This window comes from Odocoileus virginianus, chromosome 12 (assembly GCF_023699985.2).
Source record: "Odocoileus virginianus isolate 20LAN1187 ecotype Illinois chromosome 12, Ovbor_1.2, whole genome shotgun sequence".
Taxonomy (NCBI): Eukaryota; Metazoa; Chordata; class Mammalia; order Artiodactyla; family Cervidae; genus Odocoileus; species Odocoileus virginianus.
In genome coordinates this window covers 33278700-33422878 of record NC_069685.1, presented here as the reverse complement: position 1 = coordinate 33422878, position 144179 = coordinate 33278700, and the positions used below count along the sequence as shown (strand labels likewise).

The 144179-nt window shown below is 38.8% G+C and overlaps 1 protein-coding gene across 6 annotated transcripts; it reads right to left on the bottom strand.

The window, feature by feature from the left end:
* Positions 1 to 45038: 45038 nt before the first annotated feature.
* Positions 45039 to 116627, bottom strand: TRPC3 (transient receptor potential cation channel subfamily C member 3). Of its 6 annotated transcripts, none has more exons than XM_020913179.2 (12): positions 116024 to 116626; positions 94216 to 94987; positions 87903 to 88091; positions 78515 to 78679; positions 75618 to 75834; positions 73632 to 73865; positions 71028 to 71292; positions 66843 to 67038; positions 65379 to 65588; positions 62102 to 62185; positions 48498 to 48573; positions 45039 to 45899 (listed from the first exon to the last, which is right to left on the bottom strand). In XM_020913179.2, exons 1-12 carry the CDS (start codon positions 116239 to 116241, stop codon positions 45757 to 45759), a joined length of 2769 nt encoding a protein of 922 aa, XP_020768838.2. In that variant the 5' UTR covers positions 116242 to 116626; the 3' UTR covers positions 45039 to 45756. The 6 variants fall into 6 exon arrangements, with proteins under 6 accessions (XP_020768838.2, XP_070331003.1, XP_070331006.1 ...); XM_070474902.1 differs by having other exon boundaries at positions 78602 to 78679; XM_070474905.1 differs by lacking the exon at positions 116024 to 116626 and adding an exon at positions 115737 to 115891.
* Between the last annotated feature and the right edge of the window lie 27552 nt (positions 116628 to 144179).

Sequence of the window (144179 nt, the reverse complement as noted above, 5' to 3'; positions counted from 1 at the left end):
CATCACTGACTCATCTACTTCTTATAAATTTAAATATTAGATTATCTACAAGTGATCTACAATTATTTATATCCCACCTCTGAAGCAACTTAATGGGCAATAGTAAAATCGCTGGACAGCTCTGTGTTTCTTTTAGTCTGTTATATTTAAATACCAGCATTTCTCGTGTTCTCTTTCAGTTTCTTTTTTATTATTTCAATTTTAATCCAAGTGTTTTCCATCAGTCTTCCTTTCTTGTTCTTTAGCTGTTGTGTTCAGCTCTTTGACGAACACATGGACTGGAGCTCACCAGACTCCACTGTCCATGGGATTTCCCACGCAAGAATACTAAAGTGGGATGACATTTCCTTCTCCAGGTCATCTTCCCACCCAGAGACTGAACTGGCAGCAGATTCTTTACCACTGAGCCACCAGGGATAATAGATACACTCTGGACATAGCATATCACCTTATTCAGCATGTTTATTCATTGCTAATTACAACCTGTTCTTCAGTGGTATATTCCATTCTTTTGCCATATTCTGTCAGTATTTTTGCCTTAGGATATATTTAAACCCACCAGATGGTCAATACCAAAATCAGATTGATTATGTTATTTACATCCAAAGATACAGAAGATCTATACAGTCAGTGGGGGAAAAAAGACCTGGAGCTGACTGTGGTTCAGATTATGAACTCCTTATTACAAAATTTGTGTGATTATACAGAAGACGTGACAAATAGATTCAAGGGATTAGATCTGGTAGAGATCTAATGCCTGATGGAGGTTTGCAACATTTGTACAGGAGGCAGTCACCAAAATCAACCCAAAGAAAAAGAAATGCAAGAAGGCAAACTGGTTGTCTGAGGGGGTTTTACAAATAGTTGAGGAAAGAAGAGAAGTGAAAGGCAAGAGACAAGGGGAAAGATATACCCAGCTGCATGCAGAGTTTCAGAAAAGAGCAAAGAGAGATAAGAAGGCCTTCTGAAATGAACAATGCTAAGAAATAGAGGGAAAAATTGAATGGAAAAGATAAGAGATCAAGAAAATTTGATATATCAAGGGAAAATTTCATGCAATAATGGGCATGATAAAAGATAGAAACAGTAAGGACCTAACAGACACAGAATAGATTAGAAGAGGTGGCAAGTATGCACAGAAGAACTATACAAGAAAGGTCTTAATACCCAAATAACCACAATCATGTGATCCACTCACCTAGAGCAGGACATCCTAGAGTGTGAAATCAAATGGGACTTAGGAAGCATTACTATGAACAAAGCTAGTGAGGTGACAGAATTCTAGCAGAGGTAACTAAAATCCAAAAAATGATGCTGTTTAAAGTCCTGCACTCAATATGTCAGCAAATTTGGAAAACTTAGCTGTGGCCACAGGAGTGGAAAAGGTCAGTTTTCATCCCAATTCCAAGCAATGGCAATGCCAAAGAATGTTTATACTACCATACAATTGCACTCATTTCACATGGTAGCAAGGTCTTGCTCAAAATCCTTCAAGCAATATTTCAACAGTACATGAACTGAGACCTTCCAGATGTACAAGCTGGGTTTTGAAGAGGCAGAGGAACCAGAGATCAAGTTGTCTACATTTACTGGATCACGGAGAAAGCAAGGGAATTCCAGAAAAATGTTTATTTCTGATTCATTCGCTACACTAATGTCTTTGATTGTGTGATTCACAACAAACCATGGAAAATTCTTAAAGAGATGGGAATGCTAGATACCTCATCTTTCTCCTGAGAAAATTGTATGTGGGTCAGGAAGCAACAGTTAGAACCAGTTCAAGTTCAATCTTGAATGTTCATTGCAAGGACTGATGCTGAAGCTAAAGCTCCAATACTTTGGCCACTTGATGCAAAGAGCCAATTCAGTGGAAAAAGCCTCTATGCTGGAGAAAGATTGAAGGCAGAAGAAGAGGACAGCAGAGGATGAGATGATTAAATAGCATCGCTGCTGACTCAATGAACATGAATTTGAGCAAACTCCAGGAGATAGTGGAGGACAGAGGAACACGGCATGCTGCAGTCCATGGGGTTGCAAAGAATCAGACACAGCTTAAATACTGAACAACAACAACAAAGACTTAAATGATGAATAGAAAGTCATGATATTAACTTTTAGATTATTTCACTGAGGATTTGCTATCCCTGTTCAGATGTGATCTGGAATTTTCTTTGTCACTGTTAAACTGTAGCAGACGATCTTTGTCCCCTCCACCAATATATATTTTTAAAGTTCTCCTCTATCTGACTAGAGTGATACTAATTCTGAAGTAACAACCACGCTTTGGGGTCATCACAATACTTGAAGAGCTTTAAAGGCAGTGCTATGAGCCTTCTAAAAAAATCCATTTTTCCTTTTTCCTTATTACAAGAAACTTGATATTTATAGAGCAGAAAAATAACCAGTTAAAATGTTTGGTTTTTCAAGGTCCTAGAAAGCTAGCTACTTAACATTTTAGGACAATCATTTATGCTGTTATTTGACTGAAAATCTTCTATCCTAAACTAACACTCTTCTGTTGTTAGGGAACAACAACCTCCCTCATTGTTTCCTCACTGATCGTGATTGCCTATGTAGTGTGTGACCATGACGGGCAGTCCTGTGCTGGGTAGGGTTTCACTGAGACCTTAAGAGAGGCCAGTTGGCTGACTTCCGTCTGTACATTCTGATTTTTCTCATTTGCCCTCTTCCTGGCCACCTGCCTGGAGGACAGATGGATTGACCAGAAGAGGAGCAGCCAGATTACAACTGTGAGGGGAAACAATCATATGCTAAAAATGGCAGAGAAGGATGAATATGTCATTTCTGAACTAATTTCTTTCATAGTTACTATTTCACTAGGAGAATAAACCCTCATGTAGGTAAATGAATTAACTTGTATATTTGTTACAGTGCAGCCAAAAGCATTGACCAACTTGCTCACTATTCTCCATATAACCTGGCAGATGATAAACAAAGGTTTAAGTCTATCAAATTAGCAATATATCTTAAGGTCCAGGGGTTAAGTATCTGCCTGTCAATACAGGGGACACCAGTTCAATTCCCAGTCCAGGAAGCAACTAAGCCTATGAGCTGAAACTACTGAGCCTGCCCTCTAGAGCCCATGAGCTGCAACTACTGAACCCACAGGCTGTGACTACTGAAGCCTGGGTGCCTAGAGCCTGTGCTTCGCAACGAGAGAAGCCACTGCAATGAGAAGCATGAGCACCACCACTAGAGTGGAGATCCTATCACTGCAACTAGGGAAAGCCCATGCAGCCCTGAAGACCCAGCACAGCCAAAAATAGACAAATACTTATTTTTAAAGTATTAAAAATAATCATATATCCTAATATTGCTTGGATTAAAAATAATATCCTGGGCTCTTCAGCCCTCCATCTTCCCACTCCTTTTTCATTTATCACCGCTTGCCACAAGGAAAGTTTAATCACAGCAGGTAGTTTCAGTATAAAACAAAGTTCTAGATTCTGTAAGAAACACAAACTATATTTAATACATATTAAAGGATTCAAATGCTTCCCTGAGATCAGGCTTCCCTGATAGCTCAGTTGGTAATGAATCTACCTCCAATGCCGGAGACCCTGGCTCAATTCCTGGGTTGGGAAGATCCCCTGGAGAAGGGCTAGGCTGCCCACTCCAGTATTCTTGGGCTTCCCTGGTGGCTCAGCTGGGAAAGAATCCGCCTGCAATGTGGGAGACCTGGGTTCGATCCCTGGGTTGGGAAGATCCCCTGGAGAAGGGAAAGGCTACCCACTCCAGTATCCTGGCCTGGAGAATTCCATGGACTGTATGGTCCGTGGGATCACAAAGAGTCAGACACGACTGACAGACTTTCACTTTCACTTTCATGGAATTTAAAGATACCAACTTTAGACAAAACGTTTAGGTAGAAAACACCATTGATGACCATTTTATGCACAGAAATGAAAACTGGACTATGATAGTGCATATTTTGCTTGGTTGGTGCATATTCTTAGGCAAGCTGTTTAAAGTTACTATCCTTCTGTATCCTCATCTGTAAAATGGTAATAATATTTATATTACCATAACTTCATCATTAAAGCTCACTAAATACTTTATGTCAATTTTTTAATATGCTTTCAGACATAGGTATTACTAAACACAGAATATTTGCTAGAGAGCCCAGCTTTGTCCTGGGAGCGGAGGATTAATTTAATTTTTGTACAATTAATCTCCTTTGCAGGCTGATGAGTCTCCAAGGTGGGAGTTTTTTTTCTATAGATGATATTAAAATCTATCTTTATTGAGTGTGCCACTATGAAAAGGAGGTAAGCAAAATATGGGATATATTTTACCTAACTCTAGAGCTATGCAGAGAAGGGAAATCACGAAGGAGAAAGATAGAGGCTATAGAGAGAAGATCACTTGCTTGAAACTGTAGTATGCTGCATACTTCCTAAGTTGATTAATGTTTTGCATCCATGCTTGACAGCTTCTAGAGTCTGTAAAGGCCCAGAAAATGCACTTCTCTTAAGCTCTTACAGGTAGGGTTCTTGATGTGTATGTACTTAGTTGCTCAGCGTGTCTGACTCTTTGTGACCCCATGGACTGTAGTCGACCAGGCTCCTTTACCATGGGGATTCTCCAGGCAAAAATAATACTGGAGTGGGTTGCCATGCCCTCCTCTAGGAGATCTTCCCCAGGGACTGAACCAGGTCTCCCATATTGCAAGCAGATTCTTTTCTAAGAGAACCCCAAGAATATTGGAGTGGATAGCCTATCCCTTCTCCAGGAGCTTCCCGACCCAGGGATTGAACTGGGATCTCCTGCGTTGCAGGCGGATTCTTTACCCGCTGAGCTACCAGGGAAGCCCTTGATGTGTATTAAGAACTGCTCTTTGCATGCACTTACTTGAGATATAAAATGTAGAAATAAAAACAGAATTCTTTTTTCATTTATTTTTGGGTACTTTTTTTTTGCAATACTGTATGGATATGGGGATTTTTACAATATCACTGAAGTCTAATCTCTGGCTCCACAGTATTTAGAGGCTGTTGTGTTGACAGTTGCAGTGATTCTATCTTTCATCTTGATAAACACAAAGTCAGTGAATTTTTAAGCTCCGAAGTTTCTGTGGTGTTTTCTGACACCTTCTTACTTGTACCTCAGGTAGAAGGTCCTCTGCTGGTCCATTTTTAAAAAATATTTTTATTTTATTTGGATAATTGCTTTACAATGTTGTGTTGGTCTCTGCAGTAGAACAATGTGAATCAGGTATATATATATATATACATACACATATCTCACCCTTTCACCCCTCATCTCCCCCCTCTATGTTGTCACAGAGCACTGGGCTAGGCTCCCTGTATTATATAGCAGCTTCCCACTAGCTATCTATTTTACACATGGTAGTATATGTGTGTATATATATATATACACATGTTAATGCTACTTTCTCAATTCTTACCACCCTCTCCTTCCCATGCTATGCCCTCAAGTCCATTCTCTATGTATATGTCTCTATTCCTGCCCTGCACATAATTTCATCAGTGTTATTTTTTTAGATTCCATACATATGCATTAATATGTGATATTTGTTTTTCTCTTTCTGGCTTATTTCACTCTGTATAACAGGCTCTAGGTTCATCCACATCAGTTCAACTGATTCAAATCCTTTTTATAGCTGAGTAATATTCCATTGTACATACATAGGAATATAAATTGATATAGTCACTATGGAGAACAGTATGGAGATTCCTTTAAAAAAAAAAAAAACTAGGAATAAAACTATCATTTGACCAGAAATCCCATTATTGCTCATATACTCTGAGAAAACCATAACTCAAAAAGATACATGTACCCCAATGTTCATTGCAGGACTATTTACTATAACCAGGACATGAGAGAAACCCATATGTTCACTGACAGATGAATGGATAAAGAAGTTGTGGTGCTGGTCAGTTTTAAAGGCTCTGGAAGTCCTTCTAGGGAGAACCAGGGTTGGAGACTAGAATGCTCCCTGACAATTTGCAATGAATTTGTGAGCATCAACTTTTAAGAGTTAATTTTTTTTTTTCCATTTAAAGTATCTGGAAGAGTCTGATTCTCTCTATTGAAACCCAAAGAAGATGACCTGAAACCAAGAAATGAGTTTTAAATTCAATTTTTTTCTAAAGTATTAAGGATTTTCTTTCTTCTTCTCTTTTCCACATTTTGTCTGTTTAGTACCACCATCTGACCACTATTCACTGACATTACAGTTTTGTTTTAAAGCATTGCTAAAGCTGATTTTAAAGCCTCTTGCAACAACACAAGAGAAGACTCTACACACAGACATCACCAACTGGTTGACATGGATATCAGATTGATTATATTCTTTGCAGCCAAAGATAGAGAAGCTCTATACAGTCAGCAAAAACAAGACCAGGAGCTGACTGTGGCTCGGATCATGAACTCCTTATTGCCAAATTCAGACTGAAATTGAAGAAAGTAGGGAAAACCACTAGACCATTCAGGTATGATCTAAATCAAATCCCTTATGACTATACAGTGGAAATGAAAAACAGACTTAAGGGACTAGATCTGATAGAGTGCCTGATGAACTATGAATGGAGATCCGTGACATTGTACAGGAGACAGGAATCAAGACCATCCCCATGGAAAAGAAATGCAAAAAATGATTGTCTGAGGAAGCCTTACAAATAGCTGTAAAAAGAAGAGAACTGAAAAGCAAAGGAGAAAAGGAAAGATATACCCATTTGAATGCAGAGTTCCAAAGAAGAGCAAGGAGAGAGAAGAAAGCCTTCCTCAGTGATCAGTGCAAAGAAATAGAGGAAAACAATAGAATAGGAAAGACTAGAGATCTCTTCAAGAAAATTAGAGATACCAAGGGAATATTTCATGCAAAGATGGGCTCAATAAAGGACAGAAATGGTATGAACCTAATAGAAGCAGAAGATATTAAGAAAAGGTGGCAAGAATACACAGAAGAACTGTACCAAAAAAATCTTCACAATCCAGATGATCACAGTGGTGTGATCACTCACCTAGAGCCCAAATATCCTGGAATGTAAAGTCAAGTGGGCCTTAGGGTGTATCACTATGAACGAATCTAGTGGAGGTGATGGAATTCCAGTTGAGCTATCTCAAATCCTAAAAGATGATGCTGTGAAAGTATTGCACTCAATCTGCCAGCAAATTTGGAAAACTCAGCAGTGGCCACAGGACTGGAAAAGGTTGTTTTTCATTCCAATCTCAAAGAAAGGCAATGCCAAAAAATGCTCAAACTACTGCACAACTGCACTCATCTCACACGCTAATAAAGTAATGCTCAAAATTCTCTAAGCCAGGCTTCAACAATACATGAATCATGAACTTCCAGATGTTCAAGCTGGTTTTAGAAAAGGCAGAGGAACCAGAGATAAAATTGCCGACATCCACTGGATCATCAAAAAAGCAAGAGAGTTCCAGAAAAACATCTATTTCTGCTTTATTGACTATGCCAAAGCCTTTAACTGTGTGGATCACAACAAACTGTGAAAAATTCTTCAAGAGATGGGAGTACCAGACCACCTGACCTGCCTCTTGAGAAATCTGTATGCAGGTCAGGAAGCAACAGTTAGAACTGGAAATGGAAAAACAGACTGGTTCCAAATAGGACAAGGAGTACATAAAGGCTGTTTATTGTCACCCTGTTTATTTAACTTATACGCAGAGTACATCAAGAGAAATGCTGGGCTTGATGAAGCACAAGTTGGAATCAAGATTGCCAGGAGAAATATCAATAACCTCAGATATGCAGATAACACCACCCTTATGGCAGAAAGTGAAGAAGAACTAAAGAGCTTCTTGATGAAAGTGAAAGATGAAAGTGAAAAAGTTAGCTTAAAATCTCAACTATTTAGAAAACAAAGATCATGACATCTGGTCCCATCACTTCATGGTAAATAGATGGGGAAACAGTGGCAGACTTTAATTTTTGGAGGGGGCTTCAAAATCACTGCAGATGGTGACTGCAGCCATGAAATTAGAAGGTGCTTACTTCTTAGAAGGAAAGTTATGACCAACTTAGACAGCATATTAAAAAGTACAGACATTACTTTGCCAATAAAGGTCTGTCTAGTCAAAGCTATGGTTTTTCCAGTAGTCATGTATGGATGTGAGAGTTGGAATATAAAGAAAGCTGAGCACCAAAGAATTCATGCTTTTGAACTGTGGTGTTGAAGACTTTTGAGAGTCCTTTGGACTGCAAGGAGATCCAACCAGTCCATCCAACACTCAGGAGATCAGTCCTGAGTGTTCATTGGAAGGACAGATGTTGAAGTTGAAACTCCAATACTTTGGGCACCTTATGCGAACTGACTCATTTGAAAAGGCCTTGGATGCTGGGAAATATTGAAGGCAGGAGAAGGGTACGACAAAGGATGAGATGGTTGGATGGCATCACCAACTCAATGGACAGGAATTTGGGTAGACTACAGGAGTTGGTGATGGACAGAGAGGCCTGGCATGCTGCAGTCCATGGGGTCACAAAGAGTCGGACACAACTGAGTGACTGAACTGAACTGAAAGCTGTTTTTATATAGAGGGATCCCCAACCTCTGTATTTAATGCCTGATTATCTGAGGTGGAACTGATGTAATAATGATGGAAATAAAGTGCATAATAAGTGCTTAAGTCACCCCAAAACCATCCCCCACCCATGGTCAATAGATAAATTGTCTTCCATGATATTAGTCCCTAGTGCCAAAAAGGTTTTGGACTGTTGTTTATTAAATGGACACTTCAAAAATTTTATAGCTCTGCTCCTCCACTACTTAGCCTGACATGCTCACTTTATCTAGAACAACTGCTTTTTCTCTAATAAACAAGCAATTTTGATTCTAAAGAGATGTTTCTTTAGCGAATGAAAGCTGCCGTGGATTAACTAAAGGTAAATCAGAAATCCAGAAGGGCCTTTTCCTCTATGCATTTTCTCTGTGGTGAGAAGACATTAACCTCTAAAACGCATCTCTCTGTTCCTACTGGTATTCTTACCACCCTGGTATAATCTTCTCCCAAATTTTGCTAGGATTGGTCTATGTGATCAGGAGACTAATAGAAGTGTTCAACAGTCAGGTTATAAGCACTGTAGGGAGTTCTCTTATGGATTCCTTGTTTGCTAATGCTCTTATTCCCTCTCTTTCTTTCCTCACTCACTCTGGGGAGGCAAGCATCCCTGTTGTGTAAGCAACCCATGGAGAGGTCCTCTGAATGAGTTTGGAGAAGACTGGTGCCTTCAGGAGTGTATCGTCCCACGGACTAATTAAGTGTAACACATGAGAGACACTGAGTCAGAACCACCCCCTAAGTTATGTTGGCGTTCTTGAGCCTCAGAGAGTGTGTGAAATAATACACAATCTCCCTAACTGTTCAGGTGCTTTGTTACACAATAGATATCAAATACAACATATAGATATGAAAATAGATACATGTTTATGTATACACATGTGTGTGTATATATATATGCATATATATTTACATTTAATTTTGACAAATGTTGCTGATTAAATTTTTAAAAGAGTATTTAAAATTAACATTGATTTCAGCACAACAGTGGAATAATGATCAAATGCCTTAAAGTGACTTAAAATATAAACACTTACTGCCATCTATTGGTGATTTTAATAACTTCCATGTTAATTTAGTGATGCTTACTTTTTTTTCATATGCGCTATATTTGAAACGGGGCTTTCCAGGTGGTTCAGTGGTAAAGAATCTGCCTGCCGATACAGAAGATGCGAGTTTAATCCTGGGCAAGCAAGATCCCTTGAAGGAGGAAATGGCAAGCCACTCCAGTATTCTTGTCTGAAAAATCCCATGGACAGAAGAGCCTGGAGGGCTATAGTACGTGGGGTCACAAAGAGTCAGACACAACTGAGCATGCATATAGATGAAATACACAAATATATTCAAACTCTTGAATATCAGCTGTTCTATACGGCAGAACATTTTGTTATTCATATTATCTAGTTAGATAAAAACTTATCTTAAGGAAAATATAAATAAGTGTTAGTTGCTCAGTCATGTCCAACTTTTGTGACTGTGTAGCCCGTCAGTCTCTTCTGTCCATGGGATTCTCTAGGCAAGAACACCGGAGTGAGTAGTCATTCCCTTCTCCAGGGAATCTTTCTGACCCAGGGGTTGAACCAGATCTCCTGCATTGCAGACGGACTCTTTACCCTCTGAGCCACCAGGAAGCCGCTGGTGCACATTCATTATAATGCCAAAACTTCTTTAAAAGTCTTTTTTGCTACACATATTTATATTTTAAGTTTGAAGCCTCCTTAAAGTGTTTAATTTTATGACTTAATAACTTATTTTATGTCAATAATAAATGCAAATTTATTTTCAACATGGTTTTAGTGTAAAGTTTGATAAGCTGACAATGGCTATGAGTAATGAAGAGCTGGTTCATTAACTAAATTGCATTATTCTAAGCAAATTTAATTAATGAATTTTTTCTGTTGAATAAATTGAAATATAATTTATGACTTGTGGTATTTATAAATTACTAATAAGAACACTTACGCAGGAAAATATAAAGTTCACATTAACCATTGAAAAAATATTAGGTAACTCTCAAAACTGAAGATAAGGGAACAGAAAAGCATCAGAACTCCCATTACATTCCATGCCTCAGCTGTCATAAGTAATAGAAATCAATGATCAATTTTCACTCAAAATTTTATGCAGAACTCTTATCTTTTAGAATAACTGCTCTGATGACAACTATTAAATGTTTATATTTCATATCATCAAGTTTCTCTCAGCTGCTGTTTTTCTCCACACAATTTATCTTCTATATTTTTTATTCTGTACATTGTTTATCTCATTTTGAATAGTTGCTAAGTGTTTAATAATCATGATAATGAATTCTCAGAAAGAACAAAGCAAGATACAAAGAAGATGATAGATAGATAGCTATTCCTCTTGCTTTATTGGGATTCCCTGTGGTTCAGCTGGTAAAGAATCCGCCTGCAGTGTGGAAGACCTGGGTTCAGTCACTGGGTTGGGAAGATCCCCTGGAGAAGGGAAAGGCTACCCACTCCAGCATTCTGGCCTGGATCACAAAAAGTCAGACACGACTGAGTGACTTTCACTTCACTTTCATTTTTCCCTTTCCTCATGCTATGATTAGAATAAAAATTCTAAAAACAATACTAAGTCCAACTCAAGAAGATTGAATTTTTTTCTTTTGTTAGGCTGACTTCTACCTATAAATTTTTCTGTCCCAGTAGGCTAGTCACTGTAGATAATTGGTTAGTGTGCTATTTCCAGGCTGAGTAGAACAGTTATGTTACTGAAAGCATTTTTTTATAGACTGTACATTGACATTTGCATAATTTAAGGAAAAAATGAATCTTCATTAGTACTTTTTATCTATATATTTCCTATTCAATATTTTGATCACTTACTCCCTTCTGTGTAGAAGACAGGAAAAATATCTCTTTCATAAGAAAGAATTGATGTCTTTATGTGCTGCACATACAGTGCAATGCAGCACATTTATTTTCCTAAAGTTCCTTTTTAGTGCATAAGATGAGGTAGAGTTAGTGAGGAGAAGGAAATGGCAACCCACTCCAGTACTCTTGCCTGGAGAATCCCGTGGAGAGAGGAACCTGGTGGGCTGCTGTCCACGGGGTCACACAGAGTCAGACACGACTGAAGCGACTTAGCATGCATGCATGCATTAGAGAGGGAAATGGCAACCCACTCCAGTATTCTCGCCTGGAGAATCCCAGGGATGGAGGAGCCTGGTGGGCTGCGGTCTATGGAGTCACACAGAGTCAGACAGGACTGAAGTGACTTAGCAGCAACATCAACAGAGTTAGTGAAGGATAAGAAAATGTTGATTGAGAAGAAATTTATGAGGATCCAATTGACATTGTTTTGCTTTTTGCTTATACTTTTTGCCAGCTAATGGCAATTGTGGCTGAATGGGTCAGAAAGAAATTAGCAAAAACTAGAAAATAATTTCATAATGTACAATTAATGAGCAATTTTCTTTGATGGCTCTTTTGGAAGTGTGGGATAATACAGAAATTTATCCACAAAGGACACTTGATTCTCCTGTTTATAGTTAATTTTGACTTTGCTAACAAATATTTTCTTGCAACCATACTGACCTTATAAATTTGTGTTTGAAAAGCAGGAAGAAATATTTTAACAATGATTTATTTTGTACTTATCAGTTGCCAAAGAGCACAAATATAGCCATTTTTGACGTGGTTTTCTAAACTGTCTCATGTTCAAATAAAATGTGAAAATAATTAACTATAATACATATTTTATTACAAATTACACAAAAGAGTACAAAATTATATAAAGAGAAATCAATAGAAATATATATACAGTCTACATATTGTATCAGTCTTCATACTTAGTGACTCAAATTGATCAGCCACCTTGATACCAGTAATACATCTAATCTTTTAGTTTATTCTAACTATTGTTACTATGTATTACCAACTTTTATGTATTTAGAATAAAAAATAATAAAAAAATTGATGTTGACTATGGAAATCACAATTCTAATTTAATTTGTATTATTTAATTACTAATAGGTCAACTTGTGCCACAAACAAGTATCTACACAGTGAATGCCTTAGTTCATTGAACACATCAACCACTAATTGCCTAGAACATGATGAGCCTGCTTAATATATTCTAGCAGAAATGGAATCTGATATTCTAGGGAAACAGACTAACTATGAAGATGGAGTTACAAGAATCTTTGGCAGCATGAAAAACTTCTTGTGATCATGAAAGCAAAAGCAAAAAAAGATAAACAAGATGAAGGCAAAAAGAAGACAAGTATAAAATTAACACATTTAGAAAGTGGAAATGAAAGAGAGATGTTTCAAAAATATATTGTTATATATCTCAATCTGTGAATCCTATAGGATGCAGACTTGCTAGATGAGTGAAAGGACTAGAGAATGTCACTGGAACCTGTTTATGGTCTGAGTTCTTTGGAAGTGAACTGGTTTCTTGGCACTTACTTGTTCATTCAGTTCTTCATAGGATGAAGACTTGCTAGATGAGTGAAAGGACTAGAGAATGTCACTGGAACCTGTTTATGGTCTGAGTTCTTTGGAAGTGAATTGGTTTCTTGGCACTTACTTGTTCATTCAGTTCTCCATTAATTAATTCAATGAGTATATATTTAGTACTCTCCATATTCTAGACACAGTTCTAAAGTACACTGTACTGAGTATTCCACAGTGAACAAAATATTTATCTGCCTTCTTGAGTTTGAGGTTTGGTTAGGTGTTGCTTCTTGCTGCAAGAGTTTCATTGTCAGGTGTGATTTAATACTTACCTTACAAAGGTAATGAAGGGATATTCACCCATGGAGGTAGGCTTAGGTGCAGTATCCTTACAACAATCCACTCCTGACTGATACTTGAAGACTGGTCTCTAAACTCAGTTAGTTAAATTAGTTACAATACTAATTTTTCCTTTGAGATTCTTGATAGCATAACATCTTAGTGTTCTGCTTGTCAATTTAGATTGGGGTCTCTTTTAGTAACAAGTCACCTTCAGGCAGACTGTTCCCTAAATTAATAAGACTGACATTTTCCCTTTATGAATGTCTCTGTGTTACTGTAGCTTGCCCTTCATTTTTCACCTGGTAACGACTTTGATCTCAGAACAGATGGTACCTAGGAGACGATCAGAAGAATGACAATCTTCAATATTCTCATAGTTGCCCTCATGGCCCTTGTTACATGAAAACCCCACCCTCACAGTGAAAGAATTTTCACCTTGAGGAAATGAGGAGAGAGATCCAGTAGAAAGTCTTGGAAAGACCTGGGTGTATAGCTTCCCCAGTTATAGGATTATTCTCCTCTGTTTCTGATTCCCTTAACCTAATGACATGATAGAAATTAGAAAGTCTAAAGATAAAACTTCCAGAATCCTCTGGGTAAATGGGCTCTTGCCTCTATCTCATAGCCCTAAATTTAGTAATACAGACAATATTGAACTTTACCACAAAACAGGTGAGTTATGAAATATACCTAACCTGCTTTTCAACACTCTCCAACTCCACCATTCTGTGTTCTGGGACATGGCATGCTACAAAGAACCAACCACTTTCCCCCATATGATGCGGGTAAGCTGCACTGTCTACTCTTTCTCAGGACTTATAAGACTCATGTGACACCCTTCCTTGCCTATGACAAGTCCAAACACAGACCTTCTCCCTTCTGCCTGAACATGCAGACGAGGTCAGACACAGATTGCCAAACTCCCTGTATTTTGATGAACAATTAACTGATATTAGAACTTTTACCCCTGAAACAAAAGAGACACAGAGATGAACAGTTCCTATAAAGCTAACTGACCAGGACTTCCTCTTTTTGCAAAGCAATTCCAATTGTAAACCACATCACGTGTAATATCTCTACTCTTCCCATAAAGAGTAAGCTGAAACCACCTGCTGATACACCGTCAATCTCAGATCTGGGGCGCTCTCTCTATTGCAATAGCCAGAATGAGATCAAAGTCTTTATCTGTTTGATTTTCATCTTTGCCATGTATTTAGACAAAGCTCTATTGTCCTGTGTAAGCTGTGAATGTTAAAGATAATTTTTAGTGTACATCAATAATCATGTACAACTCCACTAATAAGATATGACAAATCTCTACAAGTGCATCTAGGCAGTGCTGTATGCTTATGGCTAGACCCAATGGATGTAGAAGGACAAATATACTTCCATTATTTAAACATTATCACCCACACCCGTGCTCCTTTTAGAATATTACTAATCTCTCTATTGGTTATCTTAATGGTGCTGTTTTTCTTCTACATCCCTTATATAACCCTTTCTTATTAAGAAAGAAATCTTGTTTATGCCTGAATTTCACTTCAAACACAGCTACCACAGGGATTTATCCACCCCCATCCATAGGCAGTATTTAGTGGAAAAACTGACAATAGAGAACTCTCTCCTCATTTTTGCAAATTGTGTGAGAAATTGGTTTATTTGGTCTTTAGGAACCTAAGACTAAGTAGAGAAATGATTCAAGCAACAAGGATACAAAATTTTTTTTTCCCTAATAGCATTGAGGCTGTTGACCTGGAACCTGAATTTCTCTGTTGTATTTTCATTGAGGCAAAAAGAAGTGAGAAATACACTCTAACATGTTTACACTCAGCTGTCATCAAGTTTCCACGGAGCACCGTCTGTGCTCTGTGTTAAAGTGTTCTAGGTTCTGAGAGACTGCAGGGAAGGTTTTGGGTGCTCCATCCCCACAAAGGACTAACAGTTTCCCGCCCCCACACAGCGCCTACACAATTAAGCTTACATAATTGTTAAGGAGCTGCTTTCTATAACCACTCTTTCTAAAGAGATGGTTTTGAAAGTAAAATGATAAAATATCAGTGTATTCTAGATACAAATAGTGCCTTCCCAGCAAATGTTAGTTCTATAGATGCTGCACGCACACACACACACATTTTACTTTTAAAATCAAAAGAATAGCTTTGCTGTCATTAGCTTTATTTTATCTATGCTTTTAAACATTCCAGGTAGCATATATTTTCCTCCACTTTAATGTTCTCCCAAAAAGGTCATTTAGTATTAATAAATTATATCCATAGGGCAAAGGGAGAGATATTTCCTTTGAATTATTAGCCCATGTTTATCCAAGTCACATTCAGATGCAGTCCTTTCTACAAGTCATTGACATTTCAGGATAAATGAGATAACACATTTCAATGAATACGAGGAAAGTCAATTCACCAGAGGCTAGAGTGAGGGATTATGGGGAAATTCATTTTCCTTGCCTGTTGCCCTTCATTAACAAAAATGAGAAACTGAGATCATTAAAGAGCTGGTTGAGAATTAAAGAGGAAAATAGCACTTACCAATAAAGCAACTCTCAAGGAATAATAATAGGATAAATAATGGAATACTCTATAGGCCTATTTTTTCTAATTCCCATTAAAGCACAAATCTTAGCACTGAGAATTCTAGCAAGACATTTGGAAGGACAACTACTGATTGATACTTTAGCTAACATGTCTTTTGAATTCAGGCATATTTGCATTATATTTTAAAGAACATGCTGAGAAAATATGGTAAAACATATATTGTTTCTAGGGAAGTAAACTCAAGAGAAAGGGCTTTTCAGAATACAATACTACCACTCACTTTTATCTTATAATCCTGTAATATCAACATACAGGGAGAGAGGACTAGTGAATAAAATATGTTTTGTGCCTTCAAGTCACAAGAGAATAACCTGCCTTTTGTCATTTGGTTGAGATCTTGCCCAGTAAATTGCAAATCCTCATCCTTTGTTATATTCTTGCAAAGTCTACAAACAGGAAAAAACAACTGAAAGATTCAGTATTGTTCTAAACCATAAAGCCTAGTGAATTCCTCCTAGTAGCACAGGTCACGCTAATAAGATTTGAGTGACAGGTTTTAGAAAACTCTATAAATTAAGTTAATAGACATGTTTTAGCATACTTTTAATGCATGATAATTAATGACAACACTTTATAAGATTAACATTAATCAGTCAATAATAGTCATATTCTGCATATCTTGTGTTTTCTGACATTCATGTTTCAGTATGACAATAAATGATGTTATTACTCAAATTCCTCAGCATTAATAAATGTACCGAGACATTTTTGAAGTAAAAGTAATGCTTACAAAAGGAACAAATAAGAAGGAGCACACTGCAGATTTAATTAGGAATTTGGTAAGTAACTCAAAGAATACCTGTAAATGTATTGTTGAGTAGTTTAACAAAAAACTTTAATTAGAATGAATGAGGAAAGTATGTTAGTCGGGGCTTCCCAGGTGGCTCAGAAAGTAAAGAATCTGCCTGCAATATGGGAGACCCAGGTTCGATCCCCGGTTTGGGAAGATCCCCTGCAGAAAGGAATGGCAACCTACTTCAGTATTCTTGACTGGGAAATCCCATGAATAAAGAAAGAATAAACATTAGTTGAAGTCAGACTAAATAGAGTTGTTTTGAATAAGACCTAATTAATGAAAAAAAGTTATAAAAATGCTATTTTTATATCATATACAGAAAGAAGAACCTGAAGTACATCCATCTAAAATTTTTCTATCACTGACCAGGAAACAGAAAGATAAATAGGTAGTTAAGGAGCCAGTAGCTGAGTACTTGAAAATGCCCTAGGAAGAGTTCAGTGCTACAGATGAACCTATTTCCAGGGCAGAAATAGTAGAGATGCAGACATCTAGAATGGACACGTGGACACAGTTGAAGGGAAATGGAGGGTGGAACAAATTAGGAGACTAAGGTTGATGTATATACACATATACACTACCGTGTGTAAAGTTGATAGCTAGTGGGAAGCTGCTTATAGCACAGGGAGCCCAGTGGTGCTCTGTGATGACATAGAGTGGCAGGGTAGGAGGGTGAGGGGGGCCCGAGAGGGAGGGGATACCCATATGTGTAAGGATGATTCACTTCATTGTACAATAGAAACTAACACAAATTATAAAGCAAGTATGTCCTAATCACATATATATGTAATTTTATTACATTTTCTCTTTAATTACATCTTTTTGATCACTCCTATCCTCTGAAGTCAAATTCCATAAATACTTAGGGTTCCCAAGTAATATAATGATAGAATGAGTTGTCCCTAATTTGATTTCTTCAAAAGGCATTTCCTGAACATCTAACCTATTATAGGAGAAGGAAATGGCAAACCACTCCAATATTCTTGCCTGGAGAATCCCAGGGACAGAGGAGCCTGGTGGGCTGCCATCTATGGGGTTGCACAGAATCAGACACGACTGAAGTGACTTAACAGCAGCAACAGCAACCTATTATAAACCAGGCGGTGATTAAAAAAAAATTGATAAAAATCAGAAATAATCTTTGTAATTTCAGGGTTTCTAAAAATTAAAATATAAATAATTATAATTGGCATATATATGTATACATATGAACACATATGTGTTTGCTATACACATGTGTGTTTACAACATGTGTATATGTATTCTCATTAAATAACTGATGATGTACCAAGAAGTGTCCAGAGAAGTATATTCACCTGGAGATTTTTCTGCCTCTCAGAGCAGCAGATTAACCAGCATATTTACCTTTTAAAATTCTTTTAAGTTTTTTGAAAGGTCAATTATGAGAACACATACATGTAATTTTAAAAACCAGAACTGAATTTTTGAATAACAAATATAGATAATGAAAATGGAGAAGTTCCTTTCAGTTTAAGGATGTCGCTCAAGTATTGGTTGTTACATTCAGCCCTTAACCAGCTGGATTTTATCGATTGATTCCTGGGACAGAAAGTGTAGCTTCTCAGGCGGGCTGTGTACAAGTTAAGGAAGTATCTCCACTCTTCTTAAATAAGGAGAAGATAAACAATGCTATTGAGCTCAATTAATCATTACAAACATAAACATGATAGAAATCATGTGAAGTAGTTTCCAAGGTACATTTCAAAAGTATAAATGCCAATTTAAAAGTGTTTTCTATATGAGAGAGAAGAATGAGGAAAACACAAAGCCAAGTAGATTTTAAAATTTTTTAATTTAAAAAATTTTTATTTTATATTGGAGTATAGAAGTTGGCTTAAAGCTCAACATTCTGAAAACTAAGATCATGGCATCCAGTCCCATCACTTCATGGCAAATAGATGGAGAAATAGTGGAAACCGTGGCTGACTTTATTTTTCTGGGCTCCAAAATCACTGCAGATGGTGATTGAAGCCATGAAATTAAAAGACACTTACCCCTTGGAAGGAAAGTTGTAACCAACCTAGACAGCATATTGAAAAGCAGAGACATTACTTTGACAAAAAAGGTCCGTCTAGTCAAGGCTATGGTTTTTCCAGTGGTCATGTATGGATGTGAGAGTTGGAAGAAAACCAAGCACCAAAGAATTGATGCTTTTGAACCGTGGTGTTGGAGAAGACTCTTGAGAGTCCCTTGGACTGCAAGGAGATCCAACCAGTCCATCCTAAAGGAGATCAGTCCTGGGTGTTCATTGGAAGGACTGATGCTGAAGCTGAAACTCCAATACTTTAGCCACGTGATACAAAGAGCTGACTCATTGGAAAAGACCCTGATGGTGGGGAAGATTGAGGGCAGGAAGAGAAGGGGACGACAGAGGATGAGATGGTTGGATGGCATCACTGACTCAATGGACATGGGTTTGGGTGTATTCCAGGAGTTGGTGATGGACAGAGAGGCCTGGCGTGCTGCAGTTCATGGGGTCGCAAAGAGTCAGACATGACTAAGTGATTGAACTGAACTGATAGTTGATTTACAATGTTGTGTTAGTTTCAGATGTACAGCAAAGTGATTCAGCCATACAAATAGACATATTAATTCCTTTTCAGATTATTTTCCCATGCAGGTTAATTCAGGATGTTAAATAGAGCTTTATGTACTACACAGTAGTTCCTTGTTGATGTTCTATTTTATATATAATTGTGTGTATATCCTAATGCCGGCCTAATTTATCTCTTTCTTCTTAAGTTTCTCTTCTAAGTCTGTGGGTCTGATTCTGTTTAATAAATAAGTTCATTTATATATGATTTATATATATTTCTCAGATCTCACATGTAAGAGTATCATATATGTCTTTGTCTGACTTATATCATTTAGTATGATAATATCTAGATCCATCCATGTAGCTGCAAATGACTTGCTTTGTTATTTTTATGGCTGAGTAATATTCATTTTGTACACATATACCACATCTTTTTTATCCATTCCTCTGTTGATGAACGTTTAGGTTGCCTCCATGTCTTGGCTATTGTAGATAGTGCTTCTGTGAACATTGGGGTGCATGTATCTTTCTGAATTAAGATTTTCTCTGGGTATATAACCAGGAGTGGGATTGATGGATAACATCAATTTTTAATTTTTCAAGGAACTTCCCTACTGTTCTTCATTGTGGCTGTACCAATTTACATTGCCACCTACAGTATAGGAGGGTTCACTTTTATCCATATCGACACTAGGATTTATTGTTGGTAGCCATTTTGATGACAGCTATTCTGCCAGTGTGAATTGATACCTCATTGCAATTTTGATTTGCATTCTCTTATAATTAACAATAGTGAACATCTATTCATGTGCCTTTAGGTCATTTGTATGTTTTCATTAGATAAATATCTATTTACATCTGCCCATTTTTTGATTAAGCTTTTTTTTTTTTCGCTTTTTTAAAAAATTTTTTATATTTTAGAGATAAATCCCTTATCTGGTGTATCATTTGCAAATATTCTGTACCATTCTGTGGGGTGTGCTTTCATTTTATGGTTTTCTTTGCTGTACAAGTTTTTAATTAAGTTCCATTTCTTTATTCTTGTTTTCATTTTAATTACTCTAAGTTGTTGTCATAGTTCAGTCACTAAGTCATATATGACATTTTACAACTCCATAGACTGCAGCATACCAGGTCCTCCATCCTTCACTATCTCCCAGAGTTTGCTCAAATTCATGTCTTTTGAGTCAGTGATATTATCTAACCATCTTATCCCCTGCTGCCCCTTCTCCTTTTATCTTCAATCTTTCCCAGTATCAGGGTCTTTTCCAATAAGTTGAAACTTTGCCTCTGGTTGCCAAAATACTGGAGCTTCAACGTCAGTCCTTCCAATGCATATTCAGGGTTGATTTCCTTCAGGACTGACTGGATTGGTCTCCTTGCAGTTCAAGGGACTATCAAGACTGTTCTTCAGCACCATAATTCAAAAACATCAGTTCTTCAACACTTCTGTGTATGCTTGCCACTTCTTAATCTATTCTGCATCTGTTAGATCCTTACTGTTCCTGTCCTTTATTGTGACCATTCTTGCATGAAATGTTCCCTTAATAGCTCCAATTTTCTTGACACTTCAAGAAAGTGTCAAGAAAAAATTATCCTGCTTTTCCCATTCTATTGTTATCCTGTATTTCTTTGCATTGTTCATTTAAGAAAGCCTTCCTAGCTCTCCTTGCTATTCTCTAGAACTCTCCATACAGTTGAGTATATCTTTTACTTTCTCCCTTGATATTTGCTTGTCTTCTTTCCTCAGCTGTTTGTAAAGCCTCCTCAGACAACCACTTTGCCTTCTTGAATGTCTTTTTCTTTGAGATGGTTTTGGTCACTTCCTCCTCTACAGTGTTATGAACCTCCATCCATAGTTTTCCAGGAACTCTGTATACAAGATCTAATCCCTTGAATCTATTTATCACTTCCACTGTATAACTGTAAGGGATTTGATTTAGGTCATACCTGAATGGCCTAGTGATGTTCCCTACTTTCTTCAATATAAGCCTGAATTTTGTAACAAGGAGCTCAAGATCTGAACCACAGGTGTTACTCTTGCTGACTATATAGAGCGACTCCATTTTCACCTGCAAAGAATATATTCAATCTGATTTTAGTATTGACCCTCTGGTGATGTCCATGTGTAGAGTCATCACTTTTGTTTTTGGAAAATGGTGTTTGCTATGGCCAACATATTCTCTTGACAAAACTCTGTTAGCCTTTGCCCTGCTTCATTTTGTACTCCAAGGCCAAACTTACCTGTTACTCCAGGTATCTCTTGACTTCCTACTTTTGCATTCTAATCCCCTATGTTGAAATAGACATCTTTTTTGGTGTTAGTTCTAGAAGGCCTTGTAGGTCTTCATAGAACCAATTGACTTCAGCTTCTTCAGTATTTTTAGTTGGGGTATAGACTTGGATTACTGTGATGTTGAATGCTTTGCCTTGGAAACCAGCCAAAATTGTTCTGTCATTTTTTAGGTTGCACCCAGGTGCTGCATTTCAGACTCTTTTGTTCACTATGAGCACTACCCCACTTCTTCTAAGGGATTCTTCCCCCACAGTAGTAAATATAATGATCATCTGAATGAAATTAAAAGACACTCACTCCTTGGAAGGAGAGTTATGACCAACCTAAACAGCATATTAAAAAGCAGAGACATTACTTTGCCAACAAAGGTCCTTCTAGTCAAAGCTATGGTTTTTCCAGTAGTCATGTATGGATGTGAGAGTTGGACTATAAAGACAGCTGAGTGCTGAAGAATTGATGTTTTTGAACTGTGGTGTTGGAGAAGACTCTTGAGAGTTCCTTGGACTGCAAGGAGATCCAACCAGTCCATCCTAAAGGAGATCAGTCCTGAGTGTTCATTGGAAGGACTGATGTTGAAGTTGAAATTCCAATACTTTGGCCACCTGATGTGAAGAGCTGACTCATTGGAAAAGACCCTGATGCTGGGAAAGATTGAAGGTGGGAGGAGAAGGGGATGACAGAGGATGAGATAGTTGGATGGCATCACTGACTCAATGGACATGAGTTTGGGTAAACTCCAGGAGTTGATGATGGACAGGGAGGCCTGGCACGCTGCAGTCCACTGGGTCGCAAAGACTCAGACATGACTGAACTGAACTGAACTGAATTAAATTTACCATTGTCCAATTCACAGGACCTAACATTCCAGGTTCTTATGCAATATTGTTCTTTACAGCCTCAGACTTTACTTTTACCACCAAACACATCCACAACTGAGCATCATTTCTGCTTTGGGCCAGCTGCTTCATTCTTTCTGGAGCTTTTCATAATTGCCCTCCACTTTTCACTAGTAGCATATTGGACATCTTCTGACCAAGGGGTTCATTTTCGATGTCATATATTTTTGACTTTGCATACTGTTCATGGTTTTTTCATAGTAACAATACTGGAGTGGTTTGCCATTCCTTCCTCTAGTGGACTAAAATTTGGCAGAACTCTTCACTAAGACCCATCTGTCTTGGGTGGCCCTGCATGGCATGGCTCACAGCTTAATTGAGTTATGCACACCTCTTCACCTCTACAAGTCTATGATCCATGAAGAGACATTTCTCTAAGAAGTGGATCCAAAAAAATATTGCTGTCTTTTATGTCAGAACTTTCTGCCCATGTTTTCCTCTAAGAATTTTGTAGTATCTGGTCTTACACTTAGGTATTTAATTCATTTTTATTTTACTTTTGTGTTGTTTTTGTTCAGTAGCTAAGTCATGTATGGCTCTCTGTGACCCCACGGGCTGCAGCACACCAAGCTTCCCTGTCCTTCACTATCTTCCAGAGCTTTCTCAAATTCATGTCGATTGAGTCAATGATGCCATCCAACCATTTCATCCTCTATTGTTCCCTTCTCCCCCTGTCTTCTATATTTCCCAGCATCAGGTTCTTTTCCAATGTGTTGGCTCTTTGCATCAGAAAGCCGAAGCATTGGGTCTTCAACTTCAGCAACAGTCCTTCCAATGAATATTCAGGGCTGATTTCCTTTGGGATTGACTGATTTGATCTCCTTGCTGTCCAAGGGACTCTCAAGAGTCTGCGGAACTCACAACAGTTCAAAAGCTTCAATTCTTTGGCCCTCAGCCTTCTTTACGGTCCAGCTAGTACATCTGTTTATGACTACTGGAAAACCGTAGCTTTGATTATACAGACCTTTGTTGGCAAAATGATGTCTCTGCTTTTTAATGTGCTGTCTAGATTTGTCATAGTTTTTATTTCAAGGAGCAAGCATCTTTAAATTTCATGGCTACAGTCACCATCAGCAGTGATTTTGGAGCTCAAGAAAATAAAATCTGTCACTGCTTCCCCGTCTGTTTGCCATGAAGTGATGGGACAAAATGCCATAAACTTAGTTTATGAATGTTGAGTTTTAAGCCAGCTTTTTCACTCTCCTCTTTTACCCCCATCAAGAGGCCCTTTAGTTCCTTTAGTTTCATGTCTCATTATTAAGTTTTTAAACCATTTGAATGAATATTTGTATATGTGGTGATATAAAGTTCCATGTAATTGTTAAATGTGTAGATGTCCAATTTTTTCCAATATCACTTATTGAAGAAACTGTTCTTTTCCCATTGTATGTTCTTTGCAGTCTTCTTGAAGATTAGTTGAATAGAGATGCATGGGTTTCCTTTTAGGTGCTATTCTGTCTCATTGGCTTACATACCCATTTCATGTGAGGAAAATTATTTTTAGTACTCTAGTTTTGTATTTTGAAGTCAAGATGTATAATCCATCCTTTTTTCTTCAATATTGCTTTGACTGGTGTCTTTTGTGGTTCTATGTAAATTTTAGAATTTTTTCTATTTTTTATAAAGAATGCCACTGGGATTTTTATGGTAGGAATTGTACTGAATCTGTAGATCATTTTGGGTAGTCTGGGCTTTATTACAACGCTGATTCTTCTAATCCAAAAACATGTCTTCCAATTTTCTGTGTTGTACTCCTTCATCAATGTTTATAATTTTTAACATACATGTCTTTCACATTTTTGGTTATATCTATTTCTATTTTATTCTTTTTGCTGCTAGTATAGGTGGGGTTGTTAATTTTCTGTATATAGAAATATGACTAATTTTTGTATGATAATTTTGCCTACAGAAGGGCTTCCCTGGGGGCTCAGACAATAAAGAATCTGCCCACAATGCAGGTAACCCGGGTTTGATAGCTGGGTCTGGAAGATCCCTTAGAGAAGGGAATGGCTACCCACTCCAGTATTCTTGCCCAGAGAATTCCATGGACAGTGGAGCCTGTCAGGCTGCAGTCCATGGGGTCACAAAAAGTTGGAAAGGGTTTGTATATAGAAATATGATTGATTTTTGTATAATGATTTTGTATGCTGAAACTTTATTAAATTCATTAATAATTTTAATGACGTGTGTGTGTGTGTGTGTGTGTGTGTGTGTGTGTGTACTCTTAAGTGTTCCCTACATACATGATTATGTCATTGACAAACAGATAACTTTACTTATTCCACTCAGATTTTGATGCTTTTTATTTCTTTTTCTTGCCTAATTGCTCTGGATAGGACTTCCAATTCTATATTGAATAGAAATAGCAAGAGTTGGCCTCCTTCCCGGTACCAAATCTTAGAAAAAGATTTTAGCTTTTCCTCATTGATTATAATGTAAGCTGTGTGCTTTCATATATAAGCTTTATTTTATTGTGGTAAGTTTTGCCTATACTATTTTGTTGAGATTTTTTTACCATTTAAAATTGATAAATTTGTCAAATGGTTTTTCTACATCTATTGCAGTGATGACGTTGTGGAGTTTTTTGGTTATCCTGCTAATAAAAATTATTAAATTGATTAACTTGTGAGCATTGAGCCAAACTTATGTCCCACTGGGTTATGCTACATAATAATTTAAATGTGCTATTGAATTTTGTTTGATAATTTTTATTGATAATTTTTGCATCTATGTTCATCCAAGATGTTTATCAGTAATTTCCTTTTTTGTAGTGTCTTCATCTGGCTTTGGTCTCAGGGTGATATTGCCTCATAAAATAAATTTGGAAGTATTCCCTTTTCTATTTTTTTGAAGATTAAAAAGAATCAGTATTAAATTTTCTTTGAATGTTTGATAGAATTCACCCATGAAGTCATCTGGTCCTGGCATTCTGTTTGGTGGGGGGCCTTTGATTACTGGCTCAATCATATCATTTCCATAGCTTCTTTTCTGTCTGGTATTACAAGATGTTGCAGATTCTTCTTGTACATTTTCTAAACCAGACTTGCAGTCAGTCATTCCCTCCAAGTTATATTTGGAGACCCCACCATTTTTTAAAGGGATGTTCATTGAAACTTAAACAGCATTTTCAGGTGATACAGCTAGTAGTATGCTTTAACACACAATATAACATGTGTTCAAACTTAAAATTAAACTCAGGACTCAGAGTGTGTTACTTATCATTTTCTATTATAATCTTAATTTCTCTTTTCTCATTCCTTAACCTGACTCAAAGAAAAACTAAGGATGAGAGACACAAGAGATAACAGAGTTTCTGGTTTGTTTTATTATATATTACATATACAACAATCTGAGAATAAAAATATTAAAGCTACAACTCAACAATATGATTAATGATAAGCATTTCTTTTGCATGTGTATTCAGTTAGAAATATGAGATTAAATAGTCTTTGGAATGACTTGTAAATTTTATGTGATATACATATATATGATATGTATGTTATATATATGATATATATGTTATAATATGTTTGTTATATATGATATGTATATATATGTATATCCCTCAACTTTTATTTTTTACTTAAAATATGTAACTAGAGTTCTGTATCTGTTAAGAGCAGAGCAAGTTAGTTCATACTTGACTGACTCTCTCAAAAGTGAAAAACTATAAATGTTCAATAAATGGAGAAAAATTATCTGAAAGAAATAAAAAGTGAATAAATGAAGCCATTCTATAAAAGAAAAGTGACTATTGCTAGACAAGAATAGTGAGTTTGCTTTTCTAAGTGTTTTGGTATTTAGTCTGAGAATGGGTTACATTTGGCACTTTGGCCAGAGACAGCCATATTATTTCTCATGTGAAGGAAAGAAGGCATATTTACAGATAACCTCAACACTGAACAATAAGAGAGTACTTCTGTAAAGGGATGAACTAAGATAAATTGTCCCAAATTCTACTTAATAAATTATGCCAAAATTTCCCTTTAGGGGAAAAAAGAAAACTGCTATATTGGTGTTATCCCCCAAATGTCAGCAATATTCACAATGTTCAGAATAAAAATCAGCATTCCTTGACAGAAAAATATACAGAGAAACATAACACACTGTGAAAAGAAAAAATAATTAAGGGAGAGCACATCTGAGATGAGGCAAATTAAGCAGTTATTATAGCACTGCTTAATGAGAAAAAGGAAAAACTGTTAATAATAAATGAAAATATAAGAAATAAGCATGGAAACATAAACTATAGAAGAAACCAAATGGAAATTACAATTTTAAAGAAAAAATATATTTTAGGAATAATGGGATTACTTAACAGCCTAATTGTGATAAAAAGAGGAATAAGCTTGGAGAGACAAATCAACTAGATATTATACAATATAAACAGTGAAAAAGGCTTTAAAAGAAATAAATAAAAATTAAGAACTGGTGGGAAAATCTTAGAACATTTAGTATAAACATGATGAGAGTCACAAGAGCGAATTCAGAAAAAATATTTGTAAAATTACTGGCTTATAATTTTTCAAATTTGTTGACAGGCATAAAAGTACTGATTCAAGAAATACTTGCCACATGAACAACAAGAAAGCATATGAAGAAAACCACGCTGAGGCACATTAGTGTCAAACAGTTGAAAGTCAATGTATAAATATCTTATAAGAAACCACCGAAAAATCATATTTTGCATACAGTCAAAAACTATTCAAATGATCACTCACCATCCTAATGGGAATTATGAAACTCAAAAATGCAGTGGAACAACATCTTTAAATGTTAGAAACAAATCAAAAGGCAAGTGAGAATTCTAAATTGAACAAAAATATCCTTCAAAATTGAAGGCAAAATACATTTTCAGATAATAAAATCTAAGACAATTTGGCGGCAGAAATGCTGAAGAAAGCTATGATCATTTTACTTGTAGTTAGATTGCCATGATTTTATTCTCACACAGTTGCTGTTTTCTGTGAAAAAAATATTTATCTATTACTACTTATTTTTATTATTTCTTATATTATATTATTATTATCTCTATCTGTTATTTATCTTTTATTATTTAAAGATATTTTTCTTGGGTAAACCATTCTATGGTGGAATTCTTAGCAATCTCTCAGCAATATGAATGCTATGGCATGAAAGGCACTTTGTATACTACCTCTAATAGCCATGGTGAGGTGCTCAGTCTCACTCAGCCAGTGAGTGTTAACTCAATAATCCCACCTCAGAGAATGCATCCCTGAACCACACTTGGTGATAAAATAAGATTAGATTTCTTATAAGCAGTACATTTATTTCCTGAGTGCTCTCAGGATAGCAGTGAGGGAAATAAACTAAGGCCAGAGAAGAAAAGCAAGGCAAAAAAGTGGGCTCTCAGTTGGAGACTTTGTTTCCACTTCAAGACTCTGGAGCACAAAATGCACCACTGATTTAGTCTTGCCTTGAGGCAAGGGAGTTGGCTTACTACACCATGCCAGCTATTCATTGACTGAGGTTAAAGATGGGGTGTTGCCTCTGGTGTGAATGTGATGGGAAAGAGGCTCTAAGGAGGATTAGTCAACTATGGATGAAGCCTCTGGCTCTTCTATAAAAATACAAGCACGATTTTTCAAGCCTGACTATGAGAAATTATACAGGCTTTCCCTTACAGGCCTCATGGGAGAAAATTGCCCTCCAAACACCACTTTCATATCATCGTGGTAAATGATTAAGCTGACTGCTATTCCATTCTGGTTTATCAGTTTAATGGCCTATTTTGACAGTTGTCAGCTCAGTGCTTTCTCCAGTTCAGCTGAGTTTCTGCCAGTGAGTACATCCACCAGCTAAATGGAATCTGGGTGAGATGTCTAGGAGTGTCTACATAGCCATTTTCTGTTGTGTTGATTCACTCTGGTTAATGCATCACTTTTGAAATGACTGTTTCTTTTGTCTTCTGAAGTTCTACCATCTCAACTTTTACCTGTTAAATAAAGCTAATGTATGTGATTCTCTTTTCTGAAATCTTATTATTTCTGTGCTACTCCAGGTGAGTTCTGCTCTCCACTCTTTCTACTCGGCAGGAGTTTCACCCAGGAAAAGACCGTCAGTGGTTTGTTACAAGAGGTCATGTGATGAAAGGGCTTCCCAGGCGGCCCAAGCAGATGCGGTTGAACCCTTGGGTTGGGAAGATCCCCTGGAGCAGGAAACAGAAACTCATTCCAGTATTCTTGTCTGGGAAATCCCTCGGACAGAGGGGACTGGCAGGCTACAGTCCATGGGATCACAAATGACCCCATGACTTAGCAACCTAACAGCAGCATGTGGTGAAGGCTTCTCAACACTCTTCAGAACATAATCAGAAGCTCCTACTGGCCTGTGAATTCATGTGTGCAAACTCCTCCCACTTTTAGAGTCTACAGATAGTCTCCCCACAATTCCAGGGAAAGCTTGTTGGCTATTTTTTAGCTTTACTGTTTTCAGATTCCTTGTTCCTTATGTCAGCTTTCTTCCAAATGGATTTTTATATTATGCAAATCTTGTAGCCCTCAGTAATTTGTCTTCACTTTGAGGTTCTGTGAAACCATTTCACTTATCTTTACTGTGCATGTCTGTAAAGTTTTAGCTTCACTACCTTAGTAATTCCATCAGCTTTTAAGGAAAGATTTTAAAACATTGCACCCCCCACACACACACACACACAGAATTTCCCTTGTCTTCTTTTTCAGTCCCTGAGGTTTTAAAATACATACTTTTTATTATTTAGGAGGCCAATGTTCATAATTGAATTATCTGAAATTAAAAATCAGTATTTACCACTGACATAATCCTGGGACTGTATAAATATAATAAATGCAAATACTCCTAAATAAGATTAACACATGGACCTGAGGTATAGGTACCTATTCAGTGGAATATATAATGCAATTATTCTCTAGTTTTAATCCCAATTCTAGTCCTTGCCCATACATCTAATTTTTAAGAACTAATAATTTTCTTTCTATTCTCCAAATGTTGCCCCAATATCTCTTATCTTCAGACCTTAGCTAAAGGAGAATTAGATTCTCCCTCTGTCTAAAAAATCCTATCTTAGTCTCCCTTTTCCTAAGATTTCCAGATCTTAGTAGGACCTCAGTTACATTTGAATTTCAAACAAATATATTTTAGTATAAAAATGTTTCATGCAATATTTCACATAAATACATTCTAAAATTTTATTTGTATTTTTTCTGAAATTCTAATTTAACAGGGCATCTTGTATTGTTACTTGCTGAATCTAGTAAGCTTTCCCTTTTTTTTAACCATTGAAAATGCATTAAAGACTCTGCTTAGAAGTCACCCACTCAAAAAGACCTGCTCTGAATTTCAAAGTTGAGTTACAGGTCTCTTTTGTGTGTAACTCTAAATATATATGCAAACATTCAGAGAGTGTGTACTGGATGAATCACCAATACATGTTTACACATAATTTTTTAAAGCTTAAGATTCTGAATATATGGCCATAAATTTAATAAAAAGATAGTACAGTGAGGTCACATATAATATTTTATAAACATGGGATTTAATCTAAATTCAGAGTTTTAAAAATAACAATATTTATTCTTTTATTAAATTAGAAGCATAATATTTTCTTGTCCCACAGCTGAACATACTCAAAAAAAAAAGGCAATTCTCCTCAGTAAGAAAACCAGAATTTTCCAGCCACTGACACATTTTAATATATCCAATACTGATATCACCCATACTGTGTTTTCACAAGTATAAATTCTCATTCACAAGCAGAAAATATTCATAACCTTCATAACAAGTGGTCTAGAAGATAAAGCAATGAGAACAGAGAAGTGCCACAAATAATTGATATTGGCAATCTAATTCAATTCCATATTTCTTTTAGTCATCACTGATTTAAGTTTGTTTTCATTTGAATTGGACAACATTTTTCTATCACAGGAGAAAATTTTCAAGGTTCATTGATGGCTTGAAAAGCAAAAAACAGCCAATTTTCCCTGAAACCTGATTTTCCACAAGCATACTTTCACTTGTGCACCTTTTATTGTCAATATATTTATACACAGATGAAGACAAATGAAGTCATATGCATTTTATGTAGAAAAAAGAAATCAAGCTCCTTCATATATTGAGAAGAAAAGCAATGATTACTACAATATCATTTTTAAATTTTGTTTTCCAATCACCTTTTCTGAGTGAATAAACCCTAAGCTGAGTAGTGTTATAAGTTGTTGTATTATATTGTCTGTGGGATTGCCATTGTTCAGTCCCTCAGTTGTCTCAGACACTTTGCGACCCATGAACTGAAGCATGCCAAGCTCCCGGAGCTTGCTCAAACTCATGGAGCTTCACCATCTCCTGGAGCTTGCTCAAACTCATGTCCATTGAGTAGGTGATGCCATGCAACCATCTTGACCTCCTCTCCTCCTGCCTTCAATCTTTTCCAGCATCAGGGTCTTTTCCAATGAGTCAGTTCTTCTCATCAAGTGGCCAAAGTATTGGAGCTTCAGCTTCAGCATCAGTTCTTCCAGTGAATATTCAGGGCTGATTTCCTTTAGGACTGACTGGTGGGATAAAGTTTCTTAATTGTATTGAAGCTACAATGACATGCTTAGGGGGCAAACAGTAATATAAATTCTACTAAAGTGTTTCTGGGGGCTTCCCTGGTGGCTCAGAAGTTAAAGCATCTGCCTGCAAGGCTAGAGACCCGGGTTTGATCCCTGGGTTGGGAAGATCCCCTGGAGAAGGAAATGGCAACCCACTCTAGCATTCTTGCCTGGAGAATCCCATCAACGGAGGAAGCCTGGTAGGCTACAGTCCACAGGGTCGCAAAGAGTCGGACATGACTGAGCAAAAATCAATCAGTCAATCAAAGTGTTTCTGAGTTTGATTTCCACTTAATCTTGAATACTGAAAAGTATTTCTTGGATTAAGGGGAAGGTGGATCTAAAAGGAACTCCAGAATAAGTTATGTTACCATCCATTTTGCCATGGGAAAAATGATACCGTCAAATGCTGAGGAAACCACCACCAAGAGACTAGTACGATGAACAGGCACATCCTCTCTCAGAGAACAAGCTGCTGCATTTAGGTAGGAATTTTTGGAAGCATGGGAGGTCAAAAATTGATGGTCTTTCAAAAACTTGGGTGAGATGACGTTAGGTGTCAAATTCTGATAAGATTGCTGCTGGGCTGGAACTTTGTGTTATGGGAGTGGGTCCATTTCTAATTATTCGACTGTTTGAAGTAAAAGGCTGTCACTGATTGGTTTGCTTGTAAAAAAACAAACAAACAAACAAAAAAACCTTGTCATCAGTTGGATTAAAGTCCAATATGGGTGACTGCTTGATAAATAGTTACAGAATAATTCGTCTTTCCTTAAGGCTGTGATAATATTTAATTCTCAGTTTCTTTTTTCAGTTTTGCACAGCCAAAGTCAAAGGAGAGACCATCAAGAATTGCCCATGACTTCACTACTATTGTTAAATGGAGGCTTCAACAACTGCTGACAAATATTTTACAGTTTGATCATTAGTCAGCATGATTTCATTCCAATTTTTTCTTTAAATCACTTTTTAAATTTTATTTTTATTTTGGAGTATAATTTATTTATAATGTTGTGTTAGTTTTAGGTGTACAACAAAGTGTTTTAGTTATATATATATATAACTAAATATATATATATTCAGATTCTGTTCCCATATAGGTTACTTTCTGAATTATCTATTGAGAAAATGCCCAGAAGCATTTAAGATTCTGGACAACAAATTTCAAAGAGCTCTAAGGCAACCTTAATAGAATTATAAGAAAATAATAAAAGATTCTGGGACTATGACCCAAGACTTCCCTTGCCTAACAAAAAGCAAGACCCAAAGGCATCCTGTCTAATATAACTGGGTTTCCATTTCTCTAAACTGACATATAGCCTATTTCACATTACTGGTTCACATGAATTATTACCAGTAGCACAGACTCTCCTTTGAACAAAAGAATGAAAATCCAAGAAGAATCTTTTGTTCACAGCAACTTTAATTAATAAATTCAAATGGTTTGTGCTGCCCTAAAACTTGGGCCATGCTGTTCACTATGCCAGCCAAGAGATGGACACTTTCTAAATGAACACTCTCATTAACAAAATTAGTATCATTAAATGTTTGTTCCACTAGTGGTAACTTGTATCTCTAGAAAGAGTGATATTAATTTAGATTTTTAATAAAGCATCATTTCTTAGGGTACTGGAAAAACATTCACTTGAAACAGTCTACTTGCCAGACCAGTCTACAATCAGTCATGGGTGGAAGTTTGTCATTGAAAAGTCTGATTTCTGTATAGAGAAGAGAACCCAAGAGATGGAATAGTTATCTTTCCAGCCATAGTGATCTTATTTCTAGTTGTTGACATGACAAGCATTATTATACCTTTCTTCATTAGTGTATCAACTACCACAAATGTTATTATCACTAATGTTAGTATAACTTTCTAACAATGTATAGAAACACCCATAGATTTGAAAAGGCTCAGTCTTTGGCGGGAATTCATCTACTTTAACAAAGACATCATGGACAACATGAATAATGCCATCTATTTATTATTCATAAGCATATCTATTATCTAAAGTTGCTGGGTTTTACATTATTGAATAAAAATGTGCAAACTCCATTTTCTAAAGAAAAAAATGGGAGTTATAAATCTGGATTCAACCAGGTTATACAGCCACTGAGTAGTTTAAACAGAGAAAGTTTAACATAAATAATCATTCATCTGTAGAATAGGAGAGTAACTGAAAAGATAGACAGATGTTACAAAATATGGTAGGGCTAAAGGAGATCAGAATACTGTAGCACAGGCCTGTATTACGAGGCATCTGAACTGGAAGTGGTCATTGTAATTGACAAGGAATTGTAACCGGCAGTGTTGTTGGAAACATGGCCATTGTAATTAGGCAGAAATGTAACATCACCAAGTGCCTGCACACACACCGCCACTGTGTCCCACAGGCGCTCTGCTCGTGGACGTGTGCGGCAGGACGAAGGTAAAACAAAACGGAGGAATTGAAACCAGAAACACTTTCACTTGTAATGTCCTTTCAGCGCCCCCTACTGGACGCAGCCTAACATCAGGCTCGCTGTATGGAGGAAATGCCTAGTCAAGTCCATTTTCATAGAGCAGATGATGAAGGGCGAACTGGATCTGAGAGACAATACATAGATGGCTACCAGGGAGAAAGATACAAAATCTATGCAAGTAAATTAGAGTTAAAGACATTGTAAGTTAACATACAGAAAATTATTTTAGAAACCACCTTTCTAGTGAAATACAATAATTGATCAAAAAGTTTTAAGATTTCAAAAACATAAAAGAAAAGCAAACAAATTTTAAAAATAGAAAAGCTATATATGATTTTTATAGTTATGAAGTGGAAAATGCAAGCAAATTGTTACAATTAGAGAGAGTACAGCAAGTTTTCTAAATTTAAGATCAATATACACAAAATCTACTGTCTTTCAAAATGTCAGCAAAAAGAGCAGCTAGAATTTTACAAAATACAATTTTAAAAAGCAACCAAAAATGTCCCATGTAAACATCCCTCTGAAAAAGCTGTGAAATGCTTATATAACAAAAATCCTACAACATAAGGAAGTGTAATTAAATGGAAACCTATATCACAGTCATACAGAAATATTCTGTATCCCTGAAAAGCAGTACTCCTTTCAAATATTTCATAATTTAAATTCATTTCCAATAAACATTGCCAAGTGTTTTTCAGAGATCCAGATTATAAAATATGTTCATATATGTATGTACACACACATTTATGTATGTGCAGTGCTGTGCTTAATCACTCAGTTGTGTCCAACTCTTTGTGACCCCATGGAAACTGTAGCCTGCCAGGCTTCTCTGCCACGGAATTTTCCAGCAAGAATGCTGGAGTGGGTTTCCATGCCCTCCTCCAGGGGATCTTCCTGACCCAGGGATTGAGCCCAGGTCTCCTGCATTGCAGGCAGATTCTTTACTATCATCTGAGCCACCAGGAAAGCCCATGAATACTGGAGTGGGTAGCCTATCCCTGCTACCAGGGAAGCTCCATGTGTGTGTGTGTGTGTGTGTGTGTGTGTGTGTGTGTGTGTAATTGCTTAGGATAGCCAAGGGAATTATAAAGAAAAACAAGGTAGAAAATTGATGAACCAAACATCAAAACATGAAAATTATTATAACTTAGACACTGTGAGGAATTCATAGAGGTATTTGTACAATGATTTAAAAAATAGGTCATTGAAACATAGCAAATAGCCCAGATCAGAACTCACATGCACAGTTGCAGTGTGGTATTTGGCATGTGCAGCATTACTTGTCAATTGGAAAAGTGAATGTCTTTAATGGATGATCCATATGGGACAAAAGAATGAAACTAAATGGTTTAGTGCCCTCTACCATGTTATGCTGCTAACAAAAAATCTGAAACTTCTTCATTGATGGTTGCTTTCTTCTGTCAACATTTATTTTCAGTTTCTTCCTTTAGATACTTTCTAAGGCTTACATTGGTGACTTGAAAACTCACAAGTATACCTGTAATTGTGGTTATTCTAGTTTATCACTGGTTGAGGCTCTTACTGACAATTTATATTTTCCTTGGCTCTGACCATTTGACAGCATTGTAACTTTGATTCTTTTTCCCACTCCATTTTTTCTGTTGCCCTTTTTGGGATCTTTAGTAGATAATCATTAAACTTTCCTTTAGTTTAAGATTAGTCTTCCACTTTTTGATATGTCCTCTTTCTTGTTCTTTTATTTATGTTTTGTAGACCCCTTATAATGTCATATACATCCTTTTCACTGATGGTCTCTTTAAAATTATCTCAATTTCTTCCTTGTTCTCTAGATATTCAATTCTCTATCATTTGGGGCTGAATAATCATTTAAATCTCTTTGATAAAAATATGGAATTTAATTTCCTATTCTACTGTCTTTATTTATTCATTAAGCAATATCTATGTAGTGACTGCAATTGCCCAGACATTTTTCTGGGACCTCAGGATATGTTAGTATAATATGACAGTCATTCTCTTCATGAAAGTTAAAAATCTAAACTCCTGAATAATACTGCTACCTCCAGTAGCAGTATTATTAATATTAATTAGTTAATTAATATTAATACCTCCAGGTTTAATTCCTCAACTTTTTAACTTTGTCTTTCTCTTCTATTCCTTTTGGCTTATTCAGTTTTAAACTTGTTACCAAACCAAACTTGAGTTATTTGCCAGATGCACTCAAAGCCAATCTACTGACACCAGCCGGCTGGTGGAAGCGCAGCATTTACTACATTTCTTGACAAGCAAGGAGTATAGGCAGCTCATGCTCAAAAGACCCAAACTCCAAGATGGCTTTCAGGGAAGAGGTTTTAGTGTGAGGGAGAGTGTGGTGGGGTGCATGATCAGCTACTGCTCAGTTCTCTGGTTGATGTTGAGGGTGATGTTTCCGAAATCTCAATCATCAACCTTCTGATTCTAACTAGTCTAGGGTCTACATGCTGGTGGGAAGCATGCAGTTAGCTTCTTCCATCTTGTGGGAGTTGTGCCTTTTTCAAATAACTCAAAGATATGACTCAGGACATTATCTACAGCCCTGAAAGAGGGACTGAAAGTTCTTCACTGTTTTATGGTTTAACTATTATTATTTTGTCTTGCTTGACTGTTTTCCAATGTTTCTGCAGTTTCTCACTTCTCTGATTAAATTTTTTCTTTGAAATTTAGGGAAGGCCTAGGAGGCTAAAACTTTTCTATTAACACAAACAAGCGGGGGTCGGGGGAAGGAGGGCAGAAGAGGGGGTTCTGTCTTTGGGAATATCATTCAGGCTCCTGCTCAGTTTCAAACTAAACTAAATATTTGAGATGAAAGAAATTAACTGATTTCCTACGTATTAGGTATATCCATTTCCTGAATCTGACTCATTTTTAAGAAGGAATACAAAATAAGACTCCATGTATGCAGGCAGTGCACATCACCTGGTTAAATTTAGGATTCAAAGACAGAAAATTAAAAGGTAGACTATGTACAGTTTGTAGTATCAAGTATGAAGGTCTTATTCTGGGTCACCAAAACCAGTACTAAAATCTATAATTTCCCTCCAAACAAGTGGTTCCATGTTTTAGATAGGACACGCAGGAAGATTATGCAACTATAAAATGAAATATTGCCATTTGCATCAATGGATGGACATAGAGAATATCATACTAAGTGAAGTAAGGCAGAGAATGACAAATATCATATGATATTACTTATATGTAAATCTAAACAATAATGCAAATGAATTTATTTACAAAACAGAAACATACTCTCAGGTATAGAAAACAGCTATGAGTTTATCATAAATGATTATTATGTTGAGGTATATTTCCTCTATCACCTCTTTGCTGAGAATTACTATGATGAGTGTAGGCTCATCAGATGCTTCTTCTGCATCTATTAAGATGATCCTATGATTTTTATCCTTCATTTTGTTAATGTGGAGTATCACATTGATTTTCTGATGTTGATCCTTGCATTCCTGGAAAAAATTCTATTGACCAGGGAATATGATCCTTCTAATGCATCATTGACTTCAGTTTGCTAAAATTTTGTTGAGAATTTTTGCATCCATATTCATCAGGAATATTAACCAGTAATTTTTTTTTTGCAGTATCTTTGTCTAGTTTTTGTATCAGGGTGATGGTGGTCTTATAGAATGAGTTTGAAGTGCTCCCTCTACATTTTTTTTGGAATACTTTAGGAAGTAAAGATATTAGCTCTTCTTTAAATGTTCTGCATACTTCACCTATGAAGCCATCTGGTTGTGAACTTTGATGCTGGTCATAGCAAACACCCTTTTCCAACAAATAGAGATGACTCTACACATGGACATCAACAGGTGGCCATGACAAAAAAAAAAATAATAATAATTATGTTCTTTGCAGCCAGAGCAGGAGAAGCACTATACAGCCAGTAAAAATAAGACCTGGAGTTGCCTATGACTCATATAATGAGCTCCTTATTGTAAAATTTAGGCTTAAATTGAAGAAAATAGGGGGAAAAAAGAAAGTAGGAAAAACCACTGGGCCATTCAGGTATGACCTAAAAAAAAAAAAATCCCTAATGATAATACAGTGGAGGTAATGGATACATTCAAGGGATTAGATCTAATAGATTACCTGAAGAACTATGGATGGATGTTTGTAACATTGTACAGAAGGCAGTGACCAAAACTGTCTCAAAGAAAAATAAATACAAGAAGGGGAAGTGGTTATCTGAGGAGGCTTTACAAATAGCTGAGGAAAAAGGGCAAGTGAAAGGCAAGGGGAAAAGGGAATGATACACCCAACTGAACCCAGGGTTCCAGAGAACGTCAAGAAGAGATAAGAAGCCCTTCTTTAACAATGTAAAGAAATGGAGGAGAACAATAGAATGAGAAAGACTAGGGATCTCTTCAAGAAAATTGGAGATGTCAAGGCAACACTTCATGCAAGAATAAGCATCATCAAGGATAGAAAGGATAAGAACTAAAAGAAGCAGAAAGGATTAAGAAGTGACAGCAAGAATACTCAGAAGAACTATACAATAATGATCTTAACAACCAAGATAATCACAATGGTGTGGTCACTCACCGAGAGCTGGACATCCTGGAGGGTGAGGTCAAGAGGATCACAGGAAGCATTAGTACCAACAAAGGTAGTGAAGGTGACAGAATTCTAGCTGAGCTACTTAAAATCCTAAAAGATGATGCTGTTAAAGTGCTGCACTCAATATGCCAGCAAATTTGAGAAACTCAGTAGTGGCCATAAGAATAAAGAAAATCAATTTCCGTTTCAATCCCAAAGAAGAGCAATGCCAAAGGATGTTCAAACTACCGTATAATTGCACTCATTTCACATGTTAGCAAGGTTATGCTCAAAATCCTTCAAGCTAAGCTTCAGTAGGACATGAACCAAGAACTTCCAGATGTACAAGCTGGGTTTCATAGAGCCAGAGGAACCAGAGTTTAATTGCCAACACTGGTTGCATCATGGAGAAAGCACAGGAATTCCAGGAAAACATCTACTTCAACTTCATCGACTATGCTAAAGCCTTTGACTATGTGGATCACAACAAACTATAGAAAATTTTTAAAGGTACCAGACCACCTTACCTGTCTCCTGAGAAACCTGTACGCAGGTCAAGAAGCAATAGTTAAGACCGGACATAGAATAATTCACTGGTTTAAAATTGAGAAAGGAGTACAAGACTGTATATAGTCACCCTACTTATTTAACTTATATGCAGAGTACATCATGCAAAATGCTGGGCTGGATGAATCAGAAGCTGGAAACAAGACTGCTGGGAGAAATATCAACAACCTCAGATATGCAGATGATACCACTCTAATGGCAGAAAGTGAAGTGGAATCAAAGAGCATCTTGAAGGAGAAAGAGGAGAGGTAAAAACTGGCTTGAAACTCAACATTAAAAAAAAAAAAAAGAAAGATTTTGGTGTCCAGTCCCATCACTTCATGGTAAATAGAAGGGGAAATGGAAACAGTGACAGATTTATTTTCTTGCACTCTGAAATCATTGTGGATGATGACTGCAGCCATGAAATTAAAAGAAGCTTACTCCTTGGAAAGAAAGCTATGACCAACCTAGGCAGCATATGAAAAAGCAGAGATATCACTTTGCCGACAAAGGTCTGTATGGTCAAAACTCTGGTTTTTCCTTTAGTCATGTACTGATGTGAGAGTCGGTCCATAAAGAAGGCTGAATGCCAAAGAATCAATGCTTCCAACCTATGGACACCTTATCTTTGACAAAGGAGGCAAGGATATACAATGGAAAAAAGACAACCTTTTTAACAAGTGGTGCTGGGAAAACTGGTCAACCACTTGTAAAAGAATGAAACTAGAACACTTTCTAACACCATACACAAAAATAAACTCAAAATGGATTAAAGATCTAAATGTAAGGCCAGAAACTATAAAACTCCTAGAGGAGAATATAGGCAAAACACTCTCTGACATAAATCACAGCAGGATCCTCTATGATCCACCTCCCAGAATATTGGAAATAGAAGCAAAAACAAACAAATGGAACCTAATGAAACTTAAAAGCTTTTGCACAACAAAGGAAACTATAAGCAAGGTGAAAAGACAGCCCTCAGATTGGGAGAAAATAGCAAATGAAGCAACAGACAAAGGATTAATCTCAAAAGTATACAAGCAACTCCTGCAGCTCAATTCCAGAAAAATAAATGACCCAATCATAAAGTGGGCCAAAGAACTAAACAGACATTTCTCCAAAGAAGACATACAAATGACTAACAAACACATGAAAAGATGCTCAACATCACTCATTATCAGAGAAATGCAAATCAAAACCACAATGAGGTTACCATTATACACCAGTCAGGATGGCTGCTATCCAAAAGTCTACAAGCAATAAATGCTGGAGAAGGTGTGGAGAAAAGGCAACCCTCTTACACTGTTGGTGGAAATGCAAACTAGTACAGCTGCTATGGAGAACAGTGTGGAGATTTCTTAAAAAACTGGAAATAGAACTGCCATATGACCCAGCAATCCCACTGCTGGGCATACACACCGAGGAAACCAGATCTGAAAGAGAAACGTGTACCCCAATGTTCATCGCAGCACTGTTTATAATAGCCAGGACATGGAAGCAACCTAGATCCCCATCAGCAGACAAATGGATAAGGAAGTTGTGGTACACATACACCATGGAATATTACTCAGCCATTAAAAAGAATTCATTTGAATCAGTTCTAATGAGATGGATGAAACTGGAGCCCATTATACAGAGTGAAGTAAGCCAGAAAGATAAAGACCAATACAGTATACTAATGCATATATATGGAATTTAGAAAGATGGTAATGATAACCCTATATGCAAAACAGAAAAAGAGACACAGATGTACAGAACAGACTTCGGGACTCTGTAGGAGAAGGCGAGGGTGGGATGTTTCAAGAGAACAGCATCGAAACATGTATATTATCAAGGGTGAAACAGATCACCAGCCCAGGTTGGATGCATGAGACAAGTGCTCGGGGCTGGTGCACTGGGAAGACCCAGAGGGATAGGATGGGGAGGGAGGTGGGAGTGGGGATCGGGATGGGGAACACATGTAAATCCATGGCTGATTCATGTCAATGTATGGCAAAAACCACTACAATATTGTAAAGTGATTAGCCTCCAACTAATAAAAATAAATGGGGAAAAAAAAAGAATCAATGCTTCCAAATTCTTGCACTGGAGAAGTCTCTTGAGAGCCCCTGAGACTGCAAGATCAAATCAGTCAACCCTAAAGCAAATAAACTCAGAATATTCATTGGAAGGACTGTTGCTGAAGCTGAAGCTTTAATATTTTGGCCTCCAGATGCAAAGAGCTGATTCATTGGGAAAGATCCTGATCCTGGAAAATATTGAAGGGAAAAAGGAGAAGGGGGTGGCAAATGATGGGATGACTAGATGGCATCACTGAATCAATGGGTATGAATTTGAGCAAATTCCAAGAGATAGTGGAGGACAAAGGAGCCTTGTGTTCTACAGTTCATGGGTCACAAATAGTTAGACATGACTTAGCAATGAAACAACAACAAACATTTCAGCTATGAAGACATCTGGGTTTGAACTTTTATTTTGGGGGCAGTTTGTTTTGTATTTTTCTGATTCTATTTCATTCCTAGTAATTGGTTTGTTAAGATTTTCTATTTCTTACTCATTCAGTCATGGAAGATTGTATGTTTCTAATAATTCATCCATTTCTTCTGTATTTTCCAATTTGTTGGTTTATAACTCTTTATAGCAGGTTTTTTTTTTATTACACTTATGTGGTTTCAGCTGTAACTTCTATTTTATTTCTAATTTTATTTATTTGGGTCCCTTTTTTTCCTTATGAGTCTTGTTAAAGGTTCATCAATTTTTGTTTCCTTTTTGAAAAAAAAAAAAAGCCTTAGTTTTGTTTATCTTTTCAATTATGTTTTTAGTCTCTATATCACAAAATCTATGGCGCACAGAAAAAGCTATTCTAAAAGAAGCTATTCTCAGGGAAGCTATTCTGTTCTAATTAAGTTTACAGAAATACAGGATTACACCAAGAAATGAGGAACATCTCAAGTAAACAACCTAACTTTCCATCTAAAGGAGTTAGAAAATAAGAGCAAACGAAGTGGCTTACAGAACAGAGACTTATTTTCCTATAAGAGCTCACAGGCTAGGAGTACAAAACCAAGGTTCCAGCAGGGAGCCAAACCCGTCCTTGGAGGCACGTCTCCTTGGTGCAGCACACGGGCGTCTTCCCCAAGTCTTCCCTCTGTCTTCTTCTGTGTTCTAATCTCCTCCTCCAGTAAGGACACCAGTCATCAAGGATAGACTCAACCTTGGGACCTAAGTTTAACTTAATTATCTCTTTAAAGGCCCTTTCTCCAAAAACAGTCACATTTTGAAATACTAGGGGTTGGGACTTCAACAGATGGATCTGGAGATAAGGAGGGGGTCGGGGAGCGGGGGCAGGCAGGTGGGGGACACAATTCAGCCCATAACAGAAAGAAATCCGTCTCATCTTAAAAGGAATAGAATGCGCCCAAGCCCGCAGAGGGTGGGCTATGGGAGTTCTCTCAGAGGATATGTGGGAGAAGGGGGCGGGAGGGGGAAGCAGGGGCTCCGGTGGTTGTAGGGAACCACCAGATGTCAAAGAAAAAAAAAATTATAACAACATCAACAAAAGGAACAGAAGAAGCCACAAAGGAGAAAACAGATATGAAAAATAAAGATTAGACACTTCAGTGTCCCAAAATTTTAAAGTGTAAAAAAAAATGGGATAAATGTGTGACGTTCGTATCCTTATAAACAATTCATACAAATATTTTAAAAAGAAATACAATATTTCCAATAAGAAAAACATGAACATAAATTCACAAAGAAGGTGGCAGTTGAACAACCATGTAAAAATTTGTTACCTTCACTTGTAATCAATAATATTAAAGTATATGTTTTTTTTTGCCTTTCATATGAGAAAAACATTTAAATGATAACACTATATGCTGCAGAGAGAGCATGAGCTCAACTATGATGCTTTAAACTAGTTATAAAACTATTTTCAAAAGCAACTTAGTAGTATGTATCCAAATCTATAAATTGTGTGGCTATATTTTTAACTCATAACCCCAATTTTGGATATTTAGTCTATGAAAACCACAAAAAATAGGTTAGAAGCCATACTCAAGGCATTATTTAAAACAGAAACTTAACTATCCACTAATAGGGAAATAGTGCACCTGCTTTGTAGGCCACTATGCAGCCACTGAAAGTGATAAGAGGGAAGAAGCAGGATAGGAAATGGTAACAGGGAAGAAGGTAAACAAAGATTTGGTCTCAGCTGGAGTCTGTGCGGTGCTGAGTGCTGTTCTCTGTGACTCCATGGACTGGAGCCCGCCAGACACCTCTGTCCTTGGGGATTCTCCAGGCAAGAAAGCTGAAGTGGGTTGCCATGTCCTCCTCCAGAGGATCTTCCCAACCCAGGGATCAAACCCAGGTCTCCCGCATCGCAGGTGGATTCTGTACCATCTGAGCCACGAGGGAAGCCCTGCTGGAATCTAGCTGTAGGCGAATGCTTTCCAGAGTTCTGAAGCACAACTCACACCAAAAGAGTTGGCCCCACCTTGACACAAGAAAACAGCTTTTCATGCCTTCACAGAAGTTGGTTGGTTACTACCAGACTAGGACAGGCTGCTTTCTTTCAGCTGATGGCAATTCCCTGGGGAACAGGATAGTTGGGTATTATTAAGGAGCCGACATGCAGGATCTCAGAGACACATGCACTGGTCCATTCAAAGGGATCTGGGCAGGGCATCCATAGTACTAATAGCATCTACCATGCCTTGGCATCACATCCTTCTCTTGACTCTCACCAAGAAAGTATAAAGAGAGGAAAAATGTGAAATATCAATAACACACTAATATTACACACGATGCTGGGACCGGAGCCCCTGGGAAGATGACCCAAGAAGAGACCCAAAGGTAACAGATCACCAACATGGACACTTTTGCTTCTGTGTGACACAAATGTTTGTTACATATTATTTTCATGTTAGACTGTGATTAATCTATAATATAAGCTCCAGGAGGATGGGGATTTTTGTCTGCTACCTACACTTTTTCTCCCCTTAAACATTACTAAACACCTATTAACATGCAATAAATACTGATTGAATAAATAAATTCCTAAACACTGAAAAAATGCTAGTTTTACACAACACAATAAATACAGGAAAAACAACCTATGTTGAGAGTTCTAGAATTGCAAAAGGCATGTACTAAAATATTAGATGTATGGACTCACGTGGCACAGATGACATGAGTTTTCTCTTCACTCAAGACTCTAAGAATCCTAAACTAGCTGAATTTGACACTTTTACATTCAACATCTTTCTACCCTCAGTAAAAAACATTACTCAATATTCTATTCTATAACTGTAGTCAAAAATATTCACACTTGGAATTCTAAACAATTCTAAATGTAAGACTGAAAGTGCTGCCTACAATAGAAACTTGATATCTTTACTGTTTTCATATAAAGTATAGTAACATATAGCAATGAAAAAATTCAGTGTTTTATTCAGTTCTGAGGCATAACATAAAATACATAAAGTTTTTTAAATGTTTAAGACAAAATACAACTAGCATAGCACAAAAGTTAATGAAATATCCTACAATGGTAGCAAAAATGTATAAAGTTCTTTTCTTAATTTAGTTAAGTCTCCAAAAGTAGAAATTAAAAAATAATCTTTAAAGAGCTTTATGTAGTTCCGTTTAATGTTCATTTTTGTCTTCACATCTAGAAAGCCTTCCTGTGTGATGTAGTGACTGTTAAAATACTATATATTTATTTGGCTTTTAGAACCCATAAAACAATCTTTGAACTATGACCATAATTTGTATTCTGGTATGATTTGATAGGAACAGATGGAAGAGAATCAGGACAGTAATGAGAGATTTAAACCTAGCTGGTTTAAAAAAAAAAAAAAATACTCTGTATTTCACTGTCTATGAAGAGATGAGGGAGCTTGCCAGCCTGTATCCCCTTTGCTAGTAGTCAAGAGCCCTCAATATTACCAGTGTTCAGCCCACTTATATAGTAAGTCAGATACAGATATAGCACAATCTATTCAGTGTAGCAAGTATAATTGAAATGCTTTGATAAAAAAAAAAAATGTCAATCAGTTCAGTGTAAGCAATAATGGCAAGAGATGCCTCAAAGGGAAACAAAACACCCCTGGTGATTCCTGGCCATGCCTTTTCAGGTACATGGCCATCTCTCCATTTCTTCCCATCGCATACCCTCCAAAACTCAGAGTCGAGCTAACAGGCAAGATACGAAGTCAGTTGTTGATAACTTATTTAGCATTACATCATCAGAGCCAGGAATTAGGAGGTTATAACTAACAGCCCTGTATAACCTCCAACTTTAAAAAAAATTCACCACTCTGCTGACTAAATTCACATTACTGAAAAACAACAAATGAAAATCTAAGACAGTAAGCAAACAGTTAGTACTTTAGAAAAACCTTTAATATGTTGCTTTGAACAATTCTGTGAAACAAATATGTAATGCAAGTATATTTTCTATTAACCCATTTCATTATGAAATTCTTCATTCAAGGTTCAAAGGTTCTAAGAGTATCAGTGATGCCAAAAATCTAAGAAAATCTGACCAAGTCATAGCTGTTTATAAATTTTTTCAGTTTCTTTAAAAAAAAAAAAAATTGCTTCAGCATTTGGACAAGGGAAGGTATGCTACATAGTGATGGCCTTTTAATTTTTATTTGTTTTTGTTGGCAGTTCAGTTGGTTTTGACAACATTTATTGAGCACCTACTATGTACCAGGCACTGTACTAGATGCTGGAGACATGAAGATAAATAAGACATGGTCCCTGTCCCCAAGGAGTTTACAGTCTCTTGGAGGCAAACAGGTAGTGCAAAGACAGAGTTTATTCTAAAACGGACAAAAAATGTCAGTAATGTAGTTAATTTGGGGCCTTTAAATACAAGGGCATATCATTGTTTGTAATGTCAAGGCAAACAATTTAAATGAAGACCATTTTCATGTGATAAAGCAGTAAAATCATTAAAACCTAACTTTTAAAGATTCACATGATAAAGGTAGTTAATACTAAAAATTTACACCATAGTTTTTCAAGTACTTTATACTTAGAAATATTATTGCCCACAGTTGTGCTATAGTCAAAGCCATAATTCCAGGTTACTGAGTCATTCACATCTCAGCATGCTGGGGCTCAGTTTCTCACTGAGCATATGAATTAGAATGGCTAATTCCTCAGTTGCTTGGCTCTTGTCCTCCAAAAGTTCATAACGAAGGCTGGAGATATCTTGCTTGATTTCCTTTAATTCACCTATAGCGTTTGTATTAAAAAAAACATATGATTGGTCATTCGCTCTTTGGATTTAGAAAAAAAACGAACAGTGAAATTCATACAACATGAATACATTCGTCTCATAATGTCTCCAACATAGTTATTTTGGATTTTTTTCCTTTAAAATGTTTAAGAAATGCTTTGCCTTTAAAAATGTACTGACTCTGGAAAAAGCTATAACAGTAGTCCAACTGTGTTTTAAAAGTAAAAGTCAACTAAAGTATTGTCCTGGCTCAACCAGTTTTTAACACAGGATGATTTATCTGTTGGGGCTTTCCAGGTAGCAGATTTATCTGTTAACTAGTAATCTATAATCAGGGTATCTCCTTTCTGCCTTCAGGGAGTTCATCTGGTTCCCTGAGCCATAAGAGTTGACACCTTTTATAGATCACCTCCCACTGCTAGGCTAGAATGGAATCCTATTAAAGTGGAACATTACTAAAAATGAATCAATCAACTTAATAGGCAAATACTCACATGGAAGCAGTATATTTGAGGTCAAGTTTGAAGTAAGGGAAAGGAAGGAAAAAGAGTAAGGGTTTTTCTTAGGGAAGCCAATGGTAACGACTATGGAGTTAAGGACACAAACAGTTTGTGTGGCACAGGCAATGATGTATTTCATACAAGGAAATAAGCAATGGTGAAATTAAGATGCTTAGATGTGATACCACTGGCAAGGTTTACATACACAGAAGACTATAGGAAACTTCTGGCTATTAAAACACAACTATTCCCATAATTTAGCTTGGCAATATTTTGAGAATGTGTAGATTACAATTAAAAACTGGATTCTCTTGTAAAAACTGAAATGTAGATAAGTCATTGACCTTGAAAGGTAACCTTTGGGCCATGAACTTATCAAGAATCCAAGAAATGATTCTTCAAATCACTGGCACTTTAACAGCATTTTATAATAGAATCACATGTAAAATATATCTTTCATGATATTTCCTGGTATTTTTATGATGTTTTAAAGTATAATCCATGTTCTTTGATTATATTTAAAAGACAGATCCTCTTATTTTAAGGAATCCTAACTCTTCTTCAAGAATACACACAAAAGTTATTTATTCTTTTCATGGCAAAAAAAAAAGTAGAGGTGCTTTTCCTTTCACATACGGCAACAGAGTGGAAATTAACTGATCAAATTTGAAATCAAAAGCCTTCCGTGGAAGAAATGGATTCTCACACCATTTACTATCATATTTGGACCATAAGCCAGCGAGCTTCCTCTTGCCTCCCTACTACCATATCCTTCTTCCTTGTTTTTGAGTTATGGGAAGCCTACATACCAAGTGCTGTATTTACCAATACAGAAACATATTTATTAAATGAGGACGTTACATTGCATGATATACTCTTTTAGTTGGAACTTTGTCCAAAACTCTAAATTCTCTTTAGTTCATTAATTCTCATTAATTCATTTTCCTCTTTTGTGTAAAAGGACTTAGAAGATGGCTCCTTTTTTCTGAAGTTGTCATGGTGGCCCAATTCCCCACTTCACTTAATTTTTTTGTCTTCAGGGAGGTTATGGCACAGCTGATAAGGTTTCTGCTTTCTACACTAAAACTCTATTTCAATTCTGTCTCTGAGATTGTTTCTGGTGACCATGATTTGATTTTTTGCTGATGCCCAAACGTACATTCTTAGATTTCTGTGCTACAAACACATATGGCACTGGCTCAGATTTGCAAGGGATTTCTTGCATTAATCAAGTAATGGCTTCAGAGTTCATCAACAGTTTAGTTTAGTCCTTTTGTAAAAGTGTAGATAGATCTAATAGCATCTCATTGGTGTTGAAAGCTGTAGTTTTCATTAATTTTTTTTTTTTTTTAATTTTGGCTGTGCTGGAAGGCATGCAGGATCTTAGCTCCTCAACTAGGATTGGAATACTTGCCCCCTGCAGTGGAAGCAAGAAGTCCCAACCACAGAACCTCCAGGGAATTCCCTGTAGTTGCCGTTTTTAGGGCAACTTATTTTTCCCTGACTGATTTCTTTCCAGCCATGGACCTGTTCTTTGGTTTACATCTCAGCTCTTGATGAAAGGTTTTATAGTCCAGACAGATGTGCTGCCTAGAACATGCCTGGAAAATAGGTACGTTTAAGTAAGGTGCCAAGAAGAAAAGTGAAAAGCAAAAGAGAAACACCATGTGACAAAAATGGGTTACAGATTTCTTTCTGGACAACAAGTAAAAATTTTTCTGCAAAAATGTTTGAGCTAATTCTTATTTTACCCTCATCACTGGAAAAATGTTAACACTCAGCTCGCTGAAACAGAACTGAAACTACAGACTATTTATGTTACAGGGAATAAAAACCCCCAGAAAGATGACACGCGTTACACTCTAAGAATCAGTTAGAGCACTCTCTAGTGATAAGTTGTCTCTGACTGACATTTTAAATAACTGTTTATTTTAAAAGACAGAGCTTTAGATGTGTAACGTAAGATTTTCCTGTCAATCCTGGAAGAACTCAGTTAACCGAGACTGGATTTTTCAAAGTATCCTTCAATATGAAGTTCTCCACTGTTCATTAAATTAGTTGTAAAAGGATGCTTTTAAAGTTGAAGATGCTTACCTTCATTAACTTCATCATTTTCTTTGTCTACTTGTGCTTTCAAAACATATCGCTTTATAAGTCTTTTCATTATTTGCTGTTGGGCCAAAAAAACATTATATCACCAATGATACATATAAGTGATCTGAATCTTATTTCCAAAGAGCTTTACATACCAGTAAAGAACTCAGGGAAGAGAAACTAATAGAAGACCCACTCAGATTTCCGAATTTAATCTCTTTTCACCTGTCCTCAGTTTTTCTGCATAATCCACAGCATTCCCTTGCCCCACCCTTCACCTCCACCCTCTCACCACCAGCCACCCTATTCCAGGAATGCAAGAAGCTTTACAAGAAAAGTTGAGTTGAAAGACTTCAATTCATGATTTTCTTTCATCTAATGATTTCTCTATACTATATTATCATCTATAGACACTACTATATTTTTTAAAACATCTATAATCATATGCTCAATACACAGAATTTGGAGAGTCAAGAGAACAAAAAATAAACAAACCTCATCAATTATTCCATCATCCAAAGATAATCATTGTTGTTATTTGAGTGCTTGTTTTTCCAACATCTTTTTTTAATTTTGTATATAAACTAATTACTATATGTATTATGTTTTCTAAATACCACATATTGTTATATTATGTTTTTCTTTCACAGCAATATATACTGTGAACATATTTCAAATTAAATAAATGTTCTTACAAGATAATTGTTTATCCATACAGAAAAAATTAAATTGGAGCCCTACTTCACAGAAGCACACAAAAGTGAATCCCATATGCATCTTAAATATGAAAGGCAAAGCTTCTAAATCATTTAAAAGAAAGCATAGAATAAAACATATTTATAAATTCAGTGCACAACTGGATGTTTTCCAAACAAGATTAAAAATTCTAATATAGTAGAAAAGATTGATAAACTCAACTTCATTACAATTAAAACTTCTGTTTATAAAGATACCAGAAAGAAAGCAAGTTACATACTGGGAGAAAACACTGATACCTACAACCTGTAAAGAATTTGGATCCAATATATATGAAGAGCTTTAATAAGAAAAATTCAAATAATCCAACAGGAAAATGGGCAAAAAACAAACAGGCACTTCACTGAAATGGAATTGTGAATGGTCAACAAGTAGATGAAACAATCTCAAAATGTTTTCTTTAGGGAAATACAAATTACAATTAAAATAGATACAGGGGCGTGGGGGAAAGAAGAATTGGATGAAGGCACTCAAATGGTACAAACTTCCAGTTATAAGATAAGTAAGTACTATATGTGATGCACATCATAATAAATCCAATTAATGCTGAAGTACGTTCCATATGAAAGTTGGTAAGGGAGTGAATCCGAAGAGTTCTCGTCCCAAGAAAACTATTTCTTTTCTATTTCTTTAATGTTGTATCTATATGAGATCATGGATGTTCACTGAACTTACTATGCTAATCATTTGATTATGTACATAAGTCAAATCATTATGCTGTACACCTCAACCTTATACAGAGCTGTACGTCAATTATATCTCAATAAAGCTGGAAAAAGGAAAAACGTAACAAAGTTTATATCTAAAAAGGGAAAAATTAATAGATCTTACAATGCCAAGTGTTGGAAAGGCTGTGGATCAATGGGACTCTTGTACTTTACCGTCATGAGTATGTGTGTGTGTGTTAGTTGCTTAGTCGTGTCAGACTCTTTGCAACCCCACAGACCGCAGCCCACCAGGCCCCTCCGTCCATGGGGTTCTCCAGGCAAGGGTACTGGAGTGGGTTGCCATTTCCTTCTCCAAAAGAAACTATAGAAAGAAAGAAAGGTATGAGTATAAGTAGATAATTTTGAAAACAATTCGGCAATATCTTTTTTTTTAAATACGATTGATATACAATATTCTACTAGCTTTAGGTGTACAAGAAAGTGATTTAATATTGGTTATTAAAAAATGGCTCTCTTTCCCTGTGCCATACAATATATCTTTGCAGCTTATTTTATACATAGTAGTTTGTACCTCTTAATTCCCTATTGATTTGTTATTATCTTTTAAAACTGAACACCTGCATATCCTTTCACCCAGAAAGTCCACTCCTTGGTACAGGAGAAACTCTGCACATGTGGACCAAGAGACAGACGTAGACAAGGTTTATCCTTGTCTGAGACGCAAAACACCTGGAAACAATCCAAACAAATACCAAATAGACAAATCATGGTATATTATACAATGTAATGTCATTGTGCTCACCAATGAAATTCATTAGTGAAATTAATGAACCAGAGCCACACACAGTATGGATGAATCTTAGAAGCATAAACGTTGAGTAAAAAATTCAAGTTGCAGACTTCATTAAGTATGAAATTATTTTCATAAAGTTAATAACAAATCTACATAATGCATTTTTCAGATTGTCTATATATGTAATAGGGTTTCCCTGGTGGCTCAGTGGCAAAGAGGTAAAGAATCCACCTGCTAATGCAGAGACTCAAGTTCAATCACTGGGTCACGAAGATCCTCTGGAGAAGGAAATAGCAACCCACTCCAGTATTCTTGCCTGGAAAATCCCATGGACAGGGGAGCCTGGCGGGCTACAGTCCATGGGGTCACAAAGAAGCAAACATAACTTAGCAACTAAACAATATATATGCAATAAGCCTATATTTGAAAAGAAAACCAAAGCAAGAAGATGAGAAATCCAAATTTCAGGATACTGATTACCCCTTAGGTGGAGGCAAGGGTGTGGCCTCAGGCGGAGAAGCCAAGCAGAGACAATGAACAGACTGGGTTATCTCTCTCTGGGAGGTGGTGGCTTCCTAGGTATGCACAGAGTTATACATCGTAATTGATTATGTGCTGCACACATTCTTCTGCATATATCATACATCACATTAAAAAGATAATAAAGGAAAACAGTCTGAACTGCAATGCAGATATAGTGAGGGTGGAAAATATACCTCAGTTTTAAGACAGTAAAAATTGTGAACTGAAGTGACCCACTAGATGCCAAGGTCATGTAAAAAGGAGAAATGCTGGATAATTCAAAATGTCTGCCTCAGAGAATAAAGATAAATTGAGAAGGAATTCATGCTATCAAGAAGGAAGAGCCCATTTTATCAGTCATAAAATATATATATATATATAAATATACATATTATATATATGAACTTATATGTAAAATGCGTTGAGTTGTGTGGAATCGGAACCTCAGGACAGACACACGGCTGGGTGGATCTTAGCCAGGACTCATACATTCATTCACAAAATATTTAGCTCTGTGCCATCTACCAGGTGGCAAGAATATACAGAACTATACAAAAAAGATCATTATGACACACATAACTACGATGGTGTGATCACACTCACCTAGAGCCAGACATTCCATCCTGGAGTGTGAAGTCAATTGTGCCTTTGTACCTGACTACAAACAAAGCTAGTGGAGGTGATGGAATTCCAGTTGAGACATTTCAAATCTTAAAAGATGATGCTGTGAAAGTGCTGCACTCATTATGCCAGCAAATTTGGAAAACTCAGCAGTGGCCACAGGACTGCACAAGGTCAGTTTTCATTCCGGTCCCAAAGAAAGGCAATGCCAAAGAATGTTCAAACAACTGCACAGTTGCACTCATCTCACACACTAGCAAAGTAATGCTCAAAACTCTCCAAGCCAGGCTTCAACAGTACATGAACCATGAACTTCCAGATTTCAAGCAGGATGTAGAAAAGGCAGAGGAACCAGAGATTAAATTGCCAACATCCGTTGCATCATCGAAAAAGCAAGAGAGTTCCAGAAAAATATCTACTTCTGCTTTATTGACTAAGCCAAAGCCTTTGACTGTGTGTATCACAACAAACTGTGGAAAATTCTTAAAGAAATGGGAAAGCAGACCACCTGACCTGCCTCCTGAGAAGTCTGTGTGCAGGTCAAGAAGCAACAATGAGAACTGGACATGGAACAACAGACTGGTTCCAAATCGGAAAGGAGTACGTCAAGGCTGTATGTTGTCACCCTGCTTATTTAACTTATATGCAGAGTACATCATGCGAAATGTCAGGCTGGATGAAGCACAAGGTGAAATCAAGATTGCCAGGAAAAATATCAATAACCTCAGATATGCAGATGACACCACCCTTATGGCAGAAAGTGAAGAAGCACTTGAAAGAAAATAAAGAGCCTCTTGATGAAAGTGAAAGAGGAGAGTGAAAAAGTTGGCTTAAAACTCAACATTTAGAAAATGAAGATCATGGCATTCAGTCCCATCACTTCATGGCAAATAGATTGAGAAACAATGGAAACAGTGACAGACTTTATTTCTTTGGGCTCCAAAACCACTGCAGATGGTGACTGCAGCCATGAAATGAAAAGACACTTGCTCCTTTGAAGAAACGCTATGACCAACCTAGACAGCATATTAAAAAGCACAGACATTACTTTGACAACAAAGGTCCATCTAATCAAAGTATAGTTTTTCCAGTAGTCATGTATGGATGTGAGAGTTGGATTCTAAAGAAAGCTGAGCACTGAAGAACTGATGCTTTTGAACTGTGGTGTTGAAGACTCTTGAGAGTCCCTTGGACTGTAAGGAGATCCAACCAGTCCATCCTAAAGGAAATCAGTCCTGAATATTCATTGGAATGACTGACGTTGAAGCTGAAACTCCAATATTTTGGCCACCTGATGCGAAGAACTGACTCACTGGAAAGACCCTAATGCTGGGAAAGATTGAAGGCAGGAGAAGGGGATGACAGAGGATGAGATGAGATGGTTGGATGGCATCACTACTCGATGGAGGTGAGTTTGAGTAAGGTCCAGGAGTTGATGATGGACAAGGAAGCCTGGCATGCTGCAGTCCATGCGGTCACAAAGAGTCAGACACGACTGAACTGAACTGTGTCAGGTACCATACTAGACACTGAGGATGCAACAGGGAACACAATCACTGCTCCGATGAAACTTCACCAGAAGAATTCACTATGACGCATCAACATATCAGGATGTAATTAAGTTTAGGGGACAATGTAGGCATATTCTTATAAAAGAAAAAATAAAAGTTTATCAGTTTAAAGCAGCTTCAAAGGCAGTAATACAAATCAGTAAGAAAAAACTACTCAGCAAATAGCTCTGGAATAATAGATCATCCTTACAAGGAAGTTAAAAGGATAAGCCATAAGGAAAAGGTTGATAAATCTAACCATATCAAGACAGTTTATAACTTTCATACAAGGAAGGATACCAGATAACATGCAATCTTATGTCAAATGGGATTTTTCCTATTGTCCTAGAATTGCTGATAAACTCAAAACTGATGACAAAGGATGATAAGTACCCCATGGTCTAAGACCATGTTGCCACCTGCAGTTGGAGCCAGCTACCTCCCCTCAGAGCTTACTGAGAATCTCTAGACCAGTTCTGAACCTACCAACTTGCCTGGATTTGAATGTGTTTGAATTATTTACAAGCTACAGAATCTTGGTGACAATCTGTGTAGTGGAAATGTTAGAACATATCTTGTAAAAGGCAATAAAAGTAAATTACATAGAAGGTGCTCAATTAATGTAACTATTATTCCTTATTAGCATTATGGTTCTTTTACAAAGCAGTCTTTATTAACCAATAAATAATGCTGGGACTGCAGGCAAGGATCATGAAACTTCTGAGCAATAAGTAAAAGTATCATTTAAAATATTATCTCTACTAGATTTCCAATGGAGTCTTTAATCAAAGCCAGTATCAAAAATTAAATTGGTCATTAACAGAATCATCTTCTTTCCCTTTTGGTTAAATTGCTAACTAATGCAAGGGAAGTCTATAAATTAACTTCCACATTCCACAGGCCTCCTGGAATTACCCATATATCTCTGTATGAACCTGTGAGTCACTCTTTAAGGGAGACATTGTAACTTTATTCAGTGGACTAGGATATTCTCTGTCCAGGGTTTGGAAAGCTTGGTGGTAGTTACCTCAAACATTATCCTTGCAAACAAATTTAAGTTCATTTCTCAGTCCTCCATTAAGACTGGAAGAAGGAATGAGATTTGGATGGTTGGATATTTGCTATGCCCTGCCTTTCCAAAAGGCATCAAAGCTTTTCTTCTTATTTGCTTATTTTTTACTAATTCAATTAACAATTGGTGGGACTTCCCTGGTGGTCCAGTGGTTAAGAATTCACCTTGCAATGCTGGGACATGGGTCTGATTCCCTGGTTGGGGAACTAAGATCACACACGCCTTGGAGCAACTCAGTCCATGTGCCGCACCTAGAGAGTCTGTGTGCTGTAACTAAAGACCCCGTGTGCTGAAACTAAGACCTAATGCAGCCAGATAAAAAAATATTTAAAAATTCAACTAACAATTGTTAAGTACTCTATCAGACATTTTTACATTCACCTTCTCATTTACTCCTAGAGAGAAGCCAAAGTTGACTGACATCAGCCAAAACTGATTTGACATACATACATGCATGTATGTATGTATAGATTCATACATCTATAAAGTATGAATATAAAGTTAAAAGATAGGTTTGGACAAACACAAAGAACTTGGAAGTAGAAAGCAGCATTTAGGGGAGGGAAGGGACCTTGTAAATCATGTGTTTTTCATTTTTTATACCACTTATTGTGACATATCCTGACATACCATTGTGCAGCCTCTGAATAAATCACAGGGTCTGTGATTCAGACCCTGCTACTTTTTCCAGACAGCTGGTTTAGTCTATTTTGGGACAACTGTAGCTGTTAAAAAATTCCTTTGTATTGAGCCAAAAGTCTGCTTCACTGTACTTTCTTAACTACTGGTCCAAGTTTTGTTCTTTGGAGAAATGGAGAGCAGATCTGCTTCTTCTTCTGCCTGATCAGATTTCGCCTCCTCTGCGTTTCCCTGGGTCCCCATACCATCTTATTTACATCTCACCTATACCATGGAGCCATATCCCAGGGCTGTGTGAAGGTCCACCTACTTTTTCCTTTCCTTCCCTTCCTCTCCATCTCTGTGCTGCCCTTCCATTCCAGTGGAGAGATCCTTGAAGCCATGGACCAGATCTCTGTAGTCTTACAACTTAGGACCATGCATGACAGAGTATATCTTGAATGTGCCATGAAGCTTAAATTTAGTGCCTCTTTATGCCTTGTGCTTCCAGTAAAATCAAGCCTTCATGGATCAGATCAGAGACCAGCATGTGGACTAACAACAATCTAACACTCTCTGGGCCAAGGCTGTTCCCAAGCCAAAGGCTGGAAAAGCAGAACTGCCACAGAAGAGGGTGGAGAGAGAAGTCACAAGAGCTGACAGCCCAGCTTTTGTGGAGGAGTCTTAAAATATATTCTCATTTCTCAAAGTCAAATTAGAATATCTAAGTACTTTTAACTTGAATAGCACAGGTATTCATGAGAAGAATTTAATCACAGCCATCCCTCTAAGTCTTTATGTTCTGGAGCTGAAGTTGAAGCTCCAATACTTGGGCCACCTGATGTGAAGAGCCAACTCATTGGAAAAGACCCTGACGCTAGGAAAGATTGAAGGCAGGAGGAGAAGGGGGCAACAGAGGGTGAGATGGTTGGATGGCACCACTGACTCAATGGACATGAGTTTGAGCAAGCTCCAGGAGATGGTGAAGGACAGGGAAGCCTGGTGTGCTGCAGTCCATGGGGGTAGCAAGGAATTGGACACAACTTAGCGACTGAACAACAAGCCCTCCAAATCTGTATGTGCTCCAGAAAATTCATTCCCAGGTTCAAGAAAAATTCTTTATATACATAAAAAATTCTAGCATGCTATTAATAATTAATGGTAATATAAATAATACTGCCCTTGATCAGGGCATTTTTAAACATTTCCTTTGCTGCCCTTTGAGACACATCTGAATGTGAATGTGTTTTTGAAGTGATTGTCTTGGAGAAGAAACATTCATTTGAATGTAAAACATGTAAGGTGATGACCTGATTGGTGATGGTCACGTTTTTTTGAGGGTGGCTGTGACTACTTTTATTTACTTTTGGTTACACTCAGTCTTTGCTGCTGCCTGCAGGCCTTCTCTATTTCTGGGGAGTGGGCGCTAGTCTTCTAGCATTGTGGTTCATGGGTTTCTCATTGCACTGGCTTCTCTTGTTATGAAGCACAGCCCTAGGGGCATGGGTCTGAGAAGTTGTGGCACACAAGCTAAGTTGCTCCGTGGCATGTGGAATCTTCCCAGACCAGGGACTGAACCCATGTCCCCTTCACTGGCAGGTGGATTCTTATCTGGCTGTGACTATTTTTGAAAAAATGTGAAGTCAGATGGCACTGAGCCTTGTTAATATGGCTGAGTTCAGTAATGAGAAAGTAACAAGGCATTTTTGTGTGTCTTAAAAACTAATTATAAAAGTAATTTTTAGAGGTATTTCAAAAATATTCTGATCTGTAATAGAATGACTAGAATTAGTGTATTCTGAAAGTCACCCCTTTGAAGGAAAACTCCCCATTTAGAAGATTAAGATATGAAATTTCCTTAAGGTAAGTCATATAATCACACTACATGAAACAAAAACTCCTAACAAATACACCAGTTGTTATCGCTCAAGGAGTTCTTAACAGGTAGATTTTATTCTAAATATAATCAAGATACTTATATGAAGTTTGGTGTGTATATAGCTGAGATCTCTTCCCTCAGTTTCTCTTTTTTCTACTATCACTTTTGGAGAGCTACAGAAGATTATACCACAGGCAGAGGGAATTCGTCTCCTTAGAAAACACAAAAGGTACAGGATTCGGGAGTCTCTACGCATTTAGCAAGGACCATTTCCTCTAAAAGCACAGCAATTTTCAATGTGACAATAAACTCAGACATTTCTCTACTTCCAAATCACTCAAAAGCTATAAGGAGAACAGGAAACAGAAACACTAACTCCTTCATTAATGAGACTTAGAGGAGGCCATTTTTTTTTTTTAGAAAGGTTATGAAAAGGTCAAATGGGGATGTGGAGGCATGCCAAGAGCAGACATTCATGGCTGAAGACTTCCCTTGACCTTTGATACCAAGTCTTCAGAAGCTTAGAATACAGGGCTAAAAGGAAAACTGTAAAGAAAAGTTGTATTTGCTAGAAGTACTTTGTCAGTGAGGTGGAGAGGGAGAGTCTGCCATGTGAACAATCATTCAGTGCTATTCTCAACAAAGGAAAATAAAGAATAAATTGAACTCACATACACAAACCTGTATGTCCATGTGTGATAAGTCGCATCTGACTCTTTGCAACCCCATGAACTGCAGCCCACCAGGCTCCTCTGTCCATGGGATTCTCCAGGCAAGAATACTGAAGTGGGGTGCCATGCCCTCCTCCAGGGGATCCCCCTGACCCAGGGATCCAACCGGCGTCTCTTATGTCTACCTGCATTGGCAGGTGAGTTCTTCACCACCAGCACCACCTAAGAAGCCCCACACGATCCTGTACCTAAAGGCAAACTCCTATTAGCCTGGGATGGGGCCCTGGAATTCTCTGACCCCACTCCAACTTCCTGAAAGCAGTTGGTCTGGGAGGACCTTACTTCATTCAAGACTGAGTAATAGTCAGTAAGAAATCTACAGAACATCTGTACTAAGATAGTCCAAGAAAAAGGTTAAAACAAAGAGCAAATAAGAACACGGATTAGAAAAATACAAAAGAAGAGATGAAAACACATAATGTCATTACTGATACATAATCTTTTAAAAATAGGAGCTGATCCTGTCTTGAACCAACAGCACAAGGAAAATACGGTAAGTCAAGGAGGAAATGATATTTAAGTTTGAAAATCTCAGGAAGAAGAGGAAGAAAACATTAAAATCATCACAGAAATAAAAGATATATTTGAAGAAGCCCATATGAAGATAGACAGGAATAAAAGACAGGATGAGAAAAGAGGAGCCAAAGGGGGAAATGGATAAAAAAAAAAATTCAAAAGGCAGAGAGGAAAAAAGATGCCACAGACTTCTGATTGGTCTCTTTGAAGAGACTTCAAATAATGGAATGGAAAAAAATATTTCAAAATATAGTTCAAAGAAATTATTCAGAAATAAAAGGCATGTACTTGAATGTACAGACTGAAAAGACATACTCTATGCCAGAAAAAATGCATACAGATCCAATCTTCAGAACAATCAAGTTGTTGGACTTAAAAGGTAAAGAAAATGTGGGCATTTGTATCAAAATCTTGGGTCAAAGGAAGACACATATGAGAAAAACAATCAGGTTGGCTTCAAACTTTTCCACACCAACATCCCATTCTCGGAGCAGCAGAGAAACAGTGATAAATACATCAAGAAAATAAAGTCATTATCAAAGAACTTCACAGCTGGCCAATATGAATATACAGAAAGTAGAAATAGTTTAGGACATGGAATAACTCAGAGAACGTAGTTCCCATGAGCTCTTTTTGAAGAAACTGGTGGGAGCCAAACAACCTGATAAAGAGATGAACGGAAAATTAAGGCAAAAAGACTAGTGGTGAGTACTGACTCTGTTTAACTAACGGACTAAAACTAAAGCAAACGTGGATTATAATCCTACAAGGTAGTGAAAAGGATCAGAAAATATACCCCCGCCCCCCGCCAAGTATACCACTGGGACATAAGAACTTTTTGCCGCTGCTGCTGCTAAGTCGCTCCGGTCGTGTCTGACTCTGTGCAACCCCATAGACGGCAGCCCACCAGGCTCCTCCGTCCCTGGGATTCTCCAGGCAAGAACACTGGAGCGGGTTGCCAAAGAGCAGGACATAAATTTCCCCTTGTGAAGGTCTTCCCCCTCCCACCTCTGTCCCATACCAAGAGGAAGAGAATCATCACTAGAACCAGAAAGATGGCTGAGAGATGTGTCTGCACAAACACAAACCTTGCTACAGTAACCCTAATCTTCCATAATCTCCCCACATATTTACCTTCCCACAATTTACCATCCCTGGGAGCACAAATCTCTTCGTTTTGTCACTACTCCACAAATTCACTGCCGCTTTTAGGATGGTATCTAAGTCCCAGATTCTAACTACCCCTTTGAGTTATTCAGCACTGAGTTCTCCCATGTGCTTGCATTTTGCACGCATAAATAAAACTTTTTTTTTTTTCTCCTGTAAACCTGCCTTTTGTCAGTTTAATTCACAGGCCCCAGCTACTGAACCTAATGGGGAGAGGAAAGATTTTACGCCCTATCCCTGCAATTCTAATATTTAACTAGCAAAAGCTGGGAGGAGGAGGAGGGGGAAAATGGTGAAAGGTAAATACACTGATTTTTTCGTATTTTAGCTTGAAACTTATAAATCAAGTAACAGATACAGGTATGTGCACAGCACCAAGACAAATAATATAATCCATTTCAGCAGAGACTGCCAATTCTCTTCCTTTGATTTTTAGCTGAGTACATGGAGACTACGAATTAAGACTCATTTCCCAGCTTCTACTGCAGATATGTTGTTTGTGTAACTTTACAGAAGCTCCTTAGAGGAACGAGGCATCTTTCTTCTCTATCATTGTCTGACTATATTTTGAAATGCAGAAATAACAGCCAGAGCTCTGGTAGCTTTCTTGGACCATGAGATCATGTTCAGATGAAAGCCAATCATGACAGGGTAATATGACAGAAACAGCCTGGGTCTGTGACAGTGGCAGATACATAACAGCCCTGGAAGGGCCACCTCCGGAGTTCTTGGATAGAAGAGAGAAACACATTTCTATGTTCTTTTAGCTTATGCAGTGGTTGGTATTTGGTGGTTTTGTGTGATTTGCACCAGTTAATCCTAACTAATATAACACTTGGAGGAGTATTTTAAAATGATACTGGGCACAGAAATGAAAATCTGAACAAATAGAAAGGTAAAAATATTCTTAAGAAGACACAACATTATAAAGGAGTCAATTCTTCTTAAGTGAACACCATCCCAATAAAAATATCGACAGAATATTCTGCAAACTAGACAAGCTGACTCTAAAGTTTAAATAGAAAAATAAACAAGAAAGAATAATCAGGAAAATTATGCAAAATAAGAATCTTAAAGTAAGGACATATGTATGTGTTTATATTCTGTTTGATTCTGTTTTAAACTATAATAATTAAAACAATGTGGCCCTATAGAATATTGAAAACTGAGAAATCTAAGTAGATAAGGGAATTTAGTAAATGATTAAAGTGATATTTCAAATCAACAGAAAATATAGATTATTCAGCACACCCAGCTGTATGATCATCTGGAAAAAAAATATATTGGGGTCCCCACCAACACATTGCATAAAAATGTATTCTATACAGGTTAAATGTTATCATTTAAAACTGAAACATGAGCGTACCAAGGAAAATATAGGTAAAAATATTATTAAATATCCTCATATGGGAGAGGAGCATTTGAAACAGGACACAAAATCTGAAGTCGTAAAAATTTTGTAAAGTTGACCACACACAATTTTTAAAAGCTGGGGGAAAAAAAAAAAAAATATATATATATATATACACACACACACACACACACACACACACTAAAAAGACACACACAAAAAAATGGGGGAGGTTACTTACTACAGTATTGCTTGTAATAGCTTGTAATGGTTACATTATATTTCATTAAATGGATGTATTTAATTTATCAGTCTTCTACTGATAGAATCAAAGAAAATACTGTCAACATGATAGAAATAGAGCAGACATTTCTATCAATAGAAGGCTGATAAATTAAATACATCCATATAATGGAATACATTATAACCATTACAAAGGGCGACCCTTGTAGCTCAGTCGGTAGAATCTGCCTGCAATGCAGGAGACCCAGGTTCGATTCCAGGGTGGGGAAGATCCCCTGGAGAAGGAAATGGCAACCCACTCCAGTATTCTTGCCTGGAGAATCCCACAGACAGAGGAACCTGGCGTGCAAAGTCTATAGCGTCGCAAGAGTCGGGGACAACTTAGCGACTAAACCACCACCATATAACCAAATACGGCTTTGACAATCAGTGTGCTAAGCAATTCTGTAGAATATGCTGCTTCCAAGAAAATGTTATGAAGAGGACCATACCCATTAATTGATATTATCATTCATTATAAATTATTTGATCCTCATTCTTGTGATCTTGTACTCAGCAGCAGTCTAAAGCTTTGGTAGTCAAAATGACTACCAATGGTAGTCAAAACCAGATGAGTCAAAACTCTTCTGAGTTAGAAAACAGTGCTGAAATGTCACATTCAATATCACAGTGCAATAGATACTTTATTAAGCAGTACTGATGCAACAGTGTAGCCTAAGATTCCATTTGAAAAACAGATTATGTGCAGAAATGTATCAGGTTTTTGTACTGTGAGAACATTATTTTCCTAATATGCCAAATCTCCCACTGCTTTCTCCAGCTCAAGGTACATGAAAGTGACCTTTGGAAAATTGTGGCAACCCTTTGCTATCAATATCACAAAGCTACTCTTCTTCTAAAGAAAAGAAAGAAAAAGAACTTGGACTCTGATTTCTAAAGTGCTCTCCAAATAACATACCATTTTCTCTGTTCCATTTTGACCTCACAGTACATAGGAAGTGTACATAATTCTACACACTACTCACACACACAAGCACATGCACGCACACACACAGACGGCAGCAGAGACACGTGAGGAACTACATTCAGATAAAGATAAATGTCTGTGAATGCTTACCTGATAACGTGTTGGCTGATTGAGAATGCTGTTAAAACTGTGTGATTCAAAAACTCTTGAGTTAGACTGAGTGAAGAGGTTTAACTAGGAAAAAATACAATTAACCTAGTAAATTAGAATACATTTATTTGGAAATCATAAATACAATCCACTTTATTCTCCTTGATAACGTTTCTGGAGTCAGCATTTCCGAGGGACATTTTGTGGAAGCTGAGTTTTACAAGTGACTTGATTTCCAAAGGCAAAAATTAATGTGAGTAACGTGCTCACATTTATCAAAATGTTGGCAGAATGTCCTGTAATAAAACTGTTGAAAAAAATTTATTTAAAAAAAATTTTCTTGAAAAAAAAATTTTTTTTTTAAGTTGGCTGGTGTTAAACAATTGTTCTTGGGGTCCCTGCATACTTGTCAAAATGCCTTCATGGATTTAGTAAGAAGTTACACGAACCAACTCCATCTGCTTGAGTCTGGTTCCTCTCCTACACTTGAACAGAAATACACTACATGTTCAGATGGTATCATCTGGCATTTTGTAATCCCAAAACAGGACCAAAACAACGTGTCTTACTAAGTGTCTTGGTCTTAGACTGTGTCAGCTTCACCACTTTGAACAGAATTGGACTCAAGTATTTGGTTTTCCTTTCTCTTTTTCTTTTTTAAGGTTTAACTTTTGGGCAGGAACAGAAAACAAGAGAAGCTCCTTACTGTCTCTCCTTCATGTACCTGAACGAGGCCTGCATTTTATTTGCAGATAAACTACCTATAAGGTGTGATTCAAAGGCAGGTCCCTTTATCCAAAAATATGTACTCACTCCAGCACCTGCCTTTCCACCATCATAACTCAGGAAGAGGCGGGATACTAGGTGGGTAGGAAATGGCACTGATAGGCAATGGTCCTCTTGATTTTGCCCTCTTTTCCAATGGTGGCAGGAAAAAACTTCGGGGAACAAAGTTAATTCTCCTAATTTGCCGCTAGAGGTCAGTCTCTGTCGACTAGGAGGGCTTCCCTAGTATTAATTCTCCTATTTAGCCACTAGAGGTCAGTCTCTGACTGTTGACTGGGGTTAGCTGTAAAAGATTGATTTCTTGAGTCTCTTCCCTGTCTTCCCTGTCTTCTTCCCTGTCTTCTAAAAAAGAAAAACAGAAACATATAATTTCTCCAATTTTTTTTAAAACTAAACTCTGGACACAGCGATTATCTATGACGATTAATAAGATTAAAGAGATAAAAGCAGCTCCATGCACAACTTAAAAAATAAAATCAAAATGGCAGTTTATAACCTGCTATGGGGAGATGGGGAGGCTGGCCAGCATGGCTCCTGAGAAATCTGTGCTCAATCTTCCTCCTGTCTCCAGCAACTGCCCTGAGGAAAACTATTCTTCCTGCCAGTGGTACCATGCAGGCAGGAGAGGACACCCTGAACAGAGAATATCACCTGCTCTCCTCACATCCCTGCAAGCAAGCTGCTTTAAAACAAACGAACAGGGGTCGAGGTGGCCACATGCCATCCGAACGTGCTTTCTTCAGCCTCTTCGTGTTTCTCCCCTTCTGCGTTATGACAATATTAGGAATGAAGTCAGAAGTCAGTGAAATCAGTTGCCTACAGAAAGAAAACTTGAAGGTGTGACATGCTAGAGCTGAGTTCCCATGCTCAAGCAACTTCCTTTTCAAATAATAAAGTCTCAGAGAATAATAATCAAATCCCGAGAGTAACAAAGTCCATCTCAGCAGCAGCAGGTGTCACCCAGGATGGCAATTAGAGCCCAAATCCTTTAAGAGACCTGCTAGGCTGCAGCCGAAGGCATGGCCGGTCGGGAGGAAGACGGGCAGAAACCCAGCCAGAGCCTCAGCTTCTAAGCAGGAGGGAGCCAGGTCCAGCAGAAAGTGCTAGACTCTGATGCTGGAAAACATGAACTGCATAGCTGCCCCACACTGGCGAGCCCCTGTGACCTTGCATGAGTGAGTTATTATGATGACTTCAGTTGTCTTATCTATAAAACGGGAGTAATAATAATACCTACCTTACAGCGTTGCATGAGGTTCAAATGTACGGCAAAGCACTTTGTAAACTATGGATGAGGAAGGGCACTGATATTTGTTGAGGCTGGAATTCTGTACATCTCATAGCATCCTCACAGTAATGCTATGAAGTTTTCTCTCTTTCAGGCGAGACCATTATGGTTCAGAGTGATGAAATGAGTTGTCCCTGTTAGTTTCTAATAAGCCAGAATTCAAACCCAGGTCTAGTGCCAAGGTTCTCTTCCTTATATTATGCTGCTTTTCACTGTGTATAATGAGGTATTATTTGAAGTCACAGCCAATCACTGTCATGCAACTTAATATCCTTAAGAGCCCATATTTAGGTCAAACAAAGAAGGTTTAAAAGGCTGCCTTCTTAAAGAATAAGATGCAGGGTATTACAAATCTCGGAAATGCACATCGCTTTTAAAAAGTAAGAAATTAAATTGTGCTAAGGTGGGACTAGCTCAGCATCAACTGAGAAAAAATATGCACTTTATGGAGATAACACTGCTATCTCGTGGGCTCCCAGGCTATTACAGCTACAGACCATTTTCACAACTTTCAGGAAAAATTGTTCTTTAACCCCATACATTTGCTCCTGTTTCACAACCTATTATTTGAGATTCTGCCCATATCCTCCGTCTCCTATGCCAATTCTATCTCTGAAAATAAAGTTCATGATAATAAAGTGCTAGCATGAAACTCATCTTTGTTAAAATTAAAGTATGACTCAGCCAGGACAACCCAAATACAAGCCATTCTTGATTATTTATAAAAGGGAGTTTTAATGGTTAATATTTGAGGGTGTTCTTAAGCCTGCATAAATTTTATGATATTAAAGGAACAAAGATTATTTAGCTCAATAATGGATTTCTACAAATAAGAAGAATATGGTGGTGGTGAACTATATATACAACCAACAGAAAAATTTAAGATGAGAAATATGTAACTTAGAATAACAGTTGAGAAGCATGGAAAACATACAAACTATTTTCTGACAGTGACTTTTAACAAGTTAAAGAAGTTTTTTGTTTGTTTTTATTTTGGTAGTTTACATGAAATTCTGACTGAAAACAAAGCATAGACTAAGTGACTTCTTGAAATATGAATATTTTAAGTATTAGTCTATGAAGGACTATGGAATGGACAGTTACTTCCAACATCTTCTAAGGTCACGCATTGAACAAACATCAAAAGACAAGGAGAAAGACAAAGCACTTATCTTCAGGTCTCAGCAAGCTTTTGATACCTACCCTGGACTTTGAGTTACCAATTCCCATTTCTATATCCTTCTGTAGTCTTCTCCTTCTGCATTTGGAAAAGTTAATGATCCGCATGATGAAATAAACAAATGACTTTGGACTAGGAACTAGACTGAAGGGTGGAGGTAATGTTTTTCCATCATCAAAGTAAGATAACCAAAGTTTCGAGCGAGCAAACTTCCATTCTACATCACTGTCATCCTGTGTCACAGAGATAGAAAAAATATGACAACTGATTTAAAAAACTAAAGATTCTAGTAATTTATTCCAGTAGGGCCTTATAATGAACCTACATTATGCTTTGAAATAGAAAAAGTGGCATATGTACATTTATCTGCATATAATCTCTATTGGGCTATATAATATTCTAAGCATCGTTCTCATGATACTCATTTTTTTTTTTTTTTCAGGTTTCTCTTCCATATTCCTGTCTGTACCTACTGAAATTTAACCAGAATTTCCTGTCCCCCATCCAGAAATAAAATAAAATAAAACAAAGCAAAAAGCACAAGAAAACTTGAGGGTCAAGGAAGGATGAAAAGATTAATTTTTTCTGCCCCCGCCCCCCCCGCCCCCACAATTCTGCACATTCAACAATATTTCCCCACTTTCCTTCCTCATCTACACCCATCCAAGCCAGACTGTAGATATAGCATACTGCACTCCAAGAGCGAAGGAGAAAAATGGCAGTATTCAAATGAATTGCACTTTGGAGTTTATGTGTCTTCAAAGGTCACATAAGGCCCTCAGAGGCCTGTTGCTGTCTTATAGCGCCTTCCATTCCCAGTGCTGCCCCCTGGTGGTGGGCACAACCATTCTAACTGGTAGACGGAGAGAAGAAATGAAGAGCTGGTCCACGGGTGGAAGAAGTCGGCTCAGTCATTTCATCCTGCCCAGGGTCTACCGTTACCACACTGAAAAAGGTGTTCAGAGCACCACAGTTTTCACCTCTGGAGTATCTAACTTCTTTGAGAACACTACATTACATATTTTTGAAACACAGAGACTCAGTGAACTTAACAAACAGCAAAGTACTAAAAAGATCCAGTACACTAAACTGGAGGAGATAAGAAAACATACACAGTGATGAAGAAAGGTACCAAATCAAGCTCAATCCAAAGCAAAAACAGATTTCTAGAATACTAAAAAGTCTGACTGCATAAAGAACATCATTAACGTCTGAGAGATGTCCAGTAAGTCCTCTACCAGGATCTTTCAGATGGTTCTGAGAGAAGGCAGCGTAATGGTAAATTCATGGGAACTCCGCTGTGCTCCTGAAGACGGGAAGGTGCATTACCCCCTATCCAGATGGAAAGCACAGAGCAGGGTCCTGCTTGGTGTTAAGGCTCTTTGTAGACAAGGACAGGATGTCCGCCATGGGACACAAAAGCAGACGCGGTGTGCTAGTAGAATGAAATGGTAAGGACAGACACTGCGGGTAGAAAGCAGGCTTACCTCAATCTCTTGATATGAGCTATTAATCATAGCAATGAGCATGTTGAGTAAAACAACGACCATAGTTACATTATATATTCCATATAGAACATATCCTATATTCTCTATGAATTTGTGATCATACTTGAGCACAACAGAAGTGACTTCAGACAGTCCAAATATTGACCAAAACAAAGTCTTGAAACTTTCTTCTACACTGTTGAAAGAATAAAGTACACAGTAAATAAATGAACAGTTTTCAGTGTGAAAAAGTCAAAAGTAAAAACAAGTTTTGGTCTGAGTATTGCACAGATAGAAAACGCTATTGTCAAATATCATCATAATACCCCAAGTATGATTATTTTGGGCTTTCTTGGTGGCTCAGTGGTAAAGAATCCACCTGCCAATGCAGAAGACACAAGTTTGATCCCTGGGTCAGGAAGATCCTCTGGAGGCAGAAATAGCAACCCACTCCAGTATTCTTGCCTGGAAAATCCCATAGACAGAGGAACTTGGTGAGCTACAGTCCATGGGGTCACAAAAGAGGCGAACATGACTTAGTGTCTGAACAATAACACAATTATTTTATTATGACATTTAATAGAAATTTTTCCCTCAGCTTTTTAGAAACTGGTGGTTAAATGATGCTGATGCCTAGTATTTCCAGGAGTTATCATCAAGTGAAAATTTTCTGAGCTTGGCATGTGAAAACTGAAGTAATGCCCTGATACCCATTCCTTTCTCCTAAAAGGATGGAAGTTTGGGATTTGATTTTGCAGGTGGTTTAGAATTTTAAATCAGGTTTTCTGCAACAGAACAAAGTAGGGATTAAAATTATATATCCACTTCAAAAAAATTAGGTACAAACTTATTCTTTGTAGCATGGCAGTAGGGAAGAATGAAAACTACCAAAAAATCCATCAATAGGAAAGTGGATAAATAATTCTGCTACATCTACAAACAGCTATGCAGCCACTGGGGAAAAAACAGATCTAGCTTCATGTGTTTATATAAAATGATGTCCAAGATATATTATTAGTGAGAAAATGAGATGCAGCAAGTCTGAAATAATACACCATTTAAATAAAAAGAGGGGTATACAAATACTTATATTCTTGTTTACATAAAAAACACCTCTGAAAGCATTCGAAAGAAACCTTTGCCTCTGGACCTAAAGTGAAAGTGTTAGTCGCTCAGTTGTGTCCGATTCTTTGCAACCCCACGGACTGTAGCCCACCAGGCTCCTCTGTCCATGGATTTCTCCAGGCAAGAATACTGGAGTGGGTTGCTATTTCCCTCTCCAGTGGATCTTCCTGACCCAGGGATCAAACCTGGGTTTCCCGCATTGCAGGTAGATTCTTTACCGTCTGAGTCACAGTGACCCCTCTGGACCTAAGGAGAACTAAGAGACTGGGATCCAAGGCTGAGGAAGGGAACAGACTGTAGATATTGCTCTACATAGATTTTTTCACCACAAGAATATTTCATCTACCTAAAAACTATACTTCAGTAGAAGTGAAGAGACGGGAACAAAATTAAGAGTTCTGATTCTTTTCTCTTAATTTATATAATCTACTTCCTGATTCTTCCAACACAGCAATTAGCAAGTAAGCCCTCACAGACTAATTACATGCTTGGATCCTTTAAATGAACCTTGTCTGAATTTGGCTGGTTTTGTCATATAACCAAGCAGTAATCACTGATCTGTGAACTATAAGAATCATCCTTAAACAATTATACATGTAGAGTTCTATTAAAAAGGAGAGTTCAAAAGTAAGTCCCCCTTTTCTTCCCAAAGAAATATGTATGGAAGTAATACTTTTAAAATGTGTTTGAGTCTAAACAACAATTTTATAGTTTTGTGGGTTTTAATGCTAGCTTATTGATTCATTCATTCAACAAACATTGATGGAGCACCTGGTATGTTTCAGTCATTGTATTAGACTCTAGCCACAGAGGGTTGAATAGAAAGGTTCCCATGCATGTAGAGTTAATCTCGATTATGAAACATTTGATGGTGAAAACTAAGAAAAACTATGGTCTCTTTCCCTGCCATGAATTTAACAGCATCACAAAATACCCCCACCCCTTCCATGGTCCTCTGCAAACCTTCTCGCCTCTGACGCTGGGAATATAGATTCCCAAGAATCCATACATGTGGGGAGAGGGGGAGCGTGAGAAGGGAAAGGGGGGGAGAATGAAAAGGAGAGGACATGAGCAGCTCCTGGCTCCTACCATGGGCAAGAGACTTTATATAAATTATCTTCCATGTCCTCCCAACAGCCTGATTCAAACCTTATTGTGCTTATTTTAAAAACAAGGAAGCTAACACTGAGAAATGTGAAGATAATTAATCAAAAGACCACAGCGAGAAAAGAGCGGACGTTGCGTTCACATCCAGGTCTGCCTGATTTCCAGCCCATGTTCTTTGCACTACCGTGCGGCCAGGTCCCCACACAGGGCGGTGACCCGTGTCGGGTACAGAATGAGTCTTCCCCGAGGCCCGAGGGGTGCCACCTGCGCGGGCTCCTCTGGTCCTCGCCCTCTGGATCCAAACGGAACTCGCTTTTCATTACAACAAAGTGAGTTTCAGTCCTCTTTCACCCCTATTATCGGCTCTATGATAACTACTTGGAAAAATTAATTCCAGCACAATTTAGATGCCTGGAAGGGCTTGATGGCCTCTCTGAGTTTACAGGGAACTCACTGAAGGTCTAGTTTGTTTCCAGTTGTGGCTCTCCAGGGGACGGAGGGTGCAGAGGCAGGCAGGGGAGATTTCCGCTCCCCTCACCTGGAAGGACCTCAGTACAGACAGACAGACGGCCTGCCTTCCTGACCACCGAACAGCAGCAGGCGAGACAGGGTCTGGCAATGTGCAGGGAACTTACAGGGACAGTGCCTAAGAGAAGTGAGTGCAGGGCGACTTCGTGGGAAAGGTGAGCTGCAGGGCAGACCCCGGCAGGGCCAAAGGCAGGAGGCGCGCCACTGCACATCAGCTGTCCTTTCTTCTTCCTCAGCTCCCTGCACTGATTACTGATACACGAAAACCAAAGCCAACGCTCCTGTTTGTTCGAAATAACAGTAATGGGTACAAAATGATGAAACTAAATTTATAATGTAAGGAATATCCAGTATTAAACATTTGCTACCCAATTCTCTTAAAATAGCTAGTTTCATCTAGGATTTGACCAAATTTTGATCCATTCTGTGATCAAACACTAAACTCAAAGAAATGTAATCTCACACAAGTACTGTTTCTGGTTTTGGGTTTTCGGGGGGTTTTTTTTGTTTTGTTTTATCCATCCCTTTACTTTTCTTTTTTGGGGGGGGGGTAGAGTTGACGCACAATATTCCATAAGTTTCAGGTGTAGAGCACAGTGATTCATGATTTTTGAAGGATATGTCCCATTTGTAGTTGTGATGGAATACTGGCTATGTTCTCTGTGTTGTTTAGCACATCCTTAAGCCTATCTTACTCCCAGCAGTGAGGACTTCCTACTCCCTCACCCCACATTGCCCCCCAACCGGTAGCTACTAGTTTGTTTTCTAATTCTCTGAGTGACATTTTTTGTTGTTATTGTTATATTCACTAGTTTGCTCTATTTTTCAGATTCTACATATAAGTGATATCATACAGTTTGTCTTTCTCTGTCTGACTTATTTTACATAGTGATTCCTAGTCTACCCATATTGTTGCAAATGACAAAATTTCATTCTTTCTTATACCTGAGTTGTATTTTATTTTATATACACACACACACACACACACCCCCCCACAGCTTCTCTATCCATTCATCTGTGGATGGAAACTTAGGTTGCTTCTGTATCTTGGGAATTGTAAATAACGATTCTATGAACACTGGGCATGTATCTTTGTGAATTAGTGTTTTTGTTTTTTTCAGATATATATATACCCAGGAGTGGCACTGCTGAGTCATATGGCAATTCCACTCTTTTAAAGAAACCTCTATATTGTTTTCCACAGTGGCTGCACCAATTCACATTCCCATCAACAGTGCACAAGGGTTCCCTTTATTCCATATACTGGCCAGCATTTGCCATTTGAGGCACTAACTGTTTTTAATGGATTTTTCCTGCTCTTAAAAGCATCTTTATTACAATTATTGAAAATAATTTTTTTTACTTCATCTAAACTTGTTAGTATTTCTGTTAATCATACTTTTTTTAGTAAAATGTTTTACTTACGTGGTAAAAGCAGCATTGACTTTAGCCCCAAGGTAGTAAGAATACAGTATGAACATGCCAATCATAAAGGCAAGAAACACCATAATAAAGAGGACCATGAACTTGAATATGTCCTTCACAGTCCTTCCCAGGGAGATCTGCAAGGGGCCGAAGCTCTCATTCGCCGGGAGGATGTAGGCGATTCGAGAAAAGCTGAGCACAACAGCTATGGCATAGAGGCCTTCCGATATGATCTGAGGGTCAGAAGGGAGCCATTTATCTCTGGCTACAAGAAGAGACAGAGAGATTAAAAATGGAACTTTCTATTCACGGCTAACTACACAAAATACTTCAAATAGGATCTGATCTGTAGGTAGGTGGTTTTTGTCTCAGTTGAAACTACTCCACATTTAATTAACTGTCCAGACACTATTTTTCATATTAAACTAGAAACACATGAGTTCTACATTCATGTGGTTTCTTTTAATGGAGGAAACACTATCAGACTTCACATTGAGCAGAAATACAATGAAGTACAAAAGATGAAAAAAAGAGCTGAAAATGCTCCATTAAGTTCAGACTGTGTCCATGACGACAGAACAACTGATTTGATTGGTTTGTCCCCTCAGTTACCAGGTTTATCGACCTGCCATTTTATCATGCTATGGGCTCAGTTGACACACATGTTCTTTTCCATATTTCATGGGGAAACTAGTTTATCTAACAGCTTATTCAAGTAAAATGTCATATCACAAAAAGTGAGAATGTCGCTGAATCACAATAGGGCTGTCAGCATGATGTCTGAGCAACATCGCTGGTCCCAGGAAAGCATAAAATGCTACTGAAGTGCAAAAATCTTGGAGACAGATTCTAAATGAGGACCCCCAACACTCCTTTCAAGGTCACTTCAGTAAGTTCACAGCAGACAACTGGATACTCATTTCTCTGGAAGATCACTTAAACACTGTGTGGTTAATTCTGTGCAAACTGGGTCACTCCCAGAAGGATGGTGCATTGCATATATTTCCAACAACAACAAAAATGAACATTTATTGGATGTTTAATACATAGCAGACACTATGCTTTCAATGATCTTATGGATTTGAGGTAGTCACTCTCTTCTTAAAGATGTAGAAATCAAGACTTAGGTTAAAAACTGGATCAAAATCATAATAAGGAGTGAAGCCTAATTCACAAATTCCCCTTCACAGTCATAAACACACATGCTGCCGCTGCTGCTGTCACTTCAGTTGTGTCCGACTCAGTGTGACCCCATAGACGGCAGCCCACCAGGGGGTAAATTTAAATAAAGAGGTACTGAAATAGTTATGATATATGTTACACACAAATACAATCCAAGCTAATTCCTTAATTATAAACGGTATTCATTTATTCATTTGATTTGGCCTCATTGGTATATAAAAACTTTTGCTTGGTGACAAGAAGAGATAATGTGTTTTAATTTCACAATCTGTAAAACATTAATATCTTCACTTTATTTATTTATATATTTAAAAACTTTTAATTTTATACTGGAGTCTAGCCAATCAACAGTGTTGTGATAGTTTCAGGAGGACAGCAGAGCGATGCAGTCATACATCTACATGCATCCATTCTCCTCCAAACTCCCCTCCCCTCTAGGCTGCCCCATAACATTGAACAGAGTTGCCTGTGCTATGCCATATGTCCTTGCTGGTCATGCATACACCTTCATTTTAGAGCAGGCACCCAGTCTTCAACAATGTTAACATGCTGCTGGTATGCATCACGATGCACTTATAAACAGTCATTCCTCACAGTCAGAATGCATTTAAACTCTGTGCCTAAATGTCCTTATCTGTAAAATGAGGCTTACATAATAACTGCTAAAGTCTTTTCCAGGTTTAAGATTTTGCAGCTATATGAAAATTAGCTCACCGCGGCTCCCCAGTTAGGCCTTAAGGGAAGGAAGGCTAACACTTTCATATTGGTGTGCAGTGGGCAGGGATGGCATCAGTGTCTGTGCACACCAAAGGTCCCTGGGTATCTCCCTGCTCTCATGGCCTAAAGAAGACTGGCAGGAACTCCACCCCATGGTGTACTGAGAAGCACAACATCCTCCCCAGCATTTCTGCTGGTTCTGCGAAGCTTTACGGGCTCATCATCACTATAGCTCCTATTTCCTGCCTCTGCTGAATTTTTGCTCACTTCTGTTACAGCAGTTTTTAGCACTTTTTTTTATTATTTTATCTCCTCTAACCCAAGCTCTAAGGGACTCATCTTTCACATTAAGCAGTTTATCAAGCTATTTTCTCCCCCTCATTATGACAATTTCATGTCCTAAGAATATTTAAGAGTAGCTATGTTCTTTGGCTTAAAGGTGATATTCTCCCACCTTGAAATATCTCCTTTTTCTAGATGTGAAAACTGAGGCAGAGAGAAGTAAATTAATTTGAACAAGGTCACACAGCAAGGGAGGGTCAGGGTCTTGGTATGGATCCAGTTTTATACAGCTCGAAAGTTCAGGCTGTCTCCATTCTCTCTATACTTTCAGCACGCATTTCATATTAAACAGGGGCACTTCCTTCCAAAGTGTGATTCCAATACCCTCTGAGACGTAAGAGGACTCTGCACCTGATAACTCACCGTAAGTGAAATACTGTATCTCTGGTGGTAGTGTAACTTCACTGAGGTCGCTCTCCTGAACATAACTGTCCACATACTGTTGTGCTTTTGTCGCCTGAAGGAACGCCAGGAATCTGGCTGTGAAAGCAGCGATGAAGATGGAGAGCATGCCAAAGTCGAGGACGTTCCACAACTGCAAAATGTACTCCCTGGGTCCTTCCAGCCAGAGCTCCTTGCACTCAGACCACATCATTCCTGTCACAAGACACACACGTTACAGACAAGAGTTTATATCTTGGATTGAGAAGCCGTGATTTGGTCCATCAGTCCCCATATTTAAAATGCCCCGTGTGTAAAGCATGCCACTGGGTACCATAGAGTACTGCCTTGATATAGCCCATAGAAGGGCTGGGCGGAGTTACACGAAAGAAGCTTTGACCAAAGGAATGATTCACTCCACCCAGTTAGATTTTGGTGAAATATAGTTCTAAATGTGGCACCAGAAATGGTGCTACTCTTATGGGGGTAAGGAAGGAGGGAGGGAGGGAAATAAGGAAGGCTCTTCAAGGCAAATGATTTTGCCCCATGAAACACATGGAGGAAAGGAGAAAATTCATCTTTATAAAATGCCAGTGGTTAATTATCAAATAATGGTGATTACTGGAGAAATAAGCCCTTAATTGAGAAACCTACTATGCACTTTTAACAAGAACAGTTTTCCAATCATCCGGGAACACTTCCCTCATTCCCCTACCCTCTCGTCTCATCTCAGCTTCATGCTGCAAAGGTGAGGAATTAATGGAAAATTAAGCAGGAGGCCCTAGGGCATTATGAAGAAACCAAAAGCAGAAAATGTTCTGCGGAAGAGGACAAAATATTTCAATTTAACGACTGTTTCCAGGTGGCACCAGTGGTAAAGAACCTGCCTACCAACACAGAAGGCGTAAGAGATGACGGTTTGATCCGTGGGTCAGGAAGATACCCTGGAGAAAGGCATGGCAACCCACTCCAGTATTCTTGCCTGGAGAATCCCATGGACAGAGAAGCCTGGCAGTCCATAGGGTTGCACAGAGCCGGACATAACTGAAGCAATTTAGCACACACACATGCCTGACGTACGTAAGGGGAAAATACTGTAGAGTTTTTAAGAGAAATGTAGTGGCTCAAAATAAAATTCATAAAACAATTACTTGACCCAGGTGAAGACCATAGGAGTTAATGAGAGGAGAAGCAATCCATTAATTCAGGAATTGAGATAATACCAAGAAACATGCTGGGTGAAATAATACATAAAATTGACTTTGGATTAGTGATCAATCAATAATATGGTTTCAATCTCCATTTTTTTTAATCATATTGCTTAAAATGTTTACTTTAACACAGCTGCTGTTCAAAACGGGCTATTGTGGGACTTCCCTGGAGGCATAGTGGTTAAGATTCTGTTCTTCCAATGATGGGGGCACAGCTTTGATCTCTGGTCAGGGAAGTAAGATCCCACATGCCTCACAGCTCAGCCAACAAAAAAATGAAAGAAAAAAAAAATCCCCAAATGGGCTATTGTGAGATGAAGTAACAAACATTCCTAAAATGGAAACTCTTCTTAAAAAAGCCTCTGAAAATAAAGCAATAAATGTTCTTTAATCATTAGTTAATGGCCACTAGGTTATTGCAGAACTATTTGAATTAAATGCTTGATCATCACAGTGAGTCACATTTTAAAAATTGCATTTTATTCAATAATTGAAGTTAGATTTCTGAAACATGATATTAATATTAATGCATTTATAATTAAACTCATGTTACTCATAAAATTTGTATTTAGTGGTAAGGAATATCTGTCGGCATCATCAAGCTGCCAAATTATTCCATTACTTGCTATTCTGTTTAGCTTACAACGGTGATGTTGTCACCACATAACATACCATAGAATTTTAAATAGAAAATGGCAATCATGATATAGACGCTATTTTTTTGTAGAAATTAGAATACTCAAAATAAAAGGCTTACCAAGAACCCAGACCATAATGAGCATTTCAGTCCAAGTGAACTGTGTGGTTTTCACCCTGAAGATCTGTTTGGGATAGTCGATAACAGTGATGTTTGGCAATGTGGTGATTCCTTCAAATCTGTCTGAAGCATTGAAAACAAGCAGGCCCAGGAAGATGATGAAAGAAGCAGCGTGTGCTACAAACTTCATAAAAGGACTTCGCAGAATTTTCCCCAGCTGTAATGAGGCAAAAAACAAAACAATCCAAAACCTTTAACTTTAGAAAATCTGGCTTCCACTTATGAAAACTACTATATACACAGGATAAAAAAAAAATGAAGTGAGAACACTCAAAATTCTACTTGTGTTCTGAAGAGCTACACATTGTGAAAATTACTCCTTTTAGGGGGTGTTTCCTTTAAGAATAATTTAAGAAGCCTTCAAACTTCATTGTTTCTAAATATCCAATTTGTCTTAGGATGTATTTCATTTACAGATGCATTTCTGTAAATTACAAGGCATATACTTGTTATTCTTATTTTTATGTGAAAGACTATGCAGTGTCAAGGTTTTTAGAATCTAGGAAAAGAAACTCCAAATTTGTAACATGTAATTTTTTATAACTGAAATGTTATGATGAGTTTGTTGACTCATTCATTTATAATTGAAATGTTATGATGTGTTTGTAGCACATTACAAACCCTTTGAAGATGAAAAAATACTTACTACCACGGAAGTAAATTTTTGTTCTCACTTCTAAATATTCCAAAATCAATTTGTACTCTGTACAATATAAAAAGGCAAAAAATATTATAACCAACATAAATACTTTATCTGTTACTATCCAATAAAACAGAGAGATACCCAGTAATTAAAACCTCTAAGTAGGTTAACTTCATTAAAAGTCATCCCTGGTTTTGGAAAATCATATAACCAGTTAAAAAGCATTTTAAAGCTCAGTTTATAATGATTTTAAGGTAACTCTTTTAAAATCCCCTGTGATATAATGTCCTTAAGAGCTCTGTGTTCTAGTGGAAGTGAAAAACAATTCCTCTGTTCCAAGGGTTTCTGCAGTCTAAGAATTAAGTTCATTTGTTAGATTCATCAAATAAGTTCTCTATTCTCAGACCCTACTTTCCAACTCAGCGTGTGACCTTAAAAAGCACCAAGGTTCACATTTAAAAGACTGTAACTTCAAACAAATGTTTTTGTATATCCAGAACCTTAATTTGATGTCAACAAATAACCAAAGAATGTCAAGCATTTCTGGGGTTAGACATGAATGCACACAGACAAATGTCACATTTTCCATATTAGACATAGAAAAATAAACCACACATTTACATATCACTGTGCTGTTCCACAGCTGCAGAGAGGGCACGTCCGGGTAGTTTATCCATAGCACAAAGTGATTTGCAGGGAGCTGCCTAGTCTCCTTCTTTTAAAGGCTGATCTTTGAAAATGTTAAGTAACATGAAAAAAACAGCAGTCTGCCTATCTTTAAAATGGGACACATGTGGAGAATTCTTACTATACCATCTTTTCACCACAGGATAAGTGGTGTATGACAGGTATAAATGCGGGCTCCAGGAACAACTCAATTCCCTCCTTTCCCTTCTCTGCTGGGCAGAGTCCACCACATCCTCAGCTGTGCTAAGAGAAAAAAGAACGGACTTCAGGATGCCTACTTCAAACTCAATACGTTTTAACTGAGTGAGCGGCCCTAAGAGACACATACATATAAACCCAACCTTTCCAATTCATTTCCCCCAGAAAGGGGAAATTATTTGAGTGAGATACGATTTTTGCTTTAAATGCACTCTCTCTCCTTATCTATAAAGTTTTTAGTCTTTCATGTTTTTGTATTATCAGAATCATGATTCAAAACAAAGGAAATTAGTTAAATCATCAAAACTGATCAAAATGACAACCCTTCTGCCTTAAACTACATGGGCAGCTCAACGATGAAGTGAGATGGATGAATATTCTCACATTTATGGGCCTGAAGCAGGACTCTATGGGGGGAGACAGAGAGATGACAGATTTCCAGGGTCACTTTTGAGTGGCCTTGATTCATTTGGCCTGAAACTGTCTCCATTTAAGCAAAACCAGATTTGGGAATATAAAAACAGGATTAAAGGATCTTAGAACTGCTGCCTTTCCCTGGCAGTGCCCTTCATTAACTGAACACGGATTCTGTTAGCGTGACTCCTATTCCTGTCCACATCTTATTTAAGGGCTCTCTTAGGCACAATTAAATGGACTGTATACTGGCCAAGTTGAGAGGGGGATAAAGGTCGTGAACAAAAATGATTCAAACAAAACTTAGAAGATAAAGAACCTAAAAAAATCCAAAAGCCCCCCGACCCCAATTCTACATTTTTTTTCAATCTCCTAGAGGAACAAAGGGCTTGGGGAACCTGGTATGCGCTCTCTTGAAGACTTTGGATGATACCACTGTTCACAACCATGTTTCACACACTCAGTCTCAGATCTTTTTCACAGATTCAACCAAGCTGCCCTTCCAGTTTGCAAGTTAACTGTCTCTTGGAACCACCGCAGGAGCGCTGTTCCTCTTCCGTAGGCCAGCCTGGTGGACTATTTAGTAAGCCGGCAATAGGACACGACTGCTGCTTCACAGCTTTTCCTCCTCCCTATCATTGTGGGGGGAGATTTTATCTTAAAAGCCTAAGTGTTATATGCCTGTGAATAGGACCTATCCCACCAGGACCAAATCCTTTTTCATCCCTTATTAGAACTAATCCAGTCATTAAAAGGCAGAATTGATGCTCTTGAGTCAATTAACATTCAGCTGTAAAACTGCTAAGAGCCTTAAGCAGGAAGCTTTTTCCTTTTTTCATCCTCAAAGGACATGGCACAGCAACCACAGAGGAAACAGGGGTGGAAAAGCCGGTACCCTGCTGCAAGGGGCGATCCAGTAGCCGACGGCAAGAAACGGAAGGCCCAAGGCCACGACCAGCACCACCAGACACTTGATAGCTACCGTCTGTTCCCGCAGGCCCGAGAGGTTCTCGTACCAGATCGTCAACAGCTGCTGCTGGCAATTGGGGTGAGCCACGAACTGGTGGTCGAACAGGGAGAGAGGGAGAGAGAGAGGAAGGTTACCACGCCATTGTCGACAGTCCAGGTGCATCCTAGAGATACCAATGCATACCTTTCCAGAATACGGGCATCGGAAGGTTCTGGCAATATTCTTTACCTTCCCCCTATTTTTCAAACTTGCTTCAGAACTATCACATGAACTAAAGTGGAAACACAAATGATGATGTTGTTCTTCATCATAATTCCTTCTGATCGAAACTCTCCATATTCACAGACTTCTCTCTGGAATATGGGTGACATATGCTTTTCTTTGTGGAAACATGTCCCATCTTGCTGTCTGCCAGCTGACTTGTATTCAGTTCAAAATGGAAAAGAAAATAGTTATTTGGTTTATTGGACCCTATGGCTAAACGAGAAATGTTTTTGTTTTCTGCGTGCACATGTGCACGCTCAGTTCTGTCTGACTCTTTGCGACCCCATGGACTGTATCCTGCCAGGCTCCTCTGTCCATGCGATTTTCCAGGCAAGAATACTGAAGTGGGTTGCCATTTCCTCCTCCAGGGGGTCTTCCCACCCAGAGATGGAACTTTTGTCTCCTGCACCTCCTGCATTGGCAGGCAGGTCCTTTATCACGGTGCCACCTGGGAAGCTGGATTTATTGTTTCATGAGCAACTCCTAAACTGCTACAGCTATGAAAAATGTATACACGATGTGTCCTATGTGTATGTATGTTCTGCCATAGCAAATATGCAAAAGATTTGCAAAAACTCAATGAATTTCCAAATATTACACTTAATCCACATTTGCTGTGCTTCCAGGAACTGGCATCAAATATCACTTCTTCCTATTTTAGTAATCTGTACTCTTTCTGTGGCTTCCTCTATCAGAGGTCAAAAAAACCCCACACAAACATTTATCTCCATCAGTTCTTTTATAACTACCGCTTTAATCGGGAAAAAATGAGCAAATTAAAGCCCTGCTATTTTATTATTTTGTTTTATTATTTTATTTTTGCCATCTGATTTCGCTAAGTCATCTGTGGGCATCAATTTAGAAGGACTGGGATTTCATTAAGGTCTTGTCTTTAATCAGGGAACAGAATGTATCTGTACAAGGTCCCTATGTCAAAAGGTGCCCATTTGTTGGATACGCCTTTCTTTGAAAGGCCAGGTATACTTTGCCCAAACTTGGGAATTATTCAGGGTCACTCACAATTCAACTATGAGTGTTGATATAGTATTAAAAAAGAGTGCTTAGCAGCACAAAAATCAAGGAATCAAGATCTTCTATATAAATGCAATAAACGACAAAGAACCTGTTTAGGAAATACTCGTAAAATGTGAAATGTTTTTGCAAATTCTGAGATGCAAAGAAAGCAGCTGCAGTTCTTCCTAGGCATAGCATTCAACTCTAATCAAGTTCCAGGAAATTATCTGAATGCTTTTTAGTAACTCTAGGCAATTCTTCTAGTTACTTGGATATTTATCACTAGCATACCTACAAGGAAATAAACAGGTCTTCACTCAGTGGTGTATAGCCTCCAATCAGCTATTCTAATTTTAAAACAAGAAGAGAAAAAATAAATAGATGAATAAAACCTCTTCCCCTAGGGTGGGTGGGAAAGGTACAGTTCTCCCCAAATCCCCACTCTTTCTCCCAGTGTGCACCCGCCCTTTGGGAGATCCATTGACTTTGCTATGACAGCTGCCAACACTGTGCAGAGGCAAACTTGACAATCCATTGACAGAGGTGGTGAGGATGAATTTACAAATATCAGGTTTGACATTCTTAACTGAATTTTTTCCCCATTAACACAGACTAGTAGGACTGGGGAGATTGAAAGTACTAAGAATAAGGTGCAATATTTTTTATAGCTTGATGAGTTCAATGCAAAGGGGTGCATTTTATCTTGTAAGTTCCTTTCAATTCAGCTATAGACATCCCAGGTCCAGAGGCTCACAGGTTATTGCCAGCTTCTAAGCATATATTAGATCTTCTTTGCAAATTCAAGATTCTGTCACTCTTTCAAAGTTCTAATTTTTGAAAACAGTATTTCAAGACCAATGCAGCCATTATTTAAATTCATGATGAAATATAATCAAAGTTGAAGGCTTCCTGGGGGTCTGTGTAACAATTTCCTAGGATTCTTGCCAAGAATTTCTCCAAATTTCCATTTCTGCTCTGTACTCTGCTGGATCCTTATGTTCCTGCTTCACCCCTCCTTCTGTGTTAAAAATCCTCATCTCCTCCATGGTTCTTAAATGCCTGTCTCATTCATTAATTCATTTTATTCTTTACAATGTCATAAACCCTTCATAGATGCCAGGCAGGTGTTCAGTATTTGGTACAAGAAGATGAAAAAGGAGCTTCAGTGTTTCAGTAAGTCATAAATGGTCCCTGCTCTAGGGGTACACAGTAAGCTCTACATAAATGTTAAAAAGTTATTAGAACAGAGACTTGGAGTCCATGTACTTGCCAAGATAAACAATCAGCATTTAAAACAGTGTTAATTTTGAATGTTGGTCCAAATGTCTTGGGGTCTGGATGATCCCAAGTGGGACAGATGTAAATAAAAGGCAGTCCTGTGACTCCAGCCAGGCTCAGCTTAGGAATAGGATGGTGCATTCAGAGAAATCTACAGGTGGAGTATACAATGTCATCAAACCAGATTAACACTTGGGAAGTCAACATGCACTTTTTTTTTAAAATAGGTCAAGGTTTCTGTAAAACAGAAAATCCACATGAAGTTAAAAGGCACTTGGACATGTGTTCGTATGAAACTGATGGACACATTCCCCTTTGGTGAGTGTCCAGCTCTTCTTTCCTAGGTTTCAAACTCCTGAGTACAGAAATATTAACGTTGTAGCATGGCTCCCTCTTCTTGCTCTCCATCCTTGAGCTAATCTTTACATTTAAATCTGTAAATGCTCTGTGGCATTAATTATACTGTGCAGGGTTTACAAAGCTCTAAAGACTTGGTGGAAATCAGTCCTTTACACATGGCCTTATGTAAAGATCAACCTTTGACCTGGTGTGACTTATATAATACAATGCAAACACTTAACATATGTTAAATGCTAGCAAAAATCATGGTGTTTGTACCTCATTAGTTATACTTTAAAATTCAGCTTAAAATAAAATAAAATAAAATTCAGCTTAATTCAGGTGTATCTCATAGTATTAATTCTACCTTTTTATTTCTTTTTATAAAATTTTATTGGAGTATAGTTGACTTACAATGCTGCATACATTTCAGGTGTACAGCAAAGTTAACCAGTTATACATATACCCATTTTTTTCTTTTAGATTCTTTTTAAAGATCATTTTATTTAGTTATTTATTTATTGGCTGTGCTGGGTCTTCTTGCTATGCAGGCTTTCCACTAGTTGTGGTGAGTAGGGGTACTCTTTAGTTGCAATGCATGGGTTTCTCATCGGATGTGGCTTCTCTTGCTGTGGAGCACGGGCTCCAGGACTTCAGGCTCATGAGATGTGGCTCCTGGGCTCCAGAACACAGGCTCATGAGCTGTGGCACACAGACTTAGTCGCTCTGCATCCTGGGGGATCTTCCAGACCAGGAATGGAACCCATGTCTCCTGCATTGACAGGCAGATTCTTCACCTCGGAGCCACCAGGGAAGCCCTTTCTTAGGTTCGTTTCCCATATAGACCACTACAGAGTACTGAGCACAGTTCCCTGTGTAGCAGTTTCTTATTAGTTATTAACATCTATTTAATATATACGCCAGTCCCAATATCCCAATTTATCCCTTCCCGCTCTTAGCCCTGGTAACCATAATCTTGTTTTCTACACCGGTGATTGAGATCATAATACAGCACCATATGGCATCTGTTGATTCCTTTTAATCCACAGAAAGAAAACACAAATAGATAGTTTCCTGTGACAATTTAAAATCCTAATACAAGCACAGAAGGAACAGTTTTTAAAAGAAAATAAAACCAATATAATAGTAGTAAATGAGGGCAAAGAAGCTAATCCCCTTAGGAGATGAGTTTTGCTGTTTTCAATGACTTTCAAAATAGGGCAGTAACCTTTATCTCTTAAAAGTGTTTTACCTCCTAAAAAATCTCTTTGTGCCTCCATACCAGTCATAGCAAGCTAAATAAAATTTGTATGCAGTTTCCTAACTTCAGTGGACCAATAAATTGAAACCATTACAGAAATAATACCCTTATTTGAGGTTTTCTGATTTAAAGGGAAAATGCTTGCCATACAAGAAAAATCTCAGTCTTCCAGTGGAATAAAACTACCGGAGCATAGAGAACAACCTTTATTCTCTGTCAAATAACTGATAGATTATAAACTGAGCCACCAATAGGGGCAGCTGATAAATTTCAACTTAAATAAAATTCACATTACACTGTCTTCTTTACCAAATTAGCTTTTCCAAGAACTATATTCACGGGAATACTGTTGTACAGAAACATGCTAGGAACACTCTGTTTTTGTTTTTATTGCTGGAGCCACAGTTTATAATATTTAAAAGCAAATATTCTCGTGAACAGAAACTAGGTCAGTCATCTTTTTAAAGTTCTTTGAATTGTGAAGAACTCTGCTATAAAGTCGAGATTGGCACAATACTGTAAATCAATCATGCTTCAAAAATATAAAAATTTTAAAAATCCTGAAAACTTATACTGTACATGTTTTCTGTATTTCAAACCTACTGAGTGCAAAATGCTGCTACCAGGAGCTAACCCGCTGTTAGCACTCCGTGCCGGGCACACACCTGGCAAAGGTTTGATATGCAGAACCCATTCCCGCTCTGGCCAGCACATTCAGCCCAAAGTCTCTGCAGTGGATTTACCACTCTTTCATTGCATTGCTCAATTTCTGGACTTTCTTTGCACATTTTATGCAAATACAGTGGATAATTTTAGGTGTCTATGTGGCTGCATATCTCTTTTCTAGATGATCTTTCTATAGTTAAACCTAATCTCACTGTTGGAGGAAACAGAGGAAGGGGGAAGAACTCAGGAAAGTTCTCCTCTTTCTCAAGAGCTTGGTTTTCCAGATTCAATGGTCCATCAAGTTCTGGTATCTTTTATCTTTGTCACAGGCTTCCTTAAAATACACAAGGCTCACTTGAGGGAGGCAGGACTCCTGTTATTTCTATGTGTGGGTATGGATTGATATTAATCCACAAGTCAGAGGATAGAGGTACAGTCATAATTAGAGCTCGGGACTTTTGGGGGGTAGCAAATAATCCATTACTCTAATTGGAAAACGACGAATGGTTTTGCCTAAAAGTTACTTTTCTTGTACTTATTTTCAAAAACCAAATTTCACCCTCCACTCTGTTCCATTCTCTTTTGTAGAATAATGTGTGTAACTGCAAACAGTAACAATATTTACTATCTTTTAGTTGTATGATTTACCTTAGAGACCCCTCAGAAGTAACTCAGAGATGAATAATCTTCAACATCCACTCCCTCATAAAGAACACCTTATTGTTCATCCCCACCAGTACAGTATGATTGCTCATTTCACTAAAAGCACTGAGAATTGTAATTTTTTTATAATTTTTACTTTTTTAATAATTTGAGTGAGGAAAGATGGTATTTATATGGTAATATGCATCTCATATTACTAGAGGGTTTGAAATTTTGAAATACATTTGTTAGCCATTTGAATTTTCTTTTCTGTGAATTACCTACCTATAGAAGCTTTTTGCTTAGTTTTCTATAGACCTCTGGAAATTTTCCCTATAAATTTGCTTGTGCACTTTGGTTATCAAGAGTATCATTCCTGGGACTTCCCTGGTGGTCCACTGCTTAAGAATCTGCCTGCCAATGTAGGGGACACGAGTTCAGTCCTTGGTCTGGGAAGATCCCCCATGCCTCAGAGCAACTGATCCCACATGCCACAGCTATTGGACTCACGCATCCCAGAGCTGGTGCTCTGCAAAGAGAGAGGCCCGAGCACCACAACTAGAGAGTAGCCCCTGCTTGTGGCAACTAGAGAAAGCCTACAGGCAGCAATGAAGACCCAGTGTGGCCAAAAATAAATAAATAATTTTTTAAAGGGAAAGGAATGACCTGTTTAAAAAAAAAAAAAAGAATATCAATCCTCTGTCTCTCTAAGTTATACTATAGAGAAAAATTCTCCTAGTTTGCCCTTCTCCTTTTTATGATCTTTCTGATGTACAGAGGTTTTAAGTTACATATAGTCAAATAATTTATATTTTTGTTTTCTATTTCTACTGCTTTTATACTGAAAAAATCTTTTCCCACATAAACGTTAAACTCATGTTCAGGCTTCAATTCATATCTTTTGTGTTTTCATTTTCTTGATTAACTGTCATTGAGTCTCTAAGGCTTGGGGTGAACTCATAGTGATTCCTAGGGAAGACCTAAGCCCTGGGAACTCTGAGCTTAGAAAGAACTCAATAGACCCAGAATCGCAATTGGAAGCAGATATTGGAAAGATGGCAGAAGAGACATCTTGAGTTTCTTAGGGGACCTAAATAATTTAACATTATATAAAACTGGTTTCCTTGGTGGAATTATGGACTGATTTGAATAAATATGTTTATTAAATTACAAGGGGAAAAATTTCACAATGAAGTATCTTGAAATCCCAATGCCATGCATGTAGCTATGCTCAATTTCAGTGCCATAGTCTGTAGGGTTCATGAATATTACAACCCAAGAGGTTATTTCACTTGGGGACTAGAAAGGAGATGATGGGAAAAGGAAGTAGCAGAAGTGGGTGGAAGAAATTTTGCTCCTTGCTAGATGGAGATGGGTGAGTGTTGAGTGAAGAATGAAGGAAGCTTTGGAGAGAAAGAAAGAAAGAGGATCTGGGGCTTTGGGGACATTACAGAATAAACTTCTTATATACATTTATTGGGTGAAGATTCCAAATCAAAGATTTTAACTAATGCTCATTTTATAGCATAAAATAGACAAAACCAGAAGTACGTGCAAAGTCCTAAATCTTTCAGTTCCAGATACATTTTGCTGTTGTTTTCTGGTGGTTGACTGACAGGAAATTTATTATTAACTGACACCTCATACATTGTAACCCTACATATCAATTCATTTAAAATTAACATGCAAGAAGACATTCACTCTGGAAGACAGTTTGGTTAACAGAAGCATATCTGTAGATGAGCTGTCTCTGCTAATATGACACTTTGAAAGCAATGACAAAGAACCAGTGACAACTGAAATCAATTCTCTCCTCTCAGGAGCTAAAGGCAAGAGATGCCTGTTGCAAGGTCTGTGAATAAATGTCTAGTTTTCTAAAAACAGTTTAATATCAATCTTATTCAAAGCTATCTTTTTCTTCCAGTACAGCAAGATGTCAACTAGCATGCCTGCTCTGAGAGGGGCCAGTTGAGCCAATTCAATTACCTTGTTACTGACAATTTCTTGAAGTTATTTTACACCAACATTTAATGAGAATCTTCATATTTCACTTCTTATTAAGTAGAGGGGAGATCTGTCATTATGTGCTGACTATAATTTTGTGAAAACCACAATGTGGAAGTTCTCTACATTGTGGTAGAACTGTGTGTACACACACACACACACACAGATTACCCCATGTTCACCGGCTGCTAAGGTGCAAACACTGTCCTGGGTTCCCCTGGTCAGAGGCATGTGTGCATACCTCTGATTTGGAAGGAGCCTTTAACAACAGGCAGGACTCAGGAAGTCCTTTCTGTTGATAGGGAACTGACCCTCTACAGCAGAGGCAGAATTGTTCTGTTTGGGTCATAGAAACCTTTTTACCAGGTTAATTCTAGGCCTGGCTCTGGGCAAGGTTTCTGCAAGCACAGCTTAGATAATCTTGCTCTTCCACCTCTCAAAGAGTCTGTGAGCCTGCTAATATTTCTTACTCAATTCTTTTCTGTTTAAATTGGCTATAACCTACCACTAAGGACCAAACCAGCACAATAAACATGAAATGTCTTTGATGACTAAGAACTGAACTTAAGTATCATCATTCTTATTTATTTATTTCCACTGTGACAGGTTTAGGTTGTGGGTCTAGTTCCACAGCCAGGGATCAAACTGGGGTCCCCTGAATTGGGAGCACAAAGTTTTAGCCACTGTACCATCAGGGAAGTCTCAAGAGTCATCATTCTGAGAATGAATTTTCAAATGCAGAAATGTGATTAGCTAATAATTACTGAGCAATCACCAGGTATTAACACTATGCCTGTGCTAATTACTTTACTTGCATTAGCTCATGTAATCCTTAAAACAACTGAAATAGTAGTTGTCTCCACCACCAATAAGCAGAACGAGGTTTAGATTGATCAAGAGGTTTGCCCTGCCAGAGAAGACAAGTCAGGACTTGAACTCTTGCAAGTTAGCTCCAGGGTCTGCCCTCTTAAACACCACACCACACTGCAGGAACAAGAGAAGATTCCACTATACACAGATTGACCAGTTTGTGAACCCAGATCTACTCCTAACACTAGCTTACTTTTTCATGATTTAAAGTATAAAAATTTAAGTTATGTAAAATATGCATAAATGATTAGATTCTGAATAGCTGAGATTTTTATTATAAGTGGAACAACATAACTACAATTGATATGAATTATTTAAAGCCCCACACAAGTAGCAAATACATACATGTAACAGTTCTATCTGCAATACCCAGAGTAAAAAAGCAATCATAATTTTTATTTTTTTGGCAACTGCATAAAACTCCATAGCTGTATGATCTTAGACATGTCATTTAAGTCTGGTGAACCTCAGTGCCCTTATAGAATAAAAATCTCATCACCAAACACCTATTTTATAGATGAGATGCATAATAACAAAGGCTTGTCACAAGGTTAACATGAGTACATATGTAACAGTGCCTTACAAAAATGTATACAAGTAACAGATTTTATTATCATTAACCACATTGCTATGAGCAGTTTACAAATTTCTTTTGCATATCTTAATCCACTGAAATCCCACCAAAACCCTGATATAGGTATGAGGTATTATTCTCCTTTTATATGAGGAAAATGAAATTTAAAGAAATTTTATGATTTACCCAAGATCCGACAATGGATAAAAACTGGAAAAGATTGGAACTAGGTACTTGACTCAAAACTTCACCATGATACCATTTAATCTATTTAATAAAGGAAAAAATTTCTTTGTCAATAATATCTGTTTTTATTATTTAAAAACCTCTCCTGGGATTATGGCATAGTTGATATTACATGTTTATTTCAATATGGAGCTGGATGAAAGTAGGCCACTCACCTTTTTGACTTCATACTTAATGGCAAGTTTGACCCGACTCAGTGAAGCTTTGTGCCTGTGCATCTCCAGAGGATCTGCCGAATCCAGGTCTCCATTCAGAATGGCTTCTACCTCTTCTGAGTCTCTGCAAAGATCCAGCACACCCACCACGAAGTCTTTGCATTGCATAGAGAGCTTCCGATAGTCATTCTAAGAACAAGATGGTTAGAGTTTAATGCAGAGAATGTGCTTTAGTTCAATGGAAAGTGTTCAGGGGTTTTGTAAATTAGAAAAAGTCTACCTAACTCTGGGCAGGAAGTTTTAGCCCTCAGGAAGATGCAAGGTTTGTTGAGTTAGATACCAGCTGGATTTGCTTCCACCTCCCTCCTTAACCAGTACCTAATACATATAAGACAGTTCTGAAAATGGTGTGCAAGTAAGTAACTGGTTTTCATTAAGAAAGACTGGATAAATGTTTAATGCTGAAAGGCCAAAGTATCAAAAGAGTATCAAATTGCGTCTCTCTTGTACAGATAAACAGTAGTTTTCTTAAAGCCAAAACAAAGCCATTTCTATGATGAAAATTCCTTAAGTGGTGATCTGACATAGAAAACTGACTATACATGAAAATAACCTGTCTGGTTTACTATCCATTGCCTTATTGGAGACAGCACTTTTCAAACCGTAGTCCTCAGGCCAGCAGCCTCAGTAACACCTGGACATGTGTTAGAAACATAAATTCTCAGACTCCACCCAAGACATCCTGATTAGAAATTGACAATGAGGGGCAGCAATGTGTCAACACACTCTCCCAGTGTTTCTGACACACACTTGTGTTTGAGAATGACGGTTTATAGTGAAAGCAAAGAGGAGGACAGGTACCAACACAGAGGGTATTTTTTCCTTGTTTGTCTGAAGGGCACATTATCACATCCTGTAGAACCAGGAGAGAAATGTCTGATTATATATCATTGAATTCTCAACGGTTGCAGAATATCAATACCTGAGAGAAAATTTTTCAGGCCACTGGAACTAACACCTTGCTAAAAATAATCTGTGAATCTTTAATTTCATTAGCATATTTATATAGTGCCATGAACTGGTAGCAGGCATTTGTCAGCATTCCCTGCTACCTTCTGAATGGCGCTCTATTTCCAGCCCATTGGTTCCAATCCAGGTGTTAATGACCATCTCTCAGGAAAATGTCTTACTTCTGCAACCCCCAGTTCCACTTCTACAACTTTCACTAAAATCAGGAAAATTAATAATAATAATGATAATATTATCAGATGATAATCTAGTTCGGTTCACTTGAGGAAAATAGAATTCCTCGTTTCAACATGTCCTGAGATACTGTACATGTCTAATAACTGGGTAGCATTTAGGATGGCAGAATTTCTCAGTTTCCAAATATCATACTTAAAATATTTAAATCATCTTCATACAACATGAAAAATTTCCATTTTTCCCCTTAAATAATTAACTTGATTTGATGTGCAAAAATCACTGCACCAACTAAGGTAAACACGAAGAGGAAAGACTGTTTAAAGCCTACACAGACTAGAATAGTTTCCATTTCAGATATCAGAAATTCAGATAAAGAAGAGTTGCAGTTAATCCTTTTCCCCTCATAAGGGAACAAATAAAATGAATAAAAACTTCAGTCTTTGGTTTCCATTCAAGTTTGGTACCATGCAACTGATAAAATTAATAAAATGTTCAATCTCTGGTTTCTATGCAGAGTGTCAGTTAAATATCCATCTGCCTTCCATTCCTGGAAGACTAATGAAATATTTTATTATAGCATCCAGAAGAAGTATTAAATCCATGTCTGTTTCCATATAAAGCTCCCCTTTTAGTACATTTTTTAAATGAAATTTCCTCCTGTTACTCGTCAGTTCAGACTGTTCTATAAGATTTGATACGACACAGGATGGCCGATTCTCCATTGATCAGAAGTAAAAAAAGACTTTTCTCTTCTCAAATAAAACATAGAAACCACTTCTGCGGTTAACACCCAAATACTAACTCATTATCTTTAAAATTATAACCTGTAAATTATCTGATATTAAAGAAAGCTTTGTGCTTCTTTTTCACATCCACTAAAACATCAGTCAGGAAGCAAAAAACAAATAAGTTGCAAGGACAACACTTTGTTTTTGTAACAATTTAATCATTTCCTCCTGGAAGAAATCTGCTATCCAAGTACAGAAAATAATCAGAGATGGAGGTAATGGCGATTTCTTCTATTGGGCTTACAGAATACCATTTCGCCAATATATGCAGAGCTCCCAGGGAACCCTGGCAGCTGACTCCATCAGTTCTACCATGAGGTCCTGTCTCTCACTACTTCACAACTCAGACCTTTCGTCTGGTCCAAATTTTCTAGTGATCTTCTCTAAATTTAGTTTGGCTTGGTTATCTTTCTTGTGTGACTTTTCCATTACCACGGTCCTCCACAAATTTACCAGATGGGTCTGCAGCCCACTTTACAGAGCAGAAACTCAAAATCTGAAAGGCCTGCTCAAGCCAGAGGAAGAACATTGAAGCCTGGGCCTCATCACAACCTGTCTGCAGCTTTCAGGAGATTTTTAACGTTCATGGTTTAATCCCTTTTAATTCTTAACAGGAAAACTAAAATTCAACTCTAAGCAGGTTTGCTCCTGTCAGATCCCCTCCCTAATAATAAAAGAGGCAGGACAGTGTAGTGGTTAAAAGGGTAAATCCGAAACCAGACTTCCTGGATTTGAATACTGGTTCCACCACTTCCTAGCTGTGTGACCTTATAGAAGGTGAGAACTCTCTGATGAGAATAAGCCTATCTATTACTGCTGCTGGGCTTCCCTAGTGGCTGAGGTAAAGCCTCTGCCTCCAGTGTGGGAGACCTGGGTTCAATCCCTGGGTGGGTTAGATCCGCTGGAGCAGGGCATGGCAATCCACTCCAGTATCCTTGCCTAAGAAATCCCATGGGCAGAGGAGCCTGGCAGGCTACAGTCCATGGGGTCACAAAGAGTCAGACATGACTGAGCGACTCAGCACAGCACAGCAAAGTACTGCTGCTATGAGGATTAAATGCTTTGAGTGGGCTTGGTCCACATCAACTACAGAATTGCTTCCACGTTACCAGGTACAGCATGTTACATAGAAGAGCTAGAACTGGGACTCAAGGCACCCAAACCTAGGCTTAGCAGATGGTACGTTGGCTATTGTCTTTGTTTTCTCACTTGTGAAACGAGAGGTCTGTATAGGCGGATGATTCCTAGAGTATTTTCCTGCTATCAAATGCTACCTTGCTTTTGGACTACATTCATTTTCCTCTTCCTTACTGTCTTACTGTCATATAACTTGAAATTGTTGTTCTACTTTACAAAGGGAAAATCTGAGGCACAGGGAAAGCACAATGCCTTTTTTTAAAGTGCATCATTGATTCAGAATTAGGAAATTTCAGCTTAATAAATGGCTAGCTTCCTCGCCACTGACATTTGGAAGATGAGACATGGAGCTTAGCCTCTCCAACACTCCGTTTCTCAGAACAGCTTCAGACAGCATTTGCACATTGAAAACACTTCTTTAATAACCTGTCACCAAGCTGTCCTCCACTCATCTATCTAAATCTATATCCTCGAATGTCCAACTCTTGGGATAATAACCTTCATATGTTTTTGACACCATGCACCTGTACTCTTCAAGGACCTTTGAAGACTGCACGATGGCTGAGAACCTCCTCTGAAGCACCTAAGTGATGGCAGTCTGAGGGATGAGATACTGGGTCTTACAGGCCACTGATAAGATGAATACTCATACGAATTTGAAATGGAAAAAAAATCATGTCTTTTTCACTAGGGAATGTGTTTGTTTGTTTGTTTTATTTCAAGGCTAGCACTTTAAGCTCAAAGTCTTTATGCAAAGAATATAATGAACACCATGGAATAGGGCAGATTAAGTGACCCTGACTCAGAAATAAGCTTTACTTCCTGCCCTTTCAGGGGAGGCAGTCTCTGGGTCAGTGCTGTGAAACCACTATTTTTTCTGTCTAAAGTCCTGACAGATGGACATGAGTGTGGGATGAGAAGGCAAAGCGATGAAAAGCAGACAGATAAGAAAAGAAAAGGATAACAAAATAAGAAAAGGATAACAAGAACAAGTGAATATGGTAAGAAAAGAAACATTTAGTCAGGAGAGAGAGACCTGTAGTCCTACGAGACCATAACTTACAAAGAACTGTCTGTATTTTGCCTTTGAAATGGTTACACTACAAAAACACCTTCCATATAATTCAGAAAAAAGGAACCGTGAGATTTCAATGAGTTTTGCATACCCTTAGATAGCTGGCAGCTTTATGGATGCCTTCTTAAACTCAGTTGTGTTTTCTCCTCCTTTTGCCTCTTCATTTGTAATCATTTCTCATCTTTGAAAGGTTATCAGAGGTGCCTCTTTATGTCAGGGTAAAGGAGATTCCATGTATTATCAATATGGGTTTAGTAGCATCAAGGGGAGAACTATGAATAACACATTTTCTTAACATTACTTCACTGAGACTACTTCTCTGGGCAGAATTACCTATGTCACCATCTTCTGTTAATTATTAAAACATAATCTAGGAAAATATTTGCAGAATTTCTTATATAGACTTTCAGTACATACCAAGAAAAATGCATAAAAACAAGCTTTGAGTGACCCTTGGAATAGTAAAATAATAAATTTCGCATTATACTTTTTATGAAAAGTGAAAGTGTTACTTAATCCTGTCTGACTGTTTGCTGTAGCCCACCAGCCTCCTCTAATCATGGGATTCTCCAGGCAAGGATACCGGAGTGGGTAGCCATCCCCTTCTTCAGGGGATCTTCCTCACCCAGGGATCAAAGCCAGTTCTCCTGCGTTTCAAGCGAATTCTTTACCATCTGAGCCACCAGGGAAGCCCATACTTCTTATTACTATGATGAAATAAAGTGACATTTAGACTTTTATCTGAATGCACTTCTTTTCAAACAGAATTTGAAGTTAGGAATTTGCTCTACCTTAGCTCTGTAAAAAAAATAATAATAATAATAATTCATTTTAGGTACAAGGAAATAAATCTTTTCAAATACCACATAAGGAATCTTTTCAAAGGGAGTAGATAGATATAGGTGATACTTATTTCCTTCTTTGTATTTTCCCACATTTTCCAAATTTTCACAATAAATATGCACAGCCTTCATATAAGAAAGAATTTAATGGAATAACAAATAAAATCATACTAAGACCAGATCTCCACCAGCACAAGATGAGTGTTGATGGATGTCGAGGAAATCTGGTATATACGGAAGGGAAAATCCCCCAAAAATTTTCCTACCATTTTCTTTCAACTAGTTAACTTGAATTATATTGCTAGTTGCATTTGTGTGACTCTCAATAAGTAAGAAAGACTGCAATAAAACCTAAAAAACAGAACATTTGCTTTTTCTGTGATCTGACACCACGACACTAAAAAAAATTAACTCAGCATCCAAAAAATAATCCAAGCAACTGATGCCTAGAATCATCCTCTTTGGTGGATAATGGGAATCAAGAGCCTGCTAGAAAACAGTCTGACTTTCACCAGATCTTCAAAGTCTCCTTCTGCCCTAGATTTAATAGCAGAACCATCTGAAATGCATAGGAAAATGTAACAATTAAACAATGTTCCACTATTAATGTATAGTTGTTAATAAAAATAAATAATACTGTTGACTGGAGATGATGTCCAGAAAAAAGTTCACTCATAAAAAAATCTACTAAAGCAAACCACTTTTCTGTCTTTACATTTCTGGGTTGACCTGATGTCCACAGCTCACCATTCTGAATATTGTAGATTTCAATCGAGGATTTCAGTTGCAGACACTTTTGTCATAAACAAAATGACTTTAGTCATTCATTTAAAATTTTATACTAGTCTTTTCACTAAAGGGATATACAAATGTTTGGGCCAATAAACAGTGCATACAAAACTATTTCTATATTGGGTGCCACCATACAACTAACTACAAAAGAGGAAGAACTGGGAAGGAAGACCATAACCAAATCCCTCCTTCAACAAAAGAGAAGTCTCGTGTACTACTTAACGCCTAACCAGAACACAGAGCCCCACCATCATTAGAGCTCTCTGATCCAGTATATACCCACCACTGAAACAAATTTATCACAGCACCAGGCTGAGAAGAGAAAAATCATCAGATCATTTCTGAACGACGCTCCCGATCCCTTGAGATTTTAGATCCACTGGGCAAAACTGATTTGGGAGCAGACTGCAGAAGGCGCCTCGCCGGGAAGTGGAAGAGGGCGCGGAGCAGCCGCGGTGGAGCGCGCAGCTTACCTTGAACTCCTTCTCTATGTTGGCCAGCTTGGCCAGCTCGTTGCTGAGCTCCAGGGCAGTCAGCACAGGGTCCTCGCTCGACAGGGACAGATAAGCCGGACTGGCCAGCCCCTTGTAGGCATTGATCCTTGAGCGCGAGTGGCTGAAAGAGTCGTGCCGCTGCTTCTCCGCGCAGTCCCCGCACTTGCAGAAATAGTCGTGCGGCCGCTCGATCCTGGCGCCCTTCATCAGTAGCATGTGCACCACCTCGTACTTCTGGCAGTGCGCCGCCAGGATGATGGGGGTGATGTCCGGGGAGAAGCGTGTGCCGTCCTCGTCGTAGGCGTAAAAGTCGTCGTCCTGCAGCTCCTGCTCGCAGGGGCTCAGGGTTAGGCGCTTGCTGGCCGCGAACCCGGGGTGGTTGAGGATGGCCTCCACGATGCGCACGTAGCCCTTGCTGATGGCCAGCAGCAGGGCGTCGCCGATGCGTGCCAAGTTCTCCTTCTTGAGCAGCAGCTCGGTCACCTCCAGGTGCTCATTGCCCACGGCCAGCTGCAGCGCGTTCTGGCCCATGTAGTCCACGCAATTGACGTTGAGCGTCTTGGACTCCTCCAGCATCTTGCGCACCACGGGGATGTTGCCATACTCGGCCGCGTCGAGGAAGCGCTCCTCCTCTGCAGTGAGGCTGGTACCCCGGTCGTTGAACATGAAGGCCGGTCCCCGGACCGCTTGGCGCCGGCCCTTCTCCCGCATCGCCGTCTTGCGCCTCAGTGACGGGCTCTCCTCCATTGACCTAATCAGCAGCAGCAACAACAAAACCCCAGCTGTTGAGTATTAGGGCATATCGCTTCTTCCCACATATCGTGCCATTTCTGGAGTGCAGGGCACACACACGGCGGGTCTGTGGCCTGAGGACCGCCAGGTCAGATGCTAGGACTCGCCTGAAGTTTACACCTGCACCCAATCAGGGCTGCTAGAACCCAGCGAGCAGAAACCCTGCAGAACAAGAGTTCGTGTTCCGCAGAGCAGCCATCACCAACCTTTTTGGCACCAGGGACCTGTTTTGTGGGAGGCAATTTTTCCCCCAGGGTGGAGGGGATGGTTTCCGGATGATTCAAGCACATTACATCTATTGTGCACTTTATTGCTCATCTAATGCCCTGGCTGATCTGACCCGAGGTTGGGGACCCCTGCCATAGAGAATGACATTCACAAGGAATAATAACATAAACGATTTCCAGGTCTCCCTTTGTGACCCTGATAAAGACAGGAACTCATCATACCTGTGGGAATAAACTTACTGCTGCTTTAAAAAGTCTTGAATATAGGGACAAACAGGTACTTGGCACCAAAGCACTAGGCTTGAAAGCTAAAGATATTAAATTTTTCAAGAATTAGGCCAGAACAATCCTCTCAAGTCATTGCATATTTTTAACTAAATAAGATCATTGACACACGCACACAAAGTCCAGTATTTAGGCCAAGTACTATCTTTCAGGATCTTAGATTTTCTATCTTTTCTATTACGGGTATCCCAACATACTCCCCCACCCTCCAAAAAACTTACAAAATTCTTTTTTTTTTTTTTTTTTTAGTGATACAGACAAGATTTAGCAATTATAAAATGAGAATTCAGTCTAGATTTATTTTTGAAAATAACTGTGCCTTTGTAATAGGAGTTGTTTAATGACCTATATTATGTAGGTCTCTCTGAACTAAAAGGATATATAGTGATTTATGGTTTAAAAAATCACAAGTAGTACTTTATGAATAAGGCAGTGTTAGTCACTCAGTTGTATCCAACTCTTAGCGACCCCATGGATGTAGCCCACCAGGCTCCTCTGTCCATGAAATTCTCTAGGCAAGAATACTGGAGTGGGTAGCCATTCCTTTCTCCAGGGGATCTTCCCCAGCCCAGGGATAGAACCTGGGTCTCCTGCATTGCAGGCAGATTCTTTACCATCTGAGCCACCAGGAATAAAGCAACAGGGCACAAATTGTGTATCCAGAATAACATGCACTGAGATCCTAACACCTACCATGTTAGTTAAGATTTAGATGCATTATAAAATTCATGTCATTAATTGATATGTACAGCAATTTGAGTTCATTTTTAAATTTCTGTGATGCTGGGTAAATAATTTCATTTCCTTGGGCTCCCTTACCCCAGATGTAAAATGGAAATTTATAAAAGGCTCCTGATTTTCCTCAAGGGCTCATGAATAAAAAGCATTTTTGAAAGTTCTGAGTCTCTAAAAATGATGCTAAACAAGCAATATAATTTTTAACATGGTGATTATTTTTAATAGTTAATGGCTATTATTATAAATACACATCTGCACCTTAACCCAGTACTAACATTCTTACTGATTGAAATGATTAAGGTAACTTCATTTTTAAAAATCTGTGATTTTTATCTTTTGTATGAATTAAAGGTACCAGTTAAACTCTTTCACATTACTGACCTTTGAATAAGAATAAGAGTTACAAGTTAAAAGTGAACATCTGGGGGAAATATGCTTTCCTTCTATAATATATATTCCAGAAATACCTTCTACCCATTAGCATTCACATAGTCAGGGGTTGAAAACTAACTTGAGAAGACATTGGCCTCTCTCAGGGTCTGGAAATGGACGTTAGGGAGCATCTCTAGCTGGTGAATTCAGAGGTGGGCACCAGCATTCACTCAGTTCTTAGCTCTGTGGGCCTCAAACTAAGAAAGGAGCACTGAAGCTACTGGCAGAGATTTCCCAGATAGATACCAAGGAAATGTGGCCAGGCAAACCTACAGAAGTAAGGAAACCAAAGATGTTCCTGGACAAGCTTGTAAACTTGTCCAAGGGCAGGGGGGTGCTGTGACTGACCCCTCGTTCTAACTGCTCAATTAGTATCAGGTGGTTAACTTTCGAAAACTAAGTACATACACAGTCATACACACACACACATGTACCCACACACACACCTATTCGTGGGAGTTTCTAGAAAGCAATACAAGAAGCCTTTCATTGTATTTATACCTGGGGCTCTGGGGAGTAGAACTAAGGAGCCACAGGGGAAGGGAGAGTTTACTTTAAACTTATACCCTTTTACACATTTTGAATAGTTTTAACCATAGTTGAATATTTTTATTAAAAATAAAATTTATGCTTAAATTAAAAAAATCTTCATCCCTTAGTTGACAAAAGTTTTAAAAATATAAGTACATACCAGCAATCATTATATTATAATGCTTCTGAAGCTAAATAAACGCCATGTGTTTTTGTTGTTCAGTTCCTAAGTCGACCGTGTCTGACTCTTTGCGACCCCATGGGCTGCGGCATACCGGGTTCCTCTGTCCATGGGATTTCTCAGGCAAGAATACTGGAGTGGGTTGACATTTCCTTCTCCAGGGGATCTTCCTGACCTAGGGATCGAACCCACATCTCCTGCATTGGCAGGTGGGCTCTTTACCACTGAGCCACGAGGATAGCCCAAATGCCATTGGCTTGACCATTATTAGGTGTGATGTGTAAGAATAATGGAGTGAGGTGTGTAAACTATGCGGTGTGTGTGGGAAACCAGGAGGTTCAAGGCTGGGTTGGGGAGGCCTGTGTTTGTGTGTGGTTTTTGTGCTGTGTGTATGTGCCTTTGTATAATGATAATTTTCAGGTGGACAAGAACTGGAAAATAGCATTCATTGAACTGCATAGAAGAGACGTTTGTTTCAAGACCAAACTCTATGAAAAGGGTTTTTTTTTTTAAATCTTAAAAACATTGTCACTGTAAAAAGTTGACATACTCACTTATTACATTAGTGGTACTGACTTCATTAGATCAATATTTTACTATTAAACTGGCACTCTTCAAATGGCTAGAATTTCCATCTTGTATAAATGATGAATTTTGTGCTTACTATTGATAATATATTGACATTATTCATGACTACAGAATATATATGCAGAATGTGTTAAGTCTGTGGAATTCCAATCTATCCCAGATGGGTTATCTTTGGGGAAATAAACTCATTATCAAAGTGTCACATCTGACTAGAATGGGGTTTCTTACCTAATGACTGCTACCCACAAAGATAATCACTCATAAAATCCTACATTTTCTCCCCAAAGACAGTGATCTGAAAATACCAGAAAATGACTCTTTCAAAGTTTTTTTCTTTGCATTTCTTAGTAAAGTTTTTTTTCTTAGTTATCTCTTCTTCTTTTGGAACCTATACCTCCATTTTGTGCATTTAAGCCAAAATGTGGGGTTTTAATACTATACAACACAAGTCACATGAGTCATTTTGATTTTGTCTTTAAAAGATTCTAACACTGAGTTAAGTGTGAAGTAAGATTTTTCAGCTGGAACAAATTATACTGCTCTTTCAAAATAAAAGTACTGTGAATGTTACTTGTTTTCATTTGTGAATCCACATAAGAAGTGTCTTTTTTTTAAACCTTTCCTTACAGTATTAAGATAAGCTTCATTAATCCAAACTGATAAAATGGTATGAGTCACAATCAATTCCCCCATAAGGCATAAACGTGGCCCAAATCTCAGATGGTTTTGACAAAGCATCTCCTCCAGGATGGAAAGTAAAGAAGGGGTAAGGGTGAATGGGAGAGGATGTCTACCTTTAGTAATGCTAACAATAAAATCATTTTGCCAGACATGTTTTTACCTTTAAATCCCCATGCAGTGGATCAACTCATCTAGCACCACAAGGGTAAATCGGATAGGGCCTTCCTTCTGGTAAGAGCATTGGAGAACCACTGACCTAAATCAATTGCCCTACAAGCATCAGCTCCTTCAGAGCTGATACAGATGGCTGGTAACATTAGATTACTCTGGACTGAACTGTGTGTCCCCACACATCCACATGTTGAAGCTGTAACCCCCAATGCAGGCTTGCCTGGTGGCTCACTGTCTGAACCTGCCTGCCAACGCAGGAGATGCAGATTCGATTCCTGAGTTGAGAAGATCCCCTGGAGAAGGAAATGTCAACCCACTCCAGTATTCTTGCCTGGGAAATCCCATGGACAGAGGAGCCTGGCAGGCTACAGTCCATGGGGTTGCAAAGAGTTGGACACAACTTAGCGACTAAACAACAAAAGTCCCAATATGGTATCTGGAGATTAGGTCTTTGGGAGGTGATTAGGGTTAGATAAGGCTATGAACATAGAACCCTCATGGTGGAATCAGCGCCCTAAGGAAATAGAGAGTTTGCTTCTGGCTTCACCCTCTCCTTGTGAGGACACAGTGAGATGGCAGCCATCTGTAAGAACCTGACCATACTGGTACCATGAGCTCAGACTTCTGGCTTCCAGCACTGTGAGAAAATACATTTGTGTTGTTTAAGCACCCAGTCTGTGGTACTTAGTTATGACAGCCTAAGCTGAGTAAGACACTGACCATGCATCTTAAGGCAAAAAGATTTTTTTCATGGTTTATGAAACAAACTTTGGGTTCTTAGTAATTGTCCAAACACTCAAGCAGATAAAAAGTTCTTCCTAAGGAATATTTTTCCACACCCAAAGGCAACCTTTTGCTCCATTCTGTTCAGCGGCAAAAGTACAAGGAACACTCAGTTTTCATAACTTTGTCATCCACTCCCCTGATTTATAATGGTGGGACGGGAAGCCCACCTGCCTAAGATTACTTGGAGTACCTATTAAAATTCAGATTTCTGGATCCCATTCAAGATGAACTAAATCAGAATCTCTCAGGGCTGGGGCCCTGCAATATGGGGGGAGGTCAGAATATGTATATTAAATGAGCATCCTTTGCAATTCCTATACACACTGAAGGTTGGAAACTTCCAGTATAAAAACAACAGAGCTATCCTGGATCAGTGACCCCAGACAAGGAGGCCTGTAAACACTTGTCACACTAGTCCCGCCAAAAGCCAAGTTGGAATAACATGTTTGAGCAGTGCCAGGTAAGGGACAATATTTGCCTTACGTTCATTTAGATTCTCTGTCCTTTATTACCACTTAAAACCTGCTCTTCCTGTACCAGATCCTTCCTTCCAGTTCTCATTGCCAACACTAGCCTCCAGATCTTAAACGCATCATGGCTGGTTAATTACAACAGCTTTCCAGCAGAGATGGCATGAGAGAAGGCGACTAAATTTTACTGAGTATCTGGTGTATGTGCATGCTTTTCATGCACTATCATCTTTACTTCTCCGAACATTGCTATGAAGCAGGTATTATTTTTCCCTGTTTCATAAATAAGAAAACTTATTAAAGAGTTCAAAAGAAATTGGGTTCAAAAGAAATTGGCCAAGGTAATATAGAGAGTAAAATCCAAGACTGGGATCCAACCTAGGGCCTGTCTGACTCCTGTTCTCTCTCTCCTGCTGCTTCTGATTTCCTCTTTGTACCCCACAGCCACCCCCAGCAGCTGGTGCTGCTTCAGTTCTGCTTTTGCCATCACACTTCTCTTAAAAACAAAACATAAAGACAAACGAGGTCCTCCACCTGGTTTTTCCAGGATGTTGACAGCCTGCCCCACTCTCCCTAACTGACCTTCTTTTCCTTGCTCCTCAGATTCATTCTTCACTGTCCTACAAACATATTATATTGCTTATTTCTGTACTATCAAGGGTAGTAAGCATATTATTCTGCTTATTTTGGTTCTGTCAATGGTATTCCTATACCATCAAGGATATTTTTTGAAAAATTAGCAAGGAGCTTTTCTCTTTTGCAAGATCTTTTTACAAGATCTTAGCCCCGGTTAACTTGGGACATCTTGCATCAGCCTTGGAGGTAAAAGGTGGAGAATGGAGTTGGGTGGGTTTAGGGGAAAATAAGATAAACTTTAGAGGAGGAGTGCACATAGAGAGAGTAAGGTTATGTTTAAGTTTTGGGGTTTTTTTGCAGAAAAATGGGATTTTGCAAGCAGAATCTGGGAAAGGGGAAATTGTCTTGAGCAAGGATTTGCTTAGTTCCTTTAAGTCTCTAATGAATTCTGACAGAACCTGATCCCTGGCTGCTCGCATCATGTAGACAGGATAGTTCTCCCACTTTTAACAGTAAAGCCACGATGCTTACTCTCCTGGGAGAGAAAGAAATAACAGAAAGGAAGTCAGAGGCAAGGTGTGGATCCAATAACGTGAGGAACCCCTGAGGGTGGGGAGGATTCTTGACCCGCTGGTTTGATCTGGAGATCAGAACAGTCCTGCCTGGTTACGTAGGGCATGGTTTGGGCTTTCTCGAGCCACCCTCAGCTCCCGTGTAGTGTGGACGCTGCACTGAGAGCCAGGGGAGCCTGCACCAAGACTAGAGATGACCGCTGGTGCTGTGAGGCGATGATGCAGCTGTTCTGAGAGCTCTGCAGGCCCAGGAGCTGAGCTGAAACCACATGGGCCAGAGAGCACATCCAGGTGGCAAAGGCAAGCCAGCCAAGACCAGGTCACCGCCACTGATAAAGCAGCACCCGAACAGATAATGAACAATGCCTAGAGACCAAAGGAGTCAGAGAATCCCACCCTTCCGCCCCTCCAAGGGACACATAAACTCCCCATCCCCAAAGGCCAGATGCTGCTGAGAAGAGCAGGGGAAGGAGCGGCTTTCCAAGAACATGAGCAAAGGCTTCTCCAGTAGCTCAGGCGGTAAAGCGTTCTACCAAGAACATGAGCAATCTTACCCAAGTAAACAAACTTATAGAATCAAACTAGGATGAATGAAACTGCCTCACAGCATCTCTCCTGAGTGCCCTGAAGCAGGGATGGTCATGCGGACCAGAAAGAGACCGCAAGGAGACTGCAGGGAGGAATCCATAAGCAAAGGTCCCTTAGACAGCAGCTCACGGCCCAGGAAGACACTGCCCTAGTTAACTACATCCCTGTGATAATGTAGGGCACGCCCTCCCTTCTTATTAACTTACATAATTGCTTAATTAACTGCTTAATTTACTGATTGTTTCATTCACTTGTTGAATGAGAATACGTGTCTGTTAGCAGGCAAAAAACAAAACAGAGTTTGAAAAACTAATTTAACCCATAGATTGAACATCTGGTCACCTTCTTTCTCCCCTTGTCAGCAGGTGGGATGCTCAGGGGAAAGACCTGTTCTGCAAGCTACATGTCACTACACGCCCATCCAAGTCATTCCGCTGTCTTGTTCCTGCTACACTTGCCTCTGGGGTGTTCCTTTTGTTTCCATCCTGGCCATACTCTTATTTTGGCCCTTCACCAATTCAAATCCCTCCTATCTTCTGTGGTCCAACTTGCATCACACCTCTGAAAACAGAGGGTAAAACTTCACAGGATTAATAACTAGAACACCTGCAAGGTTCTGTTCACTCTGGAACCTTTCTGAAACTATTCTGGGCCATTTCAGTCTGACCTTTTGTATTACTGCTAATCTGCCCATAAACCTATACCCCCCCCGCCCCGACTCCTTCATTTTGTCTCCTGTGATATTCATGTCCCCTAAGTTTAATTGAGAATAAATGCCCTATACTTCCTACCTAATTTTTCACACTTCTTAGCCACCTCTATAGTGTCTGATATAGCGCATTATATGTTCAAAAATACTTGTCAGCTGATGCTAATTCTACAGATAAAGTGACTCACTCAGAACGTTAGCTTCCTTAAGGTCACTGAAAGAAAGAGAAGTGAGTTCAGAGGCTCTCTCAGTAGTGTTTCTCTACTTTACCATGCTGTCTCTAGGGAACAAGAAAAATGAATAACAAGTTGCAAATCAAAATAACACTATTAAAATGCATGCTTAGGAACTTCCCCAGCGGTCCAGTGGTTAAGACTTTGCCTTCCAAAGCAAGGGGTGTGGGTTTGATCTCTGGTTATGGAGTTAAGATCCCACGTGCTTTGTGGCCTAACCCTCTGAACCCTGTAAACCCATAAAAACCAGAACAATAATGTAACAAATTCAATAAAGATTTTAAAAACGGTCTGCTGCTGCTGCTGCTGCTAAGTTGCTTCAGTCATGTCCAACTCTGTGCGACCCCATAGACAGCAGCCCACCAAGGCTCCCCCGTCCCTGGGATTCTCCAGGCAAGAACACTGGAGTGGGTTGCCATTTCCTTCTCCAATGCATGAAAGTGAAAAGTGAAAGTGAAGTCACTCAGTCGTGTCCGACTCTTAGCGACCTCATGGACTGCAGCCTACCAGGCTCCTCCGTCCATGGGATTTTCCAAGGCACGAGTACTGGAGTGGGGTGCCATTGCCTTCTCTACATCCCCCCCCCAAAAAAATTCTTAGAAAAATATATGCTTAGCTTGTGTGTTGGAAAACTTTGGTTCTATGAAAACAGTTTCTAAAATGGCTCTTTGGATTGAATCACAAATTCTTTAGCACTCAGCAACAAATGAACACTAGTAAAGAAGTCACCTCAAATCTTTTATTTAAATGATGTTAAGAATCAAGCAGCTACTCAATCCATCTAGCAAAGTAAACACCATCACCAGTGTGAGCTAAAGCAGTCAGAATAACAGTCAAATTGCTTTAACTGTTTCGTTCACCACACTGAAGAAGCAGAAGGTGCCCTCTGGCTAGGTTCCAGTCTGTCCTTCTGTCAAGGGCAAAAAAACAAAAAAAAAAAAAGTAGAAGGAGCCTTGGAAGATAAACAGTGAGAAAAGCACAGAGGAGGGGGGACAGGTGTTAAGAGAGCAACCACCATGTTAGTTCTCGTATTGGGGATGGTGATAATTGAAAGTAGTAGTAAAGGTGGGAAGCAGCAGGTACTAACAAAGGACAAGACAGTCAGAGATGAAAAGTTAAAAAATAGACACGCTGCACAGTCCCCCTGGCACACGGCACCTGTCAGTCAACGCAGCTGCCCCCGGAGACACCTGAGAGCTACACTCTATGCCTACACGTGAGTGTGTCTGGAAAAAGGAAAGGGCATCTGACAGCCTCGATAATGTCATCAAAAGCAAAACGTCTGGAAAATCTCTTACTCTGTGTATTGAGGAGGTGAAGAAGTAGAGTGGGGGGACGCTCTGAACTTGAGAAGCCCCAAGAGCACCAGCGGGCAAGGCTGGAGGGAAGGGGCCCAATCGGCTCGACCGCCTCATGCAGGGGGCCAGCGCTGCGGCTGCTGCCAGGCCCCACGCCACCTCCTGCTCAGCCTGCACCTACCGCCGCCAAGGGCGGCTCAACTGCACGGTGTCCCGGAAGCAAGATGAGGTGCTCCATTTCAGAAACAGGAAAGCATCACTTCCAAGTCCAAGGGTTCCCACCCCAGAAAGCAGTTAACATGTAGAGATTCCAGCACTTACAGGTCGGGAGAGATATTTGAGTCTCCACCGCAATTAATCCCTGAGAGTTTCTGTTGGCCAGTGTTATCTTCAGAATTCTCCATGTATCATTTTAATAAATCTATTAGACATCTGCTAATTTTGGTACATGTCCTAGGGACTAAGTCGGAGACAAGAAGCTTTGTTGGAGGGAAACTCCCATCTTTGCTCTTCATCACTTTCTCTGTCCTCTCAGGAAAGCTCCCTGTCCTCTCAAGGGTCACTGACCCTTGAGCAGCTGAGACCAGAAAAGCAAAAAACCATTTAAGAGTGTGTTGTTCCCTCCAATGGTCCGCTGGGAGCAGAGGTAAGGACCCCTAACCACTGCTTGCAAGACTTCTTGGTGACTCTTTTTAAACATATGTGCCCCCCAGAACATTCCAGTAAATGCCTTCTAGAACTTAGATGTTTCTGTTTCCAGGAACTACATTTTGTGTGTAACTCCACTGAACTGACAATTGAGTTGCTTTATGATTGTTTGCTTTCGTGCCAGTCTCCTCAACAATAACTGTTAACATGTTAATGCTTCAGGAGAAAAACCGTCTCTGTATTTCTGTAGGCCTGGCTGTTAGTACATGACTAATGAATATCTATCTGTTGGAGACATAGATATATGTGTGCTTAAATCAGTATTTAAGACTGAAGGCTTTGAAAGCAGACACTCTTCAGATTAAAGAATACCCTTGGTCACGTGAAATAACGTGTGGAAGCAGTGGTGGAGGGGAATTTGGAGTAATTCTTCTATAAAAGAGAACACTGCGAAAACTTTAACATAAACTAATTATCAGGAATTAAAGTAACATAAACAATCATTCTTCTTTAAAAGCAGATTTCTGCTTAATCACACTTAATTCTTAATTACACTGCAAAAAGTAACTGATGAATCTTACAGCTCTTGATTTCAATCTTACATAAAGTTGTTTTGTCAGGATAATCTGAGGGCAAACAGAGGATACATCTTAGATTTAATGAGCTCTTATAGTTAATAATTAAGCTTATCTTCAAAACCAAACTCATTCATAAAACTCAATATTTTCGAAGACAAATTTTTATTATTTCAGGAAGATCAGTGACAATGAAATTAGACGTGAAATACAAATTCAGTCTATAACTGAACAAGAATTGAGACAATAATGAACTCAATAATAAAATAAAAACCTCTACTGACCCAAGAGAAGTTCATATTTGTCTATTTATACTAGTCACTATCAACTACATATATATATAAACCTCTAATGTTATTAAAAGCAAAAAGATCTTGTTTTCTACCATTATCATCCATATCTGAAGTCAAAAGTCTGAGGTTTTTAGATTTTTGACCCATCTCATCACCCTGAGATCTAGTTAACAGAAAATCCATATACATCAGTCCTATTTGACAAAATGTATACAGAAATGCAAAACTGGTGTAAAATAGTTAGTACTGTCATGCTCTTTCCTTAACAGGTCGTGTACCTGGGCAGTTAATTCTCATTTTTTTAAAAAGGTCTATTCTAGGACTAAATTCATACTGTCACCAATTATTTGAATAGTGCAAAGAAAAGGGAGTTTTCTTTTGAACAGGGACTTTTTTTGACTAGATGAGTGTAGACAAATAACCTAGATGCTAAATTTTAAAAAAAATGCTTAACAATCCTAATTAATCTCATAAAGTCACTTCTGAGCTCCTTATGCATAAGTGTGAAGTTGGCAGCCCTAGTTCCCAACTCCGGACCTTTTGTCTGGGGCCAGATTCCTCTGTGTACACCCTCCATAGGCCATTCATCTGGCTCCCCTGCCAGACTGACACTGTGGTGTTGACTGCCTGATGAGGGCAATCTCACCCCGAGCCAGGAAGTTGAAAGCATTCCTTCCGATGGAGAGCAGAGAGCTCTGCAAAAGCAGTTTTCCTCCCGTTACATTTCCTGTGAAGTTTTACAAGGAGAAAACATGAACAGACAGACATTTGCTACGCTAGCACAGTAATGAAAAATTCCTGAAGTTCTAACCTAGTCTTCAGATGATGTCCAGGATCCTTTCACCTCCTAGATATTAAGAAAAGAGAACCCTATCGATGATATTTGGCAGGGGGTCAACTGTTCCTTGAGACATTCTTATCTCCTCTCTGTCCCTGCCCCATTCTAAATTCTACTGAGCTTACAAACAGTTGGTCTGCCATCAGTAGTCAAATTGAAATGATGGATTAATTGAATCTCATAAATGAGTTAATGCTTAATTTCCTGTGCTGCTCCTCCTAGGAGTAAATGCCTCTCAAATTTCTCTGAGGAAGACAGAAATGCTTAACCCAAGTCCACAGTGCAGACAATACAGTAAAGGGAACTGGAGATTTCAGAAGGCCTGGGACTGCCGTGAATTCAATGTTGACCTCCAGTTTCAGTTTTCCAACTTGTTTAAGAAGATACCCAACTAGATGAAGTCCTTTTTGACTCAGACATTCTTTTCTTCTTCAAAACACTGTACATCAGTTAAATCTGGGAAGTGTGGTTCTAAGCTGATTTCAGGTGGGACACTTCAGATGACTGACAGATCACACTATAAAGATTACTGTTTACTCCATTTGTCTAACAAGATCAGTCATAATTAGTCTTAAAAATTAATTAATCTTCCTTCTTCAATCTTGGTCCTGTTAATAATTCTGTCTTCACTTAGGCTTAAAGTGAATACCTAAAACACAACTGTAGGGATATTTGTTTTCAAGATGATGGAATAAAGGCCTTCTTCACGGCTTCACCTCTTGAAAATTACCCCCCTAAACAACACAGAGAACAAAAAACACAAATTTCATCTTCCATGAAATCAGAAGTACTACAATATATGAAAAAGAGATAAGTCAGAAAAATGGTGTGTGATTTGACAGAGAGAAGGAAGGTGCAACCAGAGTGCTTGTAACAAAAAGCAAGCCGGTCCACCCAATATCAGAAAAGACCAGGAAATTAAAGGCAAAAGAAATCCTACAAGAGAAAAGGCAGCAGCCTAAAATGGAGGAATGAGCTAAAATCTTGTGTAAGCGTTATGTAGTAACCCTCCCCCTAGATCGCTGACCTCCAACTGATATGATCAAGTGACAATCCTTCCACATCCCTATAAGAAATATAAGATAACAAATCGCTGGAGAAATAGTAACAGAGATTCTCTAAATGTGGAGATACTAGGCCCAGGGGAGGCTAGGAACCTAAGAACAGGGAGACCTAAGAACAGGAAGATCCCCGGCCAGTTCTATAATATTAACAGCCAGGTTTATTATCTCCCAATCCTTTTTCCTTTGAGAAATTAAAAAGAGAAATATTTCATCTCTGAAATAAGACAGAATGCTATGACAAAGAAATACTCATTAGACAAAAAGAGCTCTTAGAGATTAAAAATAATAATAGACAAAATGGGGAAAAAAACTCAGTGAAAATTGGGAAATAGAGTCAAGGAAATATCTCAGAAAGAACAGAAAAGACAATCGCTGGAAAACATCGTAGAAGAGATACAAAAACTAGGGGATCAGTCCAGGAGATCCAAAATCCAAATAACAGAAATTCCAGAAACAAGGAAGAAATATGAAAATAGTGCATAGGAATAATAAAAGGAATAATACAAGAAAACCTCTCCAAACCAAAGGGCATAATATCCAAATACTGAAAGGGTTTATCAATGAAGCATTCACTAAATTAAAAAAGACTCATATCAAGGCATCGTTTAGACATTTCAGAACAACACTAATGAACAGCTCAATCTAAAAGCTTCCTGAAGAATAAAAAAAGAATTAAAAATGACAAACCAAGTCAGAGGGTTTTAGAAGGGATGTCTCCAGAAAAAACACACAGAGACTAAAGGATTTAGCTGAAAAGGAAAGAACAAGATAGAAAAAATATGCCAAGAAAAACAACTAATTATAAAAGAAAAGAAATGCAATTATACTATACTACTTGACTCTGCAGTGAATAATAATTACATGATCATCATAATGAATTATTAACCACAGATTGTGATAAATCATGTGATGGGAGGATGGGGGAGAATAAAAGTTATAAGTGAGTGAAATGTTCACCTTAGGAATGCGCTACTTGAAGGAGTTGTAAGTGTAATGAAATGGAGGGGGCAGGAAGAAAAAAGGGAAAAAAAAAGGGAACTGTCATGGGCTTGCTGTTGATCTTACAAGCCTTTTTTTTTTTTTAAGCATTAAGTTTTAAAACTGTATTCAGGCATTACTTTGATATTATACAAAAATAATTTTGAACTTCCCAGGTGGTGCTCGTGGAGATACAAGAGAGGGGAGTTTGATCCCTGGGTCAGGAGGATACCCTGGAGAAGGAAATGGCAACCACTCCAGTTTTTTTGCCTGCATAATCCCATGGACAGAGAAGCCTGGCTGGCAGTCCATAGGGTCGCAAAGCATCTGACACGTCTGAAGCGAAGCAAGCAAGCAAGCAAAAATAATTTACAACAAACCAGCAAAATGACTCTATATTGTACACAGTGAAATTACTGCTCTACGGGATAAACTGAAAATACAACTCAAAATTTCAGATTATTAAAGGTCTCAAGTCTAACATTCATTGGAAGGACTGATGCTTGAAGCTGAAGCTCCAATACTTGGGCTACCTGATGCAAAGAGCCAACTCCCTGGAAAAGACGCTGATGCTGGGAAAGATTAAAGGCAGGAGATGGGGACCACGGAGAATCTGAGATGGTTGGGTGGCATCACTGAGTCAATGGACATGAGTTTGAGCAAGCTCCAGGAGATGATGAAGGACAGGGAAGCCTGGCGTGCTGCAGCCCATGGGGTCACAAAGAGTCGGACATGAATGAGCGACTGAACAACAACAAATCTAATGTCGTGCTGTGCTATTCTTGACAATTGTAACTAAAGAGAAACCTGCCTCTTCCTTAACAATGTCAGTCTGACTTTGGTCCTTAAAGTGCAAATTCCTCTGGAATTCCTCTGGAGATTCTCCAGTGACAGCCAAGCTAAGACTAGGTTGAAAGACTGTCATGGGCCAGCACCACAGTAACTAGCATTCAAGTAGATAATCTAAGTTACAAGGCATTGTGTGATCATCTTCAGATCTCCTATCAAAGATGAGCATCAGACACTCTGGTATTTTTTAAATCTTCTAATCACTCTGGAGCTTTATTTTATATAATTTTCAAAATAAAAATTGCAGATATTTATGGTGTATAATAATAGGATTTGATATACATACACAGTAGACCCTTGAACAACATAGGTTTGAACTGTGCAGGTCCATTTGTACATATATATTTTTTTAAGTATACTGGAAAACGATTTGGAGATTTGTGACAATTTGAAAAAAAAAAACTTCTGAACTCTGCAGCTTGGAAATACTGAAAAAACTAAGAAAAAATTAGGTATGTCATGAAAGTATACGATGTATGTAAATACTAGTCTATCCCTTAAGTAGGCATAAGGTGAGTGACATTTAATTATCATATGCTTAAATAATTATATACTTTAAATATATTTAATAAAAATAATGTTAGTTTTGCTACTGCTTTATAACTCTGCTTTCAAAGAATTACATTATCATAGAGTATGCCCCTGTCTCTCTCTCTTCCTCTCTTCCAGTTGGAGAAACTGCAGCAGCCTATCATCACAGTTAAGTGGTTTTTTAAAAAAAACAAATTAAAAAAAAACAAAAAAATAAAAAAACAAATTATGTTTCCAATACTGTATCATGAAGATGTCACAGTAATATTGTATGCCATAAAAAGTTTGCAATGGTTCATTCTTTAGCCAATAGGCTGAGCTACTGTGAAGCAGCCGTATCAATTATATCAGGCTACCCTAAAAGCAATCACATTGCTGCTTCTTTGTTATCAATGCAGGAATCATTACACCTGCAAATAAACATGAATTTTTTTCACATTATTTTTTCATTTTTGATATCCAGTGTTAGTAATACATAGAACGTCTACAGTAATTTGTATAAGACAACACTTGTTGTAGGTACTGATGGTTATTTTTGTAAACAGACAACATAAGCATGGTGTCAATACATATAGTGCAATACTGTAAATGTAAATTTTCCTTATGATTTTTTAAAAAATTAACTTATTTTTAATTGAAGTATAATTGCTTTATAATTTTGCATTTGTTTCTGCCATATAACAACATGAATCAGCCACAGATATACATATGTCCCCTTCCTCTTGAACCTCCCTCCCACTTCCAACCCCATCTCAACTCTCTAGGTTACCACAAAGCGTCAGATTTGAGCTCCCTGGATCATACAGTACATTTCCACTGGCTATCTAATTTTCCACATGGTAACGTACATGTTTCAATGCTACTCTCTCGATTCGTCTCACCCTTCCTTCCCCGCCTGTGTCCACAAGTCTGTTCTCTATGTCTGTGTCTCCACTGCTGCCTTGCAAGGAGGTTTATTGGTACCATCTTTCTATTAATGGATTCCATATATGTGCATTAACATACAATATGTCTTTCTCTCATTTATTTCACTCAGCATAATAGGCTCTTTCTTGATAACACCTTCTTGCTCTAACTCATTCTCCTGAAGAATGAGTGCATGTGTGTGCTCAGTGACTCAGTCATGTCCAACTTTGGTGGCCTCGTGGACTGAAGCCCTCCAGACTCCTCTGTCCATGGAATTTGTCAGGCAAGAAAGCTAGAGTGGGTTAGCCATTCCCTTCTCCAGGGGATCTTCCTGACCCAGGGATCGAACTCACATCTCCTGCATTGTCAGGCAGATTCTTTACCACTGCGGCGCCTATTGAAGAATACAACTGTATAATAAAAAACATACAAAATATGTGTATTTTGTACACATAAACAATGTCTTTGTTATCTGCAAGGCTCTGGTCAAGAGTAGACTATAGTAAGTTTCAGGGGGAGTCAAAAGTTATATGTGGATTTTAAACTGTGTGGGGGGGTATTGGTGCTCTTAACCTCTGTGTTATTCAAGAGTCAACTGTACAATAGAGAAATGATTACTACAGGCAAGGTAATTAACATATCTAACTTCTCACACAGTTATCTTTGGGGTGTATATTAATGAGAAACCGTGAAATCTACCCTCTTAGCAAACAGCCAAAATACGGACACAGAGTGTCATAAACTATAAATGGAAAAAGAAACTGTGGTATATATGTATGCAATGCAGTATTATTTCACCTCAACAAAGGAGATACTGCAATTTGTGACATGGATGAATCTGGAAGACATTAGGCTAAGTGAAATAAGCCAGGCACAGGGAAAAAAAAAAAAAAAAAACTGCATGATATCACTTATATGTGGAATCTTAAAAAGTCAAGAAGCAGAGAATAGAACCATAGTTACCAAGGGCTGGAAGGTGGGAAAATTGGGGAGATGTTGGTCAAAGTGTACAAAGTTTCAGTTATGTAGGATGAATAAGCCTAGAGATCTTATATAGAGTGTGCGGACTATAGTTACTAATATTCTATAGAATACAGAAGCTCTGTTATTGATTTACTAATTAATCTTTAGAAACTGACTTGACTTCACTATGTACCAGTTTCCTCATTTGCCAAATGATAAAACCTGCTTTAAAGAGGTGTGATTCAAGTTAATTCATATAAATAACAGCATGAGGTATTACACAAATACAAATTACAGCTTTTATTATGACAAATTTTTGACAGCATGTCTTCCAAGAAAAACTAAACAGAATCTTTTCTTTTTTTTTTTTAAGTATGTTCATTGCATTTTTTTTTTTTTTTTTTTGACCTGCTGTTTGCGAGATCTTAGTTCTCAGACCAGGAATTTAACTAGGGCCACAGCAGCTAAAGCACTGAGTCCTAACCACTGGACCACTAAGGAATTCCCCAGAATCCTCTCTTGCAGAAGCCTTCTCTCTTCAATATAACACTGCTGAGAAATCTAATGGTTTTGTGCATGTATGTTAAAGTGTAAGGGATGAGTCTTCTTACTAAAAATAGACTCACAAAGTTTCTCTCTCTTTTTTTTTCTTTTTTTTGCCAAGCTATTCAGCTTGTTCCCCAACCAGGTACCGAACACTGGCCCTTGACAGTAAATCCTAACCACTGGGCCACTAGGTAATTCCCATCAAGTTCCTCTCTTGATTTACCAAGTGTTTGCCAACTGTGGGTCAATTCTTCCCTTTTCATTTTATTTTTAAACTTTTTATTTTATATTGGCATATAGCTGATTAACAATAGCTGTGATAGTTTCAGGTGGACCACGAAGGGACTTAGCCTTACTATTCTTCCCTTTTCTTGAAATTCTTCTCTCTAGGCAGCCTCGCTTTTGTACCACCTGCTGCTTCATCTTTTTCTGTGTCTTTTGCTTGCTACTCTTTCTTTTTGCCCCTCTAAACAAAGAAATTTCCCCCAGAAAACTAACTCAGGCTTCCTTTGTTTCTCTCTTCACACTCCCTCCTTGGGTAATATCATGAATTTACACAACTTAAAAACAATTCCCATCAGACAGCAGACTCTCAAATTCTCTCAAGCTTTAAACTTACATTCCTTTCTTCCTGTTTGACATGTATTTGAAAATTATCTGAAAAGTCAGATCATTTAGTTTCTTTTTTTTCAACAATGACATCATGATCTTAGTCATCTACATCAAAATCATGAAGTCACCTCTGATCCTGCTTTTTCTTTAAACCCCTCATGGATAGGCAAATTCCCATAGATTCTTTCTGTGTATCCCCCCTTCCTATCTCTCCCCATTCCATCCCACCAGTCCTACACTATCACAGATCCTAATCTCAGCCTGGAAAGCCACAGTAGTTTTCTAAGGTATTTACTCACATTCTGCCAATTGCCACTTCAATCCACCCCCTTCTCAGAATGACTTGGATCAAACCTTTGCTGCTCTGAAACAATCAATGACTCCCTATTGCCTCTCCTTGATATAGAAGATCCTATACATTAATGCCCCAAACTAATACATCCAGCTAAATCTCACTGCTCTCTTACACATAATCTATGTTCCAATAAAACTTAATATTCCTTTAACATTCCCTGGACATGCCGGGCACTTTGGAATAGGGTGTGGAGTGGGGTGGGGTGCTTGAATTTACTGCCCACTCTCTTTCTGCCTCCGATCTTATTTACCTTTCCAGGCTCATAAAAGGTTTTCTTATTTCTCCACAATCTTATGTTATCCATTTTCTCTTGGCACCTGACTCTGCAGAGCTCTCTCATCGTATGTATGTATTTATGCACTCATTCTACTCTAATAGCATAATTATTTATGCCCAGCTTCATTTCCACCTCTCCCTTATGAGATTTTAAACTCCTTGAGTGCAGTAACGTTGTCATACTCATCTTTGTGGCTTGCTGTACCTAGTCTGAACTTTGCACGTGTAAATGTTTAAGGAATGTCTTCAGATTAAAATTCACAAGAACTGACTTCAAATGCTTTTGGAGTTCATTAAATATTTTTAAAAACTTTGAGGCTGAATTAATCATGCGAACGGTATACTACTTGGTCCTAGGTTTGCAAACAATTGGGAAAAGGGAAGTCTTGGCTTGAATCAATGGCTACATCAAGAATTTTATCAAAGGATAATTAAAAAAAAAAAAACCTCTTGCTAGTGATATAACAGATGACACTATTCCCCCTGAGTCAGTCTATTTAAAATTCCCAAATGGAATACTGGAGCATGGAGCAGTGAAATGAGCAAAAGGGTTATGTCAAGGAATCTTTTTGATAAAAGCAGGATTCTACCCTCAGTATCCCTCTGACTGTTAAATTCGGCTGTTCTATTCTGCCTACTGAAAATGATCCTGGGGCTTTGATAGACTGGGTATCCTTCTCCAATTTCGTCCTGGGGCTGTGTTCACTATCTGAGCTATTAAACTGTGGCCATATTCCACTCAAAGTTGGAATAAACAGCTAATCTCTGCTACAAATATCAGGTTAGTCTCTGCAAGTGACAGGCCTGGAAAAAACATGAAAAGCTTGCGGCTCTACCTTCAGAAGGAACGTTTATTAATGCGTATCTCCTTCACATGACAGTCTTTTCAGCCGCTTTACAAAGTAAATATACGACAACATTTACCTGTTGAGTTATGTAAAGTCAGCAGATAGTCAGGAAAGATGTTCTATTACCAGTTAGACAGCAAATCTACATTAGAATTTGTCCCAGCGCTTTGTGTGATTGACCTCAAGCTTCAAAAAGCAAAGAGTGTAATCTTTGCTTCGCCCTACTTTCTCAGATAAGCGCGCTCTGGTGTCCCATTTAGTGTGGATTTAAGACAAAAGAAAAAAAATTAAGAATCAAGAAATTGAGTTGGGTTCTAAAAACCAAACTGGCAAAAGGGAATATGGGCAATGTCTTAAAACCTTAGGGAGGCGGGGAAGCGAGCTGATAGGGGCTTTAATCTCAAAGGACCTACCTTCCGTCCATTCCCTGGGCCATTTCCACTCCAGGTAATCTTCAGCAACAACTGAACCACATTGTGATGCGTCGCTCATTTAAAATCAGAAACCTTTCCCAGCCAATGAGTTCTCTTTTTAATTAGGCAGGTCCAACCGAGTTAGGAGCGGACTCGGACCAGCTCAGCCTTGCACTATCCTGCCGGCTCGAGGTCGCCGCAGAGGCTTCACACCCTAGCTGTGTGCCGCTCGCGGGCAGCAGGGGGCGCTGCGGAACCTCCGTCCCTTCCAGGGAGCACCCCTTCCCCGGCCCAAGCGGTTAGCGCCGCCCGCAAAGAATGGCCCCAAGGTCTACCTATCTGTGCGTTCTTCCTAAAAAGACAGTAACCCCGCGACACGTCCAAGGTACTTGACAAAACAAAGAGAGCATGCACCCTATAAAACGAACCACTTTCTTCTTCATCCTCTCTGCGTCTCAGAGAGGCTGTTTCCAAGATTTGGAAATGAAGAAAAGTTGTTCTTACTCACTCATTAAAGCGCGGACCTCTACCTTCCTTTAAAAAAGGAACAGCTACTGACCCTGAGCCGCTTGGGAACGCCAACCAAGTAGCTCTAAGGTTGTTCCCGCGGCGGCCCGCGCTCACTCCCCCCGGGGAGACCCGCTGGGCTTCGGCTCCAGGTTAGCCCCAGCTGTGAATGGACGGTCGGGAAAAGCCGCGCCCGGACAGACCTTCCACCCACACACCGTCCGCTCCCTTCTCCCCACTCCCGACGGCCGGGAGCGTCGGAAGGGACTCAGGTTCCCGGGGTGGCTCCACGCTGAACGCCGGGGCCTAAGCACACCGTCCCCTTCTCTGACCTCCCGGGGGCAGTTCGGGGACCCCGGGGGACATGTTCCGCGAGGCCCCCAGACCACCGGCGGCGGTGCGCGCATCCTCGGTTGTAGGAGAGCGGGCGTCTGCTTACTGGGCAGCGTGTCTGGCGTCCGTTGTTTCCGTCCGCGGGGCTGGTCCGTGCGCTTGAGCCGGGACAGACACCCCGGCCACGCCTTCGGGCGTCCCCGGAATCCCTCCACAGAGCAGGACCAAGAGGCGCGAGACCCCAGCCTAGGTCTACCGCCCACCCGAGTTGCCCCGAATAGGACTGCCACGGAGGGTGGACTTCGGGGGTCCGGGGCACAGCGCGGGGCGGCCAGGGGCGCGCCTGCCCGCCCCCAGCCCGAGGCGCGGGCCGCGGGCCAGCGGGATACTCACATGTCGGGCCCCGGGGAGAAGGGCGGCGGGCAGTAGGCGCGCGGTCCCCGCTGCGGGGGCGCCGAGCGCGGCTCGAGCCCCCCGTTGACGCCCCTCCAGCCCCGCCGGCGGCGCTGCGGCTCCGCGCCTTCGTCCTCGCCCTCCTGCTCCTCCTCGTCCTCCGGCGCGGGGAAGGTCACCCTTGCTTGCTCCTTGCACTTCCTGACCTTGCTGGACATCGCGCCGGCCGCGGTCCGAGCGCGGGGATGCCGGCCGCCGGCCTCGGTCTCCACCGCCGGCGAGGCGCGTTCTCCCCGCGGCGCCCTTTCCCCACCTCCAGCGGGCCCCAGGCGGCCCCGGGCGGGGAGGCAGGAAGAGAGACCCGCGCAGCCGGAGACCGAGCAGTTAGAGGCGGGAGCCAAAGCCGGGTCGCCGGCGCCCACCTTCAAACCGCGGGGGCAGCAGCCGCGCCCGTGGCCGCGAGGAGGGAGCTCTGGGCCGAGCGGGGCGCGGGTGCTGGGAAACGCTCTCCCGCCCCGCTGCGGCGGCGGCGGTGCCTCCTCCGTGCCCGTCTCCTGTCTCCGACAGCATCACTTGCTAGGACAGTACCGTGACTGAGAGCGAAGGAAGAGAGAGGGAGGGAGGACGGGGAGGAGGGGAAGGATCAATTCCTTATCAGACAGGGAGAACTGGAGAGGAAAGCAGACAGATCAGCAGGCAGGGCATAAAGAAATCAGAGAAACTTCCCTCCCCAATCTCTCCTTTCTCTTCCAAAAGAGCCCTTTTCACCTTAGAGATACAGGTTTCCCAAGGAAGGGGCAAAGGAAATCGTCTGGCTTGTTAATTTTCCTGCAGTTGTATTTACCCTATTCAGCTTTATATTTCTTTCAAGAGGCACATTTGTTCGTTGTGTTACTCACTCTAAAACTTAGTTGAACCTACTGAGGTTTAAGTACCCTGAGTGCCAAGAATGGTAATGTTTTAATCGTGCATAATGCTTCAGATAGATTTTTTTTAAATGAATTTCAAAACATCTAACAAGATTTATATACCTTCCAAGAACTATTTTCTGGCAAAATTTAAAGTATCCTTTTTAAAACGTAAAAATTGCCTTTAAAGATTCAAGAGCAGTATTTCTTCTGGGAGAAAAAGCCTCATGGGATTTTAGACAGAATTTTAAGGATCAAGAAATTTATCTCTTTAGAAATAAGAAATATTATTTTAGAATATTATTAGAATTATATACTTTTAATATTATTAAATAATTATATAGAATTAATATTATTAGAATAATATAGAAGAGTATTATTTTAGAAATAAGAAAACTGAGCCCTAGTGAGACTGAGTAAACTACTCAAAATAGGTAATAGAAAACTCAGAGCTAGGCAAGTGTATTTTCCAAAGCTTTCTAGTGCCTCAATTAAACACTTTCCAGCAAGTTCAACTTAGAAGAATCACAAATATACCAGATATGCTATGATGAAATAAGATACTCATTTTTACCTGTCTCCAGTTACACTATATGTTTTTAAAGAGCGATATCCTCAAATTTAAACAAAGCACAAGGAAATTTAGCTCTTTTGAATTATAGTCTTAAAAAGTAAATAATATATTGTGTGTTTTATTAAGATGATAACGTCTGTATGTTCAAGGAAGCAATGATATTTATATTTATTTATACATCTGATATAGAAAAAATAAATAACATCTAGTGACTTACAGTTGGAAACACCTTTCTCATACTAGCACTTATAGAAGTTGAAGTGTTAAAATCCTCATAGTGCAAGCTTCCAAACCCCTGCAGTATTTCTGAAGCAGGACTGCTTTCTGCACCCCCAAACCACTGCTTCAATTAAGGCTTTATCATCCTCCCTGCCATCCAGTCTTTCTGCAGCCCACCTTTTCCCCAAACCATTTCATTCTCCAGGCTACCAGAGAGATCATGCTCAGAGCAAGTCTGATCATGACTTTTCACTGTAAAAATCTCTGGTGTCTTCCCACTGCTTTCAGGTTAAAATCCAAATTTGGCATACCCAACTCTTTGTGGTCTGACCCTCATCTTTCAGTCCCTCCTCCCAGCCTCCCTCATATCATCCTAACTCCAATTATCCTGACCTTCTCATTCAACACCTGACATTCTACCCACTTTCCTATTTCCTACCTTTGTCTGTGGTACTCCTGTCATTGAAATGTCTCTCTCCCCTCATCTCCTTAGCACACTTTTACTTTTTACTGAAGACTTAGACTAGGTATGGCATCCTATTTGATACCCCTCCTGCCTTCCCGTGAAGTTCCCATAGCCCTTGGTCCTCGCCTGTGGCATGCTGTGCATACTACAATCTTACCAACAGTGACTGCACATTGAAATTAACTCCTTATATGCCTGTCTACTTTTAAGACTGTGATTTCTGGAGGATGGTTTGGGGTCTTATTTACCCTTGAGCTTCTTGAGTGTTCCTCTTTTCTCCTTGCATTTAGCTCAGTACCTGATGCACAGAACAAGCTCAATAAAGGTTTGTTGAATGAATTCAGGAAGCCTATAGGTTCTTTATAATTATGTTAGCAAGTGTCTGAACTGCTTTTAAGAGGCTCTGGATCAAAGCACTGTGGGAGTGCTGGAGTCACAAAGGTTACTCTTTGTATGGTATTAGTTTGCCAGGGCTGCCATAAGAAAGTGTCACAGACTGTCAGAGTGGCTTAAACAACAGAAATGTGTTTTCTGGCAGTTCTGTAACCTGGAAGTCTGAGATCAAGTTGTTGACAGTGTTGGTTTCTTCCGAGACCTCTCTCCTTGGCTGTCTTCTCCCTGAGTCTTCACTTGCACTTACTTTATCTGTGTCCTGATCTCCTCTTCTTAAAAGGACACAAGTCAGACTGAATTAGGGCCCATTGTAATGACCTCATTTTTAGCTTAGTTACCTCTTTAAAAACTTGTAATCAATTATAGTCACACTCTGAGATATAGTAGTTAGGATTTCAACATATAAATGAGGGACGGGGACACAATTCAGCATATAAGACAAATCATCTCTCCTGGGCTGAGGGAATTGTTCCATACAGAGTCTGTCGACATTTTTATTCTTAAGAAGTACATTCATGAGATTAATGAAAACCCAGGGGAAAGGAAATCTGAAAGAAAGTAGGTTCTTAGAAGAGAAAAAATATGGACCTCCTTGGCGTAAACCAGCTTTGTCTTTTTCATTCTCTTCTTCTGTAAAAGAGGATCTCCCACTGTATATTAGTTGTTGACTGTCTGTATACTCATGAAATCAGTGTTTACCTAATATACATTCAAAATCCATTACTCCTTTGGGAACAGCAACGACAAAATCAGTATTCAATATTCAGGAAATCAACTGTTGAGGCAGGTTATTTTCAAGTAGAGATGGTCATGAAGGCAGAGAAGAAGCTAAGAAATGCTATTCCTTCTATAAAATCTGTTTCACACTCGGTGGAAGGCTTTGTTCTCTGTCTCTCTGTCTCCTCTCTCTCCCTCGGTCTTCTTCCAGGATTGTCTGTAACACAACTAATAAGAAGGCACTGTTGAGCAGTAATTCTTGCATCTTGGGATTAAGGTTAGACTTAGCAATTTTCTCAAGGGAGGAAGAGCATGGACATAGTTATAATATTCCGAACAGTGCACATTTTTTCCCTCCTTAAGAATAGACATTCTAAGTGGACTTTGCTTTGCTTTAAAGAAAAATAGACTTTATTATTTTTTCAGAGAAGTTTTAGATTCACAGCAAAAAGGAGTGCAAAGTATAAGAAGTTCTCTTATGCCTCCGCCCCTGACACTTGCATCTTTCTGTGTTAGTTGCTTAGTTGTGTCTGACTCTGCAACCCCATGGACTATAGCCCACCAGTCTCCTCTGTCCATGGGGTTTTCCAGGCAAGAGTACTGGAGTGGGTACCCATTTCCTCCTCCAGGGGATCTTCCTGACCCAGGGATTGAACCCAGGACCCCTGCATTGCAGGCAGATTCTTTACCATCTGGGCCACCAGGGAAGCCGTGACGCTTGCACAGCCTCCCCCAATATTAACATTCTTCACCAGAGTATTACATTTACTACAACTACAGTTGTAGTAAACCTACAGTCACACATTTTTATCACCCAGAGTCCTTAGTTTGCATTACAGTTTACTTTTTGTATTGTATTGTACATTCTATAGATTTGGACAAATTTATGATGACATATTGATATATCCATCACACAGAGTACTTTCACTGAACTAAAAATCCTCTGTGCTTTACATATTCATCCCACCCTTGCACCTAACCCTTAACAACTGCTGATTGTTTTATTGTCTCTATAGTTTTGCCTTTTCCAGAATATTGTATAGTTGGAATTATACCTTTGTATATGTATGTAGCCATTTCGGATTGGCTTTTTTTCACTTAGATTAAAATTCTACCATGTCCTTTCATGGCTTGAAAGTTCATTTCTTTTTAGCACTAAGTATTTCATTATCTGAATGCACCACAGTTTCTTTATCCATTCACCTATTGAAAGACATCTTGGTTGCTTCAAAATTTTGGCATTGGTGAACAAAGCTGCTATAAACAAGTGTGTGCAGGTTTGTGTATAGACATAAGTTTCAACTCCTTTGGGTAAATATCAAGCAGTGCAATTATTGGGAATGGTAAAAGTATGTTTAGTTTTATAAGAAACCTCCAAACTATCTTTCAAAATGACCACATCATTTTGCATTTTCACCAGCAGTAAATGAAAGTTCCTGTTGCTCCACATCCTTGCCAGCATTTGGTGTTGTCAATTTCTGGTTTTTGGCCATTCTAATAGGTAAGTAGTGGTAGCTCATTGTTGTTTTCATTTGAATTTCCCTGATGAGGTACAGTATGCAACATCTTTTCATGTGCTTATTTGCCATCTGAATATCTTCTTTGGAGAAGGAAATGGCAACCCACTCCAGTACTCTTGCCTGGAAAATTCCATGGACTGAGGAGCCTGGTAGGCCACAGTCCACGGGGACCCAAAGAGTCGGACATGACTGAGCAACTTCACTTCACTCACTATCTTCTTTAGTGAGGTGTCTGTTAAGATCTTTGACCCATTTTTAGTCTTGTTTGTTTGTTTGTTTTCTTATCATTGAATTTTAAGAGTTCTTTATATATTATGGATAACAGTCTGTTATCAGATAAGTCTTTTGCAAATAGAGTAGCCTTCTCTTATTTGCAGTTTCACTTTCCATGATTTGAACATATTAAGTGGAAAATTCCAGAAAACAAAGTTTTAAATCGCAGGCTTTTCTGAGTAGCGTGATGAAGTCTTGCATGACCCCACTCAGGACATGGTCTATTATTCCTTCATCCCGCTGATTCTTAGTCTATTAATAGCCATCTCAGTTATCAGATTCACTGTGGTCTCACAGTGCTTAAGCTCAGGTAATCCTTATTTTACTTGATAAACACCTCAAAACATAAGAGTAGTGGTTCTGGCGACTCCAATATGCTAAAGAGAAGCCATAAAGTGCTTCTTGGAGGTGAAAAACTGAAAGTTTTCAACATGGGAAAAAAAATCTTATGCCACATTTGCTAAGACATACGGTAATACTGAATCTTCTCTTTATGAAATTCTGAGGAAGGAAAAAGAAATCTAGTTTTGCTGTCACATTTCAAACTGCAAAGGTTATGGCTACAGTGCATAAGCTCTCAGGATGGAAAAAGCATTGCATTTGTACAATAAGCTATTTTGAGAGAGCTTATTGTACAATAAGCTCCACATTTCCATAACTTTTATCACAGAATATTGTTATAATTGTTCTATTTTATTAGTTATTGTTGGTAATCTCTTACTGTGCCTCATTTATAAATTAAACTTTACTATAAGTACACATGTATAAGAAAAGACCTAAGGTTAGGTACTATTTGCGATTTCAGACATCCATATCCCTCAAGGATAAGGGGGAACTACTGTATTTTCTCCCAGTCTGTGGCTTGTCTTTTCAGGCTCTTGATTCTTTGCTTTTTACAGGAAATATAAGTCATTAATTGTTCTTAGCAGCATAAACTTGTAATATGGGAATGCTACATATGAGGATCATTGAACTTGAAAAAAGAACATCACTGAACATATGACATGGTGATTGGTACTCAGGACTTTTACACAGAATCAGCAGTGTTCTCTTAACAGTGTTTCACTAATGCTTGTAGCCTAGGAGGTCTCAGGTAGTTTCCTTCCTTAAAACATTTTTTTGAAAATTTGTTCATGGGTCACAAGTTTGGAACCCCAAATTTACTTTATCATAGATATAAGGTTTAAGTGATGGTTATATATTTTAGCAGCTCACATATGCTTACTTAACTTAAACTGGTTTCAGTGACAGTATAGGGAAGTATCTAAGAACATATACTCTGGCCAGAGGCCTGGAATCCAATCTTATGTCTGCTCCTCTGTGACTTGAGGAAAGCTCCCTAACCTCTCTGAGCTTCAGTTTCTTCCTCTGTCAAATGACGATATAATCATAGTACCCATTTTATAGGGATGCTATAAAGATTCTCTTGTTAATTGCATGGAAGACTTACACAAAAGATATTGTGTGAGAATTATCTACTATTAGTTCACTATTGGATAGAAGTCTGAAGTCTGGATCCTAATGCAAGGAGCTGCCATGTCTGATTTAGATGCCTCTCTATATAAAAGCATTTACTAAATTGTGTAATTTTACTTAGTAAATAGCATTTACTAAATTGCATAACTGTTGACTTACTTGTCTGTCTCCCCCACTGCTAAGCTCTATTGAAGGCAGAGACAGTGTCTTATCTGACACTGTCACACCGTGTAATCATAAACGTGGAAACAGCAAGTGTTCAAGAAGTGGTAACTAGTAATAGTAGCAGAGTGACAGTTGCGGCAGCAGATATTCAGAAAATATTTATGGAATGAAAATCCAGGTGTGAGGAGGAGAAGGGAGAGAATGGCCTCTGCTTTGGACACAGTGCCAACTTCAAATAAAAACTGGGAATGGGCAAAATTCCTCTTTGGTATCTTCGTCATCTTTTCTTCTCTCACCTATTTTCCAACTTTATGGTGCTTGCCTCCTCTGGCTCCTATGGGCTCAGTGATTTTATATGGTTTGAATTATCCCACAATGTTCTCTCTCTGCCCTGCTATACCTCAAAAGTGCTCCCAGCTTTACAATCGCCCTTCTGTCCCCTGCCAGTCAAAATTATTCTTGCTTCAGGGCAACCAATCTCAGCCAGATGTTAAATGGAAAGTTTCTTATACAAATTCATGCTAATGTGTGTGAACATCTGAGAGTCTTTAATCCTCCAAGAGATTTAAGTTTTTCAAAGATTGCAATGAATATCCATTTAGTGGAATTATTAGCTGTGTATTAAGGTGAAGTGATAGGAATACACTTTTTTAGAGGGATGGGAAGGGGTGAGAAACTGCCAAGGAGCAAGCTGGTGGAGGGGGAAGTTCCCTACAGGGCTTCTGACTTTTATCTTCCCTGTTACTAAAGTTACCGTTCCCAAACATTTTACATTTGCCCCCTAAAGCCTTTTCATCAGAATCTTCCCATTGCACTCTCAAGAAAGGGTGAAGTTTGACGGAAGTCAAAGTGTTAGTCTCTCGATCGTGTCCAACTCTCTGTGATCCCATGGACTGTATCCTGCCAGGCTCCTCTGTCCATGGTCTTCTCCAGGCAAGAATATTGGAGTAGGCTGCCATTTCCTTCTCCAGGGGATCTTCCCAAGCCAGGGATCGAACCTGCATCTTCTGCTTTGGCAGGCAGGTTCTTTACCACTGATCCACCTGGGAAGCCTCCTAGACTTTATGTATAGCCCCAATCTTGAGAAAATAGGGACAGAAATGTGTTATTGTTGGAAGACAATTCTCCATGAATGCCTCCTATTTCTATACATCTTGCAAGCAGAGACAGATTCTGCCTTTGTTCTGGAATATCTTTGCAAGAGTGTTTGTAAAAGGCCAACAGCTTTGGAAGGCAGAAATAGTGTCCCTCTCTGGACAAAGAGTAGGTTTGTCTACTGTCCAGTATAATAAAGATGATGCTCCCACTGGGTAAAGGGCAAGCAGGCTTACTGATCAGTATAAAAGATTTGGTTGCCCAGGTGTGGAGTTCCTCTCAAGTGATGCAACCCACTGCATGTCCAGGAATCATCTGGTCCCCTTCCAGTCACTTTGTGGAAGCTGACACTCTGAAAACTGGCACAAATGCTGATGCTCCAGCTACTGTTATTGCTGTGAATAAAAAACTGTCCTTTGTTTCTGGTCCAGGAGTTTTGTGCCTTCTGCTAGCATCCATGAAACTGTGATTGACCAAATTGTTAGCTTGCAAATAGTGTAATAGCTCAGAGTTCTTGACAATTATTATATTTTACAGATAAAAAAAATCCACAGTCCTCCCCAGAGCAGTAATCTCCAAGAGTAAATTAGGTTCTGAAAGAGGTCGGAATAACTTTCCCATGGGAATAAATGCATTAACTTATTAATTAATTTTTCAATGTTTGCTGATGATTTTTTATGTGAAATCAGTACTGAAGGAAAGCAATACCCTCTACTTAGTAAGATACAGACTTGATGAATACTTATAGTTTTGTGTTGACAGTCTGAGGAGTGACCTAACACTGCTACTCAGCCAACATTGCTACTCAAGGCTTAGAGTGCTGTTGTGTTTGAGACTTGAGGAGAGGTGAGGGTGAATACTTAGCTTTCACTTCCTTGACCTCTGTCTGCATGTACATGCAGAAATCAAATCTGTCCAGCCTCTATTTTTGGCATGGGCAAGAACAACTCTGCCTCATCCTAATCCTTATGATTCCTGCTCACCCCCTTTCAAAGCCTATTTAAAGACATGTTCCTCAAAGTTATATTTGTCCTTCATTGAGGGAAGAAAAAAGTACTGATCACTTACAAATGGGAAACTGGCGGAAATGTGTCTAAGTCACCTGTCAGATAGGGAGGTTGATAAAATAGGGTAGTTCAAGTTTTCCAATCATAGTATTTTCACCATTAGTGCAATGAGCTAAGTAGTCATTTCTTATTCATGTTATTCTTTGCAGGGTGAGTCCTTAGAATACTGTAAAAATGGTGATTAAAACGAAAGTGCAATTCTCTTTCCTTTTCTTACTCATATACTCTTTCATGTCTAATTTATTCTGTGCTACATGCACATCACTTTCAGGCTGCAAATGCAATCCCATTCTAAGGTCTGAATTGTTCAGCAACAGAATTAGGATAAAGTTGTCAGTCTCCTTATTACCAGTTTGCTTCCTTTGTTTGGTTGAAAAGCATAAGTATCTACTTACCACCAGTGGATGAGAAGAGACTTGACTTTTGGACACTTAATCAGGTCTAAGTAGGTATGGATTTAGGGAAGGGGAAGTGGGCCTCTCTCAAACATTCTACATGTGTAAAGGACATGTTTCCCCTTTGCTTTAAGCCAGACCCTTACTCCTCTACCCCATTTAGCTGTCCCTCATCTTCAGATGTAACTCCTTTATCTTGTAACTCAACTTAGGCAAAGATTGCATGCCTGCGTGTGTGCCAGATCGCTTCAGTCATGTTCGACTCTTTGAGGCCCCATGGACTGTGGCCTGCCAGTCTCTTCTGTCCATGGGATTCTCCAAGCAAGAAAACTGGAGTGGGTTGCCCTCCTCCAGGGCATCTTCCCGACCCAGGGATTGAACCCATGTCCCTTAGGTCTTCTGAATTGGCAAGTGGGTTCTTTACCACTATTGCCACCTGGGAAGCCCATGCAAAGAGTTAAGAGAATACAAAAAGAAAAGGAAATAGAAGAGAAGACTTACAAAGTTTTCTACTTCTTTCTCTTTATATTCACCTGGAATAATTTATCTTGAAAATATATGAAATATCCACATTCATGGGATGCTCAGTGGACTCATTTTAATGCAAATTTTGATTAAAAATTAAAATTATAAGATAGTCACATAGCAACATAAAACATATAGCTAAATTATTAATACTTCTGATATAGTATTATAACAACAGAATGTCTTTAAGTACTTTAGGGATAGAGGAAATGGAGGATGTTATACTGTCTAAAAAATCATGAACTATGGATTTGAAATATATCTGAAAGAACGTCTAATCTGATCACCTTATAATACTTGAATCCCTCTGTGCTGTCCTGGATAAATATTTGAGCATATATATTAATATCTTTATAATGTCAATAGTTTTATCCACTTACCTCTGTAGAGCAATAGATTTTTTTGTTTTTTGATTTTTTAGTGCAATAAATCCTTTCTTAGAGTTTCAGATGCTGGGGAAAATTGTGTAGCATACATCGTTTAAAAAAATTAATATATTTTTAATTGGAAGATAATTGCTTTACAATATTGTGTTGATTTCTTCTGTACAACAGTATGAATCAGTCATGGTTTTATATATATATATATCCCCTCCCTCATGAGCCTCCCTGCCAACTCCCTATCCCACCCCTCTAGATCGTCACAGATCACCAGGCTGGGCTTCCTATGTCATATAGCAACTTCCCACTGTGTGTCTATTTTACACATAATAGTGTATATATGTCAATGCTACTTTCTCAATTTGTCCCACCCATACCTTCCCCTGCTATGTCCACAAGTCCATTCCCTACATCTGTGTTTCCATTCCTTCCATGCAATAGGTTATGTGGTTTACGTCTTAATCAATGAGTCAAGGGTTTCCCAGGTGGTGCTAGAAGTAAAGAACCCAGCTACCAATGCAGGAGACTTAAAAGAGAGGCGGGTTCGATCCCTGGGTCAGGAAGATCCCCTGGAGAAGGAAATGGCAACCCATTCCAGTATCTTGCCTGGAGAATCCCATGGACAGGGGAGCCTTGTGGGCTATAGTCCATGGGGTCTCAAAGAGTCGGACATGACAGAAGCAACTTAGCACATGTGCGTGCAATGAGTCAAATCTGTGAGTAACTGCCCTTATAAGGAAGGTTGTTGAATCTCTTTGCAATAGAATAAGTGTTCAAAGGGAGAGTTTTAAGTGATGCCTATGAGGGTTCCCGGGAAGCAATGTTGTTCAATACCACCTGCAAGGACTAGAAAAGTCCAACTGGACATGTACAAATCAAATGGGGACAACTGAGTCTCCATTGAAAGTTTGGGCTTTTAAAATGTAAGCGTTGGATACAACCCAATCAGAACTTCTTAGGATTGTGAGTTGGAGGTGGGAATGAAGAGCAGTTATAGGATCTGTGTGTGTGTGCGCTTAGTCGCTCAGACGTGTCTGACTCTTTGCAATCCCTCGGACTGTAGCCCACCAGGCTCCTTGGTCCATGGAATTTTCCAGGGAGGAATACTGGAGTGGTTTGCCATTTCCTACTCAAGGGGATCTTCCAAATTCAGGGATTGATCCCTGTAAGGATCTACATTATTGTAAACCAAAGAGAAGACAAATTATAGTTTCTGCATACACTAGATTTCAGTTTGACCATAGATCAGGAGAAATATAATTGAAAGTGAAAATCAATTGAAAGTATAATTGAAAATGAAAGCTTTGAAGCTTGGCTTAAATTTGATTTCTCCTGGAAAGGGAGCTTTGTTGCAGTCCTGTGAAGGTGCCACTTGCTGCAGAGTCCAGGTACGATAACTAAAGAGCTGTTATCTGTAACAATTCCTGCACACTAAAGTGTTCCTCATAAACGTTAGACATTAGTCTCAGCTACTGAACCACAAAAAGGAGGCATTTCTTTGGGATGTTTTGTTTATTTCATGTGGACTCTTTTCTCTGCTCAAATGTTTAGCCAGCAGCTTCAAATTCTGAAATCCCAAAGGAGAGAGAGGCTTCTCACACATTCAAAAGAACATGGCAGGCTCCCAGACCGTAAATGGCTTCAATTTTTATGTAAAGCCAGCTTAGTGAATCATAGGTGGATTCTTACCAAAAATGCATTGATGGGCCTATGCCATCAATAACACCTTATTTAAAAATAATCAGCTTATCCTTGGCCAGATATATTATGCATAGTGTAGCCAAAAACATTAGAACATCAACAAAGACACCTTTGGAGGTAATTCAGGAAAAACCCAATATCCACAAATGAGCTGATTTCAGGAGGAATAATAAAAGCTTGTAATGTGGAGTATTTAATGTGGGGTGAACCTCAATAGAATGATGAGCTTAAATTAAACCCTCAAGCAAAGAATAGTGAGATGTCCACCACTTAAAACCCTTCAAATTCTCCTCATTGACTCCAGATAATGTCCTTTACTTAACACTTGAGACTCGATGATCTGGCCCTTGCCTATCGTTCTGGCCTTATTGTCTACTCTCCTCACATTGAGACTTTGTGTATGTGTCCCCTCTGCCTAGATAACATCCATTCAAAAAGGTTAATTAGTACCAATTATATGTCCCTCCTTGAATGTCTGCCTGGCAAGCTCTTCAGCTTTCAGAACTCAAAAGTCCCCTCCTCCTTGAAGTTTCGTTCCTCAAGGCAAATTAATAACCATATGCTTACCCTTTTAAATAATGCCACCACTGTACTTTGCACATAATCTGATGCAGACTTGTACACAACCCTGGTGGAACCATACATGGACTTCTTTTTGAGAGAGTAAAAAAAATTACACAAGTGAATATATTCTAATCATTAGAAGTTTTCACCTTTTCAGAAATAACTATAGTTGACAGTTAGGGACATATTTTTTCAAATTTTTTTCTATATATTTATACACCCGATAGGCAGTTTAGTGTACTTAAAAACACAGACCATAGACCCAGACTGCTCAGGAGAAAATTCAAGCTCTACCCCATAACATTTTGGGGTTCTTGTGCAAATTACGTACACTGTCTGTGTCTCAGTTTCCTTATCTATAGAATAGTAATAATGATAATTCATAGCTGATTGAGTTAATACATAAAGCACCTAGAACAGTGCCCTGCACGTAGTATATACTCTTCAAACTGATTGCTGTGTATGTTAGACAAGTATCGGTTTTTATGATTTTTTTAAATTATATAAAGGAAGTTATACTATGCTTACTGTTCTGCAGCTTTTAACTTTGCTTAGCTATCTATCCTATATGATAATATGAATTTACTATATACTGATGCTGGGAAAGACATAGGGCAGGAGGAGAAGGGGGCAACAGAGGATGAGATGGTTGGATGGCGACACCAGCTCAATGGACATGAGTTTGAGCAAACTCCAGGAGATGGTGAAAGACAGGGAAACCTGGCATGCTGCAATCCATGAGGTCACAAAGGGTCAGACATGACTGAGTAACTGAACAACAACAAATTTAACTATGGATTATATTTTTTATATCTATTTTTTTGTGTGTGTGTGCTTCTCTGGGTCTTGGTTACAGTATGTCGAATCTAGTTCCCCTGACCAGGGATCGAACCTGGGCTCCCTGCATTTTGAGCGTGGAGTCCTAGCCACTGAACCACCAGGGAAGTCCCTAAGATAGGGTCTACCCACACGTATGGCTACTTGGAGTATTCCTTCTCAATTATGTCCTAAACTTACCATTGATTATTTAATTTGCTTCTAAGTCGATTGCTACATAACAATATTTTGCAGGAAAATTCCTAAAATTTTTGAGTCGAAGTATATATTCACTTTTTGTTTACTTAGGTACTATGGAATTCCCCTATAAAGAGTCTGCAGTCAGTTATTAAATTTCCATTTGCAGTCCTGACAAGCAGGGGTCAAAGGTGAGTCTAGTACACATTGAGTAAGACATATCTCCCAGGTCACACAGCCTCGTCAGTAGGTGTCAAGAAGGCTCGGAAATAGGGCTTCTCTGGTTCCTTATCTCTAACTCTTGAGGTCATAAATGAGCCCTGAACATACTGCAGATCTTCTTTCCCTGCCACTCACATACACAGCCTTCCTATGACCCCACTATCTGCCTTGAGTCTACCAGGACTGTCTCCATGCTGCCCTTTGTCTAAGTGTTCATGTCACTCACCACAAGAAACTCCATATTCCAGGTCACCCCTTCTCTCTCACCAGCTCTGCTCATTTCTACTTCTAACCCTGTCTCTCACACACCCTTCACCAAATTATTGAATCACATTAAATCAAGACCGTGGATATCAAATGGGCTCTTTGGCTATCTGACCATGACAATGTGGAAGACAGTGGAGGATGGAGGCAAGTAGAAATATGTGAAGAGTTATGTCTTATGTTGGGGAAGGGTAACTGTATGGATTAACTCTATAAAGTGATGAAAAATAGACATTTCAATATGCATTATTGGGACTTCCCTGGTGGCTCAGTGGTTAACAACCCACCTGCCAGCATAGGAGGCACGAGTTCAAACCCTGGTCTTGAAGGATCCTACATGCCGTGAACAGCTGGGCCAGTTGGCCACAACTATCTATCGAGCCTGTACTCTGGAGCATGGCAGCTGCAACAACTGAAGCCCATGTGCCCAAGAGCACTACTCGGCAACAAGACAAGTCTCTGCGATGAGAAGCCTGTGCATCACTAGAGTGCAGCCCCCACTCACTGCAGCTAGAAAAGCCCACATGCAGCAACAAAGACCCAGCACAGCCAAATAAATAAATAAAATTTAAATATGCATTATTTATGAGCGACCCTGAAGGCTCAGTGGTAAAGAATTTACCTGCAACGCAGAAGCAGGTTCAATCCCTGAGTTGGGAAGATCCCCTGGAGAAGGAAATGGCACGCATTCCAGTATTCTTGTCTGGGAAATCCTATGGAAAGAGTATCCTGGCAGGCCACAGTTCTTGGGATTGCAAAAGAGTTGGACACAGCTTAGCGAATAAAAAACAACAACAAAACCTGCTGTTTTTACAAATCGTTCTCCCTTCCAGGTGTTACTCTTAAGGACTGTATTTATTCTTTCTTGAGTTCTAGCAACCTATTGCTCAATAAATGCTTGGGAAATCATTTTTGACCAGAACATTCCTATGTCATAAGTAATGATGTAAATTGATAAAAATGGTGGTGGGGATGGGAGTGATGGTGATGATGTGGGTCTAGACACTTTGTAAATGTATTTTATCTAAACATATTCCTCTCAGAACTTTGATAGTCTTTATGTCCTTATTAAGCAATAACCAGTTGTAGTTACAAGGCTAGATTTACAATTTTAATTCTGAGAATAGTGTGAATTATTTAGTCCTAGATTCTTTGTGAATTTCTTCATCCCATTGCTTAAGTCCATTTTGTTTCCTTTCCTCTTAATACTTTCTTTTATTATTCTTTTACTTATTGGTCCTTATTTAAGGTATAAAGCTACTTCAGGTGCAAGGGATCAAATTGGATAAAAGACTGATAATCTTAGTAATAATACTTTCCCTTAAAGCCTTTTTTATTAACAATTTGATGTTTTATCTCCTATTGAAATTTTGGGGTAAAAAAAAGATCACCAGCTATCAGTAGGGCTAACCGATGAAAAGAAGTAAAAACAAATAGTCCATGCACTGATTCCTTTAAATAGCATATTCTGAGATATTTTTGAGTTTTTTTCATCCACCTGTATTGATGATAGTTATTTTTTAGAAATCTGATGTTGGCCTGTGATAGATGGTCTCATTATACTGAGAATTAAATAAGTATGTAACTATAATCTAGAATTTTAGGCTTTCAAAAAGGGCAATATAGATTTTTACATGTGACACAAAACTGAAATTGAGCAATGATCATCTATCAATTCATTCAGCATTTATATAATTTATATGGAATGCATTTGTTTTCAAACTTTCCTGAATTAGCTAGAATTCTCATATTTCCTTTTTAGTAACTCACTAAGATACAGAAAATTATGCAGAAAATAAATGCAGAGCCTTTTGCTTGCTCCACTGTTAAATGATTTAAGGCTTTGATTATCTATAGTCACATTATAGTCTAAAAACAGAAATTAGTCACTTTATCAAGGCATACTTTTTTTCTTGAAAAATCTTAGTATTTTGTTTCTTAGCCACACTTCAAAACTCAAGAGGTTGGTAATTTTTCTATATGAAAATGTAATGTCTGTAATACATGATTATACAAATCCATTTAATTTCTTAATGTCATTCTTTGTCTCCTTTAAATTAAATGTCCTGCCTTAGCAGAGCTTATCAATCAGTCACTTGATTAATTATTAATTGCTGTGTGTATTTGATATGATATGAACATGGATAATCACAGTAGAATACTTTATAATGGAAAAATGAGAGACTATAAGATTTTGGCAAAGTAATTGAGGTACTCCCATGAAATGGAATACTATATTGGCACAAAAGTCATATTATAAAAGAATGTTTATTGATGGGAAAAAGTTGTATACTATTAAGTAAAAACTGTTGGGCATTGAACTTTATGTGTAGCTTTATACAGTTTTTTCTCTTACAAACCAACGTAGCAAAAAGACTAAGAATTTTCAGTTATTTCTAAGGGCAGAAGAGGAGTAGGGAAAGACTGTGAAGATCAATAAAGTGAAATCGCATTTAAAATGCAGTTGGGAAACCCTGAAGGAGGAGCTCTCAGGCTCCTCTCACATCTCACTCTACATTCCTGGGCAGGAAGAAGCTTATTTTACTACCCTGGCAGGAAAAAGGAAGATTTTTTTCCTTGAGCAGCAACAGCCCAGCCAATGAGAATTGCAACTACTCAGCCAATGGGCAACCGTTACCACCTGAACTGTCCACCACTGAATTTTCACCAATGGACTTCCGGTTCAAAGCAGCCTCTCCCAACTCTGCCCCAACCCTTTTTTTCTTTTCCCTATAAAATTAAACATTCCTCTCCTTTGTTGTCTGAACTGGCCTACAGTTTGCCATAGTTTGCATGTCATGAATTATAATTCCTCTGTCATTTCCAAACTCATTTTGCTGGTAAAATAAATAACTGGTGGTTTTATTTTTAAAATTGACAGGGTGTTTAGGATTTGTGATGACTTTAATTTTGCTTTAGCTTTTCTGTGTTTTTCAAAATTTCTCCAATGACCATGTGTTATTTCTAAGTAGAAAAAAACAGTTAATCGAACTGCTCAAATTAAAATCAATTTTTGTTTAATTTCCTTGTTGTTGTTCAGTCACTCAGTCCTGTCCAACTCTTTGTGACCTCATGTACTGCAGCATACCAGCCTTGCCTGTCCTTCACTATCTCCTAGAGTTTGCTCAAACCCATGTCCCATCAAGTCGGTGATGGCATCCAACCATCTCATCCTCTGTTGTCCCCTTCTCTTGCCTTCAATCTTTCCCAGCGTCAGGGTGTTTTCTAATGAGTCAGCTCTTCACATCAGGTGGCCAAAGTATTGGAGCTTCAGCTTCACCATCAGTCCTTCTAATGAACATTCAGGATTGATTTCCTTTATGATTGGCTGGTTTGATCTCCTTGCAGTCCAGAAGGGAGCCTTCTCCAACACCACAGTTCAAAAGCATCAATTTTTCGGAGCTCAGCCTTATCCAAACCAGTACTTATTGAATACCAAACCTAGTGCCAGACGTTATAGGAAGATATTTTTAAAAGATAATTTTTCTGGCTATCAAGGAGTTCCCAGCTATGTTTTAGAAGGATTGGATATAAAAATTTTTAATGTTAAAAAATCAATATGCTTTAAATAACAAGTCATGCCAAGAGTAGAAGGAGAATAAGCACATTATATTGACAGTTATTGCTATAGGAAGAATCATGTCTCTGCTTAACATCTCTGTGTTTAATCTGATACATCATGAATCCAACTGATTTTCTTTCCTATTTGTATATAAACCCAGTTGTGCTTCATTGATGACCTCATCATTTGTGAATAATCCTCTTCTTGAATTCAATTCCAGGGATGTTTAGCAAAGCACAATTCTGAAACTCCTAGTTCTTTGACTGCAAGTCACTCAGTGACACGTGAGAACTTTACAAGGTAGAGTTGTCATTTCAATCTCTACCTTTTAGTCTGAGATTTCAATTTGGATGTGGCACTTAAAATTTTCTGCCTCCTCTATTGTTTGAGTGTATTAAAAGATGATGAGGAAAATAGTCATTTTTTATCAGATGAGGTCAGGTTGCAATTTTAGTTTATTAAAACAAAATTTTAAACTATTATTAGAGTATAGTTGATTTACAATGTTGTGTTAGTTTCAGGTGTAGAGCAAAGTGAATCAGTATACCCTGGTAACCATTAATTTGATTTCTATATCTGTGAAAAGTCATATATATTTACTCTGGAGCTCTTGATTTATTTTATGGGCTATAGAAGGGAGGGTACAGTAAGTTAACTCATCATTTAATCAAAGGCTAGTTCGTGAGAAGTGTGTAGAAATGTGCTAGTGCCAAAGCACGGTGCTGCATGTTAGTCAGGAAGTGGGAAAATAAAGTGAGTTGAACTGAGGGACTCAGTGTATTTCCAATAAGGACCCTAACCTTGGTTGTTTTCCTCCCTCAGTATTTAACCATGTATTGTTAACTCTTCCAGTGGGAAAGATTGGGAATGAATTATTGTCATTCAGATAAGCTAATCCCACTGTAAGGAAATATATTACTTAGTACCAAAAGAAAATCAGCATTATTACCTATAATAATGGAAAATATTGGTTTAAATTTCCCTAAATGTTACCTATGGGGTAGGTAAGACAAGTAACTATTGAGTCACATTTTTGTGTTGCATTTTATATATGTATATATATATATATTTTCACAGAATCCCTTCCAGAGTGATTTTCAAAATGCTGCATAAGGGTGTGTATTTTCCCCCAGAGGGGGCTTAAGCATAGGATAAACTTAAAAAGTGATACAATAAAAATGATAGCAGGGTCTTAATGATATTTCTTCATGCCTGGTAAGTGAGAAAAATGCAGGGATAAATAGTTCCCAATAGCACTTGTGAGTTATATTTACTTAATGAAAATTTATTTTTTTCCTCCTTATTATGGATTTCTCCTTCTTAATTCCATCTTATTTTCTTACAATAATTTACATACACATTTGAAGTTAGATTTCCATAGCTACCACTGAAGAGTGACTGAGGATTTTCTCACTGATTTAACAAATATAAACAAAGTTTATAAATCCTGTTGTCTAGGAACAAAGCAAATATAGTAGCCCAAAGAAAAACAACAGTCGCCTCCTTCTTGAAAGAGAACTTTTCAACAGCTTCTTAAAAACCTAAAATTAATTTATTTGAATTTAAATAACCATAACCAAATGAATGCTTTTTTTTCAAGTAATGTATTTTGTGTAAAATTTTTTGCATAACTACTTCCCCAAAATACGAGAACATTTTTTCTCTGAAATAGAAGTCATTTCTAAAGGATGACTTTGAATCAACCTCCCCCCCTTTGCACTCACTCTTTCTATACAATAAACTCTCCTTTGTTTTAACTGCCTACATTTGCAGTTTGCTGTCATTTATATCCTCGTCATTTCCATCATTTTGCTGTAAAGATAATATCACTGTGGTTTTATTTTTAAAATTGACATGGGTGTTAGGAATTTGTGATGACTTTAATTTTTTTGCTTTTCTGTGTTTTTAAATCTTCTCTGACATGTGTTATTTCTATAGAAAAAAAGATTAATCTTCTGATAAATCATTTTTGTTTTATTTCTTGTTTTTTCAGTTATATTTTCCACTTTTGTGACTCATGTACTTGCATCATTGCACAGCTTGTGTCTTATATCTTGATATGCAATTAGCCCATGGAGTTTACATGTCATTCACCATCTCCAGTCCTCCCCCTCACCTTCCCTCTCAACCTTCCCTCTGGGTTTTCCAGTGCAAGCCTACACTCAGTGTCCCAACGAGTGGATCTGCTTCACATCACCTAGATAATAATTCAATTGTTTCAATGGCGGGTTTCTCCTCATGAAACACTTCCCACCCACTTCCATCCTTTTTCCTCAGCCTATCCAAAAGTCTGTACCAAATAGTGCATCTGAGTTCTTTTTATTTTTGGCATATAGGAGTTCCAGCTTTTCTAAAGATTCATATATTTTTTGTTTAAGTTTAAACAAGTAATGTGTCCTTTATTCTTTTGCTTAGCAATCTGCTCTGTATAACTCCTGTTTTCATCTGTCATTATAAACATTCAAATGATTTTCTTTTATTTGTATATAAACCCAGTGTGTATTATGACCACATTTGTGTTCCTTTCTGATTCAATTCAGTGATGTTGGCATCTTCTGCTTCCATTCTTTGGCTAAGTCAACCCAGTGCTGTGAGAACATTGGGTAGATGTGTCATTTCAATCTGTACCTTTGTGTATGAGATATTGGGATGTGGGTCAAATTTCTGCAGTCTCTATGTTTGCAGCTGTATTTAAAAGATGTATGAGAAAATAGTCCATTTTTTATAATGTTCATTGCAATTTTAGTTTAAAAACACAATTTTACAACCTATTATAGATTTATTGATTTAAAATTTTTGTGTTAGTATTCAGGTGTATGAGCAAGTGAATCAGTAACCTGGTAACCATCAATTTGGTTTTTATGATCTGTGATAATTATGATTTCTTGAGCATCTTGATTTATTTTTGGTTAGACAGGCGGGTAAGTAATTAACTCATCATTTAATAAAGGCTTGTTGTGAGTCTTTGAGAATTTGTGTGCATGCGGTGCATGTTAGTTTTTCAGGAGTGGTGAAGGAGTTGCTTGGTATATTATTTCAATTAAACCCTAACCTTGGTTGTTTTTCTATATTGCATGTATTTTACTCTTCCAATGGAAGATTGGGATGAATGTATTGTCATTAGATAAAGCTAACACTTAAGAAATAATTACTTAGACAAAGAAAATACAGCATTTCAACTATAATAATGCAAAAAATTTGTTTAAATTTCCCTAAATTTACTATGGGGTAAACAGAAAGAGTTGAATTTTTAAAGGTAAAAATACATTCACAAAATTTCCAGATGAATAAAATCTATAGGGTGTATTTTCCCTAAGGAGGCAAATGGGATAACATTAGAAAGATAATAAAACATGATGAAGGAATCAATGATATCATCATGCTGGTAAGTGAGAAAATATAATGTTCAATGATTGTGAGAATTAACTAATTTGAAAATTTATTATTCCCCATAAGTTTCTTTAATTCCATGCTTATTTTCTACAAAATACAACACATATTTTTCACATGAGCTAAACAAAATAATTTTCACATTTGATATTACAAAAAAACCAAAGTTTATAATCCATGTTAGTCTAGGAAAAGCAAAATAGGCCAACGAAATCAACAGTCGCCTACTTCAGATCTGTAAAGAGAAGTTTCAAACAGTTTATAAAAGACCTAAAATTAATTATTTGAATTTAAATAATAACCAAATAATCTTCAGAACTTATTGTGTCAAACTTTTCATATCTTCGACAAAGTAGGCAAGATTTTCCAAATGGAAATAAAGATAACTCTTAACAGTGTGCTCGCACAACACAAGCTGTTAACACACCAACCTGAAAAGGGAAATGATAACAAAGAAAACACTGATTATTTAACACCATAAGCTAGAAATAAACTCAAAATGGATTAAAGATCTAAATGTAAGACCAGAAACTATGAGTAAGCCATTTATTACCCTCCCCCCGCCAACCCACTGTTTACATTATTAACTTTACATGAAGTAAATTTAGGATTTTTAAAAAAGGAAATGAGAATTGCTTTTTTTTTTCTGCTGCTTTTGCCCAAGCACAATATTTTAATGTTACATTTTACCTGAAAATTTTGAAGTTCTGAATAATTTATTAGGCTTTAAATCTCCGGAGGACAAAAAGAATAGAAAGGGGAGACGATGACCCTTCCAAGGTCCACTCTGCCTCACGGAGGTCAGAGCAGTAAACACAATAGTGAGAATTGAAGGGCTTGGGAGGAAAATCACCCCCCTCCCTACAGGGGAACACTAGAGCTTGCTCAGCACCCGTGTTTTGCACATGAAGAGAATGTGATACAAAGCGGCCAGTGACTTCCTGGAGGTCACTCAGTCAGCCAACTCCCCTAAAAACCTGCACTTCCCTTCATCACCCTCCCAGTTACTTGGATAAGTTGGCCCTAAGTTATTTGTCTTGATTTCTTATGAGTTGAGCATTTCTCTTAAAAGCATGCTTTTGAAAATGTATTAAGGAATTGGCAGTGTGATAGTAGAGAGTCATCCAGAGTATCTAGTCTGCCATGATTTGCCATTCCTTTCTCCAGAAATATATTTCCTCCAGAAATAGAGGAAAACAATAGAATGGGAAAGGCTAGAGATCTCTTCAAGAAAATTAGATATACCAAGGGAACATTTCATGCAAAGATGGGCTCAATAAAGGACAGAAATGGTATGGACCCAAAAGAAGCAGGAGATATTAAGAAGAGGTGGCAAGAATAAACAGAAGAACTGAACAAAAAAGATCTTCATGATGCTGATAACCATGCACCTAGAGCCAGACATCCTGGAATGTGAAGTCAAGTAGGCCTTAGGAAGCATCACTATGAACAAAGCTAGTGGAGGTGATGGAATTCCAGTTGAGCTATTTCAAATCCTAAAAGATGATGCTGTGAAAGTGTTGCACTCAATACGTCAGTAAATTTGGAAAACTCAGCAGTGGCCACAGGACAGGAAAAGGCCCGTTTTCATTCCAATCCCTAAGAAAGGCAATCCCAAAGAATGCTCAAACTACCGCACAATTGCACTCATCTCACATGCTGGCAAAGTAATGCTCAAAATTCTCCAAGCCAGGCTTGAAACAATACGTGAACCATGAACTTCCAGATGTTCAAGCTGGCTTTAGAAAAGGCAGAGGAACCAGAGATCAAATTGCCAACATCCGTTGGATCATTGAAAAAGCAAGAGTGTTCCAGGAAAACATCTATTTCTGCTTTATTGACTATGCCAAAGCCTTTGACTACGTGGATCACAATAAACTGTGGGAAATTCTGAAAGAGATGGGAATATCAGACCACCTGACCTATCTCTTAAGAAACCCATGTGGAGGTCAGGAAGCAACAGTTAGAACTGGACATGGAAAAACAGTCTGGTTCCAAATAGGAAAAGGAGTACATCAAGGCTATATATTGTCACCCTGCTTATTTAACTTATATGCGGAGTACATCATGAGAAACACTGGGCTGGAAGAAGCACAAGCTGGAATCAAGATTGCCAGGAGAAATATCAATAACCTCAGATATGCAGATGACACCACCCTTATGGCAGAAAGTGAAGAAGAACTAAGGAGCCTCTTGATGAAAGTGAAAGAGGAGAGTGAAAAAGTTGGCTTAAAGCTCAACATTCGGAAAGCTAAGATCATGGCATCCAGTCCAGTCACTTCATGGCATATAGATGGGGAAACAGTGGAAACAGTGTCAGACTTTGTTTTTTTGGGTTCCAAAATCACTGCAGATGGTGATTGCAGCCATGAAATTAAAAGACGCTTACTTCTTGGAAGGAAAGTGATGACCAACCTAGACATCAGATTAAAAAGCAGAGACATTACTTTGTCAACAAAGGTCCATCTAGTCAAGGCTATGGTTTTTCCAGTAGTCATGTATGGATATGAGAGGTGGACTGTGAAGAAAGCTGAGCGCCGAAGAATTGATGCTTTTGAACTGTGGTGCTAGAGAGGACTCTTGAGAGTCCCTTGGACTGCAAGAAGATCCAACCAGTCCTTCCTAGAGGAGATCAGTCCTGGGTGTTCATTGGAAGGACTGATGTTGAAGCTGAAACTCCAATACTTTGGCCACCTGATGCAAAGAGCTGACTCATTTGAAAAGACCCTGATGCTGGGAAAGATTGAAGGCAGGAGGAGAAGGGAACGACAGAGGATGAGATGGTTGGATGGCATCGTCGACTCAATGGACATGAGTTTGGGTAAACTCCGGGAGTTGGTGATGGACAGGGAGGCCTGGCGTGCTGTGGTTCATGGGGTCACAAAGAGTCAGACATGACTGAGCAACTGAACTGAACTGAACTGAGTCTGCCATGGTGCCAGGAGTGAACTCGGCCCAGAGTCACCTTTGCATTTCCCAGCCTGCTCCTTTTCACTCGTTCAGCATCCCTCCCTCACCACACTGGTCGCTTGGCCTGACCACACCTAATGCCTCAATGCCTTTGTCTGTGCTCCTCTACGCTCGAGAAATGAACTTGCTTATGTTTCTTTCTGCCTGGAGAAATTCTGTTTTTAAGCCTAAGTAGTGGATCTAGTCATTAAGTGCTCTTTCCCTTCCCTGTTCCTCCTTGATTAAAGGTACAGATCAAGGCTGTAAGAAAACTGGGGTAGGAATTTAGATCATCTGACTTGCAGACCATTTAGCTTCCCGCTCATTCCTTTCAGCCGAGCTGTAAGGCCTGTCAGTTTCTTCATGGAGGTTACTTCCAGTCTCTTAGACACAGAAGTAGGATTCCCTTCACGAAGGGTGCTGAGTGTGCTCTTGGCTGATGACAGATCAGGGCAGCTCCCTTCTATGATGCTCCTTTGCCCTCAGGATAAGGCCACCCCCTTAACATAACCAAAAAGGCTTCTGTTGACCTCTCCAGCGTTTACGTGTGCTCTTCCCTTAAACGCCCAGATCCGGTCATGCTGACTTAGTCTCAAGTGGTCTGTTATCTCTGCAGTCACAGCAACCCTTCATCCCTCACCAGGCAAATTCATACCCACAAACACACTGTGTTTGTTTCGGCTGACATATCATCCGTTTTTGGAAAGCCTTTCCCAACCTTGGATTTGATGCCTCATATCACAGAAACTGTCCTAACACCATATAATGATGGGCTATGGACTTATGACCCTGGAGAAGGAAATAGCAACCCACTCCAGTATTCTTGCCTGGAGAGTTCCATGGACAGCAGAGCCTGGTGGGATACAGTCCATGGGGTCACAAAGAGTCAGACACGACTGGGGGCTAACACACACACACGGGCTTATGAATCCTCCACTCAGCTATGAAGCCCTTGAACCTGGAGTAGGCTTTGTTTGCCTCAGTATCTGTAATACTTGCACAGCACTTCATGCTGTAATTTCATTTTTAAATGTTTACCTTTTTAATTGAAGTAAAGCAGGCATCTCAAAAAGCACATAAATCATATATTCACAGCTGGATGGATTTTCACAAATTAAAGTCATGCTGTGTAACTAGCAGAAATCAAGAAACAGAACATTATCCCTCGAATTCCTCTTCATGCCCCCTTCCAGTCTTTGCCCCTCTGATTTCTAACACAAAAGAATGTTGCCTGAACTTTATATAAATGTAATCATACAGTACATATCCTCTTTTGTGTCTGTCTTCTTTCTCTCAATATTATGTTTGTAACATTCTAAAAGCTTTTTTAAAAGAAATAAGCAATATTCCAGTATCTAAGATTTTAATCAATGTGAGATGTTTTCTATATCACCAGTTCAGAAAGAAGACAGCTATTAAGAGGCATGCATGAAATTTCTCTCTAGAGGATGCCTGCTCAGCATTCTTTACTGTCTTTCCTAACAGAACCCACTTTTGTTCCTGTGCCCCATACAACCAATATGCATATGGAGGGGGTGAGCCTGATTGGTTATCTTGTCCCTTCTTGTCCGTTTTCTGGGGCTCCTGGGAAACTTTTTGCTCACTTCTTCAGGAATGTTTGCAGAAGTGACCCAGAAACTCTTTCTGGATGTTGTGTGTAGGTGTGAGACTCAGACTTCTAAGGCTACCCATCACCAGGCTTGAGGAGGAAGTCAGTATCAAGAGAAAGACAGTACCAAGAATCCCTGGGAAACAGGGCTATCTACAGGATTAAGTCATCCTTCACCCTATCCCACCTCAAGTCTGCAGAGCTGTCAATCCGCAAATCTCATTATAGTTTAATCCAGTTAGAGGTTTTTCTTGTTTGTTCCTTTTGGGGTTTTTTAATACTTTAAGGGCATTTTAACCAATATTATCTCCTAAAGGCTTGGATGCTTACTGCAAGGCACATTTACCTGAATGGAGAGTGATGTGAAGCTTTGTTCGTGGTAATGAGACTCAAGTCAGGAAGCAAGAGGAGGCTGCCTGCCTTGCGTGGGATGGAGGCTCTAGCTAGAGCGTGAGACTGAGAAGGAAAGCCCTCCGGAACAAGCTGTTCTGGCACTGCCCATGTTACCTTGGGCAAAGGCTCTGGGGCTGAATTGCTGTAGACTTGAGGAGTCAAGTAACCAAAGTCCAGCAACGTTCTGAGTGATCGGAGAAAGATGCAGCTGTGTGTGCCTGAAGGTAGAGAGGCTTTTCCTTCTGTCCTTCCTGTGGAGGAAACGATGGCAGAGGAATAACAGTCGTGTAATCCTAGGTGGTCCAAGGAAATTTCTTTGTTTCATTTTTTGAGAGGGGGGCCCCACACCACCTGTGAGGCATGCAGGATCTTAGTTCTCTGACCAGGGATCGAACCCACACCCACTGCAGTGGAAGCGTGGAGTCTTAACCACTGGACCACCAGGGAAGCCTCCAAGGGAATTTCTTCAGAGGATGGTAGTAGGTGTCCAAGAAGACAAAGATTCTCAAATAATGGACATGAAGTGTGGCACAGGTGTAACACCACACTCTTGGTGTTTTCCCAACAGTGTAGTGTGGTAATGAGAGCAAAGAGAGTGAAAGGAAAGGGCCTCTTGGCTTATAAACACGTTTTCTGTTTTCTGGCCCCTCCCCTGGAGATGGCCTACTGAAGAAGGGAATAGCAAACCACTTCAGCATTCTTGCCTTGAGAACCCCATGAACAGTGTGGAAAGGCAAAAAGATATGACGTTGAAAATGAACTCCTCGGAAGGATGGGGATGCCTGGCGTGCTGCAGTCCCTGGGGTTGCACAGAGTTGGACACGACTGCGTGTCTGAACAACATCAACAACCCCTGGAGATGAGAGTAATTGCTCCTGCCCACGGGGCCTGAGAAAGCGCGCCTAGGGGTGCTGGAGTTAGCGTGGAAGGGCAGCTCTCCCATAGGAAGGGTATTCTGTAAAATAGAGCCTCAGAGTGACTTAAGCTGAAAATGAGAACTAGTTCTCCCACTCAGGCTGGGGAAGTGGGTTAGATTGGTCCCATTTACATGGAGATATTAGGGAGATGTTGTGAATAAGGCGGCATCAGATTTGACCTGAGAAGGAGAGAGAGCATTTACACTAGACGTGATAAGGATGATGTTTCAGTTGAAGGGAACTGAAAGTGCAAAAGCAGAAGGGGAGGGAAGAGTAGGGACAGGACAGAGGGAGGAGATGAACTTGATTCTGCCAGAGTACCTGTGAGAGTGGGGAGCGCTGAGGAGCGTGGGCAAGAGAAGTGGTGTCTAGAAGGAGGAGTGTTGTGGTGCCTCAGAAGAAGTGTGAATCTTACCCGGCAGGTGATGGAGAACAAGGAAAGAATTTTAAACGTGTCAGTATTAAACATAATACTGAAGTGTGTCTCAAGATTATTAAAATCAGAATGGACAGGAAAGAGAAAGGCAGGAACTGGGGAGACCCAATTAGAACCAGAAGCAAAAGAATAGAGGAAAGGAAGTGAATTAGGGCAGTGGTTGTAGACAGCTGTTGACAGACTTTTAAGCTGAAAACTCCAATACTTTGGCCACCTGATGTGAAAAGCTGACTCATTTGAAAAGACCCTGATGCTGGGAAAGCCTGAGGGCAGGAGGAGAAGGGAATGACAGAGGATGAGATGGTTGGATGGCACCACCAACTCAATGGACATGGGTTTGGGTAAACTTCGGGAGTTGGTGATTTACAGGGAGGCCTGGCGTGCAGCAGTTTATGGGGTCGCAAAGAGTCGGACACGACTGAGTAACTGAACTGGACTGTAGACAGTAGAGAAATGGGAGGATTTACGGAGGTGAGCTTGACAGGAGTCAATATCTGATTGGCTGTGAGTATTGCATCATTAAGAAGAACTGGATCTTGTCACAAAACCTGGCCCCATAAGTTGATAAGTTTTTCACACCATGTTACATTTTCCCCATAACTGTTTTGCTAGTGAAATTATTCCCAATTTACAGGCAATTTGTGACAAAATGAAACAAAAAACAGTAATAAAGTGCTGCATGTGAAAAGAATTTGCCCAAAACAGATTTTTCTGTCCCATGTGGTTAACAGTTGTACTGCTTTTGACCAAACATAATTTTGCGTTCCAGTGATGGTAATGGAAAGAGAAGTGTGTTTAGAGCCCTTTGCACCTTCACTGTCCTCCTGACTCACTGTCCAAACCTGCCAGAGCTCAACCTCTGACTGCCAAGCAATTAAGGATGTATTTTTCATAGTTTTCAGAATCTAGTTTATTGGCTAGAGTGCATGCATTTTCTAAGCAGGAAAACTGAGCTTGGAACT

Bases quoted from the DNA above. Each gene is read 5' to 3' on its own strand.
- TRPC3 (XM_020913179.2), bottom strand. From the start codon at position 116,241: ATGTCCAGCAAGGTCAGGAAGTGCAAGGAGCAAGCAAGGGTGACCTTC. The intron at 62,186-65,378 runs GTAGGTATCAAA...ATTTTTTCCTAG, and splicing joins TTGGTAACTCAAAGTCCAGG to TTAAACCTCTTCACTCAGTC. The intron at 45,900-48,497 runs GTAAGCATCTTC...CAAACGCTATAG, and splicing joins AAATGATGAAGTTAATGAAG to GTGAATTAAAGGAAATCAAG.